We start from the raw sequence: 138765 nt of genomic DNA, 5'->3' as shown, positions 1-138765 counted from the left end.
TTGACCCGGATGAGGAGTATGATGATGATGATGACCCCTTTGGACCTGCGGCCCCGGATGCAAACACTCCACGTTGCTCCCGACCCGAATTGTCCCCAATCCCCATTGAAATGCCGATGAACCCCTTTTGCGCGTTTATACCCCGTGAAAAACCTCCTGAAATGTGCATCATGATGAGCAAAGCACCTAACCAGAAGACGAATCCTGATGATTTTATAGACTATATAATAAGCACCATTCAAATGTATCAGGCTACTCCCCAGGATCTTTTCAGTCTGTGGTGTATGGCCCTTACTCAGGATGAATGGACTAAATGGTACGAGGGACTAGACAATCACAATAATTGGCAGCGAACCAAGACCCACGGCGACAGGTGGACAAAAGTAAACGAGCCCTTAAGACGACCCTGCAGCAGCCTGCTGACATGACCAAAGTCTTAGAATGTAGACCCAAGGAAAAGGATGACGGTACTGACTTTGGGGACTGTTTCTGCTCCACCTGTTCAACCCATGCTGGGGATACCGCCTATAATGCTGGTAATCCCTCACCTCAGTTTAATGCTATTCTCTTGCACTGTACCACTGAGAATATCGCTACTGCCAACAGGACCAACAATATGGACTGGTTAGATAATTCCTGACTCCAGATGAAGCGAGCACTCATATTCTGTTGGGACCCGATTAAAGAATCCAAGCCCACAAAGGTAGAATGTGAGCTGGTCCAGCGACCACCTCAGCCTCCCCGCCGGAAAACTGACAATATGGGATACCAGAAGGAACTCCAGTAGGCCTCCGTTAGTCTCGATAGACCATGAATTTGCACCTTGGAAAGTTTCCAGGGTGCAAGCCTAAGGAAAGTTTTTTTTAATGGAAGACCGGCAGTTGTCCAAGCTGCAATTCTCTCCTCTCCACGCCACCAATGTTGTCCAAGGGAAGGGCATTAGGGAACCCCAGTATCGTGTCCCTGATTGGTGGACCAATCAGGCCATGGGTACACAGTCCTCCCTAATGGACCCAGAGCACCACTTATGGGCCACCTTATGCTCCAAGTCTTCAGCCCCGTAGTGGTCAAACCTCTGTTCCCTTGACCTTCCGACCCACCCTGTCCAGTGTCTGGTTGACGGGATGTTTTCACTGTGGCGCCGCGGACCACTGGAGAAAGGATTGCCCTTACTGCTTAAACAACCCACCAGGAAGGCCGGAACATCCAAGCAGGTGACATCCTTTTACCGTGGATAACCCATTTTCAGCCTGACTAGATGAGCCACTGATGCCCACCCATATTTCCCACACTAACTAACAATCCAGAAGATGAGCCTGTATAGAAGGTACTAATATCCCTTTTATGGTAGATACTGGGGCAACTACCTCCACTCTCAAGTTATCATGTATAACGCAGCATAATTTCGGAATGTCAGGAGATCTGGTAGCTCTGATAGGACAACAGCGATCTTACCCACTGACAGCGCCTTTACAGGTGCAATTTGGGGACCAGTGCACTGAAGTCCAGTTTGCACAGACTACAAATCTAGCAGGGAGAGATTTACCGTGCTCCCCTGGCCTCAGTATCAATGCCTTGACGGTGGCATTACTGTACTGGCCCGGCGACCGGTAGAATCCTTTGGACTTGCCACCCTCCCCAATGGTGGTCCATAAACCTTCAGCCCGGAGATTTCGACCTGCCCCTCAAGGTGCCCGACCCACATGTGACGCTGGCCTATGATCCCTCGGGGGTCTCAAAGGAACTGGAAACCCGATATGCCCCCTTTGTGGACAGCATGGTCAGAGTCACGGTTCTAGGGAAGGTGCAGGGCAAGGAAGGGACAGCATTACTTCTCCAAGTGCTGCTGAAATTTGGAGTCAGTCAGGCCTTGTATTCCCCCCATGTCACCTTGTCAGTGGCGGCTGGATACAAACCAAAGGAGCTAGGCTTCCTAGCCCATCGACTGCGGCAGCAGGCAAACCCACACGTCTTCGGAGTACCCCAGACGCTAACAGATAGCACCCTTACCTATTGCCCTACCCCCTTTTCAGTGCAAGGACTACTCCACCACCATCAGCCAGACAGACCGTTCTCCGTCAGAGGAACCGGCCTCTGACTTATGGGCTGCATCAAAGGACGAGGTCGGATTGACTTCAGTGGCCCCAGTGCATATCATGGTAAAACCAGGTGCATGATTACCCTTCATTCCGCAATATCCCCTTCGGAAGGAAGCCGTTGCTAGTATCACTTCTCTAATAGACGGCTTTTGCAAACAAGGAATTTTAGTTCCCTGCCAGATGCCTTGTAATACTCCCATTTTGTCTGCCCCTAAACCCGGACGAATGGACTGGCACCTGGTGTGAGACTTGCATAAAATTAATTGAATTGTTGAACCCTTGCATCCTATTGTCCCTAACCCTGCTACCATTCTTAGTAATATCCCAGCGGATGTCTGTGTATTCACTATTATTGATCTGTTGTAACACTCGTTCTTTGCTATTCCACTCTCCCCCAACTCGCAGAATCTATTTGCGTTCACGGACAATTTTCTCCCAGATACTGCATAACCAATTAAAAGACTTACAGCTTCCTGGTGGCTCAACGGTAATTCAATATATGGACGACGTTTTGCTGGCCAGGCCCTCCGAGTCCGCCATTGAACAGGATACCAATAGGCTCTTTAATAGCCTCCATTCCTGGGGATATGTGGTCCCTTGTCACAAGGTGAAATGTGGGCAACGCCAAGTAAAATTCTTGGGCACTCGACTTAGTGCAAAGGAGAGAGAGCTCATCCCTGAGAGAATAGCGCCCATTCTGGCAACCCCACCACCAACCACACCCAAAAGCACCAGAGCTTTCCTGGTAAACTTCTGCAGGCAATGGCTGCCAAATGTCGCCCTCTTGACTAAACACCTCTTGCCCTTGGCGTCGAGCCAGATGGCAGGACCCTTTGAGCTTACCCAGGAATGAACAGGCGCTGGCTCATGCTCAGCCTTGGGCTTGGGGCTGGCTCTACGATCTCTTTTCCAGTCATTTGTCAATGTGTTGGAAGACTGTGCTACAGCAGTCCTTACTCATTCCCTGGGATAGGAAAAGGCCAGTTGCGTACTTCTCCACGTGTCTAGATCCAATAGCAAGGGGCCTACCACCGTGCTCACAGATACTCCCAGCCATTTATTCCCTGGGAGTGGCTGCCTCGAATATCTCTTTGCGGCAGCCGGTGGTTATATATTCCTGGCATACTATTACTGCACTTTTGACCTCCCATCAGACCCAACACCTCACCCAAGCTAGGTTAAACAGTTATGAGATAACGCTCCTTAATAACCCACTTCTCACCTTTGCCTTCTGTACTACCATCAATCCTGCCACCTTTCTAGAAAGCCCGCCTGAAGATCTCATGGACCCGCCCATGACTGTTTAACAAGAAACCATTTCTTGACCACACCTCGCCCGGACCTCTCTGACAAGGTTTTTCCGCCTGCGGATTTGACTCTCCATATATAACCATATAACAATTATAGCATGGAAACAGGCCATCTCGGCCCTTCTAGTCCGTGCTGAACGTTTACTCTCGCCTAGTCCCACCGACCTGCACTCAGCCCATAACCCTCCATTCTATTCTATTCCTATCCATTTTTTTAAATGACAATACTGAACCTGCCTCTACCACTTCTGCTGGAAGCTTGTTCCACACAGCTACCACTCTCTGAGTAAAGAAATTCCCCCTCATGTTACCCCTAAACTTTTGCCCCTTAACTCTCAACTCATGTCCTCTTGTTTGAATCTCCCCTACTCTCAATGGAAAAAGCCTATCCTCGTCAACTCTATCTATCCCCCTCATAATTTTAAATACCTCTATCAAATTCCCCCTCAACCTTCTACGCTCCAAAGAATAAAGACCTAACTTGTTCAACCTTTCTCTGTAACTTAGGTGCTGAAACCCAGGTAACATTCTAATAAATCTCCTCTGTACTCTCTCTATTTTGTTGACATCTTTCCTATAATTCAGTGACCAGAACTGTACACAATACTCCAAATTTGGCCTCCCCAATGCCTTGTACAACTTTAACATTACATTCCAACTCCTACACTCAATGCTCTGATTTATAAAGGCCAGCATTCCAAAAGCTTTCTTCACCACTCTATCCACATGAGATTCCACCTTCAGGGAACTATGCACCATTATTCCTAGATCACTCTGTTCTACTGCATTCTTCAATGCCCTACCATTTACCATGTATGTCCTATTTTGATTATTCCTACCAAAATGTAGCACCTCACACTTATCAGCATTAAACTCCATCTGCCCATTGTTCAGCCCACTCTTCTAACTGGCCTAAATCTCTCTGCAAACTTTGAAAGCTTACTTCATTATCCACAACGCCACCTACCTTAGTATCATCTGCAAAATTACTAATCCAATTACCACCCCGTCATCCAGATCATTAATGTACTGTATATGACAAGCAACATTGGAACCAATACAGATCCCTGAGGCACACCGCTAGTCACCGGCCTCCGACCTGACAAACAGTTATCCACCACTACTCTCTGGCATCTCCCATCCAGCCACTGTTGAATCCATTTAACTACTTCAATATTAATACCTAACGATTGAACCTTCCATGTGGAACCCTGTCAAAGGCCTTACTGAAGTCCAGATAGACAACATCCACTGCTTTACTCATGTCAACTTTCTTAGTAACCCCTTCAAAAAATTCAATAAAATTTGTCAAACATGACCTTCAACGCACAAACCCATGTTGACTGTTACTAATCAGACCCTGTCTATTCAGATAATTATATATACCATCTCTAAGAATACTTTCTATTAACTTACCCATCACTGATGTCAAACTTATAGGCCGATAATTGCTAGGTTTACTCTTAGAACCCTTTTAAAACAGTGGAACAACATGAACAATACACCAATCCTCTGGCACCATCCCTGTTTCTAATGACATTTGAAATATTCCGTCAGAGCCCCTGCTATTTCTACACTAACTTCCCTCAAGGCCCTAGGGAATATCCTGTCAGGATCTGGAGATTTATCCACTTTTATATTCCTTAAAAGCACCAGTACTTCCTCCTCTTTAATTGTCATAGTTTCCATAACTTCCCTACTTGTTTCCCTTACCTTACACAATTCAATATCCTTCTCCTTAGTGAATATCGAAGAAAAGAAAATGTTCAAAATCTCCCCCATCTCTTTTGGCTCCACACATAGCTGTCCACTCTGATTCTCTAAGGGACCAATTTTATCCCTCACTATCCTTTTGCTATTAATATAACTGTAGAAACCCTCTGGATTTATTTTCACCTTACTTGACAAAGCAACCTCATATCTTCTTTTAGCTTTTCTAATTTCTTTCTTAAGATTCTTTTTACATTCTTTATATTCCTCGAGCACCTCATTTACTTCATGCTGTCTCTGAGCAGCGAACACGCCTTAGCAGCTGTGCCATTGCGAATGACTCAGCTGTGGTTGAGTCAGCATCATTACAAACCTCCTGTCTCAGCACAAAAGGCAGAACGGTTTGCCTTGATGAGAGCCTGTATATTGGCCAAGGATAAAGTGGCCAATATTTTTACTGACTCCCGTTACGCTCATGACTTCGGCCAACTGTGGGCCCACCGGGGATTCCTCACTTCCACAGGGACCCCTATCCAGAATGCCTCATACGTAAAGAACCTCCTCAGTGCCATCCTCCTCCCAAAACAATTGGCTATTATTAAGTGCTCAGTGCATCTCTCCGACTCCTCTACAGTCACCCAAGGTAATAATCGGGCAGACAGGGAAAGCAAATTAGTGGTGCAAATTGGCATTTATATTGTTTCCACGGCAGAGAAATTGGCCTTGGCCTGCAAGCCAACCACAACAACCAGGGGTATTCCAGACATGGACACCGTGCAACAACTATAGGGGGACGCCCCGATTCAGTAAAAAACTAATCTGGAAGACACATGGGTGGTTGCACTCTGTGTCTGAGGGCCTCTGGCTCACTCCAGTTGGCCAAGTATGCATAGCTGATGCTTTGTTACCGTTGCTTATTGATTGCCTGCATACTGATACACACCTTGGCAAGGAGGGAATGAGTAAAATTTTATTATGCACCTAGTGGCACCCTAGATTGGAAGAGGTGGCACAAGAGAAAATACGATCATGTCTGATATGCCAACGAACGACATGGGAAAAGGAGTAAGATGTGCCCCAGGAAAAACCCCCTTGCCAAGTGGTCCTTGTAAATGCATTCAGCTTGATTTTATTGAACTACCGTGTGTCCACTGTTCTAAGTATTGTTTAGTTATTGTAGATGTGTTCAATAGATGGACTGAAGCCTTTCTGACCACCAATAATAAAGCCTCCACGGTGGTAAGGTTGTTACTTACAGAGATTATACCAAGATTCGGGGTACCAAACAGGTAAGTTTGGACAATGGTCCTCATTTTGTGGGAAAAATAACAAGAGTAATACAAGGTGCTGCACATTGAACAGCGATTCCACTGTGCCTATCACCGGAAGGCTGCAGGCGTAGTGGAACGGGCTAACAGCACCCTGAAAAATAAGCTGGCTAAATTAATGTCCGAAACTGGACTGAACTGGCTGAGGGTCCTTCTGTTAGCTTTGTATCATATGAGAATTATTCCCCATTCCACTACTGAATCAGCAGCTGAAATTATTTATGGACATCCCGGAAGGACCCCATGGGATGCTAACGCTCAGCCTCCCACCCAAGTTGACCTTAATGTTATGGGGGATGAATTGCAAAGGTATTTCAGCAGGCAGTTAATGTCCTCTCTAAAGTTTCTTCATTCTCAGGTGCCACAGGAAAAACCAAAGGCAGAGTGGCCGGATTTGAAATTTGGAGATTCGGTACTGATAAGGGATTGGGTGTCCCAAGCTTGGACCCCGGTGGAAAGGACCATTCCAGGTACTTCTGCAAATATCAATGGCTGTTAGGTTCAAGGGCACAGCCGCTGGATCCACCTAAACGATTGTAAACGATGGGCTCTGCAGGTGGACTAAAGACTATTATTGGACTTTCCATTGTTGTAACTGCCTCCATGGTATTAAGCCTGGGGGGCAGTTTGTTTTATAACACGCATATATATTTGCATGGAAATCAAACTGTATGCTATCCGCTTGCCCAGTCAGTAGAAGTGTTATTTGTGGCCACTCCTGGGTGGAAGCCACATCCCCTGTACACCGCAGATACTTCAAATGCCCCTTGTGAGGGAGTAACAGGGAGTTTTAGGAGAGGAATGACGGAAAGGTGCATACAGCTAAAAGGCCCGGTCCTCAGATTGTGCAGGAATCAGACCCAGAAATGAGAACCGTAAAGGCAATGGTACAACCTGCTCCGATCAAAGGAGCTACCCCTTCTGCTTTACAGGAAAGGGATGGGGGTGTGTCTTTGCAATGGTCCCCACCAATTCCTCCTGCGTCCAGAGACAATGTGTCAGCAGACACTGCCAACTCCATGATGGGTGGGTCATGTGCACCTGTAATGGAGAAAGGTGCATGGATGTCACCCGGGGCCGGCAGTTCATGTGTGGATTCATGGGAAATCCAGAATGGACGTATCCACTGCACCCTCACCAAACGGGGCTCGGCAGTAGGAACATCACTGACCCTTGGAATTGGTACAACAAAGAGTATAACACCAGAACCGGTAATGGGACTAAAATAAGTAATGTAACCATACCGGCGGAGATCAAGTGCTACAGAGCGAAGAAAGGATTTGTGTTTCTCCTTAATGGGGCCTTTACCACAGCCACCCTGACTCTCCCTGTCCTATTTGCTGTAGGGACAATAGGACCACTTACTATCCCATGTCCACAGAGGGCACATGCCCGCTGCAGAATAGTTACCCGAGCCATTAGTGAGGAATTCCGTGCAGACTGGAAGGACCCAGTAACTCTGGTTATGGGTTCCTGGGGGCTGTGTCTTATCTGTAGTCTAATGATCCTGGGAAATAGTACGGTAGAAGGACTGGAGGCCGTTAACAGAGAATTAGCAGAGTTAAGGCTCTACGCACAACAGACTAGGTATGCAGTGGGTTATCAGTTGGCCCAGTGTGGGTGGGGAGTGTACTATAGTAGGAGATAAGTGTATCACTCATGTTACTGATGAATCATACAATATAACACATGCCATCCAGTCTATTAAGAAACAATTGGCTGACTTCAGGCAGGGTCCTAAGAAAGGAGATGGCTGGGTAGGATGGTTACTGGGAGGATCCTGGATATCCTATCTACTACATGGGCTAGTTATTCTTCTCGTTATAATCATTGTATGCTGTGTATTAATAACTTGCTTAAATACTGGCTGTAAGGTTCTTATGGATAAACTGACAGCCCCTATTTAGTGATCATAGAATGATAAGAGGAGGGAATGAAGAAATAAAAGGGGTTAAAGAGCAATTTTGATGTTGCTGACACACCAGAGGATGTGGTGTTAATTATACACTGTTTTCTGAACATGCTAGACATTGTTCTCGAAATTGCTAGACCAAGGTTTAAATAAAGAACTGCCTGATGAGACAATGTCCTAACACAGGTTCTTAGAAGTAAACAGGAATTATTCATGCTAAGGAGGTTCTTAGAACAATGATTTGCTAAATGATCGATTACCTTATAAGTACCTTATGCTACTGTTGCTGGACAAGAAAAGAAGAAATCGCACAATTGTTTAACAAGTGTACGCGACTACATGTGTATAAAAGAGCTATGCTTGTACAAGTAATTGGAGACCCCTGTGCAGACTCCAAGAGAGTGCTGAAGGAAGGTTCTCCCTAGTAGCAAGCTACTAATAAAAAAGCTGCTGCTTTATCTTCCGTAGTACTGTGATTTTGCATCCGGTAATGGGTAATAATTAGAAGTAAGGTTTAACAAAGTGGCAAAGTTTTGATTGGGTACAGGTAACTTAAGGATCAGAGAGCAAAAGCAAATGCAAGGCACAGCTCACCAAACTGACTGGTCAAAGGGCAGGCACCCTCCACTCCTCTTTCTGACTGTATGGGGCTTCATTTTTGTTATACTTCAGAATCATTTCTATTGAAAGGTACAGTGTATTCAAACAATGTGTGAATTTCTCAGCATTTTGTACATTGCTTTTCTCTCCTCAGCCTGTACATGCTGCATTATGATTCGATGATTTATCAGCAGCAGAATTAAATGTGAATGAGATGTATTTGGAGTTGTGTTAAAGTTAAAATTTGAAACTACTTTTTTAAGACCTTCTAAGATGTCACACGAGGTCATTAGACAAAATAAGGGCACACTGGATTGAGGATAATACACTGCCTGAATTGAGGGTTGGTTAGCAAAGAGCAAGAACACCTAAGTTAGGTCACACAGTGGTCAGTGTTAGGCCACAGCTGATTTGGATGGAGGGAATGCATCAAATTTTGCCGATGAGACAAAGCTGGGTGGTAATTGTGAAGGAGGGGGGCAAGTTTTCTAGGAAAATAGTTCTGTTTGTTTGTTGAAATGTAGTATGGAATAGGCCCTTCTTGCCACACTGCCCATAAATTCCCCCGATTTAATCCTAGCCTAATCACAGGACAATTTGCAATGACCAATTAACCTGGCAATTGGTACATCTTTGGAGCGTGGAGGAAAACGGAGCACCCGGAGAAAATCCATGCAGTCAGACAGAACATAGACTCCTTACAAGCAGGAACTGAACCCGAGTCGCTGGCATGGTAAAGTATTTTGCTAACCACTACTTCACCACTTAAGTAAAGGGGGCAAAGATAGAGCAGATAGATAGAATGTTAGGAAAATAAAGTGAGTTAATATACTTTGTGAGAGAAAAATAGAAAGGCTGAGTAAATTTTTACATGGAGTGATTGAAAAGTGTGGTGTCAAGGGATTCAGATGTCCTTATTTGCAGTCACTGGAAGTTAATGCCCAGGTGGTTTGGAGGATACTGGTGCAGACGATGGCAGAACAGATGGCTGAAGTTTCTGGGAATTGTTCACAAGATGCAGGCCAGATATGTCCCACAGAGGAAGCTGTTCTCAAATGGCAGGGGTAGGCATCTGTGACTAACAAGGGAAATTAAGGACTGCATAAGAGCCTAGGAAAGGGCATATAAAGTCATGAAAGTGAGTGGGAAATTGGATGATGGGGAAACTTTTAAAATCCAACAAAACACAACTAAAAAGCTACAAGAAGAAATATGAGGGCAGACTAACCAATATAGTAATATATAGCAAGACACCAAGGTCTTTTTCCAGTTATATAAGGAGTAAAAGGGAGGTGACAGTTGATATTGGACCACTGGAAAATGATGCTGGTGAGGTAGTAATGGGGGACAAATAAATGGTACATGAACTTTGATCAAGTGTGCCAGAGGTCTGTGAGTATCAGGGTGCAGGAGTGAGAGCCATTGCTATTACAAGGGGAAAAGTGCTAGGCAAACTCAAAGGTCTGAAGGTGGATAAGTCACCTGGACCAGATGGACTACATCCAGAGTCCTAAGAGAATTTGCTGAAGAGATAACGGATGCATTGTCATGACTTTTCAAGAATCACTTGATTCGGGCATGGTCCCGGAGGACTGGAAGATTGCAAATGCCACTCTTTAAGAGGGGTGGAAGGCAAAAGAAAGGACACTAGTCAGGCTACAATTGGAGTACTGTCAACAGTTATGGGCCCCACATCTCAGAAAGGGTGTGTTGTCATTGGAAAGAGTCACAAGGAATATTTCTGGGAATAAAGGGGTTAATATGCAAGGAGCATTTGGCTGCCTTGAGCCTGTACTCACTGGAATTCAGAAGAATACGTGGGGATCTCATTGAAACTTGCTGAATGTTGAAAGGACTAGTCAGAGTGGATGTTTCCTATGGTGGTGGTAGTGGGGTGGTTATCCAGAACTAGAGGTCACAGCCTCAAAATTGAGGGCTGACCTTTTAGAACAGAGGCAAGGAGGAATTTGTTTAGCCAGATAGTAGTGAATCTGTGGAATGCTCTGCCACAGACTGCAGTGAAGGCCAAGTCTGTGGGTATATTTAAAGCGTAAGTTATTTGTTTCCTGATCAGTCAGGGTAAAGGATATGGTGAGAAGGCAGATGTATGGGGTCAGGATCAGCCATGATAGAACGGCAGAGCAGACTCAATGGGCTGAATGGCCTAGTTTTGCTCCTATGTCTTACGTATTGGAAACAATTATTGCAAAGAGAATTTGAGAAGAGTACATCTTGCTTCAGTTACATGAAAAAATTTAAAATATCTAAATTCAAAAATGCTGGAACTACTCAGCAGGTTGGGCTGCATCTATGTAGAGACAATTAGCATTTCAAGTCAAAGATGCTTTGTCAGAAAGGAGACAAATCAGCTCATTAAGCTGTGGGGAAGATAATGTCTTTGATGGAGTAAAAAGGGGGTGATTATGGAGATAAGTTGTAAACACAGTTATCAAAATAACTTTTTTATAAACTTATTTTATAAGTCAATGACTTATTATCATTGACTTTGATAATGTGAATTTGTTGTTTTGCAGCAACAAATACATAGAATTACTATTAGTTGCAAAAAGGAATATTACAATATATGGGTTTGTGGACCATTTGTTGAGTGCAGGTGTTGCCAGAAATTCAGTGTTATGGAATTGAGTCTCATTGCCACAGTAACTCCATTGAATTGGGAACAATGTCCATCCGATCCCTTTAGAGAGTAAAAAAACACGTCTTCCACACACATGACATACAAATCACGTCATATACACATGATATATAAATCAAGATTATACATTACCAAATTTATTACTTAAAGTGCTTTTAATACAAAAGTAACAAGAAAGACATGGATAATATTTCCAATATTACATTGGCCAAGAAAGGAAGTCATATATCATGTTCATGGTGGTGGGGTGATCATCATTTATAAATATGAGACATGGAGGACAGAGTTGCCAGCCATTGTCTCTGCTTCCATTCCCCTTCAAGGAAGTGGTCTTTTGATGACTCCAGGCTTCAGCCAACACAAGGGTGAAAGGTTATCAAGGGCAGATGGGACAGGATCACCATTATGGCTCATCATAGGAGAAGTTTGGGAATGTTGGTTGGTATAGACTGGTTGGGCCGATGGACATCTAGGTCACAAAGTTCATAGAATTCGATCAGGTGCAGTACATTACAAAGATTAAGGGTGCGATTTAAGCTATGATGAATATATTTAATATATTACAATTTTTAATCAAAGGACCAGGATAGGCTTTTCAGTCACTCTAGATTAAACTGTACTTCAACATTTCAATCTCTTCATATCCCTCAGCATCATTACTGAACAAAAACCTCCATCCCTGAGTTTCAGATTCCTGATTTTACTCCCTTAAATTTAAGAAAATCAGAAACCGTAAGATTATAAGATACAGGTGCAGAATTTGACCATTGAATCTGGGGTGGTTATCCAGAACTAGAGGGCACAGCCTCAAAATTGAGGGCTGACCTTTTAGAACAGAGGCAAGGAGGAATTTGTTTAGCCAGAGAGTAGTGAATCTGTGGAATGCTCTGCCACAGTCTGCAGTGGAGGCCATGTGTATATTTAAAGCGTAAGTTATTTGTTTCCTGATCAGTCAGGGTAAAGGATATGGTATGATCCATTTTCCCTCTCAGTCCCAATCTTCTGCTTTCTTCCCATATCCTTTCATGTCTCAATGAATCGAGAGTCTATCAACCTCTGCTGTAAATAAACCCAATGACTTGGCCTCCACAGCCACCTGCGGGAACGAATTAAACAGATTCACCGCTCTCTGTTTCAAAAGAACGCCCCTCTATTCTGAGGCTGTGCCCTCTGATCCGAGACTCCCTCACCATAGGAAACATCCTCTCCACATCCACTCCACTGTGGCCTTTTAATATTTGATAGGTTTCAATGAGGTTGCCCCTCATTTGTTTGAATTCCACTGAATATCGGCCCAGAGCCATCAAACGCTCCTCATATGACAAGCCTTTCAATCCTGGAATAATATCCTTTGAACCCTTTCCAATGTCAGCACATCCTTTCTTAGATAAGGGGTCCCAAAACTACTCAAAAGTATGCCAAGTGAGGCATCACCAGTGCCTCAACATTACATCCTTCCTTTTATATTCTAGTCCTCTCAAAATGAATGCTGACATCGCATTTTCTTTCCTCACCTACTGGAAATAATGAAAAGCTCAAGTGCACCCATGGGAAAGAGAGAAGAATTAGCATGAAACTGGTGGGCTCTAAGTTCCTTTCAAAAGATACTAAATAACTTGTTGGGTTATTTGTAGTTCATAGTTCAGATTTCCAAGGTCATCAACGTTTTGGTTTTACCTCATTAAGGCTGTTCCTGGTTCTGCAATTCCCGGCAGAGAAAATATGACTGAATACAACAATGGGTCTGTTTTTTTTTAAGCTACAACAATCTCTGGCCATGCTGTTGACCAGAAAGAACTAATATCTGCAAAGCAGTGAACAGAAATGAACCAAGGGCAGTGGAAGCAGACAAAGCTAAAGGCTCCATTCCCAACAATGTCTCTGTGGTTGAAAGAATGGATGGTGTCATGTTGTGAAGTTCAGTGAAATGGTTCTTGCTCAGGGTTTGCTTAAATCAGTGCAATTGAAACACGGTGAGTTTCCTGCTGATAATCTGCTAAATCTGACAAAATTTCCAACTCAAGAAGCTGTTTATTCCATTGCGTAAACATGGCAAGCTTTCGAAAGAACAGTCAGTGGCCTGAGCCCAGTGTTTAGCTGACCTGACTAGACTGGCTTGAACTGGTTTGAGTTGGGATGAATAAAGAAAGAAGTGTACTGCCTGGGCCATGGGCCAGATTAACAAGAAGCTGACACGTCAGTCAGATGAGACTGAGCCTACAAAAGTGAAGTATTTCAGTACGGGCAGTGACATCTTTGGAGAACAACCATCCACATAGGAAATGTGGAGATTACATTGAGATCAAGAGGAATGCCTGGCTAGTATACGAGGGGTTATTGATAAGTTTGTGGCCTAAGGTAGACGAAGTCAATTTTAGAAAACCTAGCACATTTATTTTTCAACATAGTCCCATCCTGCATTTACACACTTAGTCCAGTGGTCATGAAGCATACAGATCTTGGACCTCCAGAAAGTGTCCACAGATGGGTGATTGATAAGTTTGTGGCCTAAGGTAGGAGATGAGTTATTCAGCTCTCGGTACATGCATGTGCAGTTCAACTCTGAGTGATTATGCATTAAATTTGAAGTTAATAACTCATCTACCTTAGGCCACGAACTTATCAATCACCCCTCATAGATTCCTTTTTATTCTTTGACTGTTTAGGGAGGTTCAGGAAAACCTAGTGGGTGTATGCACAAGCAACTGGTTTTGTAAATTCTCATGCTTGTTGTTAACTATTAACTGTCAATACTTTGATTGGTTCAGATTCTCTCTGTGCCTAACTTATCATTATTATTGGTGATTAATACCTATAACACACATCTTGTTCAGAGATATTACACATGAGATTTCTTCTGATTGGAATTAATTCTAGGTTATTTGGCACACAGGCACATTTGGTAAAGGTTATATTGTACAATACACACTGAGCCATCGTGGAGCTGAGGTGTTCAAAGGATTCCTGACCCGTCAGTACATCAGTTTAGACATATTGTCCATTGGCACAAGCATTTTAAGCACGTACAACATGCTGCCTGACCATTCCAGTTTTAGTGTTGACCTGAGACATTACGCCAGTGCCATTCTCTGCCCTCGCTCCAGGGCAGGACAATCTTGCTGGTTCACTTGGTAAATCCTGGCTTCCCCCTTTGATCCTCCATCACAGTGGGACTTTGTGGAGGGAAGTGAGGAGGCTGCATTAGTTTGAAGTGACACAAACAAAGCCGAAGACCTGCATTCTAATTTTCATGCTACACTGTACCCCTGTGCCCTCAATCAAAATTGTCACAGATACGTTTTCAGAAGGGTCTATGTACCAAAGGATTTCTGGGAACAACTGCATGTTTGAACAACATACAGCCCATGACACTGACACACCAAGTGCTCAACATTAAGCAGCTCAGTTCAGCAACATGACTTGGCTTTTCCTTGCAGTCAGAGGCAGTGAAGGAGGGATCGAGTATCAGATCATTCACTGGTCATGAATCAGGCTCACACTGTGCTGACTGATTCATCAATGGTCCCCAAGGATAAATACATCAAATATTGGAAGGGAAATCACAGTAAAGTAGCTAAGCTGTGTAACTCCCTGGGTCGCCTCAGGCTCGCTCAGCTCATTCTCGTGTAGGGGGAGCAGCCTTCGGCCCCGCCAAACTGGGTAATCAGCTGGTGTGGATGCTGTGTGATGTCCCCGCCTCACCCAAAAACAGACAGTACACCATATGCGATTAAATGAGTACAATTTATAAAGGTTACTATAACTAAGTGATTAATAACGATACAGTATATATGAAGAGAAAATTAAAGAAAAGGCGCCAAACTTATCAAAGTCCAAACCACTTCGTGCACAACCGTTGGAGCTCAATTACTGAAGTCTTCTGGCCACCATTCGCTCCCCTCCAAACTCCTCGACTCGCAGCTCAGGACCCTCCGAACTCCTCGACTCTCCAAACAGCTCAGGACCCTCCGAGTGGTCAACCAAGCACATCTAGCTTCATCCCCCCCTCCTCGGAGAATCTCCCGGCCTCGGACCCCCCTTTGGGGTCCGATCCTCGCCCAGTTTAGAGCATTGCGTCCTCTCTCTCGACCCCCTCGCGCCAATCTGCCCAAAAGCCCGTCAACAAAAGCTTACAGACTCAGAAGAAAGAACATTAATTTTCATTTGGTTTACAAAGGAATACCATTCTCGTTATCAGTAAATTAGCATTCCTGCTAGTTAACAAAAAGAAGAAACCCTCTTTACACTCTCCCTCCACCAAATAAAAGTCATGTCCTCATGACTACTAAATAACTCGCCACCTTTCCTGCCAACACACCGTAACCCAAGCACAAACAGTGACATCTCCTCCCCACACAGTAACCCTCACGCCCTGTTCCTCAGGCGCTACTTAGGCCAACTATCTGGGAGTTCCCTAACCCTTCTGAGGCCTCCGTACCCCCTCACCTAAACCCTTCAGGCTCGGACACAACTGGGGATACCTTGGGCCCACTACCAACTCCTCTCTCAACCTCTCACTCATGCCCCACACTGCACACAGCTAACCCTCCCCGCTACACCTGACTCAATGGGAGAAGGGCCAAAGGTCTCTTCCTCAATCGAGGGAAAGTCAGCAAAAGGCAGCATGTACCACACATCCAGCACATCATCCATCGAATCTGTATTCTTCCTCATTCCTGTGATCGGTAGCTGCTGTTTGATCTTCTCCAAACGGAAACACGTGGCCTGCACTGCTCCCGCAGTCTCTTCAGCCTCCTGTTCAGTATTCACTGCACTTCTCTCCAGCTTTTTCTTCCTCATGACTTCTTTCAGACCAGCTTTCAGGTTTTGCACTTCATTTGAACTGTCAATGGTCATCTTCAGGTTCCCTTCAAGCTTCCGCTTCTCTCTTCTAAGATTCGTCTGTAATTTCTTCACCTCCGCAAACTCCCCTCTCCGGGTTCTCAGTTTGCTATTACCCTCAGTCAGACAACTTTCTTCATTCTCTCCAACTTGTAAGTCTTCCGAATGGTTCCAGATCGCTTTCTCCAGTCTCTCCGTCTTCATTTCAAACTTGATTCCGTAGAGACAGTCACTCACGAGCTGCGACCTTCGCCAGCCCTGGTACGTGTCCAGAAAACACTTTAACTCGGTAGTTCTCAGCTGCTCCTGCAACGACCTCACTTCATATTCTCCTGAGGCAAATCCAAGTACCAAGAGATCATCCACATACACCAAAACTCCAAACGCCTCCATATCCCCTATAGTCTTCCACCTGCCCCGCAGGAAGGTTGCAAGGGCTCCAGATATGCCCTGTGGCATCTTTTCGGACCCGAAGACTCCTAGGGAATTTATAACGGCCGTCTTGTCCTTGTCGGCCCCACTCATTGGGATCTGGCAACATCCACTCCTCAGATCCAGCACCTTAAACCACTTCACACCACTCAGACAGGCCATCGTCTCTCTGGCCTTCAGGGCCATATTCTGGTCACTGACAGTGCGCCTCTTCAACGCAATACAATCCACACACACGCTGCCTACATCTTCCACGGCTTCAGGGGCCAGTCGCCGCAACCTCTCTCTCTCTGAGGTGTCTTCAGCAGTCAACTCCCCTCTCTCGTGGTATTTCGCAGCGTCCACTAAGAGGGTCTTATCCTCAGATACTTCCCCCAGGCCCTACCACCACTGGCTCTTGTTTGAATTCAGTATCGGCCCAATGCTGCTACACACGTCCGCACAAGCAGCTCGAAACTCTGGGGGCATCGACAATGCTCCAAACAACGCTCACCCGCCTCCTCCGGGCAGGCCCCCAAGCGCACCAGCAGGATATTGGTTCTCTCTAGAACAGAAACGCTGCCCGTCTCAACAGGGTCCGGACATATCAGCATTAACGATTCATGAACCTCACTCTCCTCCACATTTGCCTCTAAGAACTCCATTTTCACTGACCAACAACTGTCGTCTGGATAATCACCGGCACTGGTACCCCGAATCTCCAGTGTCCTCAATGTCGTCAAGGGTAAATGCTTCCAATAACGGTTATGAAACAAACTGTACAGCAACTTAACCGGCGCCCCGGTGCCGAGGATGGCTTTAACTTGACTTCCATCCATCCGTAACAACACCTGTGCGCATGGCCCCTCTAAGCCTTCAGGAATAGGGTCTGCTCCTTTCGGGAGTACCTTGGTACATTGCTGGGAACGTGCTCCCCCAGAGACCCCAAGCCGTTCCCCCACTGGGCCTCCTCTCAGTTTCCCGACACCTCTCGAATCAACGGAACAACTGATCCCCTTGACAGATCCCCTTGGCACCACAAGCAATTTATCTGCCCCCCTAGGCAAAAAGGGATACCCTAAAAACTTCCCACCAATCTCCTGCCACGGATATGATAAGCCCCCCAGCTGCGGCATTTGACTTCCAGTCGAACCACACGCATTTTCCCACACTTCCCCAGAACTGGCAGCGGTCACTTCGAGGTAATTGCGCCTGACAGTTCTAACAAAGTCACCAGCCCGCCTACTCAAACTTTCAACCTGCCCCTGTCACTTTCCCTCAGCCAAGCACTGCCACTCACCCAACAACTGAGGGGTCCGCTCCGCCCACGCCTCCACCCCTTTAGGGCTGGACATTATTCCAACAACCGGGCGGAGCCCACCACTGCTGAAACATCCCAACCTGTCACTCCTCAATCTCCAAACAGTACGGACAACCCATGGTCCCATCACCATTTCGTCAGCACTAGTCGGAACTCGAACAACGACCTCCAGGCTAGCAACAGCAGCCACCCCACCCAACACACACGCAGCGATAACCAGCAATCGCACACCCACAAAGGCACACCAGCTCTTTGCCGCAGACACAATCAAAAGAGGGTGATCACACAGCTTCCACAGAAATCAACCCCGGACGAGCACCCCACAATGTAACTCCCTGGGTCGCCTCAGGCTCGCTCAGCTCGTTCTCGTGTAGGGGGAGCAGCCTTCGGCCCCGCCAAACTGGGTAATCAGCTGGTGTGGATGCTGTGTGATGTCCCCGCCTCGCCCAAAAACAGACAGTACACCATATGCGATTAAATGAGTACAATTTATAAAGGTTACTATAACTAAGTGATTAATAACGATACAGTATATATGAAGAGAAAATTAAAGAAAAGGCACCAAACTTATCAAAGTCCAAACCACTTCGTGCACAACTGTTGGAGCTCAATTTCTGAAGTCTTCTGGCCACCATTCGATCCCCTCCGAACTCCTCGACTCGCAGCTCAGGACCCTCCAAACTCCTCAACTCTCCAAACAGCTCAGGACCCTCCGAGTGGTCAACCAAGCACATCTAGCTTCATCCCCCCCTCCTCGGAGAATCTCCCGGCCTCGGACCCCCCTTTGGGGTCCGATCCTCACCCTGCTTAGAGCATTGCGTCCTCTCTCTCGACCCCCTCGCGCCGATCTGCCCAAAAGCCCATCAACAAAAGCTTACAGACTCAGAAGAAAGAACATTAATCCCATTTGGTTTACAAAGGAATACCATTCTCGTTATCAGTAAATTAGCATTCCTGCTAGTTAACAAAAGGAAACCCTTTCCCAACAGTAACAAAGAGAAAAAAAGAAACCCCCTTTACACCTGTAAATTTATATCACGGCAAAATTTTAAGCCAGAAGCTCTCCAATGCTGGCTGTTCAATTGGAACCACCTGACTTAAAATAATTTCCTCAACATGTTGCAACATTTATATCAGCTCAAACTAAAATTATGGTTTTAGCAAAATGTGACTTGTAAAAGTACAAAAAGCATTTGGTCCCATTGGTTGAGGTATCCTGTCTAGTTATGTAAGAGGACAGAAGGGGCATTATGTTTGATGCGGCCGCGGATCAGGTAAGTGGTAGTTAAGTCACGTGAATCGTGTTTAAAACTCCACCAGTGGTGAGGAGAACGTGCGCAGGAAGGAGGTAGGAGGAATGTGGAGTTCCAGGCTTTGGAGCAGAGGTGGGGGAGAAAGAACAGAGGTTATGGGGGCTGATGGTGATGAGGGGAAGTCACCATGGAGTGGATGAGCACTCCAAAAATCAAAATTGCTGGACAGGACAGTGGTATTGAGGATTGTGAAGAGAAGGCAGAAAGTTTGTTTGCCAAGCATGGGAGCTGGCTGATACTAACGACCCTCCACACAACACTGCAGTACATAAGGAAACTGCATGGTAAGCTCACATATCCAACAGCCCTCAACCTGGGATAGATGAATGCGAGCCCAGTCAACACTCTTCCTGGTCGTCCAAGCTGAGCAAACCCATCGATAGTCAGGCTGATTCATCGCTGCTGGTTGGCACTTGGAGTCGTGATGTTTTCCAGTTCCAGCGCCAGTACAGTGTGATCCCCAACACGATCAACAGGACAAAGCACGTGCTCAGCGCCGCGCCCAGCACCAGACCTGGAAAACACAACATCCACCGGCTCATACGGTCTTATGGAAAGGCGACACTGGTTTCAATGCACATATGACCTTCCCCGGAGACTTAGTTAATTTTCCTTTGGCTGACTCTTTAAAAGCAAGGCCACATCTACTCTTACATGGTGAGGTGAAGTCCTCATATGGAGAAGCAGAGCTGTAGTACTGACTTCTACAACATTGCTAATATGTACAATTTCACCATTAATGTTCACTGTTGGCCTACAAGATGGTTTCCACTAGATTGGCCACGTGAGGCACTATACTGTTCTGGGACGTTCTCAAAGTTTAGAAAGGGTATGTAAAAGCGGGAGGCCCATCCATTTTTTGAATTATCTGACTCTTAAAGACAAAGCAACATTTAAAAAAGATACCCAAAGTAAACAAAATCATTGTCAGAAGACCCCCCTCACTGTATTACTGAACTAGTGAGTCATCACTTGACAATACTGGTTAGACTATCAATGAACCCAACTGGTTGAATGGTTTTCTTTTGTGCCCTAATAACTTTGTGCAATTCAACATCATCTTTGGAGTAAAGTTGACCAGCACCCTATCCTCCATCCCCACCTTTAACCATTGGCAGACCCAGAGCCTTGTGTACCACCTACAGTGTGCAAATCAACAAGGCTCTTCAACAGCAACTCACTGACCCACAACTATCACTGCCCAGAGGTCAAGGGAGGCAGGCATATGGGAACACCACCATCACAGGTTTCCCTCCACCCTTCCAATATGGAAAAATATTGCTATTCCTCTGAGATTAAAACCCAAAACTCTACCTGAAAGAGTTGTGGGAGTACCTTCACCAGAAGACTCTGGCCATTCGAGAGGTGCTTCATCACTACTTTAAGGGCAGGACTGCTGATCGAGAAAAAGAACAACCCACACTGTTTGCACCATAACCTGACTCCTACACTCATGAACCTTTAGCTCCTTCATCCTGGAGTTGAGTACTTGATTTAACAATGTCTTCAACTCCTGGATCCCATTATCAAATGGTTTATATCTTATCTGACGTGTCCATGGGCCAGTTCCTCAGTAAAGTCTAAAGCAGGTCTTTGAAAGGAACTGTAACCCTGGCTCATTACGCTGCTATCGGCTCATGATCTTCTCAATGTCACCTTCAATTAAATACTGGTGGCATACAATTGTATAAAGTCATGACCAGCATAGATAGGGTCAATGCATACAGTCTTTTCCCCAGCATCAGGGAAATCAAGAACGAGAGGGCATAGATTTAACGTGAGAGATTTAATAGGAACCAGAGGGACAACTTTTTCCATGCAAAGGGTCATCAGTATATGGAACAAGTTGCCAGAGGAAGTGGCGGGTGAGGCAGGTACATTAATAACATTTAAAAATATGGATAGAGATGTTAAAGGAATATGGGGAAACGGGCAAGTGGGACCAGCAGGGCTGAAGCGCACCTTTCCATGTTGTACTCATTTGTTTATTTATGTAGATACTGCACAGAATAGGCCTTTCGAGCCTCACAACCCAGCAATGTCCCCCTGGATAAAATCCTAGCCTTATCATGGGACAATTTACACTGACCATTTAACCTACAATGCCTTTGGACTGTGGGAGGAAACCGGAGAACCCAGAGGAGACCCACATGGTCACAGGGAGAACGTATAAACTCTTTATAGGCAGTGGTGGGAATTGAACCCAGGCTGCTGGTACTGTAAAGTGTTGTGCTAATCACCACACTACCGTGTGGTGGGACCAGGCTGCTGGTACTGTAAAACGTTGTGCTAACCACTACACTACTGTGTGATAGGAATTGAACCCGGGTCGCTGGTACTGTAAAGCATTGTGCTAACCACTACACTACCGTGTGATGTGAATTGAACCCAGGCTGCTGGTACTGTAAAGCGTTGTGCTAACCGCTACACTACCTGTATGAGTGATTCTATATTGTAAAGGAATTAATACTTGCCTTTGAGCTGATTTAAGGCAAGTCAGGAGGAAGGGTTTTCATTTATACAATTCCATCACTTTGACACACACCCAAAAACCACACAACACTTAGATTCAGCCACATCAAGACTTGTTTGGACTGCTGAACAGCTACAGTAACAAGAGTTAGGGATACCCAGAATTATATCCACCAGCAGCTTAAAATGTTCCATCCTAACGTCCCACCTCCAATGCCCAACCAGGTGAATGCCCATAAATCTCCGAGATCCTTGGACTTGGGATTCATTTTCTGGGGTACAAGTCACTCTGTTATCACAGGTGGGATAACTGACAGTGGGAAGTTGAGGGGCCATTCCAAGGTTCACATGATCAAATGCTGACAAGCTCTCATTTGCTCCAATGTTACCTGTTTGGTTAGAGTCACTGGAGATTTTGCATTCCTCCTCCCAGTCGTCAGCGATCAAATGCTTGGTGATGCGGATGAAGTCTTGCAAGGGACAATGTTCAGAACAATTTGGAAGAGTCAGAAGATGTGGCTCAGAATCAGACTGGTTCCTGAAGTACATATCCAATGTGAAGGACCTAAAGGAACCACATATACAGACATTGAATTCTTTTCAATCCCAGCTTTATAGAAACTGAATGAAAAGGCAACTTCACGTAGGACCATACAATTTAAACTTGGATAGGTGTGGCGTGGCTGTCCGTGGTTACACTGGTTATATGGCTATAACCTCCAAGCACCCAAAATCTCAGTACTGTTAATAAAGTACCAGTCCCAGGATCTCGGTGGCTAACTAGGACAATTTTATTGCCCATTCCTAGTTGCCTTTAACAGTATGGTGGTGAGCCACCTTCTCGAACCACTGTAGTGCTTTGGTGAGTGCTTTGGGGGGGGGGGGGAAATTTGGGATTTTCCAGTGTTCGGATGGGTGAACGTTGGAGGGTTGTGGTGTTTCCTTCCTTGTCTTTTTAGGATGGTGGTGGCAGCAGGTTTGGAATGTGCATTTAGAGCAGTTGAGCCATGGACTTTGTGGACAGTACCTGGGGGTAGGAATGGGGGGGGGGGGGGAGTAGGGCAGGCATGTGGAATAATGATGGATTGGATTTCTTTTGTGTGAACAATTTCCACACTGTGAGGTAGACAGATGCGTGTGTTCTAAGTGTACAGGAACAGGCTGGCTATGGGCACAGCTAAATCTGGAGCACAAATCTTCAATGCTACAATCAAGATATTTGGACCTGTAGCCTTTGCCATTTTGTGTAGTCAGCTGTCTATCGAGATACTTCTGCTGGTTAGGACATGTAGTCCTTTGTTAAATTTTACTATGTAGGCTCCTCATCTTTTGCTCCTGCCAGCAAACCTTGTGAACTCTCCATTAAACCAAAGTAAATTCCTTGTATGTGTACAGTTACTTGGCGATTAAAGTCTGATTCTGATTCTGATTTGATTGGTTGGTGTGAAGGCCAAATGAAGGATATGCTTGCAGTGGAACAGTCCTACTCCAGTTAATGGCCCACAGTACCTGGTGGAGACCCAAGTGTGCGCTGCCAGACTTATTCTGCCAAACAACACTGCTAAGGGATGATAGGATTTTATGCTGATATTAATACCAGTGCATACATCTTTACCGTGGGTAAATCCTTCTGTGAGTTCACTTATTATCTGATGAAGACCCACTTCAGTAGGTGATAGTGCTGCCAAGGCACTGTTATTGATGGAGATTAGTCTCTCCCACGCACATGTCGCTCTTGTGGCAAAGTGGCATGTGGCAAAGGTAATGTCGCAGTAGTTATGGGGGATTTCAACATGCAGGTGAAATGGGAGAATCAGGTTGGTGCTGGACCACAGGATAAACTAAATTTGCAGGGGGCGGGGATCCAGAATGTGAGGGAGGATAGTGAGAGGAAGAATAAAGGACAGGTGGGGACTACACGGTTCCGGAATATTAAGTGTGTAGTAGAGGAAGGTGGGGCAGAACAAGTGATAAGGAGGACTCATGTACAGAGGGATGGTCTGATGGAACATGGAGTTAAATGTGTTGAAAGAATAAGTAAATTTAGGAAGGACAACAAAATTCTAGGGGCATATAGCCCGATGGGAGTTCGGGGAGCTGGGTTAAGCACAATAGGCAGCGATTCAAACAGAGAGAGAGAGAAATGGGTTAAAAATTCTATATCTGAATGCACGAAGTGTCAGAAATAAGGCGGATGAGCTTGAAGCCCAGGTGCGAATGGGTAACTATGATGTTGTTGGGATAACGGAGACATGGCTGCAGGGAGATCAGACCTGGGAAATGAATGTACAAGGGTATACGTGCTATCGTAGGGACAGAAATGTGGGCAGAGGGGGTGGGGTGGCCCTGTTGGTGAGGAATGAGATTCAGTGTGCTGAGCAAAGGCAAAGATGCAGACCAAAATTACCGCAAAAGCTACACATTTCATCCAACATTCTACAATCCACAGGTTCTCTCTCTCCCTGGCAAGGGTGAGGGAGGCGTCTCCCATTTGCACAGTGAGCGGGAGACATAACAACAACCCACTGGTTTATGATGTTAGAAGTCCGTTTTGTCACTTTTTTCGAGCTCTATGTCTGAAGATCGCAAAGACCTCAGGTCTTCGGGCCCACAGCAGAAGATTTTCCAGCTTCCCAATGACGCTCGGGTCTCCTGCTGTGACACTGACCCTCGATCCACCCATCTCCAGAGCCCTGAGATCTCATGCTTCCGAACACGATTGAGACTCTCAGGCCAAACACTTGGCATGTTGAATAACAGCCAATCGTGGATCCCTGAACACGGGTCCCATTCCCACAGAGAACCAAATCCTGCATGTAACTCCAGGTCAGGGTCTTCAAAAGAACCCTGAAAGGGAAAGGTAAAGATATTAAAGATAGAAATAGAGCTGTTTCCAAAGATGCAAACAAAGGAGTCGCCGTTAGGCACCATTGTTCCTCGTAAGCTCCACCTTCTGGTCTGATCATGGAATTGAGGGTTATGGGGAACTAGCGCAGAAGAGAAGTTGAGACCAGTGTAGATCAGCCATGATCATATCTAATAGTGGGACAGGCTTGAAGGTCAGTTCATTGTTGCCCTTTGAGGAGGCATAATATGCCATCTGAGTTTAGTTCCAGTCCCACAGCAATGCCACTGAGTTTGAATTGGTTTGAAAGTCCTTCCCCGTTAAACATGAAGTCCAATTTCTTCATCTCAGAAATGGCTGATACATGTGTCAGCACTAAATAAGTTGTGACTAGCCTGACCACAGAGATGCCGCTCTTAAGCTGAACATATTAGGCATCTACTGCCCCTATAAAGGTTGTGCAATGTAAACCTGTAACCAAGAGTAATAGGACCTAGAAGTTTAATAGAAGGAATATTGTAATGGAAGGCCAAGTCCGAAGAATTGGTTAAAAGAGGTGAGGAAGCAAATCTTCCTCAATGGGGTTGAGTGGGAAAATAAATCAGCCATGATGGAATGGTGGAGCAGACCCAATGGCCTAATTCAGCTCCAATGTTTTATGAAAAAAGTAGTTGTAGTTTCATCTTGTGTCCCTGCCTCTCCTTGCATAATTCCTGGGTTAGGCCCTCAAGGAAGTGGAGTATGGATAAAAATGAGGGGTGGCCCTGGGAGTCCACATTAATCCAGTCACCAAGTTTCATAGACTGTCACCTACAGAAACAAGAAAGCCTCCTCCTACTGTTGTCATTCTTCAGTGGATGGGTTACGCTGCTCTTTTCCACTCAAAGTGCACCAAGACAATAGACAATAGGTGCAGAAGTAGACCATTCGGCCCTTCGAGCCTGCACTGCCATTTTGAGATCATGGCTGATCAATCACTATCAATACCCTGTTCCTGCCTTGTCCCCATATCCCTTGATTCCCCTATCCATAAGATACCTATCTAGCTCCTTCTTGAAAGCATCTAGAGAATTGGCCTCCACTACCTTCCGAGGCAGTGCATTCCAGACCCCCACAACTCTCTGGAGAAGAAGTTTCTCCTTAACTCTGTCCTAAATGACCAACCCCTTACTCTCAAACCATGCCCTCTGGTACCGGACTCTCCCAGCATCTGGAACATACTTCCTGCCTCTATCTTGTCCAATCCCTTAATAATCTTATATGTTTCAATCAGATCCCCTTTCAATCTCCTGAATTCCAGCGTGTACAAGCCCAGTCTCTCTAACCTTTCTGCATAAGACAGTCCAGACATCCCAGGAATTAACCTCGTGAATCTATGCTGCACTTCCTCTACAGCCAGGATATCCTTCCTTAACCCTGGAGACCAAAACTGTACACAATACTCCAGGTGTGGTCTCACCAGGGCCCTGTACTAATGCAAGAGGATTTCCTTGCTCTTGTACTCAATTCCCTTTGTAATAAAGGCCAACATTCCATTAGCCTTCTTCACTGCCTGCTGCACTTGCTCATTCACCTTCAGTGACTGATGAACAAGGACTCCGAGATCTCTTTGTATTTCTCCCTTACCCAACTCTACACCGTTCAGATAATAATCTGCCTTCCTGTTCTTACTCCCAAAGTGGATAACCTCACACTTACTCACATTAAACACCATCTGCCAAGTATCTGCCCACTCACCCAGCCTATCCAAGTCACCCTGAATTCTCCTAACATCCTCATCACATGTCACACTGCCACCCAGCTTAGTATCATCAGCAAATTTGCTGATGTTATTTTTTATGCCTTCATCTAAATCGTTGACGTAAATCATAAACAGCTGTGGTCCCAATACCGAGCCCTGTGGCACCCCACTAGTCACCACCTGCCATTCTGAGAAACACCCATTCACCGCTACCCTTTGCTTTCTATCTGCCAACCAGTTTTCTATCTATGTCAATGCCTTCCCCCCGATGCCCTGAGCTTTGATTTTACCCACCAATCTTCTATGTGGGACCTTATCAAATGCCTTCTGAAAATCGAGGTACACTACATCCACTGGATCTCCCCCGTCTAACTTTCTGGTTACATCCTCGAAAAACTCCAACAGATTAGTCAAGCATGATTTACCCTTGGTAAATCTATGCTGGCTCGGCCCAATCCTATCACTGCTATCTAGATATGCCACTATTTCATCCTTAATAATGGACTCTAGCATCTTCCCCACCACCGATGTCAGGCTGACAGGTCGATAGTTCTCTGTTTTCTCCCTCCCTCCTTTTTTAAAAAGTGGGTTAACATTAGCCACTCTCCAATCCTCAGGAACTGATCCTGAATCTAACGAACATTGGAAAATGATTACCAATGCATCCACAATTTCCAGGGCCACCTCCTTTAGTACCTTAGGGTGCAGACCATCTGGACCTGGGGATTTGTCAGCCTTCAGTCCCATCAGTCTTCTCATCACCGTTTCCTTCCGAATGTCAATCTGTTTCATTTCCTCTGTTACCCTATGTCCTTGGCCCATCCATACATCTAGGAGGTTGCTTGTGTCTTTCCTAGTGAAGACAGATCTAAAGTACTTATTTAATTCTTCTGCCATTTCTCTGTTCCCCATAACAATTTCACCCAATTCATTCTTCAAGAACCCAACATTGTTCTTAACTATCTTCTTTCTCTTCACATACCTAAAAAAGCCTTTACTATCTTCCTTTATATTCCTGGCTAGCTTGCGTTCGTACCTCATTTTTTTCTCCCCGTATTGCCTTTTTAGTTAAGTTCTGTTGTTCCTTAAAAACTTCCCAATCATCTGTCCTCCCACTTACCTTAGCTCTGTCATACTTCCTTTTTTTTTAATGCTATTCAATCTCTGACTTCCTTTGTCAACCACTGTGGCCCCTTTCCCCCCTTTGAATCCTTCCTTCTCTGGGGGATGAACTGATTTTGCACCTTGTGCATTATTCCCAAGAATACCTGCTATTGCTGTTCCACTGTCTTTCCTGCTAGGCTATCCGTCCCGTCAACTTTGGCCAGCTCCTCCCTCATGGCTCCATAGTTTCCCGTTCATCTGCAACACTGACACCTCCGAGCTGCCCTTATCCTTCTCGAATTGCAGATAAAAACTTATCATATTATAATCACTACCTCCTAATGGCTCCTTTACTGCGAGATCACTTATCAAATCCTGTTCATTACATAACACTAAATCCAGAATAGTCTTGTCCGTGATCGGCTCTCGTACAAGCTGTTCCAAGAATGCATCCCGTAGGCACTCTACAAACTCCCTATCCTGTGGTCCAGCACCAACCTGATTCTCCCAGTTCACCTACATGTTGAAATCCCCCATATCTACTGCAACATTACCTTTGCCATATGCCAATATTAACTCCCTATTCAACTTGCACCCAATATCCATGCTACTGTTTGGTGGCCTGTAGACAACACCCATTTGGGTCCTTTTGCCCTTACTGTTCCTCAGTTCTATCCACACAGATTCTACTTCTCCTGACCCTATGTCCCCCTAAGCACACGCTTGGGCTCAGTGACTGTACTGCTGAGCTAGCTTTTTGCTGGTGAGGGGAGGGGGGATCGCTGTTTGCTGCTGCTTACGCATGGGGGGTACTTTGGGGTTCTCACGTTTAACTGTCGTTCATTCTTTGGGGCACTTCTGTTTTTGTGGATGTTTGCAAAGGAAAATCATTTCAGGATGCAGAGTATATACATTTCTCTGACATTAAATTTGACCTTTGAAGACACAGGAGCAGAATTAGGCCACTCAACCCATTGAGTCCACTTTGCTACTTCACCATGGCCAATTCCAGATTTTACTCAACCCCATACACCTGCCCTCTCATCATACCCCTTGAAGCCACAACCAATCAGGAATCTATCAAATTCTGCCTTAAATATACCCACAGACTTGGCCTCCACCACAGTCTGCAGGGGTATAATCACAGATTCACCATTCTTCGGCTAAAAAAAAAAATCCTCCTTACCTCTGTTCTAAAAGGTTGCCCCTCAATTTTGAGGCTATGCTCTCTAGTTCTGGATACCCCCGCCAGAGGAAACATCCTCTCCACATCCACCCTACCTAGTCCTTTCATCATTCAGTAGATTTCAATTCTTCTAAATTCCAGTGAGTACAGGCCCAAAGCTGCCAAACGCTCCTGTTAACCCCTTCATTCCTGGATTCATCCTCGTGAACCTCCTCCAAATTCTTTCCAATGACAACACATCATTTCTTAAAAAAGGCCCAAAACTGTTGATAATATTCCAAATGCGACTTAACCAGTATCTTATAAAGCTTCAGCATTATCTCCTTGTTTTTTATATTCTATTCCCTTGAATGATCTTCCAGATATTTATCTATTGCCACCTTAAATATACCCAATGATCTGGCCTTCATCTTAACATCTACCCTTTCAATCCCCTTTGGGATCTGAATATCACCCCTCATTCTTCTGAGTTCCAAGGAATTCAAACACAAACTTTCTTAACCTAGTCAATCTCTTTTGGACTGCCTATTTTTAGGAAGGGAGGCCAAAATATACACAGTATTCCAAGAAAGGCCTCACAAATACCTTTAATGAAACCTCTCTATTTTTTCACAATAAAGACCAACATGTCCCTTACTTTCTTAACTACTGGTTGAACTTACCTGCTAACTCTTCGTGATTAATATATGACAGCACCTCTCAACTCCACTTGTTTGCAATCTTTCTGCATTTAGACAATAATCAGCTTTTTGATTCCTCTTACTGAAGACACAACAGCTGTATTTCATTAGGAGTTTGAGGAGATTTGGTATGTCACTAATTTCTACAGATGTACTGTGGAGCGTATCCTAGCTGGCTGCATCATTGTCTGGTAAGGGGGTGGGAAGCCACTGCACAGGACTGAAATAAGCAGCAGAAAGTTGTAAACTCAGTCAGCTCCATCATGAGCACTGGCTGTCATGAGCGTACAGGCTGTCTTGAAGGAATGGTGCCTCAGTAAGGTGGCATCCATTAAGGACCCCCATCACTCAAGCACAGACTCAATGATTCAGGAGTAGCTTCTCCTCCTTTGCAATCAGATTTCTGAATCGACTCTGAACCAATGAATGTAACCTTACTTCTTGCACTACTTATTTAACTTTAATGTATATATTGTAATTTACAGTTTTATTATGTATTGCAATACACAGCTGCTGCAGAACAACATAACCCACTGATATTAAACCTAATTCTGATGTGCATGACTTCACACTTCTCCACACTAAACTATTTACCAGGATTTCATTGAATTACTCACCCTATCTACAGTATGTCACAATGCAATTAGTCCCAAAGCTATTTTCATATCAATAGCATACTTAAGGACTTCCTTTCTTTGGATCATTAAAGTAAGTTGTATGCTTCCATGTGCAGCACATAATTTGCCATAACTTCTTCAGTCTCCAACAGGACCCCTCCAAGCACATCTTTCCCTCTCCCCCACCCCCCACACTTTCTGCAGGGATTGCTCTCTAAGCAACTCCTTTATCCATTTATTTCCCTCCTGGTACTAATCCTTGCAAGCAGAACAAATTCCATACCTGCCCCTAAACCTCCTCCCTCACTACCGTTCAGGGCCAAACAGTCCTCCCAGGTGAGGCAACATTTTACTTGCGAGTCTACTCATCTGCCAGTAAAAGTGGGATCTCCCAGTGGCCACCTATTTCAATTCTATCTCCATGGCTGCTGCTTCTGTCGTGATGAGGCCACACTCAGGTTGGAGGAGCAACACCGTATATTGGGTCTGAGAAGTCTCCACCCTGATGGCATGAATATCAATTTCTCAAATGAACCCCCCTTCACCATTCCCATTTCTCTCTCTCACCTTATCTCCTTCCCTGCCCATCACCTCCCTCTGTTCCTCCTCCTTCCCTTTCTCCCATGGTCTTCTGCCCTCTTCTATCAGATTCCCCCTTCTCTAGCCTTTCAGCTCTTTCACTTATCAGCTTCTCAGCTCTTTACTTCACCCCTCCTGGTCTCCTGTATGAGCTTAAACTTCTTCCTCCCCTCGCTCACCATCTTGCTCTAACTGCTCATCTTTTTCTCCACTGCTGATGAATGGTCTTGTCCTGCAAAGTTGACTGTTTACTCTTTTCCATAGATGCTGAGTTGCTCCAGCATGTTGTGTGCTCCTGTAGTACTTCATGCCTTACGTCCTTCCAGTTTGAAAATGACTCAGTTTTTTCCACAGCAGTATGACAGCCAGTATTCAATGTACATGAATACACTTCCTCCAAATCCCCAGGCTCTAAACTTGTGCACCAGCCTCCTAATGTGGCACAGTGTCAAATGTCTTTTGGAAATCTAAGAATTCAAGCAAATTTGGCAAACACAACTTACCCTTCATAAAGTTATGGTGACTTTGTTTGACTACATTCAGCTTCCAAAATGATCAGTTATTACATCGTTTAATTTATTGCCCCATATTCTAAGGAGCAATGAGATTCCTCGTCCTGTCCACCAGGGAGCAATGAGATTCCTTGTCCCATCCACCAGGGAGCAATGAGACTCCTTGTCCTGTCCACCAGGGAGCAATGAGACTCGTCGTCCCGTCCACCAGGGAGCAATGAGATTCCTCGTCCCGTAAACCAGGGAGCAATGAGACTCCTCGTCCCGTCCACCAGGGAGCAATGAGATTCCTGGTCCCGTACACCAGGGAGCAATGAGATTCCTCGTCCCGTACACCAGGGAGCAATGAGACTCCGCATCCCGTACACCAGGGAGCAATGAGACTCCCTGTCCCGTACTCCAGGGAGCAATGAGTCTCGCCGTCCCGTCCACCAGGGAGCAATGAGACTCGTCGTCCCGTACACCAGGGAGAAATGAGACTCCTTGTCCCGTTCACCAGGGAGCAATGAGACTCCTTGTCCCGTCCTCCAGGGAGCAATGAGATTCCTCGTCCTGTCCACCAGGGAGCAATGAGACTCGTCGTCCCGTATACCAGGGAGCAATGAGACTCGTCGTCCCGTACACCAGGGAGCAATGAGATTCCTCGTCCTGTCCACCAGGGAGCAATGAGATTCCTCGTCCCGTCCACCAGGGAGCAATGAGATTCCTCGTCCTGTCCACCGGGGAGCAATGAGATTCCTCGTCCTGTCCACCAGGGAGCAATGAGATTCCTCGTCCCGTCCACCAGGGAGCAATGATATTCCTCGTCCCGTCCACCAGGGAGCAATGAGATTCCTCGTCTCGTCCACCAGGGAGCAATGAGATTCCTCGTCCTGTCCACCAGGGAGCAATGAGATTCCTCGTCCCGTCCACCAGGGAGCAATGAGACTCCTTGTCCTGTCCACCAGGGAGCATTGAGACTCGTCGTCCCGTCCACCAGGGAGCAATGAGATTCCTCGTCCCGTCCTCCAGGGAGCAATGAGATTTCTCATCCTGTCCACCAGGGAGCAATGAGACTCGTCGTCCCGTCCACCAGGGAGCAATGAGACTCCTTATCCCGTACACCAGGGAGCAATGAGATTCCTCGTCCCGTACACCAGGGAGCAATGAGATTCCTCGTCCCGTACACCAGGGAGCAATGAGACTCGTCGTCCCGTCCACCAGGGAGCAATGAGATTCCTCGTCCCGTCCACCAGGGAGCAATAAGATTCCTCGTCCCGTCCACCAGGGAGCAGTGAGATTCCTCGTCCTGTCCACCAGGGAGCAATGAGATTCCTCGTCCCGTCCACCAGCGAGCAATGAGATTCCTCGTCCAGTCCACCAGGGAGCAATGAGATTCCTCGTCCCGTCCACCAGGGAGCAATGAGACTCCTTGTCCCGTACACCAGGGAGCAATGAGATTCCTGGTCCCGTCCACCAGGGAGCAATGAGATTCCTGGTCCCGTACACCGGGGAGCAATGAGACTCGTCGTCCCGTCCACCAGGGAGCAATGAGACGCGTCGTCCCGTACAAAAGGGAGCAATGAGATTCCTCGTCCCGTACACCAGGGAGCAATGAGACTCGTCGTCCCGTATACCAGGGAGCAATGAGATTCCTCGTCCTGTCCACCAGGGAGCAATGAGATTCCTTGTCCCATCCACCAGGGAGCAATGAGACTCCTTGTCCCGTACACCAGGGAGCAATGAGACTCGTCGTCCCGTCCACCAGGGAGCAATGAGATTCCTCGTCCCGTCCTCCAGGGAGCAATGAGATTCCTCGTCCCGTCCACCAGGGAGCAATGAGACTCGTCGTCCCTTCCACCAGGGAGCAATGAGACTCCTTGTCCCGTACACCAGGGAGCAATGAGATTCCTCGTCCCGTACACCAGGGAGCAATGAGACTTGTCGTCCCGTATACCAGGGAGCAATGAGATTCCTCGTCCAGTCCACCGGGGAGCAATGAGATTCCTGGTCCCATCCACCGGGGAGCAATGAGATTCCTCGTCCCGTCCACGGGGGAGCAATGAGATTCCTCGTCCCATCCACCGGGGAGCAATGAGATTCCTCGTCGCTTCCACCGGGGAGCAATGAGATTCTTCGTCCCGTCCACCGGGGGAGCAATGAGATTCCTGGTCCCGTACACCGGGGAGCAATGAGACTCGTCGCCCCGTCCACCGGGGAGCAATGAGACTCGTCGCCCCGTCCACCGGGGAGCAATGAGACTCGTCATCCCGTCCACCGGGGAGCAATGAGATTCCTCGTCCCGTCCACCGGGGAGCAATGAGATTCCTCGTCCCGTCCACCGGGGAGCAATGAGATTCCTCCTCCCGTCCACCGGGGAGCAATGAGATTCCTCCTCCCGTCCAACAGAGAGCAATGAGATTCCTCGTCCCGTACACCAGAGAGCAATGAGACTCCTCGTCCCGTAAACCAGGGAGCAATGAGACTCCTCGTCCCGTAAACCAGGGAGCAATGAGATTCCTGGTCCCGTACACCAGGGAGCAATGAGATTCCTCGTCCCGTACACCAGGGAGCAATGAGACTCCGCGTCCCGTACACCAGGGAGCAATGAGACTCCTTGTCCCGTACTCCAGGGAGCAATGAGACTCGTCGTCCCGTACACCAGGGAGCAATGAGATTCCTCATCCCGTCCACCTGGGAGCAATGAGATTCCTCGTCCCGTACACCAGGGAGCAATGAGATTCCTCGTCCCGTACAACAGGGAGCAATGAGATTCCTCGTCCCGTCCACCAGGGAGCAATGAGACTCCTCGTCCCGTCCACCAGGGAGCAATGAGACTCGTCGTCCCGTCCACCAGGGAGCAATGAGATTCGTCGTCCCGTCCTCCAGGGAGCAATGAGATTCCTCGTCCCGTCCTCCAGGGAGCAATGAGATTCCTCGTCCCGTCCTCCAGGGAGCAATGAGACTCCTTGTCCCGTCCACCAGGGAGCAATGAGATTCCTCGTCCTGTCCAGCAGGGAGCAATGAGATTCCTCGTCCTGTCCACCAGGGAGCAATGAGATTCCTCGTCCCGTCCCCAGGGAGCAATGAGACTCCTTGTCCCGTCCACCAGGGAGCAATGAGAATCATCGTTCCGTCCACCAGGGAGCAATGAGATTCCTGGTCCCGTACACCGGGGAGCAATGAGATTCCTCGTCCCATACACCGGGGAGCAATGAGATTCCTCGTCCTGTCCACCAGGGAGCAATGAGATTCCTCGTCCCGTACACCAGGGAGCAATGAGATTCCTCGTCCCGTCCACCAGGGAGCAATGAGACTCCTTGTCCCGTCCACCAGGGAGCAATGAGACTCCTTGTCCCGTCCACCTGGGAGCAATGAGACTCCTTGTCCCGTACACCAGGGAGCAATGAGATTCCTCGTCCCGTACACCGGGGAGCAATGAGATTCCTCGTCCCGTACACCAGGGAGCAATGAGATTCCTCGTCCCGTAAACCAGGGAGCAATGAGACTCCTCGTCCCGTAAACCAGGGAGCAATGAGATTCCTGGTCCCGTACACCAGGGAGCAATGAGATTCCTCGTCCCGTACACCAGGGAGCAATGAGACTCCGCGTCCCGTACACCAGGGAGCAATGAGACTCCTTGTCCCGTACTCCAGGGAGCAATGAGACTCGTCGTCCCGTCCACCAGGGAGCAATGAGACTCGTCGTCCCGTACACCAGGGAGCAATGAGACTCCTTGTCCCGTACTCCAGGGAGTAATGAGATTCCTCGTCCTGTCCACCAGGGAGCAATGAGACTCGTCGTCCCGTATACCAGGGAGCAATGAGATTCCTCGTCCCGTACACCAGGGAAATGAGATTCCTCGTCACGTCCACCAGGGAGCAATGAGACTCGTCGTCCCGTACACCAGGGAGCAATGAGACTCGTCGTCCCGTACACCAGGGAGCAATGAGATTCCTCGTCCTGTCCACCAGGGAGCAATGAGATTCCTCGTCCCGTCCACCAGGGAGCAATGAGATTCCTCGTCCTGTCCACCAGGGAGCAATGAGATTCCTCGTCCTGTCCACCAGGGAGCAATGAGATTCCTCGTCCCGTCCACCAGGGAGCAATGATATTCCTCGTCCCGTCCACCAGGGAGCAATGAGATTCCTCGTCACGTCCACCAGGGAGCAATGAGATTCCTCGTCCCGTCCACCAGGGAGCAATGAGATTCCTCGTCCCGTCCACCAGGGAGCAATGAGACTCCTTGTCCTGTCCACCAGGGAGCAATGAGACTCGTCGTCCCGTCCACCAGGGAGCAATGAGATTCCTCGTCCCGTCCTCCAGGGAGCAATGAGATTTCTCGTCCTGTCCACCAGGGAGCAATGAGATTCCTGGTCCCGTACACCAGGGAGCAATGAGATTCCTCGTCCTGTCCACCAGGGAGCAATGAGATTCCTCGTCCCGTACACCAGGGAGCAATGAGATTCCTCGTCCCGTCCACCAGGGAGCAATGAGACACCTTGTCCCGTCCACCAGGGAGCAATGAGACTCCTTGTCCCGTCCACCAGGGAGCAATGAGACTCGTCGTCCCGTCCAACAGGGAGCAATGAGACTCCTTGTCCCGTACACCAGGGAGCAATGAGATTCCTCGTCCTGTCCACCAGGGAGCAATGAGACTCGTCGTCCCGTGCACCAGGGAGCAATGAGACTCCTTGTCCCGTACACCAGGGAGCAATGAGATTCCTCGTCCCGTACACCAGGGAGCAATGAGATTCCTCGTCCCGTACACCAGAGAGCAATGAGATTCCTCGTCCCGTAAACCAGGGAGCAATGAGACTCCTCGTCCCGTAAACCAGGGAGCAATGAGATTCCTGGTCCCGTACACCAGGGAGCAATGAGATTCCTCGTCCCGTACACCAGGGAGCAATGAGACTCCGCGTCCCGTACACCAGGGAGCAATGAGACTCCTTGTCCCGTACTCCAGGGAGCAATGAGACTCGTCGTCCCGTACACCAGGGAGCAATGAGATTCCTCATCCCGTCCACCTGGGAGCAATGAGATTCCTCGTCCCGTACACCAGGGAGCAATGAGATTACTCGTCCCGTACAACAGGGAGCAATGAGATTCCTCGTCCCGTACACCAGGGAGCAATGAGACTCCTCGTCCCGTCCACCAGGGAGCAATGAGACTCGTCGTCCCGTCCACCAGGGAGCAATGAGATTCGTCGTCCCGTCCTCCAGGGAGCAATGAGATTCCTCGTCCCGTCCTCCAGGGAGCAATGAGATTCCTCGTCCCGTCCTCCAGGGAGCAATGAGACTCCTTGTCCCGTCCACCAGGGAGCAATGAGATTCCTCGTCCTGTCCAGCAGGGAGCAATGAGATTCCTCGTCCTGTCCACCAGGGAGCAATGAGATTCCTCGTCCCGTCCCCAGGGAGCAATGAGACTCCTTGTCCCGTCCACCAGGGAGCAATGAGACTCCTTGTCCCGTCCACCAGGGAGCAATGAGAATCATCGTTCCGTCCACCAGGGAGCAATGAGATTCCTGGTCCCGTACACCGGGGAGCAATGAGATTCCTCGTCCCATACACCAGGGAGCAATGAGATTCCTCGTCCTGTCCACCAGGGAGCAATGAGATTCCTCGTCCCGTACACCAGGGAGCAATGAGATTCCTCGTCCCGTCCACCAGGGAGCAATGAGACTCCTTGTCCCGTCCACCAGGGAGCAATGAGACTCCTTGTCCCGTCCACCAGGGAGCAATGAGACTCGTCGTCCCGTCCACCAGGGAGCAATGAGACTCCTTGTCCCGTACACCAGGGAGCAATGAGATTCCTCGTCCTGTCCACCAGGGAGCAATGAGACTCGTCGTCCCGTCCACCAGGGAGCAATGAGACTCCTTGTCCCGTACACCAGGGAGCAATGAGATTCCTCGTCCCGTACACCAGGGAGCAATGAGATTCCTCGTCCCGTACACCAGGGAGCAATGAGATTCCTCGTCCCGTAAACCAGGGAGCAATGAGACTCCTCGTCCCGTAAACCAGGGAGCAATGAGATTCCTGGTCCCGTACACCAGGGAGCAATGAGATTCCTCGTCCCGTACACCAGGGAGCAATGAGACTCCGCGTCCCGTACACCAGGGAGCAATGAGACTCCTTGTCCCGTACTCCAGGGAGCAATGAGACTCGTCGTCCCGTCCACCAGGGAGCAATGAGACTCGTCGTCCCGTACACCAGGGAGCAATGAGACTCCTTGTCCCGTACTACAGGGAGCAATGAGATTCCTCGTCCTGTCCACCAGGGAGCAATGAGACTCGTCGTCCCGTATACCAGGGAGCAATGAGATTCCTCGTCCCGTACACCAGGGAAATGAGATTCCTCGTCACGTCCACCAGGGAGCAATGAGACTCGTCGTCCCGTACACCAGGGAGCAATGAGACTCGTCGTCCCGTACACCAGGGAGCAATGAGATTCCTCGTCCTGTCCACCAGGGAGCAATGAGATTCCTCGTCCCGTCCACCAGGGAGCAATGAGATTCCTCGTCCCGTCCACCAGGGAGCAATGAGATTCCTCGTCCCGTCCACCAGGGAGCAATGAGATTCCTCGTCCCGTCCACCAGGGAGCAATGATATTCCTCGTCCCGTCCACCAGGGAGCAATGAGATTCCTCGTCACGTCCACCAGGGAGCAATGAGATTCCTCGTCCCGTCCACCAGGGAGCAATGAGATTCCTCGTCCCGTCCACCAGGGAGCAATGAGACTCCTTGTCCTGTCCACCAGGGAGCAATGAGACTCGTCGTCCCGTCCACCAGGGAGCAATGAGATTCCTCGTCCCGTCCTCCAGGGAGCAATGAGATTTCTCGTCCTGTCCACCAGGGAGCAATGAGACTCGTCGTCCCGTCCACCAGGGAGCAATGAGACTCCTTATCCCGTACACCAGGGAGCAATGAGATTCCTCGTCCCGTACACCAGGGAGCAATGAGATTCCTCGTCCCGTACAACAGGGAGCAATGAGATTCCTCGTCCCGTACACCAGGGAGCAATGAGATTCCTCGTCCCGTACACCAGGGAGCAATGAGATTCCTCGTCCCGTCCACCAGGGAGCAATGAGACTCGTCGTCCCGTCCACCAGGGAGCAATGAGATTCCTCGTCCGGTCCACCAGGGAGCAATGAGATTCCTCGTCCTGTCCACGAGGGAGCAATGAGATTCCTCGTCCCGTCCACCAGCGAGCAATGAGATTCCTCGTCCAGTCCACCAGGGAGCAATGAGATTCCTCGTCCCGTCCACCAGGGAGCAATGAGACTCCTTGTCCCGTACACCAGGGAGCAATGAGATTCCTGGTCCCGTCCACCAGGGAGCAATGAGATTCCTGGTCCCGTACACCGGGGAGCAATGAGACTCGTCGTCCCGTCCACCGGGGAGCAATGAGACGCGTCGTCCTGTACAAAAGGGAGCAATGAGATTCCTCGTCCCGTACACCAGGGAGCAATGAGACTCGTCGTCCCGTATACCAGGGAGCAATGAGATTCCTCGTCCTGTCCACCAGGGAGCAATGAGATTCCTTGTCCCGTACTCCAGGGAGCAATGAGACTCGTCGTCCCGTCCACCAGGGAGCAATGAGACTCGTCGTCCCGTACACCAGGGAGCAATGAGACTCCTTGTCCCGTACTACAGGGAGCAATGAGATTCCTCGTCCTGTCCACCAGGGAGCAATGAGACTCGTCGTCCCGTATACCAGGGAGCAATGAGATTCCTCGTCCCGTACACCAGGGAAATGAAATTCCTCATCACGTCCACCAGGGAGCAATGAGACTCGTCGTCCCGTACACCAGGGAGCAATGAGACTCGTCGTCCCGTACACCAGGGAGCAATGAGATTCCTCGTCCTGTCCACCAGGGAGCAATGAGATTCCTCGTCCCGTCCACCAGGGAGCAATGAGATTCCTCGTCCTGTCCACCAGGGAGCAATGAGATTCCTCGTCCCGTCCACCAGGGAGCAATGAGATTCCTCGTCCCGTCCACCAGGGAGCAATGATATTCCTCGTCCCGTCCACCAGGGAGCAATGAGATTCCTCGTCACGTCCACCAGGGAGCAATGAGATTCCTCGTCCCGTCCACCAGGGAGCAATGAGATTCCTCGTCCCGTCCACCAGGGAGCAATGAGACTCCTTGTCCTGTCCACCAGGGAGCAATGAGACTCGTCGTCCCGTCCACCAGGGAGCAATGAGATTCCTCGTCCCGTCCTCCAGGGAGCAATGAGATTTCTCGTCCTGTCCACCAGGGAGCAATGAGACTCGTCGTCCCGTCCACCAGGGAGCAATGAGACTCCTTATCCCGTACACCAGGGAGCAATGAGATTCCTCGTCCCGTACACCAGGGAGCAATGAGATTCCTCGTCCCGTACAACAGGGAGCAATGAGATTCCTCGTCCCGTACACCAGGGAGCAATGAGATTCCTCGTCCCGTACACCAGGGAGCAATGAGATTCCTCGTCCCGTCCACCAGGGAGCAATGAGACTCGTCGTCCCGTCCACCAGGGAGCAATGAGATTCCTCGTCCGGTCCACCAGGGAGCAATGAGATTCCTCGTCCTGTCCACGAGGGAGCAATGAGATTCCTCGTCCCGTCCACCAGCGAGCAATGAGATTCCTCGTCCAGTCCACCAGGGAGCAATGAGATTCCTCGTCCCGTCCACCAGGGAGCAATGAGACTCCTTGTCCCGTACACCAGGGAGCAATGAGATTCCTGGTCCCGTCCACCAGGGAGCAATGAGATTCCTGGTCCCGTACACCGGGGAGCAATGAGACTCGTCGTCCCGTCCACCGGGGAGCAATGAGACGCGTCGTCCTGTACAAAAGGGAGCAATGAGATTCCTCGTCCCGTACACCAGGGAGCAATGAGACTCGTCGTCCCGTATACCAGGGAGCAATGAGATTCCTCGTCCTGTCCACCAGGGAGCAATGAGATTCCTTGTCCCGTCCACCAGGGAGCAATGAGACTCCTTGTCCCGTACACCAGGGAGCAATGAGACTCGTCGTCCCGTCCACTAGGGAGCAATGAGATTCCTCGTCCCGTCCTCCAGGGAGCAATGAGATTCCTCGTCCCGTCCACCAGGGAGCAATGAGACTCGTCGTCCCGTCCACCAGGGAGCAATGAGACTCGTCGTCCCTTCCACCAGGGAGCAATGAGACTCGTCGTCCCGTCCACCAGGGAGCAATGAGATTCCTCGTCCCGTCCACCGGGGAGCAATGAGATTCCTGGTCCCGTCCACCTGGGAGCAATGAGATTCCTCGTCCCGTCCACCGGGGAGCAATGAGATTCCTCGTCCCGTCCACCGGGGAGCAATGAGATTCCTCGTCCCGTCCACCGGGGAGCAATGAGATTCCTCGTCCCGTCCACCGGGGAGCAATGAGATTCTTCGTCCCGTCCACCGGGGGAGCAATGAGATTCCTGGTCCCGTCCACCGGGGAGCAATGAGACTCGTCGCCCCGTCCACCGGGGAGCAATGAGACTCGTCGCCCCGTCCACCGGGGAGCAATGAGACTCGTCATCCCGTCCACCGGGGAGCAATGAGATTCCTCGTCCCGTCCACCAGGGAGCAATGAGATTCCTCGTCCCGTCCACCTGGGAGCAATGAGATTCCTCGTCCCGTACACCAGGGAGCAATGAGATTCCTCGTCCCGTACACCAGGGAGCAATGAGATTCCTCGTCCCGTACAACAGGGAGCAATGAGATTCCTCATCCCGTACACCAGGGAGCAATGAGACTCGTCATCCCGTCCACCAGGGAGCAATGAGACTCGTCGTCCCGTCCACCAGGGAGCAATGAGATTCGTCGTCCCGTCCTCCAGGGAGCAATGAGATTCGTCGTCCCGTCCTCCAGGGAGCAATGAGATTCCTGGTCCCGTCCACCAGGGAGCAATGAGACTCCTCGTCCCGTCCACCAGGGAGCAATGAGATTACTCGTCCTGTCCACCAGGGAGCAATGAGATTCCACGTCCCGTCCCCAGGGAGCAATGAGATTCCTCGTCGCGTCCCCAGGGAGCAATGAGACTCCTCGTCCCGTCCACCAGGGAGCAATAAGACTCCTCGTCCCGTCCACCAGGGAGCAATGAAATTCCTCGTCCCGTACACCAGGGAGCAATGAGACTCCTCGTCCCGTCCACCAGGGAGCAATGAGATTCGTCGTCCCGTCCACCAGGGAGCAATGAGACTCGTCGTCCCGTACACCAGGGAGCAATGAGACTCCTTGTCCCGTACTCCAGGGAGCAATGAGACTCGTCGTCCCGTATACCAGGGAGCAATGAGATTCCTCGTCCCGTACACCAGGGAAATGAGATTCCTCGTCACGTCCACCAGGGAGCAATGAGACTCGTCGTCACGTACACCAGGGAGCAATGAGACTCGTCGTCACGTACACCAGGGAGCAATGAGATTCCTCGTCCTGTCCACCAGGGAGCAATGAGATTCCTCGTCCCGTCCACTAGGGAGCAATGAGATTCCTCGTCCTGTCCACCAGGGAGCAATGAGATTCCTCGTCCCGTCCACCAGGGAGCAATGAGATTCCTCGTCCCGTCCACCAGGGAGCAATGATATTCCTCGTCCCGTCCACCAGGGAGCAATGATATTCCTCGTCCCGTCCACCAGGGAGCAATGAGATTCCTCGTCACGTCCACCAGGGAGCAATGAGATTCCTCGTCACGTCCACCAGGGAGCAATGAGATTCCTCGTCCCGTCCACCAGGGAGCAATGAGATTCCTCGTCCCGTCCTCCAGGGAGCAATGAGATTTCTCGTCCTGTCCACCAGGGAGCAATGAGACTCGTCGTCCCGTCCACCAGGGAGCAATGAGACTCCTTATCCCGTACACCAGGGAGCAATGAGATTCCTCGTCCCGTACACCAGGGAGCAATGAGACTCGTCGTCCCGTCCACCAGGGAGCAATGAGATTCCTCGTCCGGTCCACCAGGGAGCAATGAGATTCCTCGTCCGGTCCACGAGGGAGCAATGAGATTCCTCGTCCCGTCCACCAGCGAGCAATGAGATTCCTCGTCCAGTCCACCAGGGAGCAATGAGATTCCTCGTCCCGTCCACCAGGGAGCAATGAGACTCCTTGTCCCGTACACCAGGGAGCAATGAGATTCCTGGTCCCGTCCACCAGGGAGCAATGAGATTCCTGGTCCCGTACACCGGGGAGCAATGAGACTCGTCGTCCCGTCCACCGGGGAGCAATGAGACGCGTCGTCCCGTACAAAAGGGAGCAATGAGATTCCTCGTCCCGTACACCAGGGAGCAATGAGACTCGTCGTCCCGTATACCAGGGAGCAATGAGATTCCTCGTCCTGTCCACCAGGGAGCAATGAGATTCCTTGTCCCGTCCACCAGGGAGCAATGAGACTCCTTGTCCCGTACACCAGGGAGCAATGAGACTCGTCGTCCCGTCCACTAGGGAGCAATGAGATTCCTCGTCCCGTCCTCCAGAGAGCAATGAGATTCCTCGTCCCGTCCACCAGGGAGCAATGAGACTCGTCGTCCCGTCCACCAGGGAGCAATGAGACTCGTCGTCCCTTCCACCAGGGAGCAATGAGATTCCTCGTCCCGTCCACCGGGGAGCAATGAGATTCCTGGTCCCGTCCACCTGGGAGCAATGAGATTCCTCGTCCTGTCCACCGGGGAGCAATGAGATTCCTCGTCCCGTCCACCGGGGAGCAATGAGATTCCTCGTCCCGTCCACCGGGGAGCAATGAGATTCCTCGTCCCGTCCACCGGGGAGCAATGAGATTCTTCGTCCCGTCCACCGGGGGAGCAATGAGATTCCTGGTCCCGTCCACCGGGGAGCAATGAGACTCGTCGCCCCGTCCACCGGGGAACAATGAGACTCGTCGCCCCGTCCACCGGGGAGCAATGAGACTCGTCATCCCGTCCACCGGGGAGCAATGAGATTCCTCGTCCCGTCCACCGGGGAGCAATGAGATTCCTCGTCCCGTCCACCGGGGAGCAATGAGATTCCTCGTCCCGTCCACCGGGGAGCAATGAGATTCCTCGTCCCGTCCACCTGGGAGCAATGAGATTCCTCGTCCCGTCCACCTGGGAGCAATGAGATTCCTCGTCCCGTACACCAGGGAGCAATGAGATTCCTCGTCCCGTACACCAGGGAGCAATGAGACTCCTCGTCCCGTCCACCGGGGAGCAATGAGATTCCTCGTCCCGTCCACCGGGGAGCAATGAGATTCCTCATCCCGTACAACAGGGAGCAATGAGATTCCTCGTCCCGTACACCAGGGAGCAATGAGACTCGTCATCCCGTCCACCAGGGAGCAATGAGACTCCTCGTCCCGTCCACCAGGGAGCAATGACATTCCTCGTCCTGTCCACCAGGGAGCAATGAGATTCCACGTCCCGTCCCCAGGGAGCAATGAGATTCCTCGTCGCGTCCCCAGGGAGCAATGAGACTCCTCGTCCCGTCCACCAGGGAGCAATGAGATTCCTCGTCCCGTACACCAGGGAGCAATGAGACTCCTCGTCCCGTCCACCAGGGAGCAATGAGACTCGTCGTCCCGTCCACCAGGGAGCAATGAGATTCGTCGTCCCGTCCTCCAGGGAGCAATGAGACTCCTTGTCCCGTCCACCAGGGAGCAATGAGATTCCTCGTCCTGTCCACCAGGGAGCAATGAGATTCCTCGTCCCGTCCCCAGGGAGCAATGAGACTCCTTGTCCCGTCCACCAGGGAGCAATGAGACTCGTCGTTCCGTCCACCAGGGAGCAATGAGATTCCTGGTCCCGTACACCGGGGAACAATGAGATTCCTCGTCCCGTACACCAGGGAGCAATGAGATTCCTCATCCCGTCCCCAAGGGAGCAATGAGACTCGTCGTCCCGTCCACCAGGGAGCAATGAGACTCCTTGTCTCGTACACCAGGGAGCAATGAGATTCCTCGTCCAGAACACCAGGGAGCAATGTGACTCGTCGTCCCGTATACCAGGGAGCAATGAGATTCCTCGTCCCGTCCACCAGGGAGCAATGAGATTCCTCGTCCCGTCCACCAGGGAGCAATGAGACTCCTCGTCCCGTACACCAGGGAGCAATGAGACTCGTCCTTCCGTCCACCAGGGGGCAATGAGATTCCTCGTCCCGTCCACCAGGGAGCAATGAGATTCCTCGTCCCGTCCACCAGGGAGCAATGAGATTCCTCGTCCCGTCCACCAGGGAGCAATGAGACTCCTTGTCCCGTACACCAGGGAGCAATGAGACTCGTCGTTCCGTCCACCAGGGAGCAATGAGACTCGTCGTTCCGTCCACCAGGGAGCAATGAGATTCCTGGTCCCGTACACCGGGGAGCAATGAGATTCCTCGTCCCGTACACCGGGGAGCAAAGAGATTCCTCATCCCGTACACCGGGGAGCAATGAGAGTCGTCGTCCCGAACACCAGGGAGCAATGAGACTCGTCGTCCCGTATACCAGGGAGCAATGAGATTCCTCGTCCCGTCCACCAGGGAGCAATGCGATTCCTCGTCCCGTCCACCAGGGAGCAATGAGACTCCTTGTTCCGTCCACCAGGGAGCAATGAGATTCCTCGTCCCGTCCACCAGGGAGCAATGAGATTCCTCGTCCCGTCCACCAGGGAGCAATGAGATTCCTCGTCCCGTCCACCAGGGAGCAATGAGATTCCTCGTCCCGTCCACCGGGGAGCAAAGAGATTCCTCGTCCCGTACACCAGGGAGCAATGAGAGTCGTCGTCCCGTACACCAGGGAGCAATGAGACTCGTCGTCCCGTCCACCAGGGAGCAATGAGATTCCTCGTCCAATCCATCAGGGAGCATTGAGATTCCTGGTCCCGTACACCAGGGAGCAATGAGATTCCTGGTCCCGTACACCAGGGAGCAATGAGATTCCTGGTCCCGTACACCAGGGAGCAATGAGACTCGTCGTCCCGTCCACCAGGGAGCAATGAGATTCCTCGTCCAATCCATCAGGGAGCATTGAGATTCCTGGTCCCGTACACCAGGGAGCAATGAGATTCCTGGTCCCGTACACCAGGGAGCAATGAGATTCCTCGTCCCGTACACCAGGGAGCAATGAGATTCCTCGTCCCGTAGAACAGGGAGCAATGAGATTCCTGGTCCCGTACACCAGGGAGCAATGAGATTCCTCGTCCCGTCCACCAGGGAGCAATGAGATTCCTCGTCCCATCCACCAGGGAGCAATGAGACTCGTCGTCCCGTCCACCAGGGAGCAATGAGATTCCTCGTCCAATCCACCAGGGAGCAATGAGACTCGTCGTCCCGTCCACCAGGGAGCAATGAGATTCGTCGTCCCGTCCTCCAGGGAGCAATGAGATTACTTGTCCTGTCCACCAGGGAGCAATGAGATTCCTCGTCCCGTACACCAGGGAGTAATGAGATTCCTCGTCCCGTCCACCGGGGAGCAATGAGATTCCTCGTCCCGTCCACCGGGGAGCAATGAGATTCCTGGTCCCGTCCACCGGGGAGCAATGAGATTCCTCGTCCCGTCCACCGGGGAGCAATGAGATTCCTCGTCCCGTCCACCGGGGAGCAATGAGATTCCTGGTCCCGTCCACCGGGGAGCAATGAGATTCCTCGTCCCGTCCACCAGGGAGCAATGAGATTCCTCGTCCCGTCCACCAGGGAGCAATGAGACTCATCGTTCCGTCCACCAGGGAGCAATGAGATTCGTCGTCCCGTCCTCCAGGGAGCAATGAGATTACTTGTCCTGTCCACCAGGGAGCAATGAGATTCCTCGTCCCGTACACCAGGGAGCAATGAGATTCCTCGTCCCGTCCACCGGGGAGCAATGAGATTCCTCGTCCCGTCCACCGGGGAGCAATGAGATTCCTGGTCCCGTCCACCGGGGAGCAATGAGATTCCTCGTCCCGTCCACCGGGGAGCAATGAGATTCCTCGTCCCGTCCACCGGGGAGCAATGAGATTCCTCGTCCCGTACACCGGGGAGCAATGAGATTCCTCGTCCCGTACACCAGGGAGCAATGAGATTCCTCGTCCCGTAGAACAGGGAGCAATGAGATTCCTCGTCCCGTACACCAGGGAGCAATGAGACTCCTCGTCCCGTCCACCAGGGAGCAATGAGACTCGTCGTCCCGTCCACCAGGGAGCAATGAGATTCGTCGTCCCGTCCTCCAGGGAGCAATGAGATTCCTCGTCCCGTCCTCCAGGGAGCAATGAGATTCCTTGTCCCATCCAACAGGGAGCAATGAGACTCCTTGTCCCGTCCACCAGGGAGCAATGAGATTCCTCGTCCTGTCCACCAGGGAGAAATGAGATTCCACGTCCCGTCCCCAGGGAGCAATGAGATTCCTCGTCCCGTCCCCAGGGAGCAATGAGACTCCTCGTCCCGTCCACCAGGGAGCAATGAGATTCCTCGTCCCGTCCACCGGGGAGCAATGAGATTCCTCGTCCCGTACACCAGGGAGCAATGAGACTCCTCGTCCCGTCCACCAGGGAGCAATGAGACTCGTCGTCCCGTCCACCAGGGAGCAATGAGATTCGTCGTCCCGTCCTCCAGGGAGCAATGAGATTCCTCGTCCCGTCCACCAGGGAGCAATGAGACTCCTCGTCCCGTCCACCAGGGAGCAATGAGATTCCTCGTCCTGTCCACCAGGGAGCAATGAGATTCCTCGTCCTGTCCACCAGGGAGCAATGAGATTCCTCGTCCCGTCCCCAGGGAGCAATGAGACTCCTTGTCCCGTCCACCAGGGAGCAATGAGACTCGTCGTTCCGTCCACCAGGGAGCAATGAGATTCCTGGTCCCGTACACCGGGGAGCAATGAGATTCCTCGTCCCGTACACCAGTGAGCAATGAGATTCCTCGTCCCGTCCCCAAGGGAGCAATGAGATTCCTCGTCCCGTCCACCAGGGAGCAATGAGACTCGTCGTCCCGTCAACCAGGGAGCAATGAGACTCCTTGTCCCGTATACCAGGGAGCAATGAGACTCGTCGTTCCGTCCACCAGGGAGCAATGAGTTTCCTGGTCCCGTACACCGGGGAGCAAAGAGATTCCTCGTCCCGTACACCGGGGAGCAATGAGAGTCGTCGTCCCGTACACCAGGGAGCAATGAGACTCGTCGTCCCGTCCACCAGGGAGCAATGAGATTCCTGGTCCCGTACACCAGGGAGCAATGAGATTCCTGGTCCCGTACACCAGGGAGCAATGAGATTCCTCGTCCCGTACACCAGGGAGCAATGAGATTCCTGGTCCTGTCCACCAGGGAGCAATGAGATTCCTCGTCCCGTACACCAGGGAGCAATGAGATTCCTCGTCCCGTACACCAGGGAGCAATGAGATTCCTCGTCCCGTACAACAGGGAGCAATGAGATTCCTGGTCCCGTACACCAGGGAGCAATGAGATTCCTCGTCCCGTCCACCAGGGAGCAATGAGATTCCTCGTCCCATCCACCAGGGAGCAATGAGACTCGTCGTCCCGTCCACCAGGGAGCAATGAGATTCGTCGTCCCGTCCTCCAGGGAGCAATGAGATTCCTTGTCCTGTCCACCAGGGAGCAATGAGATTCCTCGTCCCGTCCACCAGGGGGCAATGAGATTCCTCGTCCCGTACACCAGGGAGCAATGAGATTCCTCGTCCCGTCCACCGGGGAGCAATGAGATTCCTCGTCCCGTCCCCCGGGGAGCAATGAGATTCCTCGTCCCGTCCACCGGGGAGCAATGAGACTCCTTGTCCCGTCCACCAGGGAGCAATGAGAGTTGTCGTCCCGTACACCAGGGAGCAATGAGATTCCTCATCCCGTACACCAGGGAGCAATGAGATTCCTCGTCCCGTCCACCGGGGAGCAATGAGATTCCTCGTCCCGTCCACCGGGGAGCAATGAGATTCCTCGTCCCGTCCACCTGGGAGCAATGAGATTCCTTGTCCTGTCCACCAGGGAGCAATGAGATTCCTCGTCCCGTACACCAGGGAGCAATGAGATTCCTCGTCCCGTCCACCAGGGAGCAATGAGACTCCTCGTCCCGTCCACCAGGGAGCAATGAGACTCCTTGTCCCGCCCACCAGGGAGCAATGAGAGTTGTCGTCCCGTACACCAGGGAGCAATGAGATTCCTCGTCCCGTACACCAGGGAGCAATGAGATTCCTCGTCCCGTCCACCGGGGAGCAATGAGATTCCTCGTCCCGTCCCCCGGGGAGCAATGAGATTCCTCGTCCCGTCCACCGGGGAGCAATGAGACTCGTCGTCCCGTCCACCGGGGAGCAATGAGATTCCTCGTCCCGTCCACCGGGGAGCAATGAGATTCCTCGTCCCGTCCACCTGGGAGCAATGAGATTCCTCGTCCCGTCCACCTGGGAGCAATGAGATTCCTCGTCCCGTACACCAGGGAGCAATGAGATTCCTCGTTCCGTACACCAGGGAGCAATGAGATTCCTCGTCCCGTACACCAGGGAGCAATGAGATTCCTCGTCCCATACACCAGTGAGCAATGAGATTCCTGGTCCCATACACCAGGGAGTAATGAGACTCGTCGTCCCGTACACCAGGGTGCAATGAGACTCGTCGTCCCGTACACCAGGGAGCAATGAGACTCGTCTTCCCGTCCACCAGGGAGCAATGAGAGTCGTCATGCCGTCCACCAGGGAGCAATGAGACTCGTCGTCCCGTTCACCAGGGAGCAATGAGACTCGTCGTCCCGTCCACCAGGGAGCAATGAGATTCCTGGTCCCGTATACCAGGGAGCAATGAGGTTCCTCGTCCCGTACACCAGGGAGCAATGAGACTCGTTGTCCCGTCCACCAGGGAGCAATGAGATTCCTCGTCCCGTACACCAGGGAGCAATGAGACTCGTCGTCCCGTCCACCAGGGAGCAATGAGATTCCGCGTCCCGTCCACCAGGGAGCAATGAGACTCGTCATCCCGTCCACCAGGGAGCAATGAGACTCGTCGTCCCGTCCACCAGGGAGCAATGAGATTCCTCGTCCCTTCCACCAGGGAGCAATGAGACTCGTCGTCCCGTCCACCAGGGAGCAATGAGATTCCTCGTCCCGTCCACCAGGGAGCAATGAGATTCCTTGTCCCGTACACCAGGGAGCAATGAGATTCCTGGTCCCGTACACCAGGGAGCAATGAGATTCCTGGTCCCGTACACCAGGGAGCAATGAGATTCCTGGTCCCGTACACCAGGGAGCAATGAGATTCCTCGTCCCGTACACCAGGGAGCAATGAGACTCGTCGTCCCGTCCACCAGGGAGCAATGAGATTCCTGGTCCCGTACACCAGGGAGCAATGAGACTCCTGGTCCCGTCCACCAGGGAGCAATGAGACTCGTCGTCCCGTCCACCAGGGAGCAATGAGATTCCTCGTCCCGTCCACCAGGGAGCAATGAGATTCCTCGTCCCGTCCACCAGGGAGCAATGAGATTCCTTGTCCCGCCCACCAGGGAGCAATGAGACTCGTCGTCCCGTCCACCAGGGAGCAATGAGACTCGTCGTCCCGTACACCAGGGAGCAATGAGATTCCTCGTCCCGTCCACCAGGGAGCAATGAGATTCCTCGTCCCGTCCACCAGGGAGCAATGAGACTCGTCGTCCCGTCCACCAGGGAACAATGAGATTCCTTGTCCCGTACACCAGGGAGCAATGAGATTCCTCGTCCCGTACACCAGGGAGCAATGAGACTCGTCGTCCCGTCCACCAGGGAGCAATGAGTCTCGTCGTCCCGTACACCAGGGAGCAATGAGACTCGTCGTCCCGTCCACCAGGGAGCAATGAGACTCGTCGTCCCGTCCACCAGGGAGCAGTGAGACTCATCGTCCCGTACACCAGGGAGCAATGAGACTCCTTGTCCCGTACACCAGGGAGCAATGAGATTCCTGGTCCCGTACACCAGGGAGCAATGAAATTCCTTGTCCCGTACACCAGGGAGTAATGAGATTCCTTGCTCATGTGAAGCTCACAAAGTAAACACTATACGTGACAATAAGAAATACAATGAGCACAAAATAACAATGGTGCAAAGATTAGCTTTATTTGTCACATGTACAAAACATACAGTGAAATATATCTGTGTCATATCATATTAGTGAAGATCGTACTGGGGGAAGTGCTCAAGTGTCACCATGCTTCCAGCGCCATCATAACAACTTATAACCCTGTATAAACTGAAGTAACAAAAAAACAAATGCCGAAGTGACAATAATAGAATTAACCAATCAATGTAGAGTTAAGAGTCTGAGAATGCGTTAGCAGTACCAGGAAGAGGTAATTGATTCAAAAGTCTGATAGCAATGGGGAAGAAAATGTTCTTTAGTCTAGTTATCTGGGCTTTCAAGTTCCTACACCTACTCCTCAAAAGTTAGAAGAGATCTTGCCAACAGTACATGTTAAACTATAGTTCCCAGCTCCTGTCCTCCTCCCTTCTGGCACCATAGTGGAATTTAGCAAGTTTTGATAAAATTTCAAAGGGTCGACTGTCTCTGTGACCTTACCTAAAACATTTGCATGCCTGCCGTCATATCTTGGTGATTTGTCCAACTTTAGTCCCACGAGTTTCTCTGAAACCTCATTCCTTGTGGTCTGGAAGTTTACAAACTAATTTGAAATTAGTCTGTTTCCTTGGAGATATTTTGCAGAATCAAACATTCAAACAATTGATTTAACACATGTCATTTAGAGCCAGGCTCCTCAGACCTGCCTGTCCATGGTGAACTTGTTGCCAAGTGTTTGGCCTATAGCCCTCCAAAGCTCAGGTACTTACCTAGATGGCTTTTAAATGTTGCTGATGTGTTCACCTCAACTACTATACTCTGGCAGCACATTCAAAATATTCACCACCCTTTGCCTGAAGTAACTCCTCCTAATGTCCATTTTAAATCTCTTCCCTCTGATCTTAAACCAATACCCTTTTGGGTTTTTTTTACACCCCCTTCCTGGGATACAGATAGTGTGTTTTTAACCTTGTCCCATCTGATCTTGTGTACAATGTCCTGTGTATGTTACTCAAAATGGCCTCTTTGGTTTGTTACGAGCAGGAATGCTTCTTTGTCGGATAAATGTTTCTCTCGCCGTTGTTTCACTTTAGAGTGGCTGATATGGTAATTGTATTCATTTGTTAATCAATGGGGAATGTTATTGTGTCTTGTGATGCTGGGAACTTGGGGGAGGGGTTTTCGCGGGTTTTTGGGTGTGAGGAGGAGGCCAAGGAAGGTGGACGTGTGCTGGACTGCTCGTAAGACCACTGGGGTGGTCCCAGGTGCGACGGCCGGATGGGTCGATTGGTTCGTTGATTGAGCTCCAACGAGTGCACTAAACAGACTGAACTTTGATAAGTTGGTGCCTTTTGTTTTTTTCCTTGTATATATATATATATATTGTATTGCCTACTACTCTTTTAATTTTAGTAAACTCTTTATAAAGTGTATGTCATAACGGTATTTGTTGTGGGTTTGATACTGTTGGCAGGCGCGAGGCATAAACTCGATTCTCACAGCACCTGCGTGTACGGGAGGTGGGTTGGTGAGTGGCTGGAACTCCGTTTCCCCTAGACATATACCAGCCTTTTGGGTAAGTGTTACATTTGTATATCTCTATCAGATCACCCCTCAATCTCTTCCAAAGTCCCTAGTTTATGCAACCTCTCCTTGTAACTCAGACCCTCTAACCTCATCCTGAATGTTCCAGATTTGCCTTTGCTGCCTTTCTTCCTACACAGAAATTATTAGTTGTTTTGATATTACATCCAAATTTTCTCTTAGAATCAGTGTTCTCTACTTATGAGTCTTTCGTCTTTTACGCTCGATCCTAAAAACTTCCCACCTTTCTGGCCTACCACCATTCCTTGCCACTCGTTTTCCATTTTTGAATCATTATCCTTGACCCCTCCCCACACCTTTATTAAGCGCAGACTAGAAACAAAGAAAACCTACAGCACAATAAAGGCCCTTTCGCCCACAATGCTGTGCCAAATGTACTTACTTTAAAATTACTTATATAGCCCTCTATTTTTCTAAGCTCCATGTACCTGTACAGGAGTCTCTTAAAAGACCCTATCGTATCCGCCTCCACCACCATCACTGGCAGCCCATTCCACGCACTCATCACTCTGCGTTAAAAAAACTTATCCCCGACATCTCCTCTGTGCTTACTTCCAAGCACCTTAAAACTGTGCCCTCTCATGTTAGCCATTTCAGCCCTGGGAAAAAGCCTGACTATCCACATGATCAATGCCTCTCATCATCCTATACACCTCTATCAGGTCACCTCTCATCCTCTGTCACTCCAAGGAGAAAAGGCTGAGTTCACTCAACCTATTCTCATAAGGCATTCTCCTCAATCCAAGCAACATCCTTGAAAATCTCCTTTGCACCCTTTCTATGGTTTCCAAACCCTTCCAGTAGTGAGGTGACCAGAACTGAGCACAGTACTGCAAGTGGGGTCTGACCAGGGTCCTATAGAGCTATAACATTACTTCTCGGCTCAAACTCAATCCCATGGTTGATGAAGGCCAATGCACTGTATGCCTTCTTAACCAGAGTCAACCTGTGCAGCAGCTTTGAGTGTCCTGTGGGCTCAGACCCCAAGATCCCTCTGATCCTCCACACCGCTAAGAGTCTTACCATTAATTTTATATTCTGCCATCATATTTGACCTAACAAAATAAAACCACCTCACACTTATCTGGGTTGAATTCCATCTGCCACTTCTCAGCCCAGTTTTGCATCCTATCGGTGACTGCTCTGTAATGTCTGACAGCCCTCCACACTATCCACAACACCCTCAACTTTTGTGTCATCAGCAAATTTACTAACTCATCCCTCCACTTGCTCATCCAGGTCAATTATAAAGGAGAAGGGGTCCCAGAACAGATCCCTGAGGCAAACCACTGGTCACCATTCTCCATGCAGAATATGACCTGTCTACAACCACTCTTTGCCTTCTGTGGGTATGCCAATTCTGGATCCACAAAGCAAGACCCCTTGGATCCCATGCCTCCTTACTTTCTCAATAAGCCTTGTATGGGGTACCTTTTCAAATGTCTTTCTGAAATCCATATACATTAAATCAACTGCTCTACCTTCAATGTCTTTAGTAACATCCTCAAAAAATTTCAATCAGCCTCGTAAGGCACGACCTGCCTTTCATAAAGCCATACTGACTATTCCTATTCATATTATGCCTCTCCAAGTGTTCATAAATCCTGCCTCTCATGATCTGTTCCATCAGCTTACCAACTTATTGGTCTATAATTTCTCTACTCCCTTTCTTGAATAAGGGAACAACATCTGCAATCCTCCAATCCTTCAGAACCTCTCCTGTCCCCATTGATAATACAAAGATCATCGCCAGAAGCTCAGCAAATTCCTCCCTCGCCTCCCACAGTAGCCTGAGGTACATCTTGTCCAGTCCCGGAGACTTTTCCAACTTGATACTTTCCAAAAGTTTCAGCACATCCTCTTTCTTAATGTCTATATGCTCAAGCTTTTCAATCCACTAAGTCATCCCTACAATCGCCAAGATCATTTTCCACAGTGAATACTGAAGCAAAGTATTCATTAAGTATCTCTATCTCCCTCACTTTTCAACTGTCACACTTGGTTGGTCCTCTTCCCTCATGTCTTATCCTCGTGCTCCTTACATACTTGTAGAATGCCTTGGGGTTTTCCTTAATCCTGTCCACCAAGGCCTTCTCATGTCCCCTTCTGGCTCTCCTAATTTCATTCTTAAGCTCCTTCCTTATAGCCTTATAATCTTCTAGATCTCTATCATTACCTAGTTTTTTGAACCTTTTGTAAGCTTTTCTATTCTTCTCGACTAGATTTACAACAGCCTTTGTACTCCACAGTTCCTGTACTCTACCATCCTTTCCCTGTCTATGCAGAACACCATGCAAATATCCCCTAAACGTTTGCCACATTTCTGCTGTACATTTTGCTGAGAACATCTGTTCCCAATTTATGCTTCCAAATTTATGCTACTGGGCTGCTGGTATCAGTGGTGGAGGCGGATACGATAGGGTCTTTTAAGTGACTCCTGGTTAGGTACATGGAGCTTAGAAAAATAGAGAGCTATGGGTAACACTATGTAATTTCTTTTTTTTTTGTAATTTATTTTTTATTGAAGTTCATCATCAAACAAACATTTCCATAAGATGTATTTCAGACATTGTACATATATATCATATAATCATATATATCACAAATCTCCACAAAAAAGGGCCTGTATTGTGCTGTAGGTTTTCTATGTTTCTAAGTTCCTGCATGATAGCCTCATATCTCTCCTTACTCCAATTAAACGATTTCCTAACTTGTCTGTTCCTATCCCTCACTAATGCTATTGTAAAGGAGATAGAATTGTGATCACTATCTCTGAAATGCTCTCTCACTGAGAGACCTGACACCTGACCAGATTCATTTCCCAATACCAGATCAAGTACAGCCTCTCCTCTTGTAGGCTTATTTACATATTGTTTCAGGAAACCTTCCTGAACACACCTAACAAATTCCACCCCATCTAAACCCCTTGCTCTAGGGAGATGCCAATCAATATTTGGTAAATTAAAATCTCCCACCACAACAACCGTTATTATTACATAAAAACACAAAATGCTGTCTGGCCTGCTGAGTTCTGCCAGCATTTTGTGTTTTTATTTATTTCCAGCATCTGCAGATTCACTTGTGTTGCCTGTTATTATTACACCTTTCCAGAATTTGTCTCCCAATCTGCTCCTTGATGCCCCTGTTACTATTGGGTGGTCTATAAAAAACACCCAGTAGAGTTATTGACCCCTTCCTGTTTCTAACTTCCACCCACAGAGACTCAGTAGACAATCCCTCCATGACCTCCTCCTTTTCTGCAGCTGTGACAATATCTCTGATCAACAGTGCCACACCCCAACCTCTTTTGCCTCCCTCCCTGTCCTACCTGAAGCACTCTAAGTAGCTCTTCCTGCCCCTGAACCATTCAACTCTCTGTCATGGCCACAACATCATAGCTCCAAGTACTGATCCATGTTCTAAGCTCATCTGCTTTGTTCATGATGCTTCTTGCATTAAAATAGACACATCTCAAACCAACGGTCTGAGTGAGTCCCTTCTCTATCACCTGCCTATCCTCCCTCTTGCACTGTCTTCAAGCTTTCTCTATTTGTGAGCCAGCCACCTCTTCAGTTTGGTTCCCACCACCCAGCAATTCTAGTTCAAACTCTCCCCAGTAGCCTTAGCAAGCCTCCTCACCAGGACATTCGTCCCCCTGGGATTCAAGTGCAACCCGTACAGGTCACACCTGCCCCAAAAGAGGCCCAACGATCCAGAAATCTGAATCCCTGCCCCCTGCTCCAATCCCTCAGTCACATATTTATCCTCCACCTCATTGTATTTCTATACTCACTGTCATGTGGCACAGGTAGTAATCCCGAGATTACTACCTTTGCGGTCCTGCTTCTCAACTTTCTTCCTAACTCCCTGTAGTCTGTTTTCAGGACCTCCACCCTTTTCCTATCTATGTTGTTGCTACCAATATGTACTACGACCTCTGGCAGTTCACCTTCCCACTTCAAGATATTGTGGACGCAATCAGAAACATACCGGACCCTGGCACCTGGGAGGCAAACTACCATTCGTGTTTCTTTTCTGCGTCCACAGAATCGCCTGTCTGACCCCCTAACTATAGGGTCCCCTATCACTGCTGCCATCCTCTTCCTTTCCCTACCCTTCTGAGCCACAGGGCCAGATTCTGTGCCAGAGGCACAGCCACTGTTGCTTCCCCCAGGTAGGCTGTTCCCCACAACAGTACTCAAACAGGAATACTTATTGCTAAGGGGGACAGCCGCAGGGGTATTCTTGCCCTTCCCTCTCCTGACTCTTAACCTACCTGAGTCTCAAGGCTCCGGTGTGACTCCCTGTCTCTTTCTCATGAATTCCTTGTTCCAGTTGGGATACATCTGTGCTGAGTGTTGAGGATCTGTTGCGGTTCATTTACTGACCCTGTCTCCAAGCTTATTTTCTCAGTCCACCAGAAGCAACACCGTTGTACCCTTATTCAAGTTGGTTTTGGATCCTGTGGTTTGCATCCTTAAACTGCATCTACACACTGTTACCATCGGGAAGGAGGTACAGAAGCCCGAAGGAACACAATTAGCGATTCAGGAACAGCTTCTTCCCCTCTGCAATACGTTTTCTAAATGGGCATTGAAAACATGAACACTACCTCACTACTATTTTATTTGTTATTTTGCAGTACTTACTTTAACTTAACTATTTAATAGACAGTTATTTTTTCCTTCTATATTTATCATGTATTGCATTGTACTGCTGCTGTAAAGTTAACAAATTTCACAACATATGCTGGTGATATTAAACCTGATTCTGATCTACAATGCTCTGTAGATTAAAACCTACATCCCTGGTGAGCTGGCAGCTCTGGACCTATGTCAGATTAACTGAATGAAGCTCACTAATCTTTCATCAAAATAGCTCCAGAGGTAGTGAGCACAGAGGGAGAAAGAAAACTTGATAGATGAGGAAAGAGAGAGACAGACATTAACCTCTAACAATCACAGAACAGAGTCACTGTTCTTTAGAACACAATCTATGATGATCTCACAGAAATCATGAGTGAGGTTTCAGAAATGATCAGATGACAGGAAAACATTCGGACTGGATAAATGGCAGTAGTAGAATTTCACCAGTAATGGAGCCTGGGTGGAAGACATGCTTCTGTGAAGAGGAGGCAGTAGGATGCATGTTAGAGAGAGAGCCCCGGTACCTACCTGTCATCTTCTTCATACAGCTCAAACATAAAACAGGAGGCATATGGGGGAATAATATAGTTGTACACATTCAGTGCCATTTGCAGAGCGATGAGTGTCACATCATGCTGTGGAAAAATTATTTTAATTTTACATGATTAGAAGCTGTACTCTAAATCCTCTCTCCCACCAGATCAGACTATTGTCATATACATCAGGGTGCAATGTAATTTTTTTACTGTGATGTGAAGCTCACAGAGTAGACAGTATACATGGTATAATAAGTACAACAGTAAACAGAGTGATGGGCACAAAAACACAAGGTGCGAAGATTGCACTGCGACAAAGTGACAATAACTGGATAACCACGGAAGGCAGAATTAAAAGTCCAAGAAGGTGGCAGTACAACTGGGAAAGGGAGATGAAAGAGAAAATTGGTTCGTAAGGCAGAACACTGTTCTTGAGTCTTGCTGTCTGGATCTTCAAGCCCCCATATCGTCTCCCAGTAGGTAGAAGAGGGAAAAGGAAGAGGTCAGGGTGGTAAGCATCCTTAATTACTTAAGTTTATCATCTAACTGTACAAATATACAACTGAATGAAACAACATTCCTCTGGACCACAGTGTACCCAGAAAACCTATCATACACAGAACATAAAACAAAATATTACCACAAATAACTTAATAGAATATAATTCAAAGTTTATGCAGTGCACAGCACAGATAAACAGGCTCACTGTCCTAGCGACGAGACCTCGGTGGGGGTAGGTATTCATTAGTCTCTCAGCCTGAGGGAAGAAGCTGTTACCCAGTCTGGCAGTCCTAGTCCTGATACTCCTGTACCTCCTCCCTGATGGTAGTGGGTCAGAGATTGTGGGATGGGTGGCAGGGATCAACAATACTTTGAGCCATTCATATACAAAATCTCTGGCAAATGCCACAATTGGGCAAATGGGGGTGTGGGGGGGGGGAGAAGAGAGCCCAGTGACCCTTTCAGTGGGCAAATGGGGGTATGGAGGGGGTTGTGGGGGGAGAGCCCGGTGACCCTCTCAGTGGGCAAATGGGGACGTGGAAGGGAGTAGGGAGAGCCTGGTGACCCTCTCAGTGGGAAAATGGGGGTGTGGAGGTGGAGGGGGGAAGAGAGAGACCAGTGACCCTGTCAGTGGGTAAATGGGGTTGTGGGGGGGTGGGGAGGGAGAGCCCGGTGACCCTCTCAGTGGGCAAATGGGGGTGTGGGGGAAGAGCCCGGTGATCCTCTCTCTCAGTTTTTACGACTGATGCCATGCAGTTTCTGTACTGGACAACAATGCAGCCAGACAGGACACTTTGGTGCTCCTGTAGAATATCAGAATGGGAGTGGAAGCCTTGCATGCTTCAACTGCCTCAGAAAAAGTGCAGATGCTGCTGTTCCTTCTTGACTAATGAGGAGCTGTGGGTGCAAGTTAGATCGTCCGTTATGTGCTCTCACTCTCTCCATAGCAGAGCCACTGACGTGCAATGGGGAGTGGTTGACTTGCACCTTGATATATTATACTACCTCCTGCTCAAGAAGTCACACTCCATTAGCCAGGTGTCTGAAATTAGACAGTGGATGGGAGCAGTTTATTCTCATATTATTCTCTCAACAGAGGGAGAAGGATGTCCTACCCCGAACAGTCCATCAGACCCTTTTTTGTAATATACCCTATTTATTTTCAATAACTTCTTCTACCAATTGGCCCAGAGATCCACGACCATACATCTGTTAAGCTAAACTTTACAAGAATACTTCCATTTTCCTTAGGAATGGAAAAAAGGTCACTTTGCTGAACAGTTAACTGCCGGTTAACTGTCGGCTAACTATTACTTGGATTGCACTACTTGTATGTATAATCTATATTTTCATTTATATTTATCATTATTATGGTTATGAGCAGAGAGGCAACATCTGCCGGAAGTAAATTCCTTGTATGTGCACAGGTACTTGGCGATTAAAGTCTGATTCTGATAAAAACTGGCAGAAAGATAACTTATCTGTTTCATATTTTGACATGTGATAAAAGATGACCACATGGAAACACCCAAGTTCTGACCACTGACACCTTCTAGATCTTTGTGATCCAGGATGTGCTGGCAAAATCAGCATCTACTGCCCACTCCTAATTGTCTCTTAGAAGTGATGATGAACCACCTTCTTGAATACTGCCGTCCTTCAGCGTCATTTTGGGAGATGCAATATTTAGAACCAGCAGTAATTAATGAAGAAAAGACAATTAGTGTGCAATTTGAAGGGGGGGTCTAAAAGTGGTGACAGTAGTGTGCACCTTTCACCCACTGCCCTCCTTGGTGATAGATGCCGCATACCTGGAAAGGTGTGCCTGGAGTGTATTTTCTAAATAGTATACCACACTGACTGAGGGAATGAATCCTCAGTGGCCAGAGTCGCTTGTCCATTCATCCCTCCCCACTAATTTCCCTCCAGGCACTTATCGCTGCAATCGGCCAAAGTGCTACACCTGCCCATACCTTCACCCTCAATTCTATTCAAGACCCTAGGTGAGGGAATCTGTCTATTGTGTCTGGTGCTCCTGATGTGGCCTCCTCTACATTGGTGAAACCTGTTCAAAACTGGGGACCGTTTTGTCGAGCAACCCCACATCATCCACAACTGGGACTTCCCAGTGCCCAAACTAATGTCAAAACATCCTCTCTAAGACAAGAGCCCCAAAACAATCTGAGGTACAAAGGGACTTGGGAGATGTCATGCAAGATTCCCTGAAGGTTAATTTGCAGGTTGAGTCTGTGGTTGAGTTGATGTTTGCATTCATTTCAAGAGGACTAGTATTTAAAGCAAGGATGTAATGTTGAAACATTATAAAATTAATTCCCATTCCGACATGTCAGTCTCACCTTGGCCTCCTCTTGTGCCAAGATGAGCTTAACCTTTAAACGGAGGAGCAATACCCTGTATTCCAACTGGGTAGCCTCCAACCTGATGACATGAATATTGATTTTTCCTGCTGGTAAAAGATTCCTGTCCTCTCCACCTTCTACCACACTCTGACCTTTACCTCCTCACACCTGCCTATTACTTTCCTCCTGGGTGCCCTCCTCCTCCCCTTTCTCCTATGGTCCACTCTCATCTATTAGATTCATTCTTCTCCAGCCCTAAACCTTTCCCACCCAGCTGGTTTCACCTATCACCTTCCATTTAGCCTCCTTCCCCTCCCCCAGCCTTCTGGCATCTTCCTTTAGTCCTGATGAAGGGGCTTGGCTGTAACATCATATACAGTGAAACCCCAGTATGACCCAGTATTGGGTCCATAAAATGTCATCGCGGAAAAAAAGGGGTCACTCTAAATCAGGGTTCAAGAAAATCAGCGTTCAAACTGACCCAATGTTGACCTAACATCCTAAAACACCCCTATTTTCACCCTATTTTTTCACATTTTTTGCATGTTTATCTTCTGGCAAGTAAATTACCTTTGAATTAAAGAATTCCGCAAATACATTGCTGTTGTTACTGTAGAAATTAAAACAAATTAATTTTTAGTAAAGCTTTTTAATACATAAAACAAATAAAAACATTCAAGAATATTAGCAATCATCATTTAGTTTATCTCTTAAAAAGTGATCCCGTGATGGCGTTTAAACTGGGCCATCCATTGCTAGCTTTGAACTGTGAGGTTTCTCTGTTGATCTGTTTGTCAAACTTCTTGGCTTGAGCTTTGAGAATAGGACTGGAAATTGGAAGGCCTGCTGAGTGAACTTGAACGAACCACTCGTACAGGGAGTCATCGAGGCTGACACCTTTGGCTGTCTTCAGGCGTTTGGCTTTAGGTCCTGCTTCTTCAACTTTGCAAATCAACGCACAGCACTTTTCTTTGTGAGAATTCCAGCCACTAAGTGTTGATTCCGGTACCCCGAGGTCTCCTGCGACCTGAGTTTGACTTTTAGTCTTGATGGCGTCAAGTCTGTGAAGCTCATCTTTCACAGTAAAAGATTTTCTTTTCTAGCAGTTTGTTCCATTTTGAGCAAAAAAAGGTCCAATGACTCACACAAATGCTGGTGGAATGCAGCAGGCCAGGCAGCATCTGGTCGAGACCCTTCATCAGGACTAATGGAAAAAAGAGATAGTAAGAGATTTGAAAGTGGGAGGGAGAAGGGGAGATCTAAAATGATAGAAGACAAGAGGGGGAGGGATGAAGCCAAGAGTTGGAAAGTTGATTGGCAAAAGGGATACAGAGCTGGAGAAGGGGGAGAATGGATTGACATGGACATGGATGGACTCGGAGTCCAATGACTCATCGTGTTATATCCAAATTTGCATTAAATTGGGGCGCATAAAATCGGGGTTTCACTGCATCTTTTCATTTCCATAGATGCTGCCTGACCTGACAGCTTCTGTCACTTTGCTGATTATCAAGATTAGTTAGCCGTGGAGATCCCAGAGATGGCAGATGCTGGAATCCGGTGCAGCAATCAATCTGCCGGAGGAATTCTGTGGATCAAGCATTTGTGGGAGAAAAAAAAACTGTCTATACTTGGAACCGTGCATCAGGACTGAGGGTGAAGAGACGCGATGCCAGTAACAGGAGAAGGGATGTAGTGAGCAATCAATCACCTCAGACTCCTTCTTATACTGGACATCATGCCTCTCTGCCCTCAATCCCAATGCAACACAAAAAGTCGACAATTCCTTTCCCCCCACAGATTCTCATCAACCTGTTAGGTGCCTCCAGCAAATCAATTGCTGTTCCAGTTCTTAGCTATATTGGATTTGTCCAGTTCTAGGAGAACTGGGCGTACCTGGACAATCATCAACATTGTTAGTAGATGCCAATATATATTATACTCAAACAGCTTACTTAGAGGAACAGCTGGTTCTGGTACACAGGTCTTCAGTACTAAGATGAGATGTTGTCTGGTTCAATGGAGTTAACATTGGGCCCCATATCTAAGATAGGATGTGCTGGCATTGGAGAGGGCCCAGAGGACATTTATGAGAATGATTCTGGGAATTGAAGACTTAACATATGTACAATGTCCTGTGTATGTTACTCAAAATGGCCTCTTTGGTTTGTTACAAGTAGGAATGCTTCTTTGTCGGATAAGTGTTTCTCTCGCCGTTGTTTCACTTTAGAATGGCTGATATGGTAATTGTATTCATTTGTTAATCAATGGGGAATGTTATTGTGTCTTGTGATGCTGGGAACTTGGGGGAGGGGTTTTCGCGGTTTTTTTTTGGTGGGAGGAGGAGGCCGAGGAAGATGCCGAGGAAGGTGGACGTGTGCTGGACTGCTCGTAAGACCACCGGGGTGGTCCCAGGAGCGACGGCCGGATGGGTCGATTGGTTCGTTGATTGAGCTCCAACGAGTGCACTAAACAGACTGAACTTTGATAAGTTCGCGCCTTTTGTTTTTTTCCTTGTGTATATATATATATTGTATTGCCTACTACTCTTTTAATTTTAGTAAACTCTTTATAAAGTGTATGTCATAACGGTATTTGTTGTGGGTTTGATACTGTTAGCGGGCGCGAGGCATAAAACTCGATTCTCACAGCACCTGCATGTACGGGAGGTGGGTTGGTGAGTGGCTGGATCTCCTTATTCCCCTAGACATATACCAGCCTGTTGGGTAAGGGTTACATTTGTGGGGTGCTCATCCCGGATTGGATTGTCAGGGGCTGTGGAATCGCGCAGGCAGCAGAGCGGAGATGGACAGAGATAAGATCTTTTGTTGGTGCCAGTTTGAAGATGTACTAGTACAGTACGCATGCGTAGTGAGCGGAGTGGATTTTTGAGTTTCGGGAGACGCGATAGTGAGGGGTTTAAGTTCGGTGAAGGGTATTGGGCAGGTAGAATTGGTAGCTAGACGTTGTGGTAAAGAGGTAGAGTCTAGCTGGGTGTTGGTTCGTACGAGTGCTGAAGTCAGGACGGTGGAACTGCCAGCGACGGTCAGTGTACCGGGGGAGGCGGGGCCGTGGGGGCTCCACACCCTCTCCGAGGGTGAGGATGAGGAGACACCGGAGGAGGAGTTAGAGCTAGAAGTGGACCCCAGAGAGGTGCCCGGCACTAGTAAAGGGAGGTGGAAGGAGGGAGTCGTGACTAAGCCCCGCTTCCCAGGTAGGGTGGAAGCCTCGGAGTTGGCAGCCGCACTTAACTCCCTGGTGGGAGTGGCCGAGAGGCCACGGCTGAAGCTGGGGGTGTTCTCCGGAGCCAAGCCTACTCCGAATGGGGAGGTGGACTATGAAACCTGGATCGAGCATACGTCTTTGATGTTAGAGGAGTGGCCAGGCTCAGAGGAGGAGAAGAGGCAGCGATTGGTGGGAAGTTTGAGGGGTTTAGCAGCCAAAACCGTCCGGGAGTTGAAAGCTGAGAAGCCTGGAGCCTCAGTGGAGGAATGCCTAGAAGTTTTGGAGGGAGCGTTTGGGTTGTCAGGGGAACCCTAGCTGCTTTTAGCAGAGTTCCAACGCCTGGAACAATGGAGAGGGGAAAAGCTCTCTGAGTACATATTTAGGATGGAGTGGATGCTCTCGGGGCTGCGGCGCAGGGGGGTAGTGAAGGCGACTGACGTGGCTAGCGTGAGGGAGAGTCAGCTATTCAGTGGCTCTCTGGAGGAGGACAAGGTGGCGTGGACTATCCGGCAGGCTTATAGGAAAGGTCCCCCTCCATCCTTTGGGCAACTAATTAGAGAGGTGCGAGAGGAAGAGAGAGCATTGGGGCGGAAAAGGGGCGCGGGCCTACGGGAGCGATCCTCAGCGATACAGGAAGTGGTGGCTGGGTGGAGGAATGATAATCCCCTGGGGAGTAGGGAACCCACTTTGGAGGGGAGGGACAGGGGAGGTACCTACTCTTAGGGGCGATCAGTGCAGTGGATTGGGAGCAGAAGCCGTCCTGGGAGAGGAGGGGCGGCAGGCAGCGTGTGCTTTAACTGTGGGAAAGAGGGGCATTTCAGGTGGGACTGTGGAAGGCCGAGGGTGTGCTATAGCTGTGGAGAGGAGGGACACTTTAGGTGGGATTGTGAGAGACAAGGAGTCCCGCGGAGGACAAGCCCCCCTATGACTAAAAAGGGGGAGGTGTCGGGAAACTTAGGAGAGGCTCAGTGAGAGAACGGACTGGAGCCTCTGGAGGAACACGTTCCCAGAGATCAGCCGGAAGACCACAGGGTGCCCACGCCTCTATTCCGGGTGGGCTGGTAGGACCCCGTGCCAGTGTGGGTCTACGGATAGAGGGAATTTACGCAAAAGCCGTTCTTGATACGGGATCGCAGGTGACCTTATTGTACCGGTCTTTCTACAATCAATATCTAAAGCATTTGCCCGTAACCCCATTTGACGCCCTGCAGATTTGGGGTGTGAGCAAGGGTGACTACCCGTACGATGGCTACCTATCGGTGAGATTGGAGTTCTTGGAGGGCGATGTGGGAGTGTCGGAAGCTATTGAGATGTTGGTGTGGTGTGTCCTGACCCGGTGGAAACCGGTGGTGCTGCCCTTCTGGTGGGGACTAACTCCCCAGTTGTGCGACGGCTCCTGGGAGCTTGTAAGGAGAAAGGGGGGAAGACTTTCTGGAGACCCTCTCGGTGCATCCAGTGTTTCGAGCAGTGTTCGCAGAAGGGGTTGCCTCCCAAGGGCTGGACCCGGAGTGTAAGCGAGGGACGGTGTGGTGTACGCAGGCGAGGCCCAAGGTGATCCGACCCGGGGAGGTAGCCCTAGTGATGGGGACCCCCAGATTCCCAGGAGTGCCGACGAGTGAAGCCCTGTTAGTAGACGCCCCAGACGATCTTGAAGGGGAGACACAATTTCTGGCGGGGGCGCTGGTGAGGCCCGAAGTGCAGAGACCAGGGGTGGTACATGCAAGGCGTATAGCTATAAGTGTCAGGAACACCACTGCAAGAGAAATCACCTTTAAGAGGGGAATGCCGCTGGCACATCTGTTCCCGGTGACTGTAATGTCCAGCACACCAGTGAGGACCCCTAACGGGGAGGGATCGGAGCATCGAAGGGAGCTGACCGCTGAAGCCTTTAACTTCGGGGATTCCCCTGTGTCGCCGGAGTGGAAACACCGGCTAGTGGAGAAGATGCTGAAGATGGAAACTGTTTTTTCTCGGGGCGAGTTTGATGTTGGCTGCGCCAAAAGCACTCGCCACACCATCCGGGTGACGGAGGACACCCCGTTCCGAGAGAGATCCCGGCAGCTGGCTCTGGCAGATGTTGAGGACGTGCGACAGCACTTGTGCAAGTTGAAGGTGCCAGAATCATAGCTGAGTCTTGAAGTCCTTATGCGTCCCCAATAGTTGTGGCACGGAAGAAGAATGGGCGAGTGTGCATGTGTGTTGACTACAGGACGTTGAATCAGCGAACTGTCCCTGATCAATATACTGTCCCAAGAGTCGAGGATGCGCTGGCCTGCCTGAGCGGTGCGAAGTGGTTCAGTGTGCTGGATTTAAGAAGTGGGTATTACCAGATCCCGATGAGTGCGGCCGATAAAGAGAAGACCGCTTTTATCTGCCCGCTGGGGTTCTTTCAGTTCGAACGAATGCCCCAAGGCATATCTGGAGCCCCAGCCACCTTCCAGAGGCTCATGGAGAGAACTGTGGGGGATATGAATCTGTTGGAGGTACTGGTGTACCTGGACGATTTGATAGTGTTTGGATCGACTTTGGAGGAACATGAGGAGAGGCTGTTGAAGGTGTTGGGCCGGCTTAATGAAGAAGGGTTGGAGCTTTCCCTGGACAAATGCCAGTTCTGCAAGTCGTCGGTTAACTACATTGGCCATATCATTTCGCGAGAGGGAGTGGCTACTGATCCAACCAAGATAGAGGCCGTGACCACCTGGCCGAGACCCCAGAAAGTGGGTGCTCTGCGCTCATTTTTGGGGTTCTGTGGGTATTACTGGCGATTTGTGAAAGGATACGCCAAAGTGTGTCACCCGTTGACTCAGCTGTTGTGTGGCTATCCCCCGGTGGGGAAGAAGAGGACGGGGAACCAGAGGCAGGACGCTGGAGGATACTGGAACCCGGCGGAACCTTTTGGCTCAAGATGGGATGATCAATGTGAAGAGGCGTTCCAATCTTTGAAAAGGACACTGAGCCAGGCCCCGGTGTTGGCTTTTGCCGATCCCCAGAAGCCATATGTGCTGCACACGTATGCCAGCCGAGAGGGGGCTGTTCTGTACCAGGAGCATGGCAAAGCATTGAGACCGGTAGCCTTTGTCAGCCGAAGCTTGTCGCCATCGGAGAGAAACTATCCCACTCACAAGTTGGAGTTCCTGGCGCTGAAGTGGGCGGTGGTGGACAAGCTGGGTGATTACCTGTACGGAGCCAAGTTCGAGGTGAGAACGGATAACAATCCTCTCACTTATATTTTGACTTCGGCGAAGCTGGATGCCACAGGACATCGGTGGCTGGCGGCCTTGTCGGTATATGATTTCAGCCTGAGGTACCGCCCCGGAAGCAAGAATGTCGATGCGGATGCATTGTCTCGTCGGGAGCCGGGGGAGGAGGAGAGGGACAAGGAGTGGGAGAGTGTCCCTGCCCCTGAAGTGAAGGCGATGTGTCAGTTTGCTATCACCGTGAAGGCCGAGGGAAGAGGGAGGCTGGAACGAGCCGTGGACCATTTGGGGGTTTTTGACGACGCCATACCCCTAGTTTACTGTGACCTGACTGCACTGGGGACTAAACAGTTGCCGGAACTGAGTCCGGGGGAAGTGGCAACTGCTCAGCAAAATGACCCGGGCATTGGCACAGTGTGGAGAGCGGTCGAGAAGGGGGATGGGGCGTTGGCTGAGAAGGCGAAACACCCATGCGTGCCTCTGTTGTTGAAGGAGTGGTCTCGGTTGAAGTTAAAGAACCGAAAAAATCTTGTACCGGGTAACGACGCCTCTGGACCAACCCCGCTGTTGGCAACTGGTCCTGCCGGAGGAGTATCGCCAGGCTGTACTCCAGGCCTTACATAATGATTCTGGACACTTGGGGGTGGAAAAGACATATGGATTACTCAAAGACCGGTTCTACTGGCCCCGGATGAGGGGGGACGTCGAAGAATACTGTAGGGGATGCCGTCGTTGCATCCAGAGGAAGACCCTGCCAGCGTTGGCGGCTCCACTGTTGCACTTGCAGAGTGCGGGACCTCTGGACCTGGTATGTATGGATTTCCTGTCGATTGAGCCTGACACCAGCAACACCGCGAATGTCTTAGTCATCACCAATCATTACACTCGCTATGCTCAGGCATTTCCCACCAAGGATCAGAAGGCGATGACAGTGGCGAATGTGTTATGGGAGAAGTATTTTGTGCATTACGGCCTTCCCAGGCGAATCCATAGTGATCAGGGGCGGGACTTTGAGAGCCGCCTTATCCAGGAATTACTGACTATGCTTGGGGTTGAGAAATCCAGGACTACCCCTTACTACCCACAGGGAGATCCTCAGCCAGAGAGATTCAACAGGACCCTGTTGGATATGCTCGGGACGCTGGAGATTGGGCAGAAAAGCAGGTGGAGTTGTCATATTGGACAACTGGTTCACTGTTACAATTGTACTCGCAATGATGCTACAGGGTATTCGCCCTATTATCTGATGTTCGGGCGGGAAGCGAGGTTGCCCATTGACGTGTGTTTTGGAGGTGGAGTGGGTGAATTTCCCGGGAAGTCCCATCTAAAGCACGTGTCCGACATGAAGAGGGAGTTACAGCGGGCTTACGAGTTGGCCGAGGCAGCGGCTACCAAACAAAATCAGAGGAATAAGATGCGGTATGATCGAAAGGTGAAGTTTGTACAATTATTACCGGGCGACCGGGTCCTTTTACGGAATTTGGGACTCCCTGGTAAGCACAAGTTGGCAGATCGATGGGCGGCCAGCCCCTATGTAATAGAGAGCCAGATGCCGAACCTGCCAGCTTACTGGGTGAAACCTGAGGATGGAAAAGGGCTTATCAAGGTACTCCATAGGAATCACCTGCTGCCACTGGGTCAAGCGGTGCAGGTGGATAAGGAGCCCGAGTGGGAGGTTACGCCCAGTACAAGGACTCTGCGAGGGCACGGAGAACGGGAAGAGCCCACTGCTGAAGAGCGGGGACGGGTCCCTCACCCGGGAATGGCTACCGATTCAGAGGACGACGACTCAGATGAGTGGGCCCTGTTCCCATTCGCTGGTGCTCCAGTACCAGGAGAGGAGGCTCCTGGCCCTTCCCATACTGAATTGGGTGAGAGGAGGGAAGGTCTTGAGGGTCAGATGGAGAGGCAGCCTACATTGGTGGGAGAGAGGGTGGAACCCGAGCGTGAGCTGGAGAGATCTCAGGTGAGGGAGGACCCCTGTGAGGAAGGGGGTGCGGGTCTGTCAGGTAGACCTGGGGTGTCTGAGACAGTGGGTTTGCAGGTGACGAGGGAGCCCAGTGGGGCAGAAGGGGTATGGAGATCTCAGAGGATTAGGCGCCCCCTGGAGCGGTTGACATATGTGGTACCGGGAGAACCGAGTGTGATTTCTACTGCTCTGGGTAGTTATGTCACTGCTTTCTGCACCTGGGTTGGGTTTTGTGTGTTGCAAGAAGCTTTGGGGAACTCTAGTAATGCCATGAGGGCATGACATTTGCTGGTGGGGAGAGAATGTACAATGTCCTGTGTATGTTACTCAAAATGGCCACTTTGGTTTGTTACAAGTAGGAATGCTTCTTTGTCGGATAAGTGTTTCTCTCGCTGTTGTTTCGCTTTAGAATGGCTGATATGGTAATTGTATTCATTTGTTAATCAATGGGGAATGTTATTGTGTCTTGTGATGCTGGGAACTTGGGGGAGGGATTTTCGCGGTTTTTTTTGGTGTGAGGAGGAGGCCGAGGAAGATGCCGAGGAAGGTGGACGTGTGCTGGACTGCTCGTAAGACCACCGGGGTGGTCCCAGGTGCGACGGCCGGATGGGTCGATTGGTTCGTTGATTGAGCTCCAACGAGTGCACTAAACAGACAACTTTGATAAGTTGGCGCCTTTTGTTTTTTTCCTTGTATATATATATATATATATATATATATATATATATTGTATTGCCTACTACTCTTCTAATTTTAGTAAACTCTTTATAAAGTGTATGTCATAACGGTATTTGTTGTGGGTTTGATACTGTTGGCGGGCGCGAGGCATAAAACTCGATTCTCACAGCACCTGCATGTACGGGAGGTGGGTTGGTGAGTGGCTGGATCTCCTTATTCCCCTAGACATATACCAGCCTGTTGGGTAAGGGTTACACATACGAGGAGCATTTGATGGCTCTGGGCCTGTACTTACTGGAGTGGTGGGGGTTGGGGGAAATGAGGGGAATATAATTGAAACCTACTGAATATTGAAAGACTGAAGCAGAATGGACCAGAAGAGGACATTTTTAATAGTGGGAGAGTCTAGTACTAGAGGGCACAGCCTCTGAATAGGATATCCCTTTAGAACAGAGATGAGGAGAAATTTTAGCAGCCAGAGGATGGTGAAACTGGTATTCATTGCCACAAATAGCTATGGAGGCCAAGTCATTGGATATATTTTAAGCAGAGGTTGATAAATTAGGGCGTCAAAGATTATGGGGAGAAGGTAGGAATATGGGATTGAGGTGGAAAATAAATCAGCTGTGATCAACTGGCAGAGCAGATTTAATGCCCGAATGGCCTAATTCTGCTCCTGTGTCTTATGGTCTTTACTGAATCCAGTTCTCTCAGTTATTTCCTCAAAAGTTATGATGCAGCTGATTGGCTGGAGACTGCTTCCCAAGAGGAAGTCAAGGTGTGCACACACTTGGTACTTCTGGGTGAACACAGTCATTAATGTTACAGTTCTTCGGTATATTCATGTGTCGGCCCTGCTATCACTGAAGATGGGGCTCTCTTGAAGCCTTCCTTCTGTTGGGTATCTAAGTTATTCACAATTCCTGTCTGGATGTGGCAAGACTGCAGAGCTTTGATCCAATCTATTGGTTGTGACTTTTCTCAGCCCCTATTGCCCACTGTTTAGTACAAACTTAGTCTTGCGTTGTAGGTCTGTTTAACTGGCGTCATCGTTCCTCTCTGTAGATACTGTCTGACCTGCTGTTTTGTGTGTGTTACTCTGGATTACAAGCCTATCAAATTTAAATAGCTGTGGCATTACAGTATCCACTGCTAAGAGTCAGGACCTGATGGACACTTGCATCATCAGAGTACCAAATGTCACTGTCACCTACGGGTCTAATCACCAGTTTGTATGGTCTATCAGAAAGGGTTCCAATACAACACACACAGCAAACACCCAAATTAAATAACATTCCTTTTCCAAAATCTGAAGAAACATAAAGGACTACAACAAAACTTGGCCAAAGGACTTGCAAATGATAACAATGTCCCTGAAAACAGACATCCACAAGGAATGCACTGAGCCCTTAAGCTCCTTTCAACACCAACTGCATTGGTTGTAAGATAAAAAATTGGCTGGTCTAAGAAATTATCTGAGGAAAAGACAATTTAATTTGGTCTTCTCCTGCTGGCAAAACAACCTGAACCTTTGCAAATCAAGTTATATGTACAAAAACAATTTAAGGCACACAATGCCGCAATGTCATGCCAGTGCCTTTATTGCTCCTAAGGCTGGGATCTTGTAGTTAAATGCACTTATGATCCCAGGGCAGTATCTCTTTCAAGGACAACTATCTCATCAAAACACAAGGGAAAGTACTTCACGAAGTTCCTAATCAGGAGTAATAACACCAAACAAAATGATTTATCCATATCTCCTTCTCCTGGACAGCTTGGTCATATCAATGAGATAATCGATCTGGATGGTTTTCGCCAGAGGACAACTTTTGATCAGTAAATGGTTAATATCTGGAATCATGCAGAGATTCTGACCTGAGGAATTGAGTAACACTACCATCTGTTTGGCTCTCTCATTGATCTCCAAGCTTTTATCCTGTTAAATGCAAGGTTTTGCAGTGGCTGCTGCTCGTTAGGCTGCTCTCAAAAGTTCATCATTTACACAGAGTAGTGAGTACCTGGACCACTGCCTGGAGTGGTGCTAAAGGCCAATATAATAGGGACTTTTAAAATACTCTTGGATAGACACATGGATGCAAGAAAAAAAATGGGGGCGGGGGTTGTGGCTGTGTGGGAGGGAATGTTTCAATTGATCATGAAGTGGGCTTATATAGGTTGGCATAACATCATGGACTAAAGGGCCTGTTCTGTGCCTTACTGTTTTATGTTCTCTTCTAATCATATGACTGTTTCAACGCTGGTGCTGAAGTGGTTTGTTATCTCCACAAACATTAAAAAAAATTGTTGTGCAACCAATCCTGTTCCTCATCTGTGACTGACTCCCCACCCCACCTACTGTGCATGGTAGGGGTGACCTTCATACCAGATGTAGAGGGAGTCTTTTCAATCCATCCACCTGCATGCCAAGTACAAGAGGCCAAAGTTCATTAAAATAAAGGTTGCTGAAAACTGTGCCATTCTAACAAACACAAAGACAACATGCTGAGCAGCAGAAACTTCAAACATCATGGACATATCAATACTGAAGAGAAAAAGGTATTATATCACCAAATTACTCCACTACCATGCATCATGAATGATCTCCAAGTACTGGGGTATGTGGAGAAACTGCTAATGAAGATAGCTTCTTTTCCCAAATACTAGCAGATAACAAAAACATTGACAGAAATTGAAACAGTAGCTTTGGCACCACCACTATCAATTGATAAGACCACAGAAATGCCAGCATCCTGCCTGAAGCAAACACCAGCATAGGTATCAAACACCAACCGGGTTTGGCTGCCACAGTAGCGTAGGGATTAGCATGACATTATTACAACTCAGGGCATCAGAGTTCAATTCTTACATCCTCTGTAAGCAGGTTTGTACGTTCCTGCCCACGTGTGCTCCGGTTTTCTTCCACAGCCCAACGTTGCACCACTCAGTAGGGTCATTTGCTGGGGTTAAAATGGATGGGTTGCTAGGTGGCATGGCTCGGTGGCCTGGAAGGGACTGTTCTGCACCCTATCTCTCAACATTTTGAATACATCGAATGAGCACTACCTAAACAATTCTATATCCAGATCTCAGTGAAAGCCAACACAAAGCTCACAAAGTTTCACACCAACAAAACTACCACTGAAAATGTGGTAATGGTAGACAATTGTATCAGTCCGATCTCTCCACCCTCTGCCTCACACTTGAGTCTCAAAGAGGTGGCTGTCAGCCAGTACAGCTCAGCCCACAACTTTAAGCAGGGAACAAACTGGGTGAAGACCGTCATTGAGACTCCAGATCAGTTGCAAGCTCTGTTATTACACTGTATCCAAATGCTTCCAACAATCAGGAAATAGGGATGCAGAGAATAACTTGCTGGCTATGCATTATGGATGTTTCTCTGCCAGCACAGCACACATTGGTCTGTACAGCAGTTGGAAATTGCATTCCTAACTTTCAGCTATTTACATTTCATCTACTCTGCCCACCTCCAGTTAACAGAGCAATCTAGAATGACTCACCGCTGAGTACATGATTAATTTGAGACTTGGCATGGGAGTAGACTCATTTATTGCCTGATTAATATTTTGCAGAATTCGTTTGAGAAGGACACCTGGAAGAAGAACAAAGAATAAGACAGAGCACAAAAAAGAACAACTGCAGCTCAGCCTAGGAGTTCATAACTTTAAGGTTATTGGGTAGATAATTGCAAAGTGGGAACATCATTATGCGGACAGATCAGTAAGGGAATAACCAGATAGAGACCGAGCAGCGTGGGACAGAGCCTTCCAGCCCAATGAGCCACGTCACTCAGCAACTCAGCTATTTAACCCTACCCTAATCATAGAACAATTTACAATGACCAACTCAACTACTAATTGATATGTTGGAGGAAACTGGGGCAGTCAGAAGAAACCTGTGCAGTCACTGGGCACACATACAAACTCCTTACAGACGGCACTGGAATCGAACTCCAAACTCTGGTGTCTCGAGCTGTAATAGTGTTGCACTAACTACTATGCTACCACGATGCCCCTTAACTTCCCATCTGTCTATTGCCAGTTGCAACACTGTGAGACCAACAAAACTCAAAGAGCTACCTGGTACCATCCCAGTGAACATCAGGAGAGCTGAAAAGCCCCTCATTCCCTATTCATTACCCTCTCCCACATCTTTATCTGCCCCATACATTTTACCCTAATTAATTTCCACATCAACCTATCAGTACCTCTTCCCCCTCATCTGCATTGGGGGGGGGGGGTGTCCCTAATCCCCTCCCAGTCCAGTTCCATCTATCACCTACCAGCCTGTCCCACCCGACTCTCGCACTTCTACATAATCAGGAAATAGGGATGCAGAGAATAACTTGCTGGCTATGTATTATGGACGTTTCTCTGCCAGCACAACACACATTGGTCTGTACAGCAGTTGGAAATTGCATTCCTAACTTTCAGCTATTTACATTTCATCTACTCTGCCCACCTCCAGTTAACAGAGCAATCTAGAATGACTCACCGTTGAGTACATGATTAATTTGAGACTTGGCACGGGAGTAGACTCATTTATTGCCTGATTAATATTTTGCAGAATATAGTGTCCCTAATTCTCACCCGACTCTCGCACTACTACTGTCCCTCAATACTCAGTCCTGAGTCAGGATCTCAACCTAAAATGCTTGGATTACAACTCTCATCTGGATGTAACAACCAGAGCTAGGAGCTCAATCAAGAATCAGCTCCGGCCCCATTAGATAGAAGTACTTGCATAGAGGCTAAATAGGGAAATGGAACTCCTATAAATTTCACAGGAGGCAAATACTTGAGTCAAATCCTGATACCATTGTTTCCTTTAGAGCAGGAATTCCCAACATAAGAACATAAGAAATAGGAGCAGGAGTAGGCCATCCGGCCCATCGAGCCTGCCCCGCCTTTCAATAAGATCATGGCTGATCTGTCCGTAAACTCAGCTCCATCTACCTGCCTTTTCTCCATAACCCTCAATTCCCTTACTATGTAAAAACCTATCTAACTGTATCTTAAATATATTTATTGAAGAGAAGTCGTCTCAACTGTTTCCCTGGGCAGAGAATTCCACAGATTCACCACTCTCTGGCAAAAACAGTTTCTCCTCATCTCCATCTCAAATCTTCTCTCCTGAATCCTGAGGCAATGTCCGCTAGTTCTAGTCTCACCTACCAATGGAAACAACTTTCCTACTTCTATCTTATCTATCCCTTTCAAAATATTGTATGTTTCTATAAGATCCCCTCTCATCCTTCTGAACTCTAGAGAGTATAGTCCCAGGCAACTCAATCGCTCCTCATAGGTTAACCCCTTCATCTTTGGAATCAACCTCACTGCCTCCAAAGCCAGTAGATCCTTCAAGTATGGAGACAGAACTGCACACAGTACTCCAGGTGCGGCCTCACCAGTACCCTGGATAGTTGCAGTGTGACCTCCCTGCTCTTGAATTCAATCCCTCTAGCAATGAAGGCCAACATTCTATTTGCCTTCTTAATAACCTGTTGTATGGGCAAGCCAACTTTTTGTGATTCATGCACAAGCACTCCCAAGACCCTTTGCACAACAGCATGCTACAATCTTCCACCACTTAAATAATAATCTGCTCTTCTATTATTTCTTCCAAAGTGGATGATCTAATATTTACCAACATTGTATTCCATCTACCAGACCTTGGCCCACTCCCTTAACCTATCTGTATCCCTCTGCACTCTCCACATCCTCTGTACAATTTGCTTTTCCACTCAGTTTAGTGTCATCAGCAAATGTTGCTACACTACACTCATTCCCCCGTTCCAAATCATCAATGTAAATTGTAAACAGCTGCAGGCCCAGCACCGACCCCTGCTGCACCCCACTTACCGCAGACTGCCAACCAGAGAAACATCTTCTGGGAATCCGAGTACACGACATCCACCTGCTCCCCTCTATCCACTGCACTCATTATGCCCTCAAAAGAACTCCAGTAAGTTTGTCAAACAGGACCTGCCCTCTCTGAATCCATGCTGCGTCTGTCTAATGGAACCACTCCTTTCTAAATGTTTCGCTATTTCTTCCTTAATGACAGCTTCAAGCATTTTCCTGACTACAGATGTTAAGCTAACTGGCCTATAGTTGCCCGTCTTTTGCCTACATCCTTTTTTTAAAAAGTGGCGTGACATTTGCTGTCTTCCAATCCGCCAGAACCTGCCCAGAGTCTAGAGTGTTTTGATAAATAATTACCAATGCATCTATAACCTCTGCCAGCCAATTCCTTCAGCACCCTGGGATAGATCCCACCAGGACCAGGGGACTTATCTACCTTCAGACCCTCTAGTTTTCTCATCACTATCTCTTTAGTGACAGTGATTTTATCGAGGTCCTCACTTCCCATTTCGTCCATAACCGGGGGTGGGGGGGGGGGGGTTCCTATGGACTCCTTGGCTAATGATAAACACAAAGAAGGTCCTGATCCACAACTTTAGAGACAACTCTTTAGTTTTCCCCCAAATAACCACTTGTGTTATTAGCTGTTGGATTACTGTTCTATCCTTTTGATTGCAAGTTCAGACAATATCTCCCATTTATTCTCCACCTATAGTCTTTAATATGCTTTCATTCAGCAACATTCCTTAGATCATAAACGTGTATTGTTTGCCATTGTATTCCATGGTTATCCCTGTCAAAGAAACCCATTTGCTATGCAAGGTATTGACCAGATTTTCACCAGCACAGATAACTCCACTCACATATACATGACAATCATTAGACAAATACTAGACTTGTCTCTACAAATCAAAACCAAATACTTTTGTTTGTCTGCAATTGACAAGGCAAGTAACGAGCATGACTCTGCAGTGACCTGGCACAGCTGACAGACAGCTATCCCAATACAGGGGACCATATCCACATCAACAAATATTATTGCCAACATGCCAGTTGACCAATATTCAGTGGAGTGAGTTGCATTTCATTAAAGCTTCTTCCCAATGCCTCAGCAAACCCAATCCCTGCAGCCTCTAACATTCTTCTTCTATACCCACGGAAATGCATTTTCTTTTTAATTCTTGCAACTCAGTCCCAGTCTTCTTAAAAATTTAGAAACTTATTTCAGCACCACTTTGTGACTTGAGAAAAGTTAGAGAGCAAATTAATCAGGGTGAGAGATCCAGGCGGAGGAGATCAGTTTGCTTCCCGTTTGTTAGGGAAAGAAGTCAGAAGCTGCTGAACACTTTCACATCTCCCACACAGCTGTCTGAGGGTCGTTGATACAAGTGCGTTGGCTGGCAGTGGGCAGGCAGAATGCTGGGCACATGTCAGAAACAAGGTATCTCCAGTTCTGTAACTGCATCAACTTCCCCCTTCCATCATGCACGACACTCCAAACACACACTCACCCCCTTGCAGCCTCGATTTCTCTTGTGTCTTGTGAAGTTGAAAGATTATTTCCATGCCAAAGTCATTCAGTTCTCTCATACGAGTGATCACCTCATGCGTAGCCCAGGAAGGCAATGTGAAATTGTGAGTTTTCTGCCAAAGTAGGATTAAAATACAATGAAGTGCATGTATTAGAGGTGAGCTTTCAAATGCATCTGCTAATCCATAAGATCTGCTTTTAATAGTGAATTATTTGTAAATAGTATTATTGCAAACCTAAGCAAAAGGAACAGATGAGAGGTCTTGAAAGGTAAAAGAGGGAAGGGAAAGAGGAGGTTGAGAAAGATAAGTACTTGGATGCAAGATGTGTAAACCCCATATGCTGGGTGGCTGTAATTATCTCACTCATTTAGCTCAGAACTTTAATGAGTGATGGCCAGAGGTTGGTGTCAGGTCAGTTGTCAAGGTCACTGTAAGCAACAAAATCTACAGCGTGCCCTTGGGGCAACTGAGATACTGTTGTGGAGTCAACCTTCACTTCCTCAATGTAAGCAGCTTCCTGCCACAGGCTGGTGAGACAAACAGCATGCACAGACACAATACACACCTCACAAAATAGAGTGTCGTAAACCTTCCATTCATTCAGCATCGTCACATTCATCTTGGTGTTATTGGATACCATGTTCAGAAAATCCTAGATGGGATCAATGATGAAATGTCAGAAATTGCAGCAATCCATTGTTTAGAGATGGGGAGGGGGACCTTAGAGTGGTCTCAGTTATATTTTGTTTCATTCATGCAAAATGTTGCTAAGAGGATCAACATTAAAACTCACTTCACAAGAGGGAGATCACAGAGAGGATCAGTTAGCTCACCCATCAATAAGCTGATCCATATACCTAGTCAACATACTGATCCAGACTCAAAAGCCTCTGAAAAATGCTAACATTTCCTTGATTCCGTGAGGAATTAAAAACTACCCCAGGTCAGTCAAGAGGGAACTAGTTACTAGATTAGTCAGTACTGAATAGGAAACCAAAGGAAGGTACAAAGACAGTGTATAGGAAACTGGAGGGAACCAGAACAGATAGTTAAGATCAGTCCAGTCAGAATCATAAACAACAAAGCTTGTGAAGAGTGGGTTGACACTTTCCTGAAAATGGCTTCCTCCAGTATTTGGCCTTTGTTTCCAAATTGCTCACAACTCGTGAATTGAGAAAGTAAATTTGCGCACATACAAAATTATACAAAAAGCCAAGCAGCCACACTGTAGTAATGGTGATGTAATAGGTGTGGCAACAAATCAAAAGCTTTCCTTGAAGAGCTTGCTCCCAGTTAGATCAGATACTGGCAATAAGCAAAATACCAGTAAGTGTCAGAAAGCCCTTCATTGTACAGGTGAGTTGCTCTGGAAGGAGAACAGCAGCCATTCATGTATGTGTAAAGGGGGTTTCTTCTTTTTCTCTTTGTTACTGTGTATGTAATCAAAAGGGCTTCTTTGTTTTGCTAACTAGCAGGAATGCTCCTTTGTTGCGAGAGAGTGCTGGAAGCTTGTTTGGGTTAAAATTTACTGATAATGAGAATTGTATTCCTTTGTAAACCAAATGGAGATTAATGTTGTTCTTTCTTCTGAGTCTGTAAGCGGTTGTTGATGGGCTTTTGGGCAGATCGGCGCGAGGGGGTTGAGAGAGAGGACGCAATGCTCTAAGCTGGGCGAGGAACGGACCCCAAGCGGGGGTCTGAGGCCAGGAGGTACTCCGAGGAGGGGGGGATGAAGCTAGACGTGCTTGGTTGACCACTCGGAGGGTCCTGAGCTGCGAGTCGAGGAGTTCGGAGGGGATCGAATGGTGGCCAGAAGACTTCAGTAATTGAGCTCCAACGGTTGTGCACGAAGTGGTTTGGACTTTGATAAGTTTGGCGCCTTTTCTTTATTTTTTCTCTTCATATATACTGTATCATTATTAATTAGTTATAGTAACCTTTATAAATTGTACTCATTTAATCGCTTATGGTGTACTGTCTGTTTTTGGGCCAGGCGGGGACATCACACAGCATCCACACCAGCTGATTACCCAGTTTGGCGGGGCCGAAGTCTATTCCCCCTAGACGAGAACGAGCTGAGCAAGCCTGAGGTGACCCAGGGGGTTACATATGTACAATATTAGTTTTATTAGTTTGTTTATTATTATTTATAATAATATTAGTTGCTTCTTTCATTGGGATTTGTTCTGTGTATTCAGGATCAGCACTGTCCTTCGCCAAAAATGCTAGGATCAGTTTGTTTAATCATTGGCTTTGATGACATGAAGTGCGTTGTTTTGCAGCAGTACAATGCAAAAATCACAAAATTAATAAACAATGCAAAAAAGGAATAGTAAGGTAGCATTCATGGACTGTTCAGAAAACTGATGGAGATGAGATGGAATCACTGAGACTCCAGGCTCCAGTTTTATCCCTCTGATTGAGGTGCCAACTCCTGAAGATATCATCAGCACTTAAATGCGAGGTGCTCATACAACTCACACCTCAGGAATGCGTACAACTACTTACAGCCAATTCAACTTAAATTTGGAAGCAAGATTACTCTGAGAATAGGAATATTAATATAGGAAGGATCTCACTGAGCTGTATTAGGTGCAGAAAAGATTCCTAAGAACGTTACTGGAACTGGGCTGGAATTGAAGCCATTTTATATATATGTGTGAATAGGCTGGGATTTGCTCCCCACCCCCTCCCCCAGAGGTAGGAGGCTGAGGGATAACATTTAGAATTGTATAAAACTATGAAGGGCAGAGATAAAGTAGATTTGTCAGTCATTTTCTTAGGGTAGGGAAGTTTAAAAGTAGAAGGCATAGATTTAAGACCAGAGAGAATGATTTGAAAAGGATTTTGAGGGGCAACTTTTTTCACACAGAGAAAGATGTGAACAAGAGTGTGCTGCCAGAGAAAATGGCAGAGATGGGTACTATTACAGATTTTAAAATGCATTTTGCAGGTACATGGATAGGAAGGTTTAGAAAGGCATGGGCTCATCACAGCCAAATGGGACTAGTTCAGGAAGATAATTAGGAAGCCAAAGAGCCCAACACTTTCATTCTGACATAACTGTCTTGTTGTACAATTCAAATGCAATTCAATGCAAGAAACATAGCGGCTGTTTCGTGCACAGTAACCTCCCTAAAACAGCAGTGCAATCATAAACATCCGGTTTTAGTAACATGGGTACAAACAATAATTCAAGAACTTTAGACGTACCCTCCTGCTTTTTGAAATAACACAGCTGTCTAAGCTCATTTACTGGGGTGAGATTAGGAGGAGGCGGCTGGCACGTTCACAGACTTGACCAAGACTGGATCAAAACTCAAAGTAAAACTTATCAGAGTACATACATGTCACCACATGTAACCATGACATTCTTTTTCTGTTAGTATTCTCAACAAATCTATAGAAGAATAACTAAACAGGATCAATGAAAGAGCACGAGCATAGAAGACAAACTGTGCAAATGTAAATATTAATAAATAGCAATAAATAATGAGAACATGAAATAAGATAATAAGAGTCCTTAAAGTGAGATCATTGGTTGTGGGAACGAGTGTAGTTTTGTTCAAGAGCCTGATGGCTGAGGGGTAGTAACTATTCTTGAACCTGGTGCTGAGTCCTGAGGCTCTTGTACCTTCCACCTGATAGCAGCAGCAAGAAAAGAGCATGGCCTGGGTGGTGAGGATCTTTTGAGTCCTGCTGAAGGGTCTCCACAACCTACAATTTTCAAGCACCCTGCAACTTGTGTTCTCAGTATTATTTTTTTACTTCATTTTTTAAAAAAGAAGAAACTTCTGATACTTTCTGATAACTATTCACAGGAAGTGAATAATTATTCATGGTGTAGGAGTGGAGAGACAATTAAAAGGAGCAGCTGGAGGAGTTTATACTCACAGTTGGGAGGAGATATTAAACCATATTTTTCACCTGTGGCTGTACCTGAACCAGCATTTCAAATTCATTATAGCTTCTGAAGCAGCAACTTGCATGTGCTTTTGAATGTGCATTAACTTTATGTGACATTGGTCTTGTGCACATACACTTAAGATTAGACTTCTAACATCAAATTTAGTCTCATTGTGATAAAAGGTTGCCTGCAGTTCCCCTGATACCATATCTTTGAGAAGCCAAGCTATGTTACAAGTAGGATTTCCACCGGGTGAAGTAGCAGCTGTCACCACACTCAGTTTCGGTCAGTGTCTCTGCCTTTGGGATATACCAAGGGTCGGCAACCCGCGGCTCCGGAGCCGCATGCGGCTCTTTCATTTCTGTGCTGCGGCTCCCCGTAGTTTGTTAGTTTTTGAAATGTAATTCGAAATTTGAAGATTATGGTGATCTTGTACAATCTAAAAACGTCGTGGAGACCCCATTTCCTGGCACATCCGAACCAGCTCACAGTTAGCCGTTCCGGCTAAGGGAGATAGCCTACGGGGGTTTGTGAGTATGTGTCTTTTGGAGCATCTGCGCCCACGGGGACGGGTTGAGGGAGGCTTTAAATCAAGGCTGTTTAGTTCGAATAAAGTTACCTTTGACTGCAGTGTCTTTATCTTAGCGCTGCGTGTAGCGCTACACCGCTACAACGTGTTTTTTATCGCTATTAATATACATTACCACTGCCAATGCCTGATACCCGCCAGTGCGCGCTTTCTTTTAATTCTTCGATCCAAGGTAGGCTACCTATGGAGTAACCTTCAACCCAACGTCTTTTTTTCGGAGTTCAATATGTTTTTGTTGCATGCAGAAATGTAATTTCGTTTTCTCTGCAGGAGTTCATCAATTTCATAAATGCAACACATTATAGTTTGTTTATACATAGCATAAAGGCAAAAAAAACCGTTGTATGCAGTGTTATTTCATTTTAAATGTCAAACGGGTTTTGTGGCTCCCAGTGTTTTTTCTGTGGGAAATGGGTCCATATTGGCTCTTTCAGTGACCTTGCCGACCCCTGGGATATACTAATACCAAGATCTCATTAATTTAAAAAAAAGCCAAGCCACATTTAAATCAATCTGTCATCTGTAAACAGGCATCTGAATAGGTTCTTTTAAGTGAAAGTTCGCAAAAGCTTGGGAAGGAATCCAGAGATTCACGGAAATAAATATTCAAAAGATGAAGTCACACCCAGCAACAGTGAGAATGAGATATTAAAAACAAAAGAACAGAGCCCTCATGTGAAAATACACTGTGATATAGACAAATATAATAATAGTAAGAGACACATTAAACTGTATTCTTTAAAATAAAACAAACCATGTGAAAATTGGATTCAAAATCATAGAGCAGCCAATAGAAGATGGAGAATCCTGTACAGGCATGTAAAACAACAAGGAAGGTGATTCATTCATTCATCTCCTTTCCAGGACTAGTGAAAACAATCCACCAAAAAGAAGTGGCCACAACTTGAGAGGTGATACTGAATCACCGTCCCAGAACTATAAGTATCAAAGGAACTTTGCTCTTCTGCAGAGCAGGGGGCAAAAAACATTCTGTGTTAAGTTGGCAACTGAAGAGATGGACTGTTCCATTTATCTGGCATATCAATCTATCAATCCAAAGGACAAATATAGCCTCAAATAAGCATGACCTGCAGCCCAACATGAATAGTCATGCAGAAAATCAAGAAATTATGTACTCAAATTCCAGACCACAAATTTAAACTAACTCCAGGATGACTACCAAGGAAGCAGTTTTGGTATTGTCATTAAACAGAGACTGCTAGTGCTTCAAATTTGGATGTAAAAAAGACTCGAAGGCATCATTCAATTGCAAGTAGCAAACTTCTTCCTGGTGTTATGGGGAACAGTGAGCCTTCAAACATCAAAACCAGATTGTCTACCCATTTGCTTGGTATTTGGATTTTGACGTGCGATGGGATTACAACTTGTAACTGGATGTCACATCGTACAGCTAGACTTTGTTACAAATGCCCCATACTCACCACTTATTGTTCACTAGTTCTTACCATTCTCCTCCAGATAATGCCACCACCAATTTCAGCATTCATTTCCCTCCCACTTTCTATCCAAGTTGATGAACATCCCTCTCCAGTTCTCAATCCCTCTTTCCCTTCATCCCAATTCTTCCTTCCCTAGATTCTTACATTTCCTAGGTATGGTGAAAGGTCATCCATGACACAAATTCAGTTTCATTCCCAAATAGCTTGAAGGGTTAAAGAGTATTTTTAGAGTGTTTTTACAGCACTCAAGATGCTGATGGAACTGGTGAAATATTCAACAAAATGCCCCATCCTAGAAAATAAATCAGACATAGTAGGAGTAGAATAATAATAAACAGTCCACTGGAATGCTTTCTTAAGCATACAAGATCATAGGATTATAATTGTCTACCCTTTAAAATATCACCCATTGCATTTCAGATGAAGGCTTGTGAGAGAGGCTTAACTGATCCTTTGGCCTCAGGTAGGCAGGAATTATAGGACATAAGATTTAAAAAAAACAAGATTTTGGGTGAGTTGAAAGGTTTTGAAAACATGATCAATGTAGCTGCAAATAAGTGGTTTGTTAAATACAAATGACCTTAGAAGAAATATGGCATGATTAATTAGATCTTTAATTATGACTTGATCCTGATTTTCAGTTGGCCAGTAAAAAATAAGGAACTCAATTCAGGCAGCATCTGGAGGAACTCAAAATGAGAAATTCTACAGACGCTGGAAACCCAAAGCAGCACACACAAAATAGTGGAGGACTATGGATCAGGCAGCTTCTATGGAAGTGAATAAACAGTTGCTGCTTATTCACAAAATACTGGAGAATACAGGTCAGGCAGCATCAATGGAAGTGAATAAACAGTTGTTGTTTATTCCCTCCTGGTGCTTACCCCTGCAAGTGGTCTAAGTGCTAAACCTGCCCATACATCTCCTCCCTCACCTCCCTTCAGGACTCCAAACTGTACTTCCAGCTGAGGCAACACTGCACATGTGAATATGCTAGGGTCACCTATCAATTTCTCCCTCTGGTTAAAAAAAAAATTCCCTCCCTCCCACCCCTCCTTTATTCCCCACTCTGACTTTTTACCTCTTTTCACCTACCCCTGGGTCACCCCCTACTTCCCTTTCTCCTATGGTCCACTCTCCTCTCCTATCAGATTCCTTCTTCTCCAGCCCTAGACCTTTCCTACTCACCTGACTTCACTTGTCACCTTCCAGCTAGCCTCCTTACCCTCCCCCACCTTTTTATTCTGGTGTCTTCCCCCCATCCTTCTCAGTCCTGAAAAGGGGTCATGGTCCAAAATGTTAACTCTTTGTTCAGTTCCATAGACGCTCCCTGACCTGATGAGTTCTTCATGCGTGTTCCTCTCAAGGAACTCAGCAAGCCTCACCCACCTTTCTCTTCACTTTAGAACTGGATGATACATTTCATATTTAACTATTTTCAGAGTACAATAATTACCAAGTTGTGATTTTTAAGCTCAATATCTGACTGGCTTCCTTGCATATGCTTGAGCAAACCAGTGATCACGTAATTCTCAGGTGTCGAGGGTCTTAACTACAACACTGCCTACTTTATTTCAAATCTACTTAATTGACTGTTTAAGTGCAAAGGGCACGAAGGACATTGTACATTGTACAAGTGCAAAACTACTTAAGCTACACGTTTGCACATAATGTTCAGGCACATGTATGCATTAGATACTAATACGTTAATGGCTCGTCCTTGACACTTGCCGTATTTTTCTGTATTTTTTCGCGAACTTCTCTGCTGTTCATCGTCTCTTCCAGCAACTTTTGAAACCGGGGACAGTTTTTCCGTGGGAACTTGAGAAACTGGGGGGTGGGTAAAGAAAACAGAACACCTTAATTCCAATATTCATTAAACAAAAGTGGCTAAAAACTTAAGTTATGCCAAAGTAAGTTGATGGAAGAACACACAAACCTGCCCTAAAGAGCAACTACCTACAGCACCCCAGTGAGTATTACAGGATTAAGAATTATGGCACAAGGAATGGAGCACACATACTATAGTGAGAACAACCTTGTCCTATGGATAGTGCATCTCATGTTATCCCACGACATGAATCCTTCCACACTCAACATTGCTCTCCTCATACTCCATGTGACACTTGCCTCATCTTGTTCCACAGGCACTGTATGCACGGGAATTGGTTGCCACTTGACGTCAGGATGGAAGATCTGATGACCTTGTGGAATGTACAGACCTGCTAGATTCACTTGAGCACTCATTAGAGTCCGGTCAATATCTGTGCTCTGAACATAAACCTACAAAGAGAGAAAAATCACACAGATATACACTAGACATGCTCTCAATAACCCAGCAACTGGTTGACGTAGTAAGAGGAACTACGCTTAATACCTATACACCTACACCCAAGAAAGCCCACTCAAAAGAGTGGAGACTGACATCATCATAGTCATAGTTACACGGCTTAAGGACAGGTTCATTGTCCCACTTGTCTGTTCCATCCAAGTTGCCCACCTTAGCCTGTAACAGGCACTAAATTCCCCCACTTTTTTAAATTCATGTACCTGTATGAATGTTGAAACTATTTCCACCTCCACCAACTCTTCTGGCAGCACATTTCATTTACCCACCACCTTGTGTGACAAAAGATGCCCCCCTTTTAAATCTCTCCCTCACACCTTAAGCCTGTGCCCTCAAGTTTTAGACTCCATTCATTCCATTGAGAAAATGACTAGCCATTCACTTTATCTATGCCCCTGATGATTTGACTTCTCTATAAAGTAGAGGTTGCCAACCCGTCGATCGCGATCGACTGGTCGATCTTTGAGACTTCCCCAGTAGATCCCGAAAAGAGCTGAAAAATAAATACACAAAAACTGTTGAGAGATTGTTTCTGGGTTGCGGGGTTTTAGTTCCGTTCCGTTCTTTCTGTCCAGTGCGCATTACAGTGTAATTCAGTGGTCCCCAACCACCAGGCTGCGAGGAAACAATATGAGTCAGTTGCACCTTTCCTCATTCCTTGTCATGCTCACTCTTGAACTTGAACCCACGCAAGGTCATCAGTCGCCTAACCGCAGTGACACCATTGCGCCAGGGATCACCGGTTGGCCTTGAGCAGCTGGTGGGAAGTGCCGTCGCTACTGGCCTGGAGTGCTTCCTCTAAACCTGTTTAGCACACTGAATGTTCGTGGGGAACCCAGTGGTAAAATATTTGCAGACTACCTAATTTAGGCTCAGCGCTTCGTAGTATCAGGGCAGCTACCTCGCTGCCATCTATTGAAACAAAATTTTGTCAGCAGATGGATCCTATGGGGGGGGGGGGGGGGCCTGACACACTCCTTGCTTGCTCTCTCCGGACTGCGACCGCTGCAGCCCTGGCACAGGGACCTCTGGCCCTGACCTTGTCCTCTCACCTGACCCTTGACCAACCGCACCTGGCCAAGGCGTCTGGCAGCGGGTGGGTGGGAGGCTGGAGCTTGGACCCGGAGGCTGTCTAATGGGACAATGACACCCTCAAAACTGCTTTGGTACCTTGAGCCCAAGCACCCTGCACTGAAAGACAAACCCATTGAGTTTTTTCAGAGGAAAAAACGTGAGCAGTATGGGACAGAAGCTAAGTGCCGAGAGCCGCAAAAACTAAATTGCAGAATGGACTGGACATAAGGAACCTGCTTTGAGTATTGCTGTATTCCCATCGTGTTTAACAACCACCCCCCCAAGTCCGCAAGAGTATCGCCAATATTAAGCCGGTTGGTGGTGCAAAAAAGAGCAGGTACCCCGGTATTTATACATTATTTCTACTTCCGAGGGGGTTTTACTTCCGGTCTTTTCTGCCCCGGTGCACATGCGTATAACTAATTGATCTGGGGTCGATCTTGCCTTTTACTAATGCCAAGGTAGGGGATCTTGGATTAAAAAGGTTGGTGACCACTACTATAAAGTCACCTCTTTGCCTTATATACTCCAAGCTAAAAAGCCCCAGCTTAACCAGCTTCACATTATAACAGAAACCTTTCACTCCTTCATCTTTTAAAATCTTTCTGAAACCTTTCCAGCTTAATGGCATCCTTCCTACAGCTGGACAATTAGAACTGAAAACACTTCTCCAGGTGTAGCCTCACCAACATCTTATACGTTTGTAGCATGAAGTCTTAACTCCCGTCCTGAGACCAAAAACCTTCATTACCAGCCTGTCAGATGAACAAGTGTGGAATGAAGGGAGATGGACCACATGCAGGCAAATCGGAGTAGTTTGATGTGGCATCATGGTTGGCATTGGCATTGTGGGCATGGGCCTATTCTGGAGCTGTTAACTGTTCGATGTTCACTTTCCAGTTCCACTCCCCTCATAGCACACACTCTGCTACACCACCATACAGTTCTGTTCACTTTCCACACAAGGTCTCAAGTAGCTCAACTCACTCCTCATCCTGTAACTCCAAAAATTCTCCAGTTACACACTCCCCAAATTCTAGCCTGAGTCCTTTGCAGTTTGCTCCCCCCCACCGCAGCTCCAGTCCTTTTCTCCATTGCCTCACCCCTGGCTCCAGTCTTTTCTTTCCCCATTTCTCCTCTCCTATGCCCACCTCCCTCTCCTATCCAGGTTCACAGTAATACCTTCCAGGCCCCAAAGCCCACACAGCCTCTTTAATCAGCTGCTCACCTCATGCCGGTCATAAGAGGAGTTGAGGAAGGTATTGTAGCGATGCCGTAAATACTGGCCCAGGGCGTAATGCTGCTTCATTCCAACCTACACAGCAGTGGCAGAAAATTCCAGCTGTTAGCAGTGGAGAAACAGCAGCAAAGGTAAACACATTACTATAACTTTATATTAGTAACTGTCTCCCAGGCCATTAATAGACAATAGACAATAGGTGCAGAAGTAGACCATTCGGCCCTTCGAGCCTGCACCACCATTCTGAGATCATGGCTGATAATCTACTATCAATACCCGGTTCCCGCCTTGTCCCCATATCCCTTGATTCCTCTATCCATAAGATACCTATGAGGCAGTGCATTCCAGACCCCCACAACTCTCAGGGAGAAGTAGTTTTTCCTTAACTCTGTCCTAAATGACCTACCCCTTATTCTCAAACCATGCCCTCTGGTACTGGACTCTCCCAGCATCTGGAACATATTTCCTGCCTCTATCTTGTCCAATCCCTTAATAATCTTATATGTTGCAATCAGATCCCCTCTCAATCTCCTTAATTCCAGTGTGTACAAGTCCAGTCTCTCTAACCTCTCTGCGTAAGACAGTCCGGACATCCCAGGAATTAACCTCATGAATCTACGCTGCACTTTCTCTACAGCCAGGATGTCCTTCCTTAACCCTGGAGACCAAAACTGTACACAATACTCTAGGTGTGGTCTCACCAGGACCCTGTACAAAGGATTTCCTTGCTCTTGTACTCAATTCCCTTTGTAATAAAGGCCAACATTCCATTAGCCTTCTTCACTGCCTGCTACACTTGCTCATTCACCTTCAGTGACTGATGAACAAGGACTCCTAGATCTCTTTGTATTTCTCCCTTACCTAACTCTACACCGTTCAGATAATAATCTGCCTTCCTGTTCTTACTCCCAAAGTGGATAACCTCACACTTATTCACATTAAACGTCATCAGCCAAGTATCCACCCACTCACTCAGCCTATTCAAGTCACCCTGAATTCTCTTAACATCCTCATCACATGTCACACTGCCACCCAGCTTAGTATCATCAGCAAACTTGCTGATGTTATTCTCAATGCCTTCATCTAAATCGTTGATGTAAATCGTAAACGGCTGTGGTCCCAATACCGAGCCCTGTGGCACCTCATTAGTCACCACCTGCCATTCTGAGAAACACCCATTCACCATTACCCTTTGCTTTCTATCTGCCAACCAGTTTTCTATCCATGTCAATATCTTCCTCCCAATGCCATGAGCTCTGATTTTACCCACCAATCTCCTATGTGGGCCTTATCAAATGCCTTCTGAAAATCGAGGTACACTACATCCACTGGATCTCCCTTGTCTAACTTCCTGGTTACATCCTCGAAAAACTCCCAATAGATTAGTCAAGCATGATTTGCCCTTGGTAAATCCATGCTGGCTCGGCCCAACCCTATCACTGCTATCTAGATATGCCACTATTTCATCTTTAATAATGGACTCTAGCATCTTCCCCACTACTGATGTTAGGCTGACAGGACGATAGTTCTCTGTTTTCTCCCTCTCTCCTTTCTTAAAAAGTGGGATAACATTAGCCATTCTCCAATCCTCAGGAACTGATCCTGAATCTAAGGAACATTGGAAAATGATTACCAATGCATCCGCAATTTCCAGAGCCACCTCCTTTAGTAACCTAGGATGCAGACCTTCTGGACCTGGGGATTTGTCAGCCTTCAGTCCCATCAGTCTACTCATCACCGTTTCTTTCCTAATGTCAATCTGTTTCATTTCCTCTGTTACCCTATGTCCTTGGCCCATCCATACATCTAGGAGGTTGCTTGTGTCTTTCCTAGTGAAGACAGATCTAAAGTACTTATTTAATTCTTCTGCCATTTCTCTGTTCCCCATAACAATTTCACCCAATTCATTCTTCAAGAACCCAACATTGTTCTTAACTATCTTCTTTCTCTTCACATACCTAAAAAAGCCTTTACTATCTTCCTTTATACTCCTGGCTAGCTTGCGTTCGTACCTCATTTTTTTCTCCCCGTATTGCCTTTTTAGTTAAGTTCTGTTGTTCCTTAAAAACTTCCCAATCATCTGTCCTCCCACTTACCTTAGCTCTGTCATACTTCCTTTTTTTTTTATAATGCTATTCAATCTCTGACTTCCTTTGTCAACCACTGTGGCCCCTTTCCCCCCTTTGAATCCTTCCTTCTCTGGGGGATGAACTGATTTTGCACCTTGTGCATTATTCCCAAGAATACCTGCTATTGCTGTTCCACTGTCTTTCCTGCTAGGCTATCCGTCCCGTCAACTTTGGCCAGCTCCTCCCTCATGGCTCCATAGTTTCCCCTGTTCATCTGCAACACTGACACCTCCGAGCTGCCCTTATCCTTCTCAAATTGCAGATAAAAGCTTATCATATTATAATCACTACCTCCTAATGGCTCCTTTACTTCAGGATCACTTATCAAATCCTGTTCATTACACAACACTAAATCCAGAATAGCCTTGTCCCTGGTCAGCTCTCGTACAAGCTGTTCCAAGAATGCATCCCGTAGGCACTCTACAAACTCCCTATCCTGGGGTCTAGCACCACCCTGATTCTCCCAGTTCACCTGCATGTTGAAATCCCCCATAACGACATAACACCCAAAATTCTACTCCCAGTTTTGCTTTAATGTCCTCTCACAGATGTACTAACACTTACGGGATTGTCCTTGGAAAAGGTGCCACCACACTTGTGTTGCTTTCCCAGATGCCAATTCTGGATTTGTAAGATTCCAAACAGTGAGATCCAACTCAGCACCTGTCGGCCTGAAAACCCAAATCCAGTCCCACCTATTTCAGGGCCACTCCACCAGTAGCTTGGTAAATGCGTCTGATGTATGAATTAGGCATCAACAAGACCTAGTTCTATCTCAGTAATTATTCATGGCAAGCAAATTGACTGGGGTGTCAGAATAGATGGCGACTGTTTTAATCGGCTCAGACACTTACTGTATGATACCACTTGAGGAGTACATCACACAGTAGATTCACCTGCACTCAAAACACATCTGGAATTGGCTTCTGGGGAAGGAACACAAGTGTGGTGGCACCTTTTCCAAAGACAATCCTGTAAGTGTTAGTACATCTATGAAAGGACAAAAAGCAAAATTGAGGGGAGTAGGATTTTGGGTGTTAATGGTCAGGGAGACTGGACCACAGTTACTAATATAAAGTTACAGTATCAAAGTTCAAAGTAAATTTATTAGTGAAGTATATATATGTCACCATATACAACTCCAAGATTCATTTTCCTGCTGTGGGCATTCTCAATTAATTTATAGATGGATAACCATAACAGATTCATGAAAGACTGCCCAGATGGGCGTTCAACCAGAGTGCAGTAAACAAACTGTGCAAATACAAAAAGAACTAATAACTATAAACAAGTACTAAATATCGAGAACATGAGGTAAAGAGTCCTTGAAAGAGAGTCAATTGGTTCTGGGAACATTTCAATGATGGGGCAAGTAAAGATCAGTGAGGTTATCCCCTTTGGTTCAAGAGCCTGACAGTTGAGGGGGGTAATAACTGTTCCTAAAACTGGTGATGTGCGTCCTGAGGCTCCCATACCTTCTTCCTGATGGCAGCAGCAAGAAGACAGCATGTCCTGGGTGGTGGGGTCCCTGATGATGGATGCTGCTTCCCTGCTACAGTATTTCATGCCAATGTACTCAATGGTCAGAAGGGCTTTACCTGTAATGGATTGGTCCACATCCACTACTTTTTGTGGGATTTTCTGTTCAAGGGCAATGGTGTTTCCATACCAGGCTGTGATACGGCAAGTTTGTGGAAGTTTTAGATGCCATGCTGAAACTTTGCAAACTCCTAAGGAAGTAGAGGTGCTGATGTGCTTTTGTGCTGGGTCCAAGACAAATCCTCCAAAATAAAACAGAGGGACTTATATCACCATGGAAGTTACTTTATACCCTGGGTAACAATAGGAACCCGAAAACAGAAATAAACAGACATGGCAACAGACTAAGAGATTCTATAGATGCTGGAAATTTTAAGTAACATACACACAAAATGCTGGAGGAACTCAGCAGGTCAGACTATGAAGGGCAATAAGCAGTCAACATTTTGAGCCAAGACCCTTCATTAGGATTCATGACAACAAGACTTGTTAGGCTCACAGCTAGGCCACTGGACTCAGACTTCTGACAAATGGTAGCCCAGAGAGAATCGAAGAGAGCCAGTAGCAGTCTTACAGGATGGGCAGGAACAAAGGACTGAATGAGCAATGATTTAAGAAAAAGCATTTCTTTTTACATAAAAAGTTTCTTTTATGATGTATGACCTATCTTTAAATTTTTGATTACAGAGTGGTATACCTTTGTGTTATGCTATAACATTTTGATCAATTTTATTACAATATATGAATGTACATATGTTGAGATGTATCTATGTGTTGCACTCTGTAAATCTTGTTTTTTCCTTCTGAATAAAAAATACTGTAAAAAGAAAAAAAAAGAAAGAGGGTTTCAGCAGACGGAAGTGAAAAAAGGCAAGATGCAAGAGTAGTGTGATGGAGGGGAAAAAGGTACCAATAAGGAGGCATTTCCTACCTGGGTAAGCTGTGCAAAGCCTTGAGGCCAGTCTTTCTCTGTATATGGATCGGCTGGATATGCTTGGATTGGAGATCGGTCACCGTGACGATAGATCTGAGGAAACAAGTCATTGCTAATAAAATCTACTCTATGTAATCTGGGTTTATCATAACTTAATCTTAGCCCAGCAGGCATGATAACTAAGCAGGAAACAAATTGCAATGACAGAGTGTGAGAGCAGGAGCTCGGCAGGGAGAAGGAGGAAAGCACAAGTTCAGTGTGAAAGGAATGTTTACTACTTCCATTCATAAAGAGGATGTCTATGTTGTTGAGAATCTCTTCTCACCACTACTGGGATGACATGCCATCAAGAAGTTGAACATCGTTGCAAGGTTGGATTCCCTAAACAATGCTCAGTGGCAGGAAAAGTACCTGGAGTTGTTTGCAGGCTGGGGATACTAAGAATACCTTATCCAACCGAGGGCAGGAGTGACCTCCTACTCTCTGACCACAGTGAGGTGTATACCTGTCCCATTGATGAACAAAGTCAAATCTGAACTTGAGTGAATGCAGGCACTTGACATCATAACTAGAGTGATTGGACCTAACTGGTTTGCAGGCATTGTTCCTGTTCCCAAGTTAGGTGGTACAGTGAGGTAACAAAATTGAGTAATGCAGTGAGATGGGAGTTCATCCTGACCACAGTTGATCACACAATGGGTATGCCAGATGACAGCATCGTGGACCTATCCAAAACCCCAGGCAAGTACTCCCTAAAAAAACCTCCACGTTCATGTTGTGCATTTCCCTAGTACACCTGTTCCCAATTTATGCTCCCAAGTTGCTGCCTAGTAGCATCATAATTCACCCTCACCCAATTAAATACTTTCCCATACCATCTGCTCCCATCCAAGTCACATCACTTTTTATTGTCATTTTGACCATAACTGTTGGTACAGTACAGAGTAAAAATGAGACAACGTTTTTCAGGACCATGGTGTTACATGAAACAGTACAAAAACTAGACTGAACTATGTAAAAAAAACACAGAAAAAAAAACTACACTAGACTACAGACCTACTCAGGATTGCATAAAGTGCACAAAACAGTGCAGGCACTACAATAAATAATAAACAAGACAATAGGGCTTAAGTAAGGTGTCAGTCCAGGCTCTGGGTATTGAGGAGTCTGACAGCTTGGGGGAAGAAACTGTCCAAGGCTATGGCAAAGATCTTCTCTCCTAAACTTCTCTCCTAAAGTATCTGTCACCTGACCAGGTTCACTGCCTCTCCCCTAGTCACCCGTCTACACATGGAGTCAGGAATCCTTCCAGGACACACTTAAATTCTGCTCCACCCAAACCTTTTGCACTGATGAGATGCCAACCAATATTAGGGAAGTAAACATCACTCATAACAATAACTAAGTAATTTTTTCACCTTTCCAAAATCTACCTACCAATCTGCACCTCAGTGTCTCTGTTGCTATGGGGAAGGTTTATAGAATACTAATAGAGTGATTATACCCTCCCTGATGCTTACATCCACCCACACTAACTCAGCTGACAATCCCTCTGGGACTTCCTCCCTTTCTGCAGCTGTGATACTATCTCTGATTAGCAGTGCCACTTCCCCACCTCTTTTACCTTCCTCCCTGTCTCCTTTGCAACATCTAAATCCCAGAACATCCAGCAGCCATTACTGCCCTTGTGACAGCCACACAAGGCCTCGGTAATGGCCACAATGTCATAGTTTCATGTACTGATCCATGCCCAAAGTCCATCACCCTTGCTCCTGATATTTCTCTCATTACCCTCACAGCATGGCATAGGCAGCAATCCAGAGATTACTACCCTGGAGGTCATGCTTCCTACCCATCTCCCTGTGAGGGGCAGGGTGAAGATGTGTCTCTACCAAAGGAGGTGCAAGGCTCCTTCCTTCCGCTAGGCTGCAGGCCACCCTTGGGCAAGATGTAACACCTGCTTAGCCCCCGATCAGGGTTATATGAAGCTATGGGAGCAGGTGGTGGGTGGCTGGCTATATGAGTAGTTGGTGCATATCACAAGTCCTAGTTATGCAACCATTGGTGCTAGGCAGACAATTTCTGGAGGATATTGATAATGACAGGGGTCACCCATTTTGTAAAGACACTGTCCAGAAGGCGACAATGGCAAACCGCTTCTGTAGAAAAATTTGCTAAGAACAATCATGGTCATGGTCAAACGACATGGCACACAGCCAACGAACCATCTCTCAATATCCTATCTTCAGGTCCTCATCCCTTTTCCCCAGCTACACCATTGGTACCAATATGTACCAGAACTTCACGACTCACCCTCCCCCTTAAGAATGCTTTATATTTGATCTGAGACATCCCTGACCCAGACACTTGGAAGCCACACCCACAAAATTTTCTGTCTGCTTCCTTAACTATTGAATTCCCCATCACTACCTCTCTCCTCTTCACCTCCCTTCCGCACTGAGCCACAAGCCATACTCAGTGCTAGAGACATAACTGCTGTGGATTTCCTCTGCTAGGTCACCGCCCCCCCCACACCAACTTGTTATTGAGGGAAACAGCCACACAGGTATCTTGCACTAACTCCCCAGCTCCTTTCCTTCTCCTGAAGGTCACCCAGTTACCTGCCCCTTTAGGTAACTATTTCTCTATAACTCATGTCGAACATCCCTCAGCATCCCAAATGAGCTGGAATTCATCCAGCTGCAGTTTCCTAATTTCCTTCTGAGGTGTTCTCTTGCATCTCACACTCAAGTGCCTCATTTGTTCCTTGCTGCCTTACCCTCCTCCTCAACCAAGGCTTCGATATCCCTTGAAAACCAAAATTCCCTAAACATGTCAGTCTTGCCTTTTATTCCAATAGGAACATAGAAACTCCACTCACAAAATTTCACTTTTGAAGGCCTCCTACTTACTAAGCATCCCTTTGCCAAAAAACAACCCATCCCACTCCACACCTGTGAGATCCTTTCTGATGCTATCAAAACTGCCTTTTCTCCAACTTAGATTCTCAACCCAAGGACCTGTCCGTCTTCATAATTAAGATGGCTGGATAGAAAGTGTTCTCCTACATATACATACTTTACTTCCTTATACCGGTGCCAGTATGGATCGCAGCAGACAACATCTCCTCCTCAACACAGGTACACCTCAAGGATGTGAGCTTAGCCTTCTCTCGCTACACATGACTATGTAAGCTAGGCATAGTTCAAACACCATCAATAAATTCACAGATGACACCACTATTGTTGGCAGAATCAGAGATGCAACAAGGAAGCATGCAAGAGGGAGATGATTGGCTGGTTGAGTGGTGTGGCAATAACAATGTCAGAATTGACTGTGGCCTTCAGGAAGGGGGAATCCACAATACAAGGCCAGCATTAGAAAGGATGAGCAGCTTTAAGTTCTGACGTATCAACATCTCAGAGTAGGGCACGGCCCTACTTCATTAAGCAAGTTTGTAAGGAGATAGCAGATACTTGTAGTAAGCACAAGGTTGTGATTGTGGGAGATTTTAATTTTCCACACAGACCAGGAGGCCCATACTGTAAAAGGGCTGGATGGTTTGGAGTTTGTAAAATGTGTGCAGGATAGTTTTTTGCAGCAATACATAGAGGTACCAACTAGAGAAGGGGCAGTGTTGGATCTCCTGTTAGGGAATGAGATAGGTCAGCTGCCAGAGGTATGTGTTGGGGAGCACTTTGGGTCCAATGATCACAATGCCATTAGTTTCAATATAATTATGGAGAAGGATAGGACTGGACCCAGGGTTGAGATTTTTGATTGAAGAAAGGCTAACTTTGAGGAGATGTGAAAGGATTTAGCAGGAGTGGATTGGGACAATTTGTTTTATGGGAAGGATGTAATAGAGAAATGGAGGTCATTTAAAGGTGAAACTTTGAGGGTACAGAATCTTTATGTTCCTGTTAGGTTGAAAGGAAAGGTTAAAAGTTTGAAAGAGCCATGGTTTTCAAGGGATATTGGAAACTTGGCTGAGAAGAAGAGAGGTATCTACAAATAAATATAGGCAGCATGGAGTAAATGAGGTGCTCGAGGAATATAAAGAAGGTAAAAAGAATCTTAAGAAGGAAATTAGAAAAGCTAAAAGAAGATACGAGGTTGTTTTGGCAAGTAAGGTGAAAATAAATCCGAAGGGTTTCTACAGTTATACTAATAGCAAAAGGATAGTGAGGGATAAAATTGGTCCAGAATCAGAGTGGACAGCTATGTGAGGAGCCAAAAGAGATGGGGGAGATTCTGAACAATTTATTTTCTTCGGTATTCACTAAGAAGGATATTGAATAGTGTAAAGTAAGGGAAACAAGTAGGGAAGTTATGGAAACTATGATGATTACAGAAGAGGAAGTACTCAAGCTTTTAAGGAATATAAAAGTGGTAAGTCTCCGGGTCCTGACAGGATATTCCTTAGGATCTTGAGGGAAGTTGATGTAGAAATAGCAGGAACTCTGACAGAAATATTTCAAATGTCATTAGAAATGGGAATGGTGCCGTTTTCTTCCTTCTCCCATATATCTGTTCCTAAACTTTGGTATGTTAGAGAGCATTCAGAGTATTTGCAACATCACCTGATATGGAGGTTCCAATGTATAGGAATGAAAGATGCTGCAGAGGGTTTTAGACTCAGCTCCATCATGGGTAGTAAGCATGAAGTGGGATACAAATTACAAAGGGAGTTAGGAAAGACAAATAAAAAGAGCAATGTTACACCGGTCATGGGAGATTTCAGTAAGCAGGTAGATTGTGAACTGGTGCTTGCTCCCAAGAGAAGAAATTTGTAGAGTGCCTATATGAGGTGGCTTTTAGAGCAGCTTGTGGTCGAGCCCACTAGGGAAAAGGCAAGTCTGAATTGGGTTTTGTGTAATGAAACAGACTTGATTAGGCAGCACTTAGTCAAAAACTAAGGAGAAGGTGCTGGGGAAGCTGCAAGGTCTAAAGGCAGTTAAGTCACCCAGATCAGATGGACTACAACCCAAGGAACTGAAAGAGCTAGCTAAATAGATTGTGGAAGCATTAGTAGTGATCCTTTAGTAATCACTAGATTCTGTAATGATACCAGAGGATTGGGAATTTGAAACTGTCACTCCATTTGTTAAGGAGGAAAGCAAAAGACAGGAAATTATAGGCCACTTAGCCTCACTTCAGTGATTGGCAAGATGCCAGAGCCCATTATTGAGGATAGCTTTTGAGTACTTGCAGGCACACAACAGATAAAAAATCAGCATGGTTTCTTGAAGGAGAAAACTTGCCTGACAACTCATTTGGAATTCTTTAGGAAATAATTGGCAGGCCAGTCAAAGGAGAGTCAATGGATGTTGTTTACTCGGCTTTTCAGAACTTGCTGCACATGAGGCTGCTAATAAGATAATGGCCCATGATATCACAGAAAAGATACTAATTAGGATAGAAGATTGGCTATTAAGATTGGGACTAAAGGGGTGAGCTGCTGGTGAGTAATGGTGTTCTGCAGGGGCCGGATTTGAGACTACTTCTCCATATGTTACATCAATGGTTTGGATGATGAAACTCATGGCTTTGTAGCCAAGTTTGTACACAATCAAGGCTAAGTGTAGTGTCGAGGAAGTAGGGAATTTGCAGAAAGACTTGGCCAGAAGAGAATGGGCAAAGTATACAGTGTAGGGAAGAGTATGGTTATGCAGTTTGGTAGAAGGAATAAAGATGTAGACTATTTTCTAAACGGGAAACAAATTCAGAAATTGGAGGTGCAAAGGGACTTGGGAGTCCCTGTACAGGATTGAGCTGGTGAAGGCAGTGTTAGCCTTCATTTTGTGAGGATTAGAATACAAAAGCAAGAATGTAATACTGAGCCCTTCTAAGATATTGGTCAGACCACATCTGGAGTATTGTGAGCAGTTTTGGGCTCCTTATCTATGAAATGATGTGTTGGCATTGGAGAGGGTTCGGAGGAAGTTCACAATAATGATCTCAGAAATAAAAGGGTTAATGTTCAATGGTTCTAGGCCTGCACTCGCCAGAGTTTAAAAGAATGAGGCAAAGATCTCATGAAATCTAGCAAACATTGAAAGACCTGATAGAGTGAATATCAAGTGGATGTGTCCAATAGTGGAGGAATCTAGTAACAGAGTGCTCCGCCTCAAAACACAAGGAAGTAAAATCCTTTGGATCAGAGATGAGGATGAATTCCTTTTGGCAGAGGGTGGTGAATCTGTGGAATTCGTTGCCACAGATGACTGCAGGCCAAGTCACTGGGTATACATTTAAAGCAGAATTGATAGATTCTTGATTAGTAAGAACTATAAGGTTGTCAAAGGTTATGGGGAGAAAGTAGGAGAATGGCGTCGACATGGATAATAAATCAGCCAGTGATTGAATGATAGAGAAGATACGATGGACCGAATAACAGATTGATAGACTTATCACATATACACAGAAACATACAGTGAAATGTGACAATTGAGTTAACCATCACACCCAAGGATGTGCTGGGGCAGCCCACCAGTGCACCACATGTTCCGAAAAATACTTGGCAGAACAACACAGAACACAAATAAACAGAACCTACCAAGTAACAACAAAAAGGACCTGTTCCTCCCTCCCACCCACCCACCCACCCACATACAGTCCTCTAACCCAAGATCTTCGGGCTTTGTTCCAGACCCCTGACTGACCCTCAGCCTTCGATGTGGACCTCTAGTGTCTGCCCTTTTGCTTTACGGTCATATGGCACAACATTCCTCATTGTCGAGGACATCTTCATGAGGTAGTGCCTCAAAAAGATAGCACCCATCATTAAGGACCCCCATGATTCCCTCTTCCCGTTACTACTATCAGGGATGTGGCACAGAAGCCTGAAGACCCACTTTCAATGTTTTAGAAACAGTTTCTTCCCCTTCACCATCAAATTTCTGAACAGTCCATGAACACTATCTCATTAATCCTCTATTTACTGTTGAAACATGACTTTTATCTTGCACCATACTGTTGCTGGAAAACGACAAATTACATGATATGTCAGTGATAGTAAACCTGATTGATTCTAATTTGCTCATGGGCCACCAACACAAATTCCACATTTGCAGATGATGGTAGTGTAATGAGGAGGACAGTAATAGATAAAAACACAAAATGCTGGCAGAACTCAGCAGGCCAGACAGCATCCATGAGAGGAGGTAGTGATGACGTTTCGGGCCGAAACCCTTCATCAGGAGTAATAGACTTCAGACAGGTACAGACAAGTGAAATTCAATGCCAAGAAATGTGAAGTGATACACCTGGGCTGAAAGAACAAATAAATGCAAAGTTAATCACAGGGCATAATTCGTAACCAAGTATTAAAAAGAAATATGTTGAAATTGTGAAGGCACTTAGGAAAAGTGGCTAATAAAAAGTATCCGTAATCTAACCCTGAGTAAAGAGCAAGGAAATAAAACTTTGATAAAACACTGTATGGTTCAGCACACCACATTTTGGCAAGATGCAAAGGTACGCAGATAGTTACCACAACTGAGCAACGCTTTAGCTTTTACAGAGACATCAAACAGATAAACTTGGGAACACAAGGATGCAGGAAGGCTGATGGAAATAAATGTATGGCTTTCAGATTCACATCTGGTGAAACACTTCTTAAGATCTTCACAATTTACTGCTTGCAAACACTTGTGTTGGCTGCACTTCAAAACTGTACATCAATTCTTGACCCAGAATAGGAAAAACTGATTAAAGCTCTTAGGCAGCATTCCAGCCGAAGTTACAAAATGTGGGAAAAGTTGTTACTGCGTTAGAGCATGAATTGTTCCTCTGCGTTGGAAGAGAGAGCTCACTAACATAAGACATGATGGCTATAAATACTGTGACTTCTTTACAAGAATAATGGTGATTGAAAGATCATTCCGACCCCACAATTGCACCCTGCCCACCTCTTCACCTAGTTACAGAAAAGGATGAGGAAAACTATTTGCTGTTATATTACAATACTAATATGCAGTTGTGTAGCCAAAATCTCACTGGTTTCATAGCAGAAAGGTCAAAAGTAGACTATATTCTTTGATGCAGCTCTCTAAATAACATGGTAAATAAGAAAGTACATTAACGTACATCCAAAAATTGATCCCACGCGTCTTTCACTTTTCCCTCACTGTTAATTCTTCTCAACATATGTTCATATGATGAAATCTTAACCATTTCCTCAGTCCATTCCCTCACAGTGGGACATCGGGGTTTTTCCAGTTTTGCAATATAATTCTTGCAGCTGTGATGAGACCCACCTTTAATTTGTCATTGTTTACATTAGGTATCACTGTCCTATCACCCAAGAGACAGAGCTGTGGGCACAAGGACAGCGTGGGCTCAGTCTACCAGACGTCAGGGCATATAAATTATCCTTTGAAATGACCAAGTTAGTTAAACATTGGGACAGGGCTGATGTTGATTTAGATTGGGTAGTTATAGAATGGAGCTTGGCTGCACCACATTCTCTCACAACATGTGGAAAACAAGAGTAATCTAAATCCTATACTATTTCACTCAAGGAGTGTGTGGAGTACAATTCATAAAGCTTGTAGAATGTCACATTTAAATCAGTTGTACTCTTTGCTCTGGAATAACCCTGCAATATGCATTGGGAAAAGAATGGTGTACTGGAAAGAATGGAAGATTAAAGGTGTAAATACAGTAGGTGATCACAATGAGAATGGGATTTTTATGTCATATGTGGATTTGTAGAGGAAATATAACTTTGTAGATAAAGGGAATTTCTGTAAGTATTTACAAATAAGACATTGCATTCGTAGCTTATTCAAGAATGGTGGCCCACAAAGTAACCCTTTAACAGAATACTTTACACTACCACAGGAAGTTCATAAAGCGCCAGTGTTTTATAAAATGTTCAAGCACTCTGTGGGTGGACCATGTAACAATCTCAAAGCAGTATGGCAGAAGGATCTTGGGAGCGATATTGAAGATAATGAGTGGTCAAATATTTTATCAAATGTGGGTAGACATATTAGGGAAGCCAGAGGGAAATTTACTCAGTATAAGATAGTACACATATTATTGGACACCAACTAGACTCTACAAAATGGGGATTGTTGATAATAATTTATGCTGGAAATGTAAAAATGAGGTGGGCACATATTTTCACATGATTTGGGAGTGTTCCACACCCTCATTCTCCATTCCCTACCCCTATCACTTTTGGACCCATCATTCCAGCCATTTCCCACCGTCTCTTTTCCTCATCAATTCACTCCTTCCACACAATCTCCCGTCCACACTTGTTACTGTGCCCTCAATTCTCTTCCTGTACTTCTATCTGCTCCCCCAAAGCCCTCCAGTTCCTCTACCACTTCCTCCTCTCCCCCCCCGCTCCCTCCGTCCCCCAAACCTCTCCGCTCCCTCTGTCCCCAAACCTCTCCGTTCCCTCCGTCCCCCAGCCCTCTCCGCTCCCTCCGTCCCCAAACCTCTCCGTTCCCTCCGTCCCCCAGCCCTCTCCGCTCCCTCCGTCACCCAGCCCTCTCCGCTCCCTCCGTCCCCAAACCTCTCCGCTCCCTCCGTCCCCAAACCTCTCCGCTCCCTCCGTCCCCAAACCTCTCCGCTCCCTCCGTCCCCAAACCTCTCCGCTCCCTCCGTCCCCAAACCTCTCCGCTCCCTCCGTCCCCAAACCTCTCCGCTCCCTCCGTCCCCCAGCTCTCTCCGCTCCCTCCGTCCCCCAGCCCTCTCCGCTTCCTCCGTCCCCAAACCTCTCCGCTCCCTCCGTCCCCCAGCCCTCTCCGCTCCCTCCGTCCCCCAGCCCTCTCCGCTCCCTCAGTCCCCCAGCCCTCTCCGCTCCCTCCGTCCCCAAACCTCTCCGTTCCCTCCGTCCCCCAGCCCTCTCCGCTCCCTCCGTCCCCCAGCCCTCCGCTCCCTCCGTCCCCCAGCCCTCTCCGCTCCCTCCGTCCCCCAGCCCTCCCCGCTCCCTCCGTCCCCAAACCTCTCCGCTCCCTCCGTCCCCCAGCCCTCTCCGCTCCCTCCGTCCCCAAACCTCCCCGCTCCCTCCGTCCCCAAACCTCTCCGCTCCCTCCGTCCCCAAACCTCCCCGTTCCCTCCGTCCCCCAGCCCTCTCCGCTCCCTCCGTCCCCCAGCCCTCCCCGCTCCCTCCGTCCCCAAACCTCTCCGCTCCCTCCGTCCCCAAACCTCTCCGCTCCCTCCGTCCCCCAGCCCTCTCCGCTCCCTCCGTCCCCAAACCTCTCCGCTCCCTCCGTCCCCAAACCTCTCCGCTCCCTCCGTCCCCAAACCTCCCCGTTCCCTCCGTCCCCCAGCTCTCTCCGCTCCCTCCGTCCCCCAGCCCTCTCCGCTCCCTCCGTCCCCAAACCTCTCCGCTCCCTCCGTCCCCCAGCCCTCTCCGCTCCCTCCGTCCCCCAGCCCTCTCCGCTCCCTCAGTCCCCCAGCCCTCTCCGCTCACTCCGTCCCCAAACCTCTCCGCTCCCTCCGTCCCCCAGCCCTCCGCTCCCTCCGTCCCCCAGCCCTCTCCGCTCCCTCCGTCCCCCAGCCCTCCCCGCTCCCTCCATCCCCCAGCCCTCTCCGCTCCCTCCGTCCCCAAACCTCTCAGCTCCCTCCGTCCCCAAACCTCTCCGCTCCCTCCGTCCCCAAACCTCCCCGTTCCCTCCGTCCCCCAGCCCTCTCCGCTCCCTCCGTCCCCAAACCTCCCCGTTCCCTCCGTCCCCCAGCCCTCTCCGCTCCCTCCGTCCCCAAACCTCCCCGTTCCCTCCGTCCCCCAGCCCTCTCCGCTCCCTCCGTCCCCAAACCTCCCCGTTCCCTCAATCCCCCAGCCCTCTCCGCTCCCTCCGTCACCCAGCCCTCTCCGCTCCCTCCGTCCCCCAGCCCTCTCCGCTCCCTCCGTCCCCAAACCTCCCCGCTCCCTCCGTCCCCCAGCCCTCTCCGCTCCCTCCGTCCCCCAGCCCTCTCCGCTCCCTCCGTCCCCAAACCTCTCCGCTCCCTCCGTCCCCCAGCCCTCTCCGCTCCCTCCGTCCCCAAACCTCTCCATCGGCTCCCTCCGCGGTTCCGCTCTCACCAGGTTGACGAATTTCAGCGCCCTTCCTGCCACCGGTCTCTGGAGCCCGAGCAGCATCAGGACGCACAGGAGAGCCGGGGAACGCAGCACCGCGGCCTCGACGCCCGCCATTCCGTAGCCAGGGCTGGATAGGGAGGGGGAACACAGACCCCGCCCCTAGCAACCAGACTCTGCCCCTGACTACCGGGCAGAGAGATGAACCCATCCCTAGCAACCCGGTAGAGAGATGGACCCGGACCCCGCTCTAACTCCCGTGCAAAGGGGAGGGAGGGGGGTGGGGGAGATGAACGCAGACCCCACCCCCTGACAACCAAACTCCGCTCCTGACTACCGGGCAGAGAGACGGCCCCTATGGGCGGAGCCATGAACCGGATCGTCCCTAGCAACCAGAATTGACTGCAATCAGGGGGTGGCGGGGGTCTCACGATGGATGGGGCCAGTTGGTCGTAGTGAGGACCAGGCCTCAAACAGTGGCTGCAGCTGCCCGGCCTTCCCTCCAGAGTCAGTGCTGCCCTGTGTTGTGTTCCCGTGGGCTGCGACCGCACACGTCCCTTGCGCTGTTTGTGACGGTTGGTGACAAGGCATAAAAATACTGCAAGTTACAAAAATAAATATATAGTGTAAAGGAGGAATAAGGAGGTTATGTTTATTGATTCATGGGCAGTTCAGAAAGTTGCAGGCGCATGGATAGAAGCTATTCTAAAAATACTGAGTGTGGGGCTTAAGGCTCCTGTACCTCTTTCTTAATGATAGTGATGAAAGGAAAATGTCTCAGACTGTGAGGGTCCTCAATGGTGGGTGCCACCTTTTCGAGGCACTGCCTCTTGCAGACATCCCAATGGTGGGGAGGATTATGCCTATGATGGAGCTGGCTGAGTCTACGATCCTCTGCAGCCTCTCTCAGTGCTGTGAATTTGGGCTGTGATGCACCTAGTCAGAATGCTTTCCAAGGTAGCTCCGAAGAAATCTGCAAGAGTCTTTGGTGACACATTACATCTCTTCCTTAAGGGTTCTTCCGTCACCTGAGGATAGTTTAAAAAAAAGACTTGGAAAGAGTTCAAATCTGAAACATTTTGTTACTAGTAAAGTCTTCTTGTTCACAGTTAGATGGACTTAGAAGTATTTCTTTCAGGTCAATGAGAACAGACTCACCCGTGACTCTATCATCCCATCTCTCATGTTGTTCTTGTCTCCTGAAGACTGCATTTGGCTTCAATTTTGTTTAAGCAGCTGGTTGGCAATCCTGCCACCCTATGGTCTTGATGAGCATTATATTGGACCTAGTTTCATTAATAAATAATCTGTGGTTTTGCTGTATAGTTCACCTGGCCATCCTGTGGTATTATGGAGGCATCAAACCAAACAGCTCCCTCAGAGATTCCTTTTTGATGAACTGTGATGATATTTCTGGAACCATGACATGAAACTTTGGACAGGCTTATGACCATAATAAAGACTGTGTGAATATATATGAATGTATCCGTTAAAGAAGTCACCCTTCACAGAATTAAAAGGATAAATTACGTCATGAAGAACTCATCTTAAAACACCTTGCCTAATGTTTATGTAGGGGTTCCATTTGCTTTCTGTTTGTTCATCTGCTTCAGTCTTTGTGTTAATCAGTTGCTGAAATTTGAGTCCTAGTGTGGGATTGATATTGGCAACTTGACAAATGTACTCCCAAGTACCATGTTACATTGCCATCTATGGCTCTGTTCCATTCTTTACTGTCTTTATTACATGGCTGAACTCTTATCTCCACCTGAGCTGTTGAAATATATTTACCAGACAGATTCCATTATAATCAATACTGCTTTTGACAAACATTTATGAACTTGCAATGGGACACTGTCTCAAACCTTGGTCTTCAGACCCACAATAAATGCTCTGCAGCCAAAGTCAGATGTTTGGCCTCATGCTTAACTGAAATAGAAATACAAATACAGATGCTGAAATCTGAGACAAAGGAGAAAATGCTGGAAGAATTGAGTCAGTCAATCTAAAGTGTAACATGAGAGATCGGAGGGGGAATCTGTTCAACATGATGAGTCAGGGATGCTTCCTTAGAACTGGGAAAAGTGTAGAGGGTTTAAAGTTTTCAAAGCAGAGCTAGGGCAAAGAATGACAAAACATTACAGGGAACACACACAAAATGCTGGTGGAATGCAGCAGGCCAGGCAGCATCTATAGGGATGTTTGCTTTACAGGGAAATGGGTTAAAACAGGTTGAATAATTGGTTCAGGAAATCTGTACATCTGGTATCCTACACGATGTTTGTCTTAGCCATCTAATTGCACAATGGGCATGATCTTCACCCTGCAACAGTGCCACAAGAATCTACAGTGAGCCAAAAAGCCATTCGAGTGGGTCCGTGTTGCCTCTTTCTCATATTTGTCTACCTGGAGAAACTTGCCTCATACATCAGCTTCATAATGGTAGACCAGCTATAATCTCAACTGAAGGCTCACAACAGACCCAAAACCCCCCACCTGCCCCTCCCCACCCCACTGTAACAATCTGCTGCATCTCCTCCCCTTCTGTGACAATCTGTGTGTCCCACATCAGCTACCTGGGAGCCCAACTGCAGAGAAAGTAAGTTTTCCTCAAATCTGTGGGCCTGCCTATGACCTGGGTGATGGCGTCACCTTAAGATACATTCAACAATGTATCTTGCCGAAAGATTTCTGTTTTCTCTTATACATGATTGAGTGACACAGACCTTTACTACAGCCTGCAGGATTTGCTGTTTTGAGGCAAAGGCAAGCCAATGCTTTCTTACAGGAAAGAGTACTCACGCAGGTGTGTGGCATCCGTTAGACTCGCCAAACCATGGATCTGCACCTGGAAGGTCTTGGAGTGTCCTCTCCAGGGCGCAGCTCTGGGCAGGGTTGTATGGAAGACCGGCACTTGCCCATGCTGCAAGTCTCCCCTCTCCATGACACTGATGTTGTCCAAGGGAAGGGCAAGGGCTGATACAGCTTGACACCAGTGACATTGCAGGAGTTGCCAGAACGAGGTTGAAGGCAATGTTGGACTGCCTTAGGGACTCCAGCTCCAGATTTGTCCTCAGGGTTTACTCCCGAAGCCTTTCCTATGAGTGGGTATGGCCGCAAGGCAGCGGAGGTTTGAAATCAGAGTTTCCCTCGCTTAGATGGACTGCCTTCCCAGGCTGACGAGCTCCATCTACCCGAAGTACTGGTTTTAAGGCGCCAGAACCCACCTTCACCCCTTCCCCTTCAGTAGAAACAGTTCTTCCGGGCTTAGAAGCTAAGTCACACGAGAAGGCCAGGAGTTGGACTTGGTTGTCTGAGGCTATTTGAGTCGCATGCTGTGAGGAACACTTTTAGTAGTGGGAGCTTGTCCCCATTACCACTCCTCAAGGTTACAACAAATGAGTTCCTCTAAGTGGGCACAGCTCTCTGACACCCAGCAGGGACATGATAGGCTGAACAGACCATAAAAGGTTGGAGCAGAATTAGGCCATTTGGCCCATCAGGTCTGCTCCACCATTCAGTCATGGCTGTTCCTTTCTCAACATGAAGTCAACAGTATAGGTTAGCAGGCCACAGGACACTGTTGTGGTGCCAGATGTTGTCCTGAGACAGGACAGTAGATTCTCGCCTCACACAATGTCCTTGCAATCTAGTGTATACAATCACACTTCTGCTGTTCTTCCATGTTAACAACTGAGATTGCCGCCCTGCTGGCAGCTGTTCAGATCTCCCAGCTGCTCATTGCTTCTGTGCACCGGAAGAGGCTGTGTACCCCTTGTACATGGAGTGTGTAAGGCTGAAGCCCCTCATTGCATCTAAAGGGGCTGCCACTAGCCTACTGGTTGTATTTCACCCTCTTCATACTTGGCCACTCGTAATGGAGGGGGTGCAGGAGAAGGACGCTCCTGGGGTTGGCCAAGTTGACTATCTGCTGATAATGGGGACAGGTAGTCAAGGCCTGACTGCCTGGCAATCTTCTGGGGGTGTGTTCATGCCAGGTATCCCTGGAGAAAGAATGCAAGGTGTCCACGGGCACAGGAAGGTGTTTGGAATTACTGGCTTCCTCAAGGTATCCTAAATGATAATGGGAATATTTTAATTTAGTTGTTGTAGTTTACAGTGATTTGTTGTTTGACCTTTCCTACCCACTCAGCCATTTCTTGTTCTACATCTCAACCCCTGCACCTTCAGGTAGTCAGACCTGACATTGAATCAATCGGGCCAGCGGCCAAAGAGCATGGCCTCGCTCTTCCTGTAGTTGACTCTGACCTCTGAAGCCAAATCAAATGGACGTTGATCAGTGCAAAATGACCATAAACCAAAGCAGAAAATGGTGCCATTTACAGGGAGGTTTTGAGCTGGGTGTCACTACTGTCTGCAATGTTACTCCTCTTATGCTCTTGCCCTTCCTGATGAACTCATACATTATGTACATGTGTGATATCCTGTCAAAAACATAGAGACATAGAAAACCTACAACACAATACAAAGCTGTGCCGAACATGTCCGTACTTTAGAACTACCTAGGCTTACCCTTTAGCCCTCTATTTTTCTAAGCTCCATGTACCTATCCAGGAGTCTCTTAAAAGACCCTATTGTTTCCACTTCCACCAACATCACCGGCAGCCCATTCCACACACTCACCACTCTCTGTGTAAAAAAAACTTACCCATGACATTACTCTGTACCTACTTCCAAATGCCTTAAAACTATGCCCTCTTATACTAGCCATATCAGCCCTGGGGAAAAGCCTTTGACTATCCACACAATCAATGCCTCTCATCATCTTATACACCTCTATCAGGTCACCTCTCATCCTCTGTCACTCCAAGCAGAAGTTCACTCAACCTGTTCTCATAAAGCATGCTCCCCAATCCAGGCAACATCCTTGTAAATTTCCTCTGTACCCTTTCTATGGTTTCCACATCCTTCCTGTAGTGAGGCGACCAGAACTGAGCGCAGTACTCCAAGTGGGGTCTGACCAGGGTCCTATAAAGCTGCAACATTACCTCTTGGCTCTTAAACTCAATCCCATTATTAATGAAGGTTAATGCACCATATGCCTTCTTAACCACAGAGTCAACCTGCGCAGCAGCTTTGAATGTCCTATTGACTTGGACCCCAAGATCCCTCTGATCCTCCACACTTCCAAGAGTCCTGTCATTAATGTTATATTCTGCCATCATATTTGACGTACCAAAATGAACCACTTCACACTTAACTGGGTTGAACTCCATCTGCCACTTCTCAGCCCAGTTTTGCATCCTATCTATATCCCGCTGTAACCTCTGACGCCCTCCACGCTATCCACAACACCCCCAACCTTTGTGTCATCAGCAAATTTACTAACCCATCCCTCCACTTCCTCATCCAGGTGAGGAAGTGGAGGGATGGGTTAGTAAATTTGTAAAAATATGAACATAATTTGTAAATTTATGAAAATCACTGAGAAGGGTCCCAGAACAGATCCCTGAGACACACCACTGGTCACCGAGCTCCATGCAGAATATGACCTGTCTACAATGACTCTTTGCCTTCTGTGGGCAAGCCAGTTCTGGATCCACAAAGCAATGTCCCCTTGGATCCCATGCCTCCTTACTTTCTCAATAAACCTTGCATGGAGTACTTTATCAAATGCCTTGCTGAAATCCATATACACTACATCTACTGCTCTTCCTTCATCAATGAGTTTAGTCTGTTACGTACCCCATAACTGGGTGTCTGACCAGCAGGGAAAGAAGAATCCATTGGAGTCTGGTGGTACCAAACTAAAGGTGTTTATTAGTAAACTACACAATACAATATGAAAAATGCAAATATGCATATAAAACAAGTTAGCAGTAATAAATCTAAAAGTGTAGGAATAATAATAATCAATAATAAACAAGCTCTATCGATGTCTAGGGGTAAATGAATTGTCATTGGAAAGTATAGAGTTCAGTTCATAAATGCTGAGGTGGTTATGGTTGTTGTATTGAAATTGTTGGAGAGAGAGAGCGAGCGAGATATAACAGCAACAGCTGCGGCAGGCAAACCTTTTGTGGCTTTCTTAATCCGTCATATCGTTGTGGCCATTCAGTTATGACCCCTCTGGTCTCCAGCTAGACCATTCTTCTGTGGTGGACTCATCACTCTGGCATGAGTGGACACACACACAAGTCCCCACCGGCCCTGCTGTAACACTGTAAGCTTTATTGACCAATCTCCTGGTTTGGTCTTCGAAGCCCCCACCTTTCTTGTGATTTCCCAACACTCAGTCAGTGTCCACTGGTGTGTCTGAAGGGTGTCTCTCCAGACCTGTCTTTTATCCCCACTCACGGGGTCTCAGCTATCCATCAACCCTGAATGACTGTGTCCATCAAATCAGGCCACTCCTGCTGTCTCCTGAGGAATGTTAATGAGCAAAGAAAAGTCCTTGTAGTGGAAGGTAAATAATCCAGGAAGAGTCATAATACAGTAAATCTCCTCCTCTTATCTGTAGCAAATGTTCTTGCCTGTGTTTTCTCTCTCTCTCTCTCTCTCTCTCTCTCATGAGCAGCATAGCAACAGCAATAGTTCGTAGTTCTCAGGAGGGGGGTTGGGAATGGTTTACTCTGCACCCCATTGTCCATCAGGTCTGTTCATCACTCATAACAAGTCACATCTTCAAAAAATTCAATCAGGCTCGTAAGGCATGACGTGCCCTGGACAAAGCCATGCTGACTATTCCTAATCATATTATACCTCTCCAAATGTTCATAAATCCTGCCCTTCAGGATCTTCTCCATCAACTTACCAACTACCGAAGTAAGACTCACTGGTCTATAATTTCCCGGGCTATCTCTACTCCCTTTCTTGAATAAGGGAACAACATCCGCAACCCTCCAATCCTCTGGAACCTCTCCCATCCTCATTGATGATGCAAAGATCATAGTCAGGTGCTCAGCAATCTCCTCCCTCACTTCCCAAAGTAGCCTGGGGTACATCCCGTCTGGTTCCGGTGACTTATCCAACTTGATGCTTTCCAAAAGCTCCAACACATCCTCTTCCTTAATATCTACATGCTCAAGCTTTTCAGTCCGCTGCAATCGCCACAATCTTTTTCCGTAGTGAATACTGAAGCAAAGTATTCACTAAGTACCTCTGTCATCTCCTATACACACTTTTCCACTGTCACGCTTGATTGGTTCTATTTTCTGAAATCTTATCCTCTTGCTCTTCACATACTTGTAGAACGCTTTGGGGTTTTCCTTAATCCTGTCCGCCAAGGCCTTCTCATGGCCCCTTCTGGCACTCCTAAGTTCATTCTTAAGCTCCTTCCTGCTAGCCTTATAATCTTCTAGATCTCTATCAATATCTAGTTTTTTGAACCTTTCGTAAGCTCTTCTTCTTGACTAGATTTACAACAGCCTTTGTAAAGCCACGGTTTCTGTACCCTACCATCCTTTCCTTGTCTCACTGGAACATATCTACGCAGAACCCGACGCAAATATCCCCTGAACATTTGCCACATTTCTGTTGAAGGCCTCCAGCTGGTCCAAGCTGACCAGGCGCACACTCAACTCTCTGTTTTACGTACAAAGTAATTTTCTCCCTGCGCAGTGCAAAGCTTCAAATATTTTCCTGTTGGGTCCAACACAGGTTAGTCACAGAGGTTCATCTGTTGCAGAGTAGATCTGACCCAGTCAGTGATTGCTTTGGACAGGATTTTATAATCTACATTCAACAGCAAAATGGGTCTCCAATTCCTACTGCCCTCCCTTGACCCCTTCTGCTTATTGAAGAAGATGATTATGTCCTTCTTCATAGAGTGTGTCATGCTTGAAGCATAGCCTTGTACAATGTCAGCAGGTCCACGCCAATCCAATCCCAGAGGTGAATACAACCTGGCTGGTAAGCCCACCACTTCCAGGAGATTTATTCATTCCAAGAGAACGATGGAGCCAGTCAACTCCTCTAGGGTCAGTGGCTGGTCCAGACTCTCCTACTTGCTGTTGTATAAGACCTCCGTGAAAGAGGACAGGAAGTTCTGGGAGGACATGCTGTATGTGGTCTTTTTTGTAATAGAGACAGCATAGAAAGATAAGCATGTCCTCAGTATGTCAGTCTGTGAGGACCTTACTGGGCCCTCCTCTTCCTTAAGGCTGTGGATCACAGTGCTCGTCTGTGAGCTCTTTTAAAGAAAGAAGCTTCAGCATGTCTCATTCTCTTCTAGAAGGTCATGTGAAGATCTTATGGAGCTCTGAGGGAAAGAACAGAGCTCATAACATCTTGGAGTTCTTCACTCACATCCACCCCACCTGCATGAGTAGTTGAAAAAGTCTCAATTCCCTCTGCCACCTTCCTGTTTTCCAAGTGTTTCCTGAAATTTTCCTTCGTTGCTTCCCACCCAGTGAATTGGACAGTTAAAGAGGGGCTTCACAGTTCTCCAACCTACGAGATCTCTCTTTAGCTCCTAAATGTTCGCAGGAGCAGGCGGCTTGATATTTAACTTCCACATCAGGAGGCAGTACTTAGAGAAGAACATAGAGCGATGTTGGTGGATCTAATGGTGACTCCTGTCAACACCAAGAGTAAACCAATCAGGACTCTACTCAGCTATTAGGTCTGATAGCTCCACTGGCAGGGATGTTGAAAAAGCCTTGCACAAGGAGTAAAATGGACAGGTCCTTCATCTGGACTGAAAGAGGGCAGATATCCAGGGTAAAGAGGTGGGGGCGATTAGCAGGGCAAGAGCTGGTAAGGTGGATTCAGGTGAAGAGTGATTGACAGATACAGGCAGGGGGAGCCAGGAAAGCTTTAGAAGCAGGGAGGTGAAAGGTGGAGGCTACAGATGATGAAATCTAATAGAAAAAGAAGGTGGAGTGTGAAACCAAATAAAGAGGCCAGGTGGGCAGAGAGGAATGGGGAAGAGCAGAGGAGACCCAGTGGGGAATGTGTGGGTGATGGGAATGCAGAGGGGAGACCCAGTGGGCAATGTGTGGGTGATGGGGAATGCAGAGGGGAGACCCAGTGGGCAATGTGTGGGTGATGGGGAATGCAGAGGGGAGACCCAGTGGGCAATGTGTGGGTGATGGGGAATGCAGAGGGGAGACCCAGTGGGCAAAGTGTGGGTGATGGGGAATGCATAGGGGAGACCCAGTGGGCAATGTGTGGGTGATGGGGAATGCAGAGGGGAGACCCAGTGGGCAATGTGTGGGTGATGGGGAATGCAGAGGGGAGACCCAGTGGGCAATGTGTGGGTGATGGGGAATGCAGAGGGGAGACCCAGTGGGGAATGTGTGGGTGATGGGAATGCAGAGGGGAGACCCAGTGGGCAATGTGTGGGTGATGGGGAATGCAGAGGGGAGACCCAGTGGGCAATGTGTGGGTGATGGGGAATGCAGAGGGGAGACCCAGTGGGCAATGTGTGGGTGATGGGGAATGCAGAGGGGAGACCCAGTGGGCAATGTGTGGGTGATGGGGAATGCAGGAGGGGAGACCCAGTGGGCAATGTGTGGGTGATGGGGAATGCAGAGGGGAGACCCAGTGGGCAATGTGTGGGTGATGGGGAATGCAGAGGGGAGACCCAGTGGGCAATGTGTGGGTGATGGGGAATGCAGAGGGGAGACCCAGTGGGCAATGTGTGGGTGATGGGGAATGCAGAGGGGAGACCCAGCGGGCAATGTGTGGGTGATGGGGAATGCAGAGGGGAGACCCAGTGGGCAATGTGTGGGTGATGGGGAATGCAGAGGGGAGACCCAGTGGGCAATGTGTGGGTGATGGGGAATGCAGAGGGGAGACCCAGTGGGCAATGTGTGGGTGATGGGGAATGCAGAGGGGAGACCCAGTGGGCAATGTGTGGGTGATGGGGAATGCAGAGGGGAGACCCAGTGGGCAATGTGTGGGTGATGGGGAATGCAGAGGGGAGACCCAGTGGGCAATGTGTGGGTGATGGGGAATGCAGGAGGGGAGACCCAGTGGGCAATGTGTGGGTGATGGGGAATGCAGAGGGGAGACCCAGTGGGCAATGTGTGGGTGATGGGGAATGCAGAGGGGAGACCCAGTGGGCAATGTGTGGGTGATGGGGAATGCAGAGGGGAGACCCAGTGGGCAATGTGTGGGTGATGGGGAATGCAGAGGGGAGACCCAGCGGGCAATGTGTGGGTGATGGGGAATGCAGAGGGGAGACCCAGTGGGCAATGTGTGGGTGATGGGGAATGCAGAGGGGAGACCCAGTGGGCAATGTGTGGGTGATGGGGAATGCAGAGGGGAGACCCAGTGGGCAATGTGTGGGTGATGGGGAATGCAGAGGGGAGACCCAGTGGGCAATGTGTGGGTGATGGGGAATGCAGGAGGGGACACCCAGTGGGCAATGTGTGGGTGATGGGGAATGCAGGAGGGGACACCCAGTGGGCAATGTGTGGGTGATGGGAAGGCAGGATGGGACACCCAGTGGGCAATGTGTGGGTGATGGGGAATGCAGAGGGGAGACCCAGTGGGCAATGTGTGGGTGATGGGGAATGCAGAGGGGAGACCCAGTGGGCAATGTGTGGGTGATGGGGAATGCAGAGGGGAGACCCAGTGGGCAATGTGTGGGTGATGGGGAATGCAGAGGGGAGACCCAGTGGGCAATGTGTGGGTGATGGGGAATGCAGAGGGGAGACCCAGTGGGCAATGTGTGGGTGATGGGGAATGCAGAGGGGAGACCCAGTGGGCAATGCGTGGGTGATGGGGAATGCAGAGGGGAGACCCAGTGGGCAATGTGTGGGTGATGGGGAATGCAGAGGGGAGACCTAGTGGGCAATGTGTGGGTGATGGGGAATGCAGAGGGGAGACCCAGTGGGCAAAGTGTGGGTGATGGGGAATGCATAGGGGAGACCCAGTGGGCAATGTGTGGGTGATGGGGAATGCAGAGGGGAGACCCAGTGGGCAATGTGTGGGTGATGGGGAATGCAGAGGGGAGACCCAGTGGGCAATGTGTGGGTGATGGGGAATGCAGAGGGGAGACCCAGTGGGCAATGTGTGGGTGATGGGGAATGCAGAGGGGAGACCCAGTGGGCAATGCGTGGGTGATGGGGAATGCAGAGGGGAGACCCAGTGGGCAATGTGTGGGTGATGGGGAATGCAGAGGGGAGACCTAGTGGGCAATGTGTGGGTGATGGGGAATGCAGAGGGGAGACCCAGTGGGCAAAGTGTGGGTGATGGGGAATGCATAGGGGAGACCCAGTGGGCAATGTGTGGGTGATGGGGAATGCAGAGGGGAGACCCAGTGGGCAATGTGTGGGTGATGGGGAATGCAGAGGGGAGACCCAGTGGGCAATGTGTGGGTGATGGGGAATGCAGAGGGGAGACCCAGTGGGGAATGTGTGGGTGATGGGAATGCAGAGGGGAGACCCAGTGGGCAATGTGTGGGTGATGGGGAATGCAGAGGGGAGACCCAGTGGGCAATGTGTGGGTGATGGGGAATGCAGAGGGGAGACCCAGCGGGCAATGTGTGGGTGATGGGGAATGCAGAGGGGAGACCCAGTGGGCAATGTGTGGGTGATGGGGAATGCAGAGGGGAGACCCAGTGGGCAATGTGTGGGTGATGGGGAATGCAGAGGGGAGACCCAGTGGGCAATGTGTGGGTGATGGGGAATGCAGAGGGGAGACCCAGTGGGCAATGTGTGGGTGATGGGGAATGCAGGAGGGGACACCCAGTGGGCAATGTGTGGGTGATGGGGAATGCAGGAGGGGACACCCAGTGGGCAATGTGTGGGTGATGGGAAGGCAGGATGGGACACCCAGTGGGCAATGTGTGGGTGATGGGGAATGCAGAGGGGAGACCCAGTGGGCAATGTGTGGGTGATGGGGAATGCAGAGGGGAGACCCAGTGGGCAATGTGTGGGTGATGGGGAATGCAGAGGGGAGACCCAGTGGGCAATGTGTGGGTGATGGGGAATGCAGAGGGGAGACCCAGTGGGCAATGTGTGGGTGATGGGGAATGCAGAGGGGAGACCCAGTGGGCAATGTGTGGGTGATGGGGAATGCAGAGGGGAGACCCAGTGGGCAATGCGTGGGTGATGGGGAATGCAGAGGGGAGACCCAGTGGGCAATGTGTGGGTGATGGGGAATGCAGAGGGGAGACCTAGTGGGCAATGTGTGGGTGATGGGGAATGCAGAGGGGAGACCCAGTGGGCAAATTGTGGGTGATGGGGAATGCAGAGGGGAGACCCAGTGGGCAATGTGTGGGTGATGGGGAATGCAGAGGGGAGACCCAGTGGGCAAATTGTGGGTGATGGGGAATGCAGAAGGGGAAAGAATCCAGGTCACAGGGCACGGGATTCATTTGTTTTATGTTGTACAGTTTTATAGTTTTTCCACTGAACTCGGTATGTGTGAAGGGATTGCAGCAACAGGGACCCTGTTGAGTAGTGGCGATATGGTAAAGTTCATTACCAGTTACTGCAACCAGCAGCATTCCCAATGTTCAGAAAATTATTATCAGAGTTTTATTTGCCGTGGCCAGAGTCAAGATCTGATCTGTGCATTGGAGATCAAGCATCGACCGGAGTTTGAATAGGATGCTTGTTTAGTGTCAGTTCACGGATTATAATTCTCACATTACCTTCTCGCCTTTTAGGTCTTCCTGTCTTGTCAGCTCAGGCTTCCGAAGCTGAGAACTGAGTTGAATAGGGAGGCAGAGGAATCTACAGCTTCTTGGCTGAGATTTGTGTGTGTGTGTGTGTGTGTGTGTGTGTGTGTGTGTGTGTGTGTGTGTGTGTGTGTGTGTGTGTGTGTGTGTGTGTGTGTGTTAGAGAGAGTGCGTGAGAGAGAGGAGAGAGACAGAGATTGACTGTAGGGTGGGATGAAAGACAGAAGGGGAGGAGCCGGGCACGAACGCAGAGTGAGAGAGTGAGACAGAGAGAGAGAGAGAGAGAGAGAGAGCCCTGAGGCATGTGACAGGCACTTGTTGGGAAACGCATTCCAGCACAGCACTCATCTGCAGGATAGACACTCATAATTTGTATAAGTTTACAAACTTTTGGTTGTAAACTCATCCACTTAGTCGGCTCATCTGACCTACTCGCCCGATGCTGGCTTGACGTCCCTGCTGAAACATTGGACAGCTCAAGAGGCACGGATGCAGGCTAACAGGTTGGTTCTCAGACAGTACCTAACTTCACACTGCGCTGGCCGGAGCAAAAGGCTGCCTGCTGAAGGAGCACTACTGTGTGTGTATCTGTTTTTATCTGTGTGGATGTGTTTGTGTGTGTGTGTCCATGTTTCTGTTTGTGTCTGTGTCTGTGTATATGTGTGCGCGTTTGCGTTAAGTGTGCACCCCCTCTTCCCATCATCACACCTACTCTGTGTGAGAGAGGGTGACCTTAACAGCAATTAAATTATAGACAGTGCTCATTAAGTGAACGGGTTTCAACTTCGCTAGAAATTTAGTTAGTTGCACATTAGGTCTTGGCTTCTGGGTCTTGAGTGGAAATTGGATCTCTGCATGTTCGTCTGCTGCGAATTGCTAGAATGAGAGGAGGGACGTTCTGTTCCAGTGCTAGAATCTTTAGTTCCCTCGCTTCTCCCCACAACATCAGCAAAGCAGACTACCTCCCTGTCTGGCTCCTTTCTGCTGTTAGGATCTGGCATGAGTACGTTGCTACAGGAACGTGGTGGTGAGGTTAGATTACAGGCTGAGGTTTTGATTCTCCAGAGAAAGTGAATTCAAGTCTAGACTGTTTCATAATTTATAATCAGTTTTCAAAATATCTGTGATGAAATGTGAGAATTAATCAAGGTGACCAAGTCTGTTTTATGCCTCCTAGACTCCTTCAATGTGGCCGTCCCTTTTGGAGTGACGGTTGTATCACAGCCACATAAGGATGGAAGGAAAAAGCATGATACCACCATCACAGGGAAAGATGTGTTTGCCACTGACATCTGTGTCACAAAGAGAGTTAACCCAGCTCTTTTGTGCTTCCTGCGCCATAACAGTGCACTTCATAAACAGTGCCTTAGCTGTAAAACATCTTGGATGTTGTGTTTGTGAGTGATGTACAAATTTGAGTTACTGCATAGAACTTAATCATGACAGTCAAAAATCATTTTATTGACTTATTAAGACAGACTTTAAATCATATTGTATTTCTATTATTTCTCAGCTCAGGCTGGTAAAACCTGAGGTACGGGCATAGCCAAGCACCCTCATTCCTCAATTGCTAGGAACATTCAGACTATTCCAGTGGTGTTTAGTGTTGTGGCTTTCTGGAGATTTACATAGATATTGCTGTGTAGCCCTAATTAATGCTATTAATGTGATGACTTTGGGATGACACCAGTTGTAGATATTACTATCAGGATAATGTATACCCTGTTCATGTTCCATAGTCTTTCAATTTTCTCTCTTAGTTCAGCATATTTCTGGTGTTTTTCACATTGATTTCTGTGTGTGATGTGTGTTTGGAATTGCTGCATCTATTAAATAAGTTGTTCTGGCTTGTTTATCCTGTGTTATGTTTCTATATTTCTATGTTCCTATTATTATATCCAGACAGTTACTGTGCATTGTCCTATCTGCCTTCTTCTTATTATTATAATGACATACTTGATTCATAAATGACTCCTGGATCATTTCAGTTTTTCTAAATGTTTTTCAAGTACTTTCACAGCATGATGGGGCCTGGGGATGGGCTGGATAAAATCGGGAAAAAGGTGCCATCATAATGGTGATGCACTATTGAAGTTACCACAGCTAACAGTTAAAATCCCACCTAAGCAGCTCTGCAGTTTGAATTATATGTAAATTTAAAATCTATACTTTTGAAGATTCAATAAGGAAACGTCATTTTGTCATAAAATGTATCTGTTTCTCAGGTTCCACCTATAATCTGTGTCATCGTCTCACTGAGTATTGTCACTGAATGCAATTTCTCCTATCAGATGTGATCTTGAACATCTCCAATAAGTTCTAGTAAACTGCGCTCTAAAGAAAATCAACACCAGCTTCTCTTCCTTGACATCCTGGACTTGGCTTCTTCCAGCCAAATCCACTGGAGACTAAATTGTGCTTGGTGATCTTCAGGTGTGCTATTGCCGTGTCTGGTATGTGCCCCTCCCTCTCCACCTCTGCCTGATGCTGGCCACAGTGGCCTTTCTCAATGGTGGCCTTTATATTAGTCCAAGATCATTTTATTAGTCTCATTTTTCAAAATTAACATGAATGTTTCAGAACCTTTAAATTTCCTATTGTTTCAGCTCAATGTTGGATTTTACACCAGTTTCTTTCTGGTTGGGGTGACGTAGGGCTTTTCTCATGCCTAAGTCCAGCTATATAGTAAATGTAGATTTACACACTTAACAAATTCCATTTTTCATCCAGTCAGTATTTCTCATTTTTTAATATATTTTCTTTACAACATAGGACTTAGCACTGAGTCTGTGTCAGTTCTCAGTAAGACATAGGAGCTGAATTAGGCCACTCAGCCCATCGAGTCTGCTCCTCTCAACTCCATTCTCCTGTCTTCTCTCTGGAACCTTTGATGCCTTGACTAACCAAGAACCTATCAACCCTTTCATTCCTGGAATCATTCTCATGAATCTCCTCTGGACCTTCTCCAATATCAGGGGCCTCAAACTGCTCACAACAATCCAAAGCAACACACACACAATGCTGGAGGAACTCAGTAGTTCAGGCAGCATCTATGGAAATGAATAAACTCTCGACATTTCAGACTGAGACACTTCTTCAAGATTGAGAAGGAAGGAGGAAGATGTCAGAATAAAAAGGTAGGGGGAGGGGAAGGTGGGCAGCTGGAAGGTGATAGGTAAAGCCAGCTGGGTGGGAAAGGTCAAGGACTGGAGAAGAAGGAATTTAATAGGATAGGAGAGTGGTCAATAGGAGAATGGGATCCAGGGGGAAGTGATAGACAGGTGAGAAGAGCTAAGAGGCTAGAGTGGGGTAGAAGAGAGGAGGGGAGGGAAAAATTTCTTATCAGAAGAAGAAATTGATATTCATGTCATCAGGTTGGAAGCTACCCAGACACAATATAAAGTGCTGCTTCTCCACCCAGAGGGTAGTCTCATTGTGGCACGAGAAGAGGCAATGGGCTGACAGGTTGGAACAGGATTGGTCACCGGGAAATCTGCTTGTGGCAGATGGAATGCTTGAGAAAGCAATCCTCCAATTTATGACGGGTCTCACCAACATAGAGGAGGCCGCATCCGGAGCACCAGTGACAGTAGACAACCCCAGCAGGTTTGCAGGTGAAGTGTTGTGACTCCTGGAAGGACTGTCTGGGGTGAGGGAGGAGGTGACTGGGCAGGTGAGCACGTGAGATGCTTGCCCGAGTAAGTGCCAGGCAGGGGATTAGTGGGGAGGGACTAATGGACAAGGGAATCACAAAGGGAGCAATCCCTGCAGAAAGCAGAGAGGCGTGCAGAGGTAAAGATACATTTAGTGATGGAGATGCTGGAAGATGATGTGTTACATGTGGAGGCTCATGGGGTAGTAGAAAAGGACAAGAGGGACCCTATCACTGTTAATGTGGTGGGAAGGTGCAGATGTACAGGAAATGGAAGAGATTTGGGTGAGGGCAGTATCAAGAGTGGAGGGAGAGAAATCCCATTCTTTGAAAAAGGAGGACACTTCCGATGGCCTGGAATGGAAAGCTGTGTCCTGGGAACAGTCCTCACCCACATCGCTTCCATTTCCTGTACATCTGTACCTTCCCACCATGTTACCAGTGATAGGGTCCCTCTTGACCCTATCTATCACCCCATGAGCCTCCACATGTAACACATCATAGAACCATAGAACACTACAGCACAGTACAGACCCTTCAGCCCTCCATGTTGTGCCGACCCATATAATCATCTTCATCACTAAACATATCTTTACCTCCGCACGCCTCTCTGCTTTCTTGGTAAATAGTGTATCCTTCCAGGTTTCCATCGATACAGTGTGTTGTTGGCAGCTCTTTGAGGTTGGTGGATGCACCCCGCGGGGATCGATCGGTGGGTCGCGTCATCGGGAGCTGCAGGTCGGGCTGAGTGACGGAGGAGGCTCCGCTGCTACCCCCAACTGCCGAGGGCCCAGGCTGTCGATCGGGTCGGGCTCCGAAGCCGACACTTAATCCCGGAGGGCTGGACTGCTGGCTGAAACAAGTCCGTGAACTGAGTCACAGTTGCGGGGGCCTCTGCTCCAGCTGAGCCCCAGGCTCGATTTCCAAGGTCGGCGGCGGAGGCCTCACTTCTGGCAGCTGTGGATGGCCACCAACGAGGCTCTGCGGTGGTCGCTCTGAGGAAGCGTCTGGGGTACCTTGAGGTCTCCGATCTCACTTCTATGTGGTCATCTGCTTCGGAGAGGTGCTGGTCAGAATGGGCCGTGTCTCCAGGCACTCTGACACGGTAGCAGGCCGCGAGTCTACGGGAACGTGGTGGACCTCAAGCCAGGCCTCAATGATCGGGTCCAGGTGCCGTGCAAAGTTGAAGAAGCAATTCTGGGGCATTGGTGATCTCCAGCTAGGTCAGCAGCTTCGCCAGGGTATTGTTGATCTTGCTAGATGTAGCAAATTGGAGGTTTAGTAGGATTTCTCAGGTATAGGATAGTGTAGAGGGCAGTTTGCTTGGGAGAGCACGCGCAGAGTCGCCAATACTGGCGCCATCTTAATAACGCTCTTAATAATGGTAGGGGACACTAGCAAGAATAATGGCAGGGCAGCAATGGCTGGAGTTTCTGGGAGCAATTCAAAAGGTGAAAGGTGCATCACAAAAAAGAAGTATTCTAAAGGTAGTATGTGTCGTAATGGGGGGGGGGGGGGCGGGGTGGGTGGTGAAGGGAGTGGACCCAAAAGCAAGACACAGACACTGAACTACCAGGAACAGGACTAGGCGTGAGAAGGAAGCAAGGGAAGTGAGGAAGAAAGGATGCTGGACATGAGAAAGGCCTCGGACAAGACAAGGACACTGGGCCTGGGCTAGGACTTGACGAGGATAGTGGAATCAGGACATGGAACTGGAAACCAGGAGCCTGGGCTTGGACTCCGAGCCAGAGACTGGACAAGGACCCCGAACCTGGGTTGACTCGGGCTCGGACGCCAGAACCAGGCGAGGACAAGATGTGGCTACAGGATGAGGAGAGGCACAGGACTGGACATGAGACTCCTGGACAGGACAAGGAAACCCCAGCACAGGACGAGGGAATCCCAGCACCGGGCTGGGCAAGGTACTCCTGGGCTGGGCAAGGCACATCAACAAGACGAGAACATAGATCCCTGGTAGAGGGAGAACATGAACACAGAACATAGAACACAGAGCCTGGGTCGAGGGAGAACAGGAACACAGAACACAGAGCCTGGGTCGAGGGAGAACAGGAACGCAGAACACAGAGCCTGGGTCGAGGGAGAACAGGAACACAGAACACAGAGCCTGGGTCGAGGGAGAGACAGGAACACAGAACACAGAGCCTGGGTCGAGGGAGAGACAGGAACACAGAACACAGAGCCTGGGTCGAGGGAGAGACAGGAACACAGAACACAGAGCCTGGGTCGAGGGAGAACAGGAACACAGAACACAGAGCCTGGGTCGAGGGAGAACAGGAACGCAGAACACAGAGCCTGGGTCGAGGGAGAACAGGAACGCAGAACACAGACCCTGGGTTGAGGGAGAACAGGAACACAGAACACAGAGACTGGATCGAGGGAGAACAGGAACGCAGAACACAGAGACTGGGTCGAGGGAGAACAGGAACACAGAACACAGAACACAGAGCCTTGGTCAAGGGAGAACAGGAACACAGAACACAGAGACTGGGTCGAGGGAGAACAGGAACGCAGAACACAGAGCCTGGGTCGAGGGAGAACAGGAACGCAGAACACAGAGCCTGGGTCGAGGGAGAACAGGAACGCAGAACACAGAGCCTGGGTCGAGGGAGAACAGGAACACAGAACACAGAGCCTGGGTCGAGGGAGAACAGGAACACAGAACACAGAGCCTGGGTCGAGGGAGAACAGGAACACAGAACACAGAGCCTGGGTCGAGGGAGAACAGGAACGCAGAACACAGAGCCTGGGTCGAGGGAGAACAGGAACGCAGAACACAGAGCCTGGGTCGAGGGAGAACAGGAACACAGAACACAGAGCCTGGGTCGAGGGAGAACAGGAACACAGAACACAGAGCCTGGGTCGAGGGAGAACAGGAACGCAGAACACAGAGACTGGGTCGAGGGAGAACAGGAACACAGAACACAGAGCCTGGGTCGAGGGAGAACAGGAACACAGAACACAGAGCCTGGGTCGAGGGAGAACAGGAACGCAGAACACAGAGCCTGGGTCGAGGGAGAACAGGAACGCAGAACACAGAGCCTGGGTCGAGGGAGAACAGGAACACAGAACACAGAACACAGAGCCTGGGTCGAGGGAGAACAGGAACACAGAGCACAGAGCCTGGGTCGAGGGAGAACAGGAACACAGAACACAGAACACAGAGCCTGGGTCGAGGGAGAACAGGAACACAGAGCACAGAGCCTGGGTCGAGGGAGAACAGGAACACAGAACACAGAGACTGGGTCGAGGGAGAACAGGAACACAGAACACAGAGCCTGGGTCGAGGGAGAACAGGAACACAGAACACAGAGCCTGGGTCGAGGGAGAGACAGGAACACAGAACACAGAGCCTGGGTCGAGGGAGAGACAGGAACACAGAACACAGAGCCTGGGTCGAGGGAGAGACAGGAACACAGAACACAGAGCCTGGGTCGAGGGAGAACAGGAACACAGAACACAGAGCCTGGGTCGAGGGAGAACAGGAACGCAGAACACAGAGCCTGGGTCGAGGGAGAACAGGAACGCAGAACACAGACCCTGGGTTGAGGGAGAACAGGAACACAGAACACAGAGACTGGGTCGAGGGAGAACAGGAACGCAGAACACAGAGACTGGGTCGAGGGAGAACAGGAACACAGAACACAGAACACAGAGCCTTGGTCAAGGGAGAACAGGAACACAGAACACAGAGACTGGGTCGAGGGAGAACAGGAACGCAGAACACAGAGCCTGGGTCGAGGGAGAACAGGAACGCAGAACACAGAGCCTGGGTCGAGGGAGAACAGGAACGCAGAACACAGAGCCTGGGTCGAGGGAGAACAGGAACGCAGAACACAGAGCCTGGGTCGAGGGAGAACAGGAACACAGAACACAGAGCCTGGGTCGAGGGAGAACAGGAACACAGAACACAGAGCCTGGGTCGAGGGAGAACAGGAACGCAGAACACAGAGCCTGGGTCGAGGGAGAACAGGAACGCAGAACACAGAGCCTGGGTCGAGGGAGAACAGGAACACAGAACACAGAGCCTGGGTCGAGGGAGAACAGGAACACAGAACACAGAGCCTGGGTCGAGGGAGAACAGGAACGCAGAACACAGAGACTGGGTCGAGGGAGAACAGGAACACAGAACACAGAGCCTGGGTCGAGGGAGAACAGGAACACAGAACACAGAGCCTGGGTCGAGGGAGAACAGGAACGCAGAACACAGAGCCTGGGTCGAGGGAGAACAGGAACGCAGAACACAGAGCCTGGGTCGAGGGAGAACAGGAACACAGAACACAGAACACAGAGCCTGGGTCGAGGGAGAACAGGAACACAGAGCACAGAGCCTGGGTCGAGGGAGAACAGGAACACAGAACACAGAACACAGAGCCTGGGTCGAGGGAGAACAGGAACACAGAGCACAGAGCCTGGGTCGAGGGAGAACAGGAACGCAGAACACAGAGCCTGGGTCGAGGGAGAACAGGAACGCAGAACACAGAGCCTGGGTCGAGGGAGAACAGGAACACAGAACACAGAGCCTGGGTCGAGGGAGAACAGGAACACAGAACACAGAGCCTGGGTCGAGGGAGAACAGGAACACAGAACACAGAGCCTGGGTCGAGGGAGAACAGGAACGCAGAACACAGAGCCTGGGTCGAGGGAGAACAGGAACGCAGAACACAGAGCCTGGGTCGAGGGAGAACAGGAACACAGAACACAGAGCCTGGGTCGAGGGAGAACAGGAACACAGAACACAGAGCCTGGGTCGAGGGAGAACAGGAACGCAGAACACAGAGACTGGGTCGAGGGAGAACAGGAACACAGAACACAGAGCCTGGGTCGAGGGAGAACAGGAACACAGAACACAGAGCCTGGGTCGAGGGAGAACAGGAACGCAGAACACAGAGCCTGGGTCGAGGGAGAACAGGAACGCAGAACACAGAGCCTGGGTCGAGGGAGAACAGGAACACAGAACACAGAACACAGAGCCTGGGTCGAGGGAGAACAGGAACACAGAGCACAGAGCCTGGGTCGAGGGAGAACAGGAACACAGAACACAGAACACAGAGCCTGGGTCGAGGGAGAACAGGAACACAGAGCACAGAGCCTGGGTCGAGGGAGAACAGGAACGCAGAACACAGAGCCTGGGTCGAGGGAGAACAGGAACGCAGAACACAGAGCCTGGGTCGAGGGAGAACAGGAACACAGAACACAGAGCCTGGGTCGAGGGAGAACAGGAACACAGAACACAGAGCCTGGGTCGAGGGAGAACAGGAACACAGAACACAGAGCCTGGGTCGAGGGAGAACAGGAACGCAGAACACAGAGCCTGGGTCGAGGGAGAACAGGAACGCAGATCACAGAGCCTGGGTCGAGGGAGAACAGGAACACAGAACACAGAGCCTGGGTCGAGGGAGAACAGGAACACAGAACACAGAGCCTGGGTCGAGGGAGAACAGGAACACAGAACACAGAGACTGGGTCGAGGGAGAACAGGAACACAGAACACAGAGCCTGGGTCGAGGGAGAACAGGAACACAGAACACAGAGCCTGGGTCGAGGGAGAGACAGGAACACAGAACACAGAGCCTGGGTCGAGGGAGAGACAGGAACACAGAACACAGAGCCTGGGTCGAGGGAGAGACAGGAACACAGAACACAGAGCCTGGGTCGAGGGAGAACAGGAACACAGAACACAGAGCCTGGGTCGAGGGAGAACAGGAACGCAGAACACAGAGCCTGGGTCGAGGGAGAACAGGAACGCAGAACACAGACCCTGGGTTGAGGGAGAACAGGAACACAGAACACAGAGACTGGGTCGAGGGAGAACAGGAACGCAGAACACAGAGACTGGGTCGAGGGAGAACAGGAACACAGAACACAGAACACAGAGCCTTGGTCAAGGGAGAACAGGAACACAGAACACAGAGACTGGGTCGAGGGAGAACAGGAACGCAGAACACAGAGCCTGGGTCGAGGGAGAACAGGAACGCAGAACACAGAGCCTGGGTCGAGGGAGAACAGGAACGCAGAACACAGAGCCTGGGTCGAGGGAGAACAGGAACACAGAACACAGAGCCTGGGTCGAGGGAGAACAGGAACACAGAACACAGAGCCTGGGTCGAGGGAGAACAGGAACACAGAACACAGAGCCTGGGTCGAGGGAGAACAGGAACGCAGAACACAGAGCCTGGGTCGAGGGAGAACAGGAACGCAGAACACAGAGCCTGGGTCGAGGGAGAACAGGAACACAGAACACAGAGCCTGGGTCGAGGGAGAACAGGAACACAGAACACAGAGCCTGGGTCGAGGGAGAACAGGAACGCAGAACACAGAGCCTGGGTCGAGGGAGAACAGGAACACAGAACACAGAGCCTGGGTCGAGGGAGAACAGGAACACAGAACACAGAGCCTGGGTCGAGGGAGAACAGGAACGCAGAACACAGAGCCTGGGTCGAGGGAGAACAGGAACGCAGAACACAGAGCCTGGGTCGAGGGAGAACAGGAACACAGAACACAGAACACAGAGCCTGGGTCGAGGGAGAACAGGAACACAGAGCACAGAGCCTGGGTCGAGGGAGAACAGGAACACAGAACACAGAACACAGAGCCTGGGTCGAGGGAGAACAGGAACACAGAGCACAGAGCCTGGGTCGAGGGAGAACAGGAACGCAGAACACAGAGCCTGGGTCGAGGGAGAACAGGAACGCAGAACACAGAGCCTGGGTCGAGGGAGAACAGGAACACAGAACACAGAGCCTGGGTCGAGGGAGAACAGGAACACAGAACACAGAGCCTGGGTCGAGGGAGAACAGGAACACAGAACACAGAGCCTGGGTCGAGGGAGAACAGGAACGCAGAACACAGAGCCTGGGTCGAGGGAGAACAGGAACGCAGAACACAGAGCCTGGGTCGAGGGAGAACAGGAACACAGAACACAGAGCCTGGGTCGAGGGAGAACAGGAACACAGAACACAGAGCCTGGGTCGAGGGAGAACAGAAACGCAGAACACAGAGACTGGGTCGAGGGAGAACAGGAACACAGAACACAGAGCCTGGGTCGAGGGAGAACAGGAACACAGAACACAGAGCCTGGGTCGAGGGAGAACAGGAACGCAGAACACAGAGCCTGGGTCGAGGGAGAACAGGAACGCAGAACACAGAGCCTGGGTCGAGGGAGAACAGGAACGCAGAACACAGAACACAGAGCCTGGGTCGAGGGAGAACGGGAACACAGAGCACAGAGCCTGGGTCGAGGGAGAACAGGAACACAGAACACAGAACACAGAGCCTGGGTCGAGGGAGAACAGGAACACAGAGCACAGAGCCTGGGTCGAGGGAGAACAGGAACGCAGAACACAGAGCCTGGGTCGAGGGAGAACAGGAACGCAGAACACAGAACACAGAGCCTGGGTCGAGGGAGAACAGGAACACAGAGCACAGAGCCTGGGTCGAGGGAGAACAGGAACGCAGAACACAGAACACAGAGCCTGGGTCGAGGGAGTACAGGAACACAGAGCACAGAGCCTGGGTCGAGGGAGAACAGGAACGCAGAACACAGAACACAGAGCCTGGGTCGAGGGAGAACAGGAACACAGAGCACAGAGCCTGGGTCGAGGGAGAACAGGAACGCAGAACACAGAGCCTGGGTCGAGGGAGAACAGGAACGCAGAACACAGAACACAGAGCCTGGGTTGAGGGAGAACAGGAACACAGAGCACAGAGCCTGGGTCGAGGGAGAACAGGAATGCAGAACACAGAGACTGGGTCGAGGGAGAACAGGAACGCAGAACACAGAACACAGAGCCTGGGTCGAGGGAGAACAGGAACACAGAACACAGAGCCTGGGTCGAGGGAGAACAGGAACGCAGAACACAGAACACAGAGCCTGGGTCGAGGGAGAACAGGAACACAGAACACAGAGCCTGGGTCGAGGGAGAACAGGAACGCAGAACACAGAGCCTGGGTCGAGGGAGAACAGGAACACAGAACACAGAGCCTGGGTTGAGGGAGAACAGGAACACAGAACACAGAGACTGGGTCGAGGGAGAACAGGAACACAGAACACAGAGCCTGGGTCGAGGGAGAACAGGAACGCAGAACACAGAGCCTGGGTCGAGGGAGAACAGGAACGCAGAACACAGAGCCTGGGTCGAGGGAGAACAGGAACGCAGAACACAGAGACTGGGTCGAGGGAGAACAGGAACACAGAACACAGAGCCTGGGTCGAGGGAGAACAGGAACGCAGAACACAGAGCCTGGGTCGAGGGAGAACAGGAACGCAGAACACAGAGCCTGGGTCGAGGGAGAACAGGAACGCAGAACACAGAGACTGGGTCGAGGGAGAACAGGAACACAGAACACAGAGCCTGGGTCGAGGGAGAACAGGAACGCAGAACACAGAGCCTGGGTCGAGGGAGAACAGGAACGCAGAACACAGAACACAGAGCCTGGGTCGAGGGAGAACAGGAACACTGAACACAGAGCCTGGGTCGAGGGAGAACAGGAACACAGAACACAGAGCCTGGGTCGAGGGAGAACAGGAACACCGAACACAGAGCCTGGGTCGAGGGAGGACAGGAACACTGAACACAGAGCCTGGGTCGAGGGAGAACAGGAACACCGAACACAGAGCCTGGGTCGAGGGAGAACAGGAACACAGAACACAGAGCCTGGGTCGAGGGAGAACAGGAACACAGAACACAGAGCCTGGGTCGAGGGAGAGACAGGAACACAGAACACAGAGCCTGGGTTGAGGGAGAACAGGAACACAGAACACAGAGCCTGGGTCGAGGGAGAACAGGAACACAGAACACAGAGCCTGGGTCGAGGGAGAACAGGAACGCAGAACACAGAGCCTGGGTCGAGGGAGAACAGGAACACAGAACACAGAGCCTGGGTCGAGGGAGAACAGGAACGCAGAACACAGAGCCTGGGTCGAGGGAGAACAGGAACACAGAACACAGAGCCTGGGTCGAGGGAGAACAGGAACGCAGAACACAGAACACAGAGCCTGGGTCGAGGGAGAACAGGAACACAGAACACAGAGCCTGGGTCGAGGGAGAACAGGAACGCAGAACACAGAGCCTGGGTCGAGGGAGAACAGGAACACAGAACACAGAGCCTGGGTCGAGGGAGAACAGGAACGCAGAACACAGAGCCTGGGTCGAGGGAGAACAGGAACACAGAACACAGAGCCTGGGTCGAGGGAGAACAGGAACGCAGAACACAGAACACAGAGCCTGGGTCGAGGGAGAACAGGAACACAGAACACAGAACACAGAGCCTGGGTCGAGGGAGAACAGGAACGCAGAACACAGAACACAGAGCCTGGGTCGAGGGAGAACAGGAACACAGAACACAGAGCCTGGGTCGAGGGAGAACAGGAACACAGAACACAGAGCCTGGGTCGAGGGAGAACAGGAACGCAGAACACAGAGCCTGGGTCGAGGGAGAACAGGAACACAGAACACAGAGCCTGGGTCGAGGGAGAACAGGAACACCGAACACAGAGCCTGGGTCGAGGGAGAACAGGAACACTGAACACAGAGCCTGGGTCGAGGGAGAACAGGAACACCGAACACAGAGCCTGGGTCGAGGGAGAACAGGAACACTGAACACAGAGCCTGGGTCGAGGGAGAACAGGAACACCGAACACAGAGCCTGGGTCGAGGGAGAACAGGAACACAGAACACAGAGCCTGGGTCGAGGGAGAACAGGAACACAGAACACAGAGCCTGGGTCGAGGGAGAGACAGGAACACAGAACACAGAGCCTGGGTTGAGGGAGAACAGGAACACAGAACACAGAGCCTGGGTCGAGGGAGAACAGGAACACAGAACACAGAGCCTGGGTCGAGGGAGAACAGGAACGCAGAACACAGAGCCTGGGTCGAGGGAGATCAGGAACACAGAACACAGAGCCTGGGTCGAGGGAGAACAGGAACACAGAACACAGAGCCTGGGTCGAGGGAGAACAGGAACGCAGAACACAGAGCCTGGGTTGAGGGAGAACAGGAACACAGAACACAGAACACAGTGCCTGGGTCGAGGGAGAACAGGAACACAGAACACAGAGCCTGGGTCGAGGGAGAACAGGAACACAGAACACAGAGCCTGGGTCGAGGGAGAACAGGAACGCAGAACACAGAACACAGAGCCTGGGTCGAGGGAGAACAGGAACACAGAACACAGAGCCTGGGTCGAGGGAGAACAGGAACGCAGAACACAGAGCCTGGGTCGAGGGAGAACAGGAACGCAGAACACAGAGCCTGGGTCGAGGGAGAACAGGAACGCAGAACACAGAACACAGAGCCTGGGTCGAGGGAGAACAGGAACACAGAACACAGAGCCTGGGTCGAGGGAGAACAGGAACACAGAACACAGAGCCTGGGTCGAGGGAGAACAGGAACACAGAACACAGAGCCTGGGTCGAGGGAGAACAGGAACGCAGAACACAGAGACTGGGTCGAGGGAGAACAGGAACGCAGAACACAGAGCCTGGGTCGAGGGAGAACAGGAACACAGAACACAGAGCCTGGGTCGAGGGAGAACAGGAACGCAGAACACAGAGCTTGGGTCGAGGGAGAACAGGAACGCAGAACACAGAACACAGAGCCTGGGTCGAGGGAGAACAGGAACACAGAACACAGAGCCTGGGTTGAGGGAGAACAGGAACACAGAACACAGAGCCTGGGTCGAGGGAGAACAGGAACGCAGAACACAGAGCCTGGGTCGAGGGAGAACAGGAACGCAGAACACAGAACACAGAGCCTGGGTCGAGGGAGAACAGGAACACAGAACACAGAGCCTGGGTCGAGGGAGAACAGGAACACAGAACACAGAGCCTGGGTCGAGGGAGAACAGGAACGCAGAACACAGAGCCTGGGTTGAGGGAGAACAGGAACACAGAACACAGAACACAGAGCCTGGGTCGAGGGAGAACAGGAACGCAGAACACAGAACACAGAGCCTTGGTCAAGGGAGAACAGGAACACAGAGCACAGAGCCTGGGTCGAGGGAGAACAGGAACGCAGAACACAGAGCCTGGGTCGAGGGAGAACAGGAACGCAGAACACAGAACACAGAGCCTGGGTCGAGGGAGAACAGGAACACAGAACACAGAACACAGAGCCTGGGTCGAGGGAGAACAGGAACGCAGAACACAGAACACAGAGCCTGGGTCGAGGGAGAACAGGAACACAGAACACAGAACACAGAGCCTGGGTCGAGGGAGAACAGGAACGCAGAACACAGAACACAGAGCCTTGGTCAAGGGAGAACAGGAACACAGAGCACAGAGCCTGGGTCGAGGGAGAACAGGAACGCAGAACACAGAGCCTGGGTCGAGGGAGAACAGGAACGCAGAACACAGAACACAGAGCCTGGGTCGAGGGAGAACAGGAACACAGAACACAGAACACAGAGCCTGGGTCGAGGGAGAACAGGAACGCAGAACACAGAACACAGAGCCTGGGTCGAGGGAGAACAGGAACGCAGAACACAGAACACAGAGCCTGGGTCGAGGGAGAACAGGAACACAGAACACAGAACACAGAGCCTGGGTCGAGGGAGAACAGGAACACAGAACACAGAGCCTGGGTCGAGGGAGAACAGGAACACAGAACACAGAGCCTGGGTCGAGGGAGAACAGGAACGCAGAACACAGAACACAGAGCCTGGGTCGAGGGAGAACAGGAACACAGAACACAGAGCCTGGGTCGAGGGAGAACAGGAACGCAGAACACAGAGCCTGGGTCGAGGGAGAACTGGAACACAGAACACAGAGCCTGGGTCGAGGGAGAACAGGAACACAGAACACAGAGCCTGGGTCGAGGGAGAACAGGAACGCAGAACACAGAGCCTGGGTCGAGGGAGAACAGGAACGCAGAACACAGAGCCTGGGTCGAGGGAGAACAGGAACGCAGAACACAGAGCCTGGGTCGAGGGAGAACAGGAACACAGAACACAGAACACAGAGCCTGGGTCGAGGGAGAACAGGAACACAGAACACAGAACACAGAGCCTGGGTCGAGGGAGAACAGGAACACAGAACACAGAGCCTAGGTCGAGGGAGTACAGGAACGCAGAACACAGAGCCTGGGTCGAGGGAGAACAGGAACACAGAACACAGAACACAGAGCCTGGGTCGAGGGAGAGCAGGAACACAGAACACAGAGCCTGGGTCGAGGGAGAACAGGAACGCAGAACACAGAGCCTGGGTCGAGGGAGAACAGGAACGCAGAACACAGAGCCTGGGTCGAGGGAGAACAGGAACGCAGAACACAGAACACAGAGCCTGGGTCGAGGGAGAACAGGAACACAGAACACAGAACACAGAGCCTGGGTCGAGGGAGAACAGGAACACAGAACACAGAACACAGAGCCTGGGTCGAGGGAGAACAGGAACGCAGAACACAGAACACAGAGCCTGGGTCGAGGGAGAACAGGAACACAGAACACAGAGCCTGGGTCGAGGGAGAACAGGAACGCAGAACACAGAGACTGGGTCGAGGGAGAACAGGAACGCAGAACACAGAGCCTGGGTCGAGGGAGAACAGGAACGCAGAACACAGAGCCTGGGTCGAGGGAGAACAGGAACGCAGAACACAGAGCCTGGGTCGAGGGAGAACAGGAACGCAGAACACAGAACACAGAGCCTGGGTCGAGGGAGAACAGGAACACAGAACACAGAACACAGAGCCTGGGTCGAGGGAGAACAGGAACGCAGAACACAGAACACAGAGCCTGGGTCGAGGGAGAACAGGAACGCAGAACACAGAGCCTGGGTCGAGGGAGAACAGGAATGCAGAACACAGAGCCAGGGTCGAGGGAGAACAGGAACGCAGAACACAGAGCCTGGGTCGAGGGAGAACAGGAACGCAGAACACAGAGCCTGGGTCGAGGGAGAACAGGAACACAGAACACAGAGCCTGGGTCGAGGGAGAACAGGAACACAGAACACAGAGACTGGGTCGAGGGAGAACAGGAACACAGAACACAGAGCCTGGGTCGAGGGAGAACAGGAACACAGAACACAGAGCCTGGGTCGAGGGAGAACAGGAACACAGAACACAGAACACAGAGCCTGGGTCGAGGGAGAACAGGAACACAGAACACAGAGCCTGGGTCGAGGGAGAACATGAACACAGAACACAGAACACAGAGCCTGGGTCGAGGGAGAACAGGAACACAGAACACAGAGCCTGTGTCGAGGGAGAACAGGAACACAGAACACAGAGCCTGTGTCAAGGGAGAACAGGAACGCAGAACACAGAGACTGGGTCGAGGGAGAACAGGAACACCGAACACAGAGCCTGGGTCGAGGGAGAACACAGAACACAGAGCCTGGGTCGAGGGAGAACGGGAACACAGAACACAGAGCCTGGGTCGAGGGAGAACAGGAACACAGAACACAGAGCCTGGGTCGAGGGAGAACAGGAACGCAGAACACAGAGCCTGGGTCGAGGGAGAACAGGAACACAGAACACCGAACACAGTGCCTGGGTCGAGGGAGAACAGGAACACCGAACACAGTGCCTGGGTCGAGGGAGAACAGGAACGCAGAACACAGAGACTGGGTCGAGGGAGAACAGGAACACAGAACACAGAGCCTGGGTCGAGGGAGAACAGGAACGCAGAACACAGAGCCTGGGTCGAGGGAGAACAGGAACACAGAACACCGAACACAGTGCCTGGGTCGAGGGAGAACAGGAACACCGAACACAGTGCCTGGGTCGAGGGAGAACAGGAACGCAGAACACAGAGACTGGGTCGAGGGAGAACAGGAACACAGAACACAGAGACTGGGTCGAGGGAGAACAGGAACACCGAACACAGAGCCTGGGTCGAGGGAGAACACAGAACACAGAGCCTGGGTCGAGGGAGAACGGGAACACAGAACACAGAGCCTGGGTCGAGGGAGAACAGGAACACAGAGCTTGGGTCGAGGGAGAATAGGAACACAGAACACAGAGTTGAAGGAGGGACTGGAACCTGGAACTCCAAGCTGAGACCCCTCCTTGGGTACAGGACGTAGGGCCAGGACTCATTGCACAGAACGCTGAACCCAATGAGACAGTTCTGAACGCTAGATCGTGGCAAAATGGCTGGACCTACCTTGCGAAGGCGTGGACACGGAGCGGCAGTTCCAACACTTGGTAGCAGCAAAAATGGCTGGACCTACCTAGTGAAGGCATGGAAACAGACTGACAGTTCCAAACAGGGCAAAGCTCCAGGCAGAGGTGAGGTGAGGCGAGGTGAGGCAAGGCTCCAGACACAGGTTGCAGGGTAAGGCTGAAGTTGGATAAGTCACTGGGACCGGACGATATATACCCCAGGCTACTGTGGGAAGCAAGAGAGGAGATTGCTGAGCCTCTGGTGATTATCTTTGCATCATCAATGGGGACGGGAGAGGTTCCGGAGTATTGGAGGGTTGCAGATGTTGTTCCATTATTCAAGAAAGGGAGAAGAGCTAGCCCAAGAAATTATAGACCAATGAGTCTTAGCTCAGTGGTTGGTAAATTGATGGAGAAGATCCTGAGAGGCAGGATTTATGAACATTTGGAGAGGTATACTATGATTAGAAATTGTCAGCATGGCTTTGTCAAAGACAGGTTGTGCCTTATGAGCCTGATTGAATTTTTTGAGGATGTGACTATACACATTGATGAAGGAAGAGCAGTAGATGTAGTGTATATGGATTTCAGCAAGGCATTTGATAAGGTACCCCATGTAAGGCTTTTTGAGAAAGTAAGGAGGCATGGAATCAAGGGGACATTACTTTGTGGATCCAGAACCGGCTTGCCCACAGAAGGCAAAGAGTGGTTGTAGACGGGTCATATTCTGCATGGAGGTCGGTCACCAGTGGGGTGCCTCAGGGATCTGTTCTAGGACCCGTACTCTTCATGATTTTTATAAATGACCTGGATGAGGAAGTGGAGGGATGGGTTAGTAAGTTTATTGATGACACAAAGGTTGGAGGTGTTGTGGATAGTGTGGAGGGCAGTCAGAGGTTACAGTGAGACATCGATAGGATGTAAAACTGGGCTGAGAAGTGGCAGTTGGAGTTCAACTCCGATAAATGTGAGGTGGTTCATTTTGGTAGTTCAAATATGATGGCAGAATATAGTATTAATGATAAGACTCTTGGCAGTGTGGAGGATCAGATGGATCTTGGGGTCTGAGTCCATAGGATGCTCAAAGCAGCTGCACAGGTTGACTCTGTGGTTAAGAAGGTGTATGCTGTATTGGCCTTTATCAATCGTGGAACTGAATTTAAGAGCCAAGAGGTAATGTTGCAGATATATAGGACCGTGGTCAGACCCCACTTGGAGTACTGTGCTCAGTTCTGGTCACCTCACTACAGGATGGATGTGGAAGCCATAGAAAGTCTTTTCTGTTCTGTGACCACAGAAAGGGTGCAGAAGAGATTTATAAAGATGTTGCCTGGATTGGGGAGCATGCCTAATGAGAATAGGTTGTGTGAATGCGGCCTTTTCTCCTTGGAGTGACGGAGGATGAGAGGTGACCTGATAGAGGTGTATAAGTTTATGAGAGGCATTGATCATGTGGATAGTCAGAGGCCTTTTCCCAGGGTTGAAGTGTTTGCACAAGAGGACACAGGTTTAAGGTGCTGGGGAGTAGGTACAGAGGAGATGTCCGGGTGAATTTTTTACTTAGAGTGGTGAGTGCGTGGAACGGGCTGCTGGCAATGGTGGTGGAGGTGGATACAATAGGGTCTTTTAGGAGACTTTCGGATAGGTACATGGAGCTTAGAAAAATAGAGGGCTTATGGGTAAGCCTAGTAATTTCTAAGGTAGGGACATGTTCGGCACAACTTTGTGGGCTGAAGGGCCTGTATTGTGTTGTAGGTTTTCTATGTTTCTAACTTGATTTACAATATTAGAGCACAAGATAACTCAGTATCTCTGGGCTCAGATTGATTCAGTGTAGCAGCTCAAATGCATCCAGTGTATAAGAACTGAACTCAATTCAGTGTATCAGCCAAATTCCATTCACTGTATTACTGCTCAACTTGATCCAGTGAGCAGTATATTCAGTGTATTAGCTCAGCTTGATGCATTCTCTCTGAGCTCAACTTGATCTACTGTATCAGATCTCAGCAGCATTGTCTGTCAGAGCTCAACATGATTTAGTGCATCAGCTTACCTCGATTTACTGAATCAAAGCACAACTGGATTCAGTGTTTCAACACAACATCACTCACTGTATCAGAGTTTATCTTGGCTGGGTGGTTCAGCTCATCTTGATTCAGTGTATCAGCTCAACGTGATTCTTTACAACTGATCTGAACTTGATTTAATGTATCAAAGCACAATTGGATTCAGCTTAACATTTTGCACTGTATCAGTTCAAATGGATTCAGTGCATCAGTTACACATGATTCAGTGTATCAGAGTTCATCTTGGTTCAGTGTATCAGTTCCATGTGATTCAGTGTGTCAACGCAACTTGATTTAGTGTATCAGCTCAACCTGATATAGTGCATCTTTAATCAGTGTATCAGAGCTCTATTTCATTCAGCATATCACCTCAACTGGATTCAGTGCATCAGAGCAAAACTAGCTCAACTGGAGTCAATGTATCAGCTTAATGTGATTCACTGTACCTGATCTCAGTTTGATTGACTGTATCACAATTCAACTTGTTTCAGTGTATCAGCTCAACTTCATTCATTGTATTAAATATCAATTTGATTCACTGTATCAAACCACAACTGGATCCAGTGTTTCACCTCAACTGGATTCAATGTTTCAGCTCTATTTGATTCACTCTATCGGAATTCAACTTGATTCCATGTTTCAGCACAATTTCATACACTGTATCAGAGCTCAACTTGATTCAGTGATCCAGTTCAACTTGATTCAGTGTATCGGAGCTCTAATAGATTCAGAGTATCATCTCAACTTGATTCAGTGTTTGAGCTCAACTTGTTACAGTGTGTCAGGTCAACTTGATTCACTGTATCAGCTCAGCTTGATTGTCTGTATCAGGGCTGAACTTGTTTCACTGTATCCATTCAGCTTGATTCTGTGTGCTCTGGATTCTCTCATACACGATCCATCTTTGATTTCTGTAATTGCTCCCTGGTCCTGATGATTACGTTCTTGGTGGCCAATGGGTTATTTTCATTTTGCTTTGTCCTTTTTCCTCACACCGTGGGGAGAAACAGTTCTTGAGCTTGTGGATGTGATCTGAACATATTTCCCCATGGAATCATTACTCCCTTTGGTATTTAGCACTGAAAACTGGTTTGGTTGTGCTATATTCAAGGGAAATCGCTGAACTACATATGTCATCCTATTCAGCTATTTGTGATTGAAATCTCTGAGCCAATTGTCTCATGACTTTAATAATGAGCACTTCCTTCTCACTGCACCTTAAATTAGAGATCATAGAGTTTTAAAGTATGGAATCAGGCCCTTAGCTACACCATGTCTATATTGACCTTCAGGTGCCTTTCCACAATAGTCCCACTCAATCCATAGAGTTCTGTGCCTTGGTAGTTAAAGTCCTCATTCGGATGCATCTGAAATTCTGTGCTAGTACCTGCCTCCATTAGTTCTCAAGCATGTGTTCCAGAATGCTACCATCTTCTGGGCAAGCAAGCTCTTACTCATCTATATCTAATATTTCAACTTCAATCGACACCCTCTTAGCTTTCACAAACAAGATGTCAGAGGAATAGAGAATCTATGGAGGAATTTTGAGCCAAGTAATTCCTCTTCCTCTGGTGTTTTTTTTTGTGTTTTGCTCCAGATTTCCATGATTTGCAGTTTCTCTTGTGTCACTCTTGACCTTAAACATCTTTGCCATTATGAAAGGTTCCTCACTGTCTATCTTGTCTATGCCCTTCATAGGCCTTTATGTCACTTCATCAGCCTCCTTTGCTCTAAGGAACACAAGGTCTCTGAAACCAAGCTAGACTGAGATGAATTCATGGCAATGAAGGTTGAGTCAACTTCTCCTGGCATTTGGTTGTGGTTAGAATTCCAGACTGAAACTTCTATTCCAATACCCATTTCAACCTCTCTCACATCTTAAACCACTAGCATCTATTCCAATACTCATTTCAACCTCTCAAATCTTTAACCATAGGCTTCTATTCCAATACCCATTTCAACCTCTCTCACACCTTAAACCATTAGCTTCTATTCCAATACCTATTTCAACCTCTCTCACACCTTAAACCATTAGCTTCTATTCCAATACTCATTTCAATCTTTCTCACATCTTAAACCATTAGCTTCTATTCCAATACTCATTTCAATCTTCCTTACATCTTAAGCACAACTCAACTTCAATCAGCTCAGTCTTTGTCATAACTCTAACCATAAACTCAACAACTCGTAAAACCCTAACTCCACTGAAATCCTACCACAATCATATGGTACATGCACCAGAAACCACAACAGAACTACCCAACCACTAAAACAGCCCTCACCTTGATAAGAACCTTATCAACCCTCACCTTGATCAGCCCCGAATTTCAATCCTACCATGATCACTACCTAAACTGTAAAAGCCTCAATACCTCAACAAGCCTCAGTCCCATCTCCAAAACTTTAAAGTAAAAAGGACAGAAAACCAGTGCCAATCTTAAACTGAGAAGTCCAATGCCCTCTTGTAGGTTAGAAATAATATATACTCAAAGCAAACACTCTCCCCCACCCCCCACGTAAACACAGATTCTTAAGCCAAATCTGAATAATGATGTTAGCAAATTCAAACAAGGCAATTGCCTCGCTATATCTACAGCTGATTTCCTAACTTCAGACCCAAGCCCTACCACAAAAGTGCTATTGACGGCAACTATCATATCCGATCATAACCACAATCAAAAGAATGGAAATATCAGCTCCAGACCTAAACTTACTGCCAACCCAGCTCTCAACTCCAACAATACCTCAACATCCAAAACAATGGACAACATTCTCAGCTTCAAGCTCAACCCATCCCCATTCTTAATGCAAGGGACATTGTTTAGTAATTGCACACAGATTTCTCAACAATTTTGTCCTCCCTCCCCCATTCCCCCAAAGCCACCCATCTGATCCTTCTGCATCCCACTAAACAACAGGCATGTCAACATCAGTCATAACTTCAATGCTGTGTTAGAGTAACTAGCACAGCACAAATTACTGTTCAGCACTTGCATTCCTACTTGACCAAGCAGGTCTAACCACACTCAAATCCTCCACTCAGTTGGGTACTGGGACCATGAGATGTGAACCTCCATGGCATAAAATTCCAAACATTCCATTTCTTCCTGTCTCATTGACCTCTCCAGTGGTAGTTTTTTTTGGGGGGTGTCAGGCAGGCCGGGTGTGGAGGGAGGGAAGAGATTCAGCGCATGCTGCTTACGTAAATGTTGTGTACCCTTGTGGATATTTTTGCATTCAGGGTGGTTGAGATACACAAAGAGCTGAGCACTTATTGGAGTGTACCGCCTCACATTAAACTAGTTAAACCAAGAGTAATGTAAATAGAATTTGGAACAATCGATGCAGAGTCTAAGCCATTGACCTATAGTACATAGAGATTGGGAGCCCAGCTGAATATTACTAGCTTTAAGAAATGCTGACAGGAAGCATATTAGCATTTTTCTTAAACAGTTCTTTTCAGAAAGTGTAAACATGGATCAATTTGGGATTTTCTCTCTATTAATTGTACAACTTGGTCTGAATTTCTTTAAGAATCTAAGTGAAGCTGCATATTAAGGGGTGTGGGTAAAAAGGAATCAAAAATTACAGGATCTTTGGCCTCAGTATCACTTCCCTAGGTCCCAGCCCTACTTCAGGTATCTGAGTCATCTCTTTCTTTTCCCATGACTCAGAGATAATTGGGCAATGATCACCCCCAAGCACAGTTGCAGTAGCAGTTATGGTTCAAATATCAAAAATCCAGCTTTCTGCTTTCAACAGACCAACTTGCTTCCCAGAGGACGGTCA

The 138765-nt window shown here is 48.4% G+C and overlaps 1 protein-coding gene across 9 annotated transcripts; it reads right to left on the bottom strand.

Annotated features, from left to right (window-relative positions):
• Positions 1-18658: 18658 nt before the first annotated feature.
• Positions 18659-102853, bottom strand: LOC132397091 (lysosomal acid phosphatase-like). Of its 9 annotated transcripts, XM_059975366.1 has the most exons (12): positions 102551-102853; positions 91504-91599; positions 86893-86979; positions 84374-84526; positions 83975-84073; positions 76853-76939; positions 76266-76398; positions 72391-72482; positions 56935-57041; positions 27257-27413; positions 24501-24821; positions 22419-22539 (listed from the first exon to the last, which is right to left on the bottom strand). In XM_059975366.1, exons 1-11 carry the CDS (start codon positions 102659-102661, stop codon positions 24513-24515), a joined length of 1431 nt encoding a protein of 476 aa, XP_059831349.1. In that variant the 5' UTR covers positions 102662-102853; the 3' UTR covers positions 22419-22539; positions 24501-24512. The 9 variants fall into 9 exon arrangements, with proteins under 9 accessions (XP_059831350.1, XP_059831354.1, XP_059831352.1 ...); XM_059975367.1 differs by lacking the exons at positions 24501-24821; positions 27257-27413 and adding an exon at positions 18659-20016 and having other exon boundaries at positions 22364-22539; positions 102551-102845; XM_059975369.1 differs by lacking the exon at positions 24501-24821 and having other exon boundaries at positions 22367-22539; positions 102551-102848.
• Between the last annotated feature and the right edge of the window lie 35912 nt (positions 102854-138765).

Source organism: Hypanus sabinus, chromosome 7 (assembly GCF_030144855.1).
Source record: "Hypanus sabinus isolate sHypSab1 chromosome 7, sHypSab1.hap1, whole genome shotgun sequence".
In the NCBI taxonomy this organism is placed as follows: domain Eukaryota; kingdom Metazoa; phylum Chordata; class Chondrichthyes; order Myliobatiformes; family Dasyatidae; genus Hypanus; species Hypanus sabinus.
This window is presented reverse-complemented; position numbering and strand designations above follow the sequence as displayed.

What these genes read in the sequence shown, in the direction of transcription:
- LOC132397091 (XM_059975366.1), bottom strand. Translation starts at nt 102,661, where the DNA reads ATGGCGGGCGTCGAGGCCGCGGTGCTGCGTTCCCCGGCTCTCCTGTGC. An exon ending in ACGACACTCTATTTTGTGAG is followed by an intron (nt 76,399 to 76,852) that starts GTGTGTATTGTG and finishes CTACTTTGGCAG; the next exon opens with AAAACTCACAATTTCACATT. An exon ending in AATTAATCATGTACTCAGCG is followed by an intron (nt 57,042 to 72,390) that starts GTGAGTCATTCT and finishes ATTTTTCCACAG; the next exon opens with CATGATGTGACACTCATCGC.